The 132,109-nt window shown below is 46.8% G+C and overlaps 3 protein-coding genes across 6 annotated transcripts; 1 reads left to right on the forward strand and 2 right to left on the reverse strand.

The window, feature by feature from the left end:
- Positions 1–408: 408 nt before the first annotated feature.
- Positions 409–27,441, reverse strand: stai (stathmin). Its single transcript, XM_089553755.1, has 6 exons — positions 26,061–27,441; positions 14,620–14,785; positions 5,364–5,505; positions 4,382–4,547; positions 2,733–2,860; positions 409–904 (listed from the first exon to the last, which is right to left on the reverse strand). The coding sequence occupies exons 1-6, from the start codon at positions 26,259–26,261 to the stop codon at positions 781–783; spliced, it is 927 nt and encodes a 308-aa protein (XP_089409881.1). The 5' UTR covers positions 26,262–27,441; the 3' UTR covers positions 409–780.
- Positions 27,442–30,038: 2,597 nt separating this feature from the next.
- LOC149335146 (sodium-dependent noradrenaline transporter-like) lies at positions 30,039–78,929 on the reverse strand. 4 transcript variants are annotated; one of them, XM_089551806.1, is made up of 19 exons: positions 78,826–78,929; positions 65,215–65,399; positions 64,013–64,206; positions 59,430–59,589; positions 53,278–53,548; positions 51,030–51,169; positions 50,020–50,151; positions 48,545–48,711; positions 47,251–47,390; positions 45,650–45,782; positions 45,395–45,529; positions 44,106–44,209; positions 40,841–40,965; positions 38,876–38,982; positions 37,546–37,677; positions 35,790–35,889; positions 34,969–35,069; positions 32,868–33,032; positions 30,039–31,812 (listed from the first exon to the last, which is right to left on the reverse strand). In XM_089551806.1, exons 4-19 carry the CDS (start codon positions 59,578–59,580, stop codon positions 31,606–31,608), a joined length of 2,310 nt encoding a protein of 769 aa, XP_089407932.1. In that variant the 5' UTR covers positions 59,581–59,589; positions 64,013–64,206; positions 65,215–65,399; positions 78,826–78,929; the 3' UTR covers positions 30,039–31,605. The 4 variants fall into 4 exon arrangements, with proteins under 4 accessions (XP_089407932.1, XP_089407931.1, XP_089407933.1 ...); XM_089551805.1 differs by lacking the exon at positions 78,826–78,929 and adding an exon at positions 67,055–67,183; XM_089551807.1 differs by lacking the exons at positions 65,215–65,399; positions 78,826–78,929 and adding an exon at positions 67,055–67,109.
- On the forward strand, positions 67,217–70,078 carry LOC149335147 (uncharacterized). The gene is made up of 2 exons (XM_089551809.1): positions 67,217–67,308; positions 68,529–70,078. The coding sequence occupies exon 2, from the start codon at positions 68,532–68,534 to the stop codon at positions 69,081–69,083; it is 552 nt and encodes a 183-aa protein (XP_089407935.1). The 5' UTR covers positions 67,217–67,308; positions 68,529–68,531; the 3' UTR covers positions 69,084–70,078.
- Positions 78,930–132,109: the final 53,180 nt, after the last annotated feature.

Genomic DNA, 132,109 nt, shown 5'->3' on the forward strand with positions numbered 1-132,109 from the left:
CAACAAAATCTATCAACGGGAGTCTTTTTTATGGAAAGGTAGCACCGATCGTAACGCCTTCGTCATAGAGCACTATTGAGCTTATCTGAATCTGAATTTCCAGTCTTGTAAAATCACAACATTAGCTGCAAGCCGCTGCGGTGGCTCGGTAGTTATGGTGCTCGGCTGCTGACCCGAAAGATGCGGGTTCGATCCCTTTGGCGGTGGAGGCTAAATTTCGATGGAGGCGCAATTCTAGACACCCGTGTAATGTGCTATGTCAGTGCTCGTTAAAGAACCTCAGGTGGTCGAAGTTTCCGGAACCCTCCACTACGGTGCCTCTCATGGCCTTAGTTGCTTTGGGACGTTAAACCCCATAAAACGAAACCGAAACTAAGGTACGTGGTTTACAAAAACCATATCTTGGTCGTATTCAAAAGCTAACTACACTTGACCGCATTTGTTGCTTAACATGGATTCCCATAAAGGGTACCGAAGCTACGTCATTGCTACGGGACGATTTGGTAATGCCCTTATGAATTACATTACCAACGCTAACAGCAGAACCCGTGAAGTAAATTACACAAAATGAGCACTCAATTTCCCGCGACCGTTCTGTCTCGGGAAGCTCTTCAGAACTTCGCTTTCAAGGTTGGTCACATCTGGCGCTGGTACTCTCACGCGAATACTCAGACTCCCTTTAACTGCACTGTCTCTTTTTCTTCCATAAGATGCTGAGCAACTGAGCTGAAGCTTCTGAGGTCGGAATATGGTGGACTTGTATCCCGCGTGGCCCCAATGCTAGGCAGGTATCTCCATGGAGTCCTGTATGGTCGCTTGTCGCAGGAGCTTCCTCCTCCTAACTCGCTCGGCGTGTTCCTCCTTGGCGCGCAGCTTAAGCACCATCTGCTCGAGTCGCTTCTCTCTACGAAGGGAGAAAGGCCGATAAACAAATATCAGTAATCGTGGAGAATCATCTGTTGGAGTAACACGGTTACGGCGATAAGATTGAGAAGAAACAACTTTCGGTTCATTTTTTTTTCTTAGAAGCGAAAGGGTAGACACTTTGGTTTGTTGGTGCATAATACGAATAAATGAGCAGCGCGACCAAGACAGGGACAGAAGGACAGGTCGCGGTCCAAAGTAGACTTCGTTGGTCTCGATCGACACCAGGAGTGCATTGTCAGGTGGCGCCCATATGCAGTGCGGCAGGATTCGGAACTTGGACAGAGAGGTCAGTTACTTTTGACCTCGATAATAGATAGATGTAGCTTCAAGCAATGGTGACTATTGTGGAAGTTAGGGCTGTAGACGAGTGTCCCATCTGTCCCTGTCTTGGTAGGACTACGTATTTCCTCGGAAAAAACCGAAACTCATAGCTGTAGCGCTGCCATTTGCGGAAAGGCCCTAATTCCTATTCAGTTCAGCTCGCATGAACAAGCCCAAGTGGTTTTGCGAGAATAATGATGATTTTGTTATCTTCAGCATCCCCTAAAGGTCTTCATGAGAGTGCTGAGCAGACAAGACAGGAAAAGGAGGGGCCTGTTATGGCGTACGTGTAGAGGAAGCCAGCAGTCGTCGAAACCAAGGACAATATTTGTTTTCGTAACTTTCTGTTGTTGATTCATGAAAAATCAGATGTGCGCAACAATATCCTACGCAGAAAATAATTGATTAGTAAGAAGGAAAAAAAAGTGAACGAAATACCGCTGGTGAGATGTAGCAGCCGTTTATTTTACTTTCAAAGCTGTTATCTTTCAGGTAAGCAATTATTATGCACTACAGATTTTTCACGAATCATCATCACAAATTAACTAAAGAAACACTCTCTCTTCTGCTTTCCTCGATTTCAGTGACTGTCGGCTCCCTCCATATTCATGACAGTGTTTAAAGAGGAGAGGACAGGAGTGAAAACGACCAGTTTATATCAGCAACCTCCCTCGTTACACAGAGAGCCGACAGAGAACTACTGCTCTTAAATGAGTCTTTCCGAGTAGGTTTGAGCGTTGAGCGATCAGTCAAAACAGGGAATTAAATACCAGAAACTACGTCAACATCGGTTGCAGGGTTCCTAAGGGCAAGTCCTGACCACAAAAGAGCCTGCCTCTAGGCAGACAACGATTAAACAAAAAAAAACTAACACAGCGTTTGTGCAACACATGTGACATTCACCTCAGTGCGCCTTGAATATATATATCCTCACTTGGTGCTGAAAACGCCGCGGAAGATGGGCGAAGAGACTGAATTGGTTTCTGAGCGAACTCCCTATAGGGCCGACTTGCGCCCGCAAATAACTCAGAAGCTTGGCAGCAACGATAGCAACAAATGACACATAATGCAAAGATTTTTCCTCACTTAATGACTGTTTTCAGCTACATCAGAATGAAGAGTATAAATTTATGTACACGATTGTTGTGGGAATGGTGAAAGAAACCGGACTACGCTGTGCGTATGGCCAGCCGCAGGTAAGTCCTCGCACACCTCAATTAATATTAGTAAATTTAATAGAAAACAACATAATAACAATATCAATCACGGCTGTCTAATACAATGCACAAAGCCATGCAATGTTCATACCATTCACGCTTATTGATTAGTTCGAATACTGAAAACGGTGACAGCATTGACAGTTAGCTCGTGGTTCCTCGCTCTTTCATCAACGGCCTCATCTCAAAGCTGTAACCGCAGCGGTTCTATCACCGAGACCAAAGCTCGACTCAGCGGATTCCACCCTTGCACTCTCAGCCATTCACCTGGTCTCTGCCTTGGAAGCCATTTTTACAGCGTGCTTGGTCACCGGCTCTTCCTCAACGGGTTTCTTCGGGACAGCTGTTTCTTCGAGGAAGGCTTTGGCCTTTTTTACTTTTTCTTCAACTTGTTTCTGAAAGAAAAAAGAAGGAAAGAATAGTGGTTTAGTGCTAAACAGTACTCTTCTTTTGGGGGGTTGGATTTTCGCTCATTCCCTCTAACAAAAGGATGCACAAGGAAGCGCTGTCCAGAAAGTTGCGGATTTGTTCTTTGGTGGGAGGAAATTGTGGAGGATATTAAGGAACTCCTGGTTACAGTAAGGGCGTCACTTCAGAGGTAAAAGTTATTGGATGATCAAACATCGATGTAACAATTCTGAAAAAGCAGTTGGATTTGCAGTCGATGATTACTTTGATACTTCTTTACTCAATACTTCTTCTGCCCTCAGCCTAGCCTCCACACACGCAACAAAATTTTTGGGAGGGTGAAAGTGTGCGGGCGTGATTCAAGGGTGGCGATGGGTAAACGGGTGGGCGGGTGGCCAGACTCCTAGATAAGGGGCTGGGAAGGAAAGTGACTCATGCATCTGGAGAGAAACTGGTTTTCCCATTTCGCCGTCGCTTGTACGGTGACAGCGGTTATACGGAGCCCACCCTGAGCCTTCGCGTAACCGTGGTGGCGAGGAGAGGAGACCGTGGGGAGGAGAGACAGTACCACCGCTTCCGCAGTCAAACACATCTGAAGACGGTGCTAGGCACCAAACGGCCGCTCGTATAACATAGCTTTTAAGGACGCAAAAAGATGCATCATAACATGACAGCTACGCTGCTGCGCAATACGATGAGACATTCAGTAAACACAAGAAACAGCCCACAAAAGTGTTTGATCATCGTCATCGAACCGGTTAGCCTCACTGCAGGATAAAAAGGCTTCTAATGCTCTCTACTCAGCTCTGCGCTGTGTGTGTAATGACCACTAATTCCCGATTATTTCCTAATCTTATCGGCACGCTTGCAGACCCTGCTATTCCAAGTTATGTTGCCGGTTATCTGCTCTCAGCCTAACACGCTCAGACCAATATATCTACCCCGTCCTCAAAGCCGCTTCATGCCCGACCTCATGTCCTGTTCCTTTCCGTTAAAATAAAACAAAGTACCCTAAAAATTTTCTTCAGTAATCAGGTTTTTTATCAGGTTTTTCTTGTTTCACGCGTTTTCTTTTACTGCATTTGTTACGTTTTTTATACAATATCGTTTTGTTATCATCCTGTTGGATTCCATTCAGTCATGTTTCTTTGGCCTTATACACCACGTGTCATGCTTTTAATGTTCTTTCGCCGCTTTTTATCGTTTTTAGCAATGTCGTGTTTTCAGTCTTTGTGTCTTTTATCGCTTTTATGACCCTTTACATCATTCTGACGTTTGCTGCAGCTGATAGGTGGTGTGACGGTGTGCCTATATATTACGTGTTTCTTTCCAATAAAGGATCAGTTGTCAGTAGCGCGTTGTCCTGTCTACCTTTCTTGTGAGTGTCGTGTTCTGCGCTAACTTTTGTACGAAGAATAATGCACCAACTAGCCCAGCAACAAGTGTTACTTGAAACAAAACAGGCTAGGGCCTATGTAGGGGCTTTAGAGTATAATATGCCCACTGACCCTGCGCCGGTCTTCAGCTTTCTCCAGTTTGTCGCGGATGCTTTCCTTGGTGACGCCGCCCTTCTCCTTCCCCCTCCTCTTCTTCTTCTGGAGTAGCGGCGGTAGTTTTCGCCCTTTGCCTCCTGTCGAAGGCTTTTCTTCCTTCTCTGCGGACACCAGCTCAAACCTGCACAAACAATGTAGTGCAAGCGTGTAAAATAGTTCCGAAGGTCCCGGAACAGAGTGAACTAGTGACACTGGTAAAAGAAAGCAGTATCCAGTGCTATTTGATGCCAGTTTTAGAAGGAAAACCACAAAATTAATTTTTTAGGTTCAAGGGAACACCTGTGCTCGAGAAATAACTTCTGATTCGCACTGCTTAACGCAACATTTGCTCACTGCCGGCAACAACTCCTATTCCACCCCCTATAACTTGCCCGTCAGCGTAAGGATTTGGTTTGAAATTCACGAAAAAAATGCGAATACAAAGAGAAGAACACGTCCCACACTGAGTTGAAACCAAGCTCTTAAAGGAACCAACTGAGCCAAAAAGACTTACTTACCGTATGCTACCCCATATTCCAACAATTTCGGACAAAAATTCTGTAAATTGAAAAATTGTAAGGTACTTTTCAGGAAATATTGAAGGAAATGGCCAATTTTTCTGATACGTAGGAGAATCTTTCTTTTAAAGTGTGTCCATCGATCGTATCAAAAAAGTAGTACTCCGACATAAAACCGATGGGGAATGCTTTTGACGATAGCAAAAACTTAAGCAGAAATAAAAATCAAAACTGCCGTCGGGTGATCTGCGGATATTTGATTGTTATATTGAAATCTTACAATATATGGAAAAAAATTGCGTTCATAAAAGGTTTCCCGCCAAAAAAACTATGTTCGGTATGTCCGTCCAAGGTAGAACCTTCATTAGAGGCGAGATAATGTAAATTTATCTGTACCAACCTATCTTCTGTTATACAAATTGAGAGAAACGTGTACGTACGCAAGTCCTCCGGAGGCCTTGCTCTCGGGGCGCAGGACAAGGCCTTCATTCCTGAGCTTATCCAGGATGGCCTGCTGCTCGTGCCTCTCTCGCTCCTTGCCACTCATGCGCCGGGGACACTGCTTGCCCTCCACTACCAGCTCTGTCGAAAGAAAAAAAGAAGCAGTTGCATCTGTGAACAAAGCTGCCACACCGGGTAGGCACGGGCCGCGTCATGTCGTTCGCAAGTGGGCGTAGTCTTTCCCAGGAGGCTGTGTGCTCAACTGTGCCATAGGTAACAAGTTTCAACAAGTTTCATCGCTTTTGCCATCACAGCAAGTAAAGTGCCCAAAAGTTATACGGGCGGAACGCAAAAGGCGCCCGTGTGCTATGCGTTGTCAGTGCACGTCAAAGATCCCCAGGTGGTCGAAACTATTCCAAAGCCCTCCACTACGGCACCTCTTCCTCTCTTTCTTCTTTCACTCCCACCTTCCTCCCTTCCCTTACTACGGCGCGGTTCAGGTGTCCACCGAGATATATGAGACCGATACTGCGTCATTTCCTCTGCTCAAAACCAATTTTCATTTTAATTTTTCATCTGACGTCAGGTGCTGTTGTTGGTGGTGGTTATTTATTATGGATAATAAGTAGCCATTAACAACAACAACCGCTGCTACGCAGGCTGATCACTGCACTCTCTTGTGCATCGTGCGCCTGACGTCAGAACGCTTCTTGAAAATCACGAGAACACCCTGACAATAATAGGTCAATTCACCTCCGTCCGCGCGCACTGCAACGAAAACGAGAGCAAATTACAGCGCCCTCCTTTGACAACCGTCAGACTTATTGATTTTTGGTCGAAGGAGGCTGGCACTGAATCCGTGGGCTGCGGCTCACGTTGGGAACAGCTAAATATGAGGACGGAATAGAACTCAGAAGCGTCAGTGCTCTACGTACGAAATACTTATTTAGGTAGTAGTAGCGTCATCTCGTGCTTTCTGAAAGAATCACGGTCAAATTACAATTGGCTCAGAGACGAATAACTTTTTTTCACGGAGTTCAAAATTATCTCGGTAACTCCGCTGTTAAGTTTTCTTGCGCTACAAACATCTACTTGACTATAGTTTGCTTAGTATTCGTCGTTACTATGCGTAAAATGGGGAGAGACTACACTTGCTAGTAGTGTGACTTTTTTTTTCCTTCCTCACACGCGCATGGTAGGAGGTGATTTGTCGAATGCAAAACCATTGGACAGACCTGCTTTGCAACCACGCAGTCGTCCTTATTTTGTTCGCATGTTAGCCAAATATTCCACTACGATCATGTTTTAACGCAACAGTGTTTAAAGCCCTGTTCGACTGAAATAACCGGGGTCGGCGTCGGCGTTGCGAACGAAAAATCGCCAGCATGGCTCTGGCAGGTGGTCCCCAGAGAACAAACTAGGTGGCAGGTGGGACTCCTAGGTCACGTGACATTGCGGCGTCATCACTACCTTCCCACCTGATAGAGAGAGCAAACTGCCCTACATGGCGGATGGCAGTCAAGTTAATGACTGGTTGTTCGGGAAGACCAACCTTGGTAGCAAGACCCACGACTGGGAGCACCTGTCATCGTAGGCCAGTGGCGAATCGCTGATTGACCAACTTGAAAATGTACTGTGCCGAATTATTTTGCTAGGAGTATTTTATAGCTGGGAGTATTTTATACTCCTAGGTCACGTGACATTGCGGCGTCATCACTACCTTCCCACCTGATAGAGAGAGCAAACTGCCCTACATGGCGGACGGCAGTCAAGTTAATGACTGGTTGTTCGGGAAGACCAACCTTGGTAGCAAGACCCACGACTGGGAGCACCTGTCATCGTAGGCCAGTGGCGAATCGCTGATTGACCAACTTGAAAATGTACTGTGCCGCATTATTTTGCTAGGAGTATTTTATAGCTGGGAGTATTTTATACAGTGGAGACGTAAAAGTATTCCAGAACGCAGAATGCAAGCTTCGTCCGCCCGCCGCGCGGTGGCTCAAATGATGATGATACTCTGATGATGGCCCAAAACACGCGGGTTCCATCCCGGCCGCGGCGGTCTAATTTCGATGGAGTCGAAATTCGAGAAGCTAGTGTACTGTTCGATGTCAGTGCACGTTAAAGAAACCCAGGAGTTCGAAATTTCCGGAGCCCTTCACTACGGCGTCCCTCATAGCATGAGTCGCTTTGGGACGTTACACCATATAAACCTATAAACCTAAGCGAGCTTCGTCAGCGCGGCGGAAGGACAGGATACGAAAGTTAAATAGATCTGAAACGACATATTATAACATTTTCATTCTATTGATGTTTTAACGCCAAAAGGCATTTAAAGGCTACATGTTCACCGCTCTTTGTCCGCAACTTTCTTCCGTGCGGTTTCCGTCCAAAGCCGCACTACTAGGACCTGCATAATTTTTCAAACTGATGATTAATCAAGGCTCGAAATTCCCATTCCCTGTTTCTTGTAAGTGTCAGTTCCCAATACCGTCGATTAAACCTGCGCCAACTATTCACAGTTTCAAATTATTACTGACAATACAAACATTGCCAAACCAGACACTCACAGCATGCCAGAGTGCATTTTTTCATCACCAGGTAGCGGCAGCCAGGAGGAGCTTCCAGCACGTGCGCACAGGCGGCGTGCGGTACGCGCATCTCGACAACAAAAAATCACCTTGAGTGCACCAGATGGCGCCAGGAGTGAATGCCAGTTGCGTCATGGCCAATCAGCGGGTGCGCACTGGCGGCGCAAAAGTCGCTCGGGTAGAACGATCGTTGTGACTTGTCTCTTAATATTTCATACGCTGTGTTCCTGTCACCTAACGACACATTGGCGTCGACATCGGCGGAACCTTGAACAAGTACAGGTGGTATTCGCCGTGAACGCGATCGCCTTTGGAAGCGACAGGCGAAACTTTTAAAACGTAAGTGGACAGACAGCACGATCCCCTTAGGAAGAGTCAGGTGAGATCTTTGACCCCACAAGAGGAGCGAGAGCAAGAACTTTTCAGAAATGGAAACACGGGTAAGCACGCATGCATTCCAGCAGTAGGGAAGTGTAGGCGTAGCACGGATTACATCGCTTTTTCTTTATTTTAGCCTGCATGCACGGTTCGAAAGACGCTACGATCCCTGCCATCACTGGCCTCGAGTCAGTTTAAAGAAGAGAACTCGGTGGGTCACGTCGCTTGAGCCTATCACAAAAAAAAAAACGAAAAGGAGAGATGAATAGAAAAAACACTGGAATCATTATTATATACTGGCCCTGAGGGCTGACAGCAACGCGCAGCAAGTCTTCGTTCCAGGGCTAGATAGTATAATGATATCTTTTCGATCGGATTTCACATTTCATATTCAAGCTTCCGGCGGAGTACGTGAGCGTGGCATAACGCTGTTTCTTCGCTTGCGTAGGGACCAGATTGCCGTCTGCCTGCTTTGTGGGTGTGTTCCTGCTTCGGATGCTTCCATCATCGACGCCGTTATCATCATAGCATGGAACAAGATTCCATGTGAGCGCTCATGGCTACAGGGGCCACGGCACAAGTGCGTCATCCAGGAGACAACCAATCCAGGCCGACGACACTGGGCAAAGAAGCTTAAAAAGCCACCGCAGCTTGTCAACGAGTGCAGTCCGGCGGAGTACGTGAGCGTGGCATAACGCTGTTTCTTCGCTTGCGTAGGGACCAGATTGCCGTCTGCCTGCTTTGTGGGTGTGTTCCTGCTTCGGATGCTTCCATCATCGACGCCGTTATCATCATAGCATGGAACAAGATTCCATGTGAGCGCTCATGGCTACAGGGGCCACGGCACAAGTGCGTCATCCAGGAGACAACCAATCCAGGCCGACGACACTGGGCAAAGAAGCTTAAAAAGCCACCGCAGCTTGTCAACGAGTGCAGTCCGGCGGAGTACGTGAGCGTGGCATAACGCTGTTTCTTCGCTTGCGTAGGTAAGAGCGGCCTTAGTAAGTTTTTTTTTTTTTTTTTTGTTTTTGTCTGTGAAATCAATTCTGCTCCGCCGGACTGCACAGCTTTCTGTTCAGGATGTTAAAAAGTGACTGCCTCGCGTGCCTGAAAGCTCTTGCGCCTGATAGCCAGAGTCTTCGCTGCAGTGATTGTGATAACTCTTATCACACTGGAAAATGTTCAGGTGTCACAAAGACTATCTTGAAAAGCATGTCAGCAGAAGCCATATGTAGTTGGCTGTGTCCCACGTGCGCTAAACGTGAAACACGTGTGACGAACACTGAAAGCGAGCCTGGCTCTAACCGTGGGAGCTCGACGGCAGATTGTGATCAACCTTCTTTGAATGACGTCATGTCAAAGTTAGACATTGTCCTACGCCGTTTAGATGAACTTGAAAAAAAACAGGAGGAACAACTGGCTAAACATGATACCACCAATGAAAGCCTGCAAAAGCAAGCAGTAACGATACAGTGCATGGAAGAATCGCTCGATTTACTGTCTGCTAAGTACGATGAAGTGCTTGAAAATTTTGAATCACAGAAGCAAGACGTAAAAGAGCTAAAGAAAAAAACTACTGATCTGGAGGCGCAACTGCTTGTAAAGGACACTAGGCTTTCTCAGCTGGAAATGGAGGTGAATAGATTGGAATCCTATTCAAGGCTTAATAATTTGGAGATACACGGTGTCAAGTACAACAAGAACGAAGACTTGAAGGCAATAATAAGTTCAATTGCAGGTAGACTTGAACTCCCCATTCCCAGCAATGAGGAAATCGAAACAGTGCACAGGATGAAAGGCAAAGCCGATGCTGAAACTCCCATATTAGTACGTTTCTCCAGGAGGGAAACAAGAGAAAAGTGGCTTGCGAAACGAACCACACTCAAGGATGAGAACATTTACATTAATGAAAATCTAACAATGCTAACTAAGAAGCTTCGATGGATGGCAAAGCGTCTTGCGACTGATAAACTGTACAAATATGTTTGGGTGCGAAACGGTCGTATATTTGTAAGGAAAATTGAAGGTTCCCCTGTTATTACTGTTGAAAACGAAGCGGATTTGTGCAAGATAACGTGATGACTGCGAGTGTACGTTCATTTTGTGAATGGATGGAGATGCGCCGGGAATTTGTATCGGCTCAACCCTGCATAAGTTTTGATGTCATCCATGCAAATGTGAGAAGCCTTCGCAAACATTGGAACATGTTACAAATGTACCTTGAGAATTATTTAGCTGTTCTGGATGTCATAGCATTTACTGAGATCAATATCAGGGATTTTGAATCATCTCTTTACAATATACCGAACTATCAATCATGTGCATTGTGCAGGGAGGACAAACGTGGTGGTGGAGTGTTAGTTTTTGTTAAAAACTCTTGGTTTTGTGAACGCTTGAAAGTTGATTTCGATGAAGCAGAAGTTATAGCTCTTAATCTCACAAACGGTGATGAGGAATTGTTAGTTTGTGCTATCTACAGACCTCCTAACAAAAATATTATAGTTTTTTTAGAGGAGCTGGGTAGTTTCCTTAAAAGATATGGAGTAAACAAACGTGTGATTCTTACTGGAGATTTCAATATTGACATTTCAATAACTGACAAAGCAGGCGTAAGCGAATACCTAACGTTGTTGGCTAGTTTTGGTTTGGAAAATAAAATTCAAGGCTACACGCGAGAAGAATTCCTTGGCAACAGATTAACACAGACGTGCATTGACCATATCAGTACAACCGTGATGGAACAGGAGACGTGGGGCTGTATTATCAAAGAAAAAGTTGCTGATCATTATTTTGTTTCTCTTACGGTGCTAAAAGAGAGTAAAATAGAGGCACAGGAGCAACCTGCGGAAAGGCTTGTAATTAATAATGGCAAAGTAGATAAACTAATCAAGTCGTTCGACTGGAATTCGCTCTTACAGCACAATCACTTAGATGCTTACGAACTCCTTGTTGAACGTTTAAAATCAATTTACAACGCCTCAAAAACGAAGGTCCGGATGACACGTAGAAATAAGGCAAGTCCTTGGGTAAACAAAGAAATCATTGAATTATCCTATATTAAAAGTAAACTTTTAAGAAGGTGCAATGACCACCCACATGACATGGGACTAAGAGAAGAATTCAGGCAGCTGAGGAACAAAATCACAGCGAAAATACGACTGGCGAAAAAACTGTACCAACTAAATCAATTTTCGGCATGCAGCAAGGATGTAAAAAAAACTTGGAACTTAGTACAGAGCACTATAGGAAAACCACACAAGAAAAGCATTGATAACGTCTTAGAACAAGCATTTCCAGACGAAAACAGTGAAGACTTGGCTACCGAATTCAATAAGCGTTTTGTAGATTCTGTTTCCGCCTTGTGTAAACCGGGAACGTCGATAAGGAAAACTACTGCTGCTATTTCGAACATCCATTCAGCTTACATGCCTACTGTTACTGAGCTAGAACTACGGGATGTATTGAAAACAATGTCAATCACAAAATCGCCAGGGTATGATGGTGTTAGGATGAGGGATCTCATAGTGCATTTTGACAGATTTAAAACCATATTACTTTGTATTATTAATGGAACTTTCACAACCGGACATATTCATAGGTACATGAAAATAAGTTTAATAAGACCTTTGCACAAAAAAGGCTCTAAAAGAGATTTTAATAATTACAGGCCAATTGCGATCTTGTCCGCCATCGCTTGTATCATGGAGAAAATTGTACATGCCTATATGACGTCCTTTTGTGATAAGTACCATCTATTAAATGCCGCCCAGTATGGGTTCCGCAAAGGTAAAAGTACCTTAAGCCTACTGGAAGATTTTCATGATTTAATATGTAAAGAAATAGATAAAAATAACATTGTCCTTACACTTTTTATTGATTTACAAAAAGCGTTTGATACTATTAATCACAATTTACTATTAGCTAAACTCGACCATTTTGGTTTCAGAGGTCCTTACATGTCGTTTTTTAAGAGCTATTTTGCTGATCGAGAACAATGTGTTCGAATAGGCGAATCGTTCAGCACAATGTTACATGTTCACACTGGTGTTCCTCAGGGCTCTGTGTTAGGACCCTTATTATTCAATATTTACGTCAATGACGTGACCAATCTTCCGTTAAGCTCTCAGATTTTTTTATATGCCGATGACACTGCTCTGGTGGTACCAAGTGAAACTTATGAAGAAGCATGCGGCAGGATGCAACAGGATGTTCATTTTTTGATAGAATGGCTCAACGCTAATCAGATTTATACTAATATCTCAAAAACCTGCCTTCTTTGTTTTCATAGTCCATACAAACAACTTCGTACATGCTCTAATATATATCTTCATGATAAGAATTGTACAAGCTGTTCATGCACGCCGTTGGAACTTAAATCTAGTTTCAAGTATCTTGGCATGACATTTGACGAAACTCTGTCATGGAACATTCATATTCAGGAGCTAGCCAAACGTTTGCGCTTGGTGTGTGTTTATATGTATGCCCTGCGATCTATTTGCGATGTGTCGGTTAGAAAAATGGTTTATAAAGGTTTAGGAGAATCCATATTGCGATATGGAATAACCATTTACGGAACTGCATCACTGTATAAACTAAACATACTAAGCCGCATACTGTACAGAATTGCATCTAATCTCGCCTACGGAACTAGCTGTCATGATAAAGCGGTAAAAGCTAGTATGGAACATTTTGAGATGCTACCTGTACACAAGCAATTTATCTTTGAAATATTGCGCAAAAATTTCTTCCACAGCGTCTTTAAAACCGACAACATTAAAGCACGGCCTCTCCGTCAGTCGGAAAAATACGTCATACCACGGATTTACACCAACTATGGGAAAAAAACCCGCAGTCATTATGTTCCTTATTACTTCAATAAGATACAAACAACCCCGAGCATTAATGGATTAAAACAACTTAATAAGTTTCTTCGATCGTGGTTGAATAGTAATACTGAGTGATAAATTTTTAATCTATTTTTTTTTTTCTTTCCATGTTCTTCCATGTTCTTCCATGCTTTCTTGTATTCGATGTTTTTTGTTCATGTATTCGCCTTGCACCGCGGGAGCAGTATCTGAGTCTGTCTGGTTTCAGCTCTTTAGTGTTTTTATGTTTTATTGCATTGCGGAAGCAATTTCTGAGTCTGTCTTGTTCGAGCTCTTTTTTTTTTTTTGTGTGTGTGTGTGTGTGTTTTATTCACCGCTGATCATGTACTTCACACTCCGGCTGCCCAGCCACGCACACAAGCGATAACGCTTACGCGGGCTGGAGCATGTACTTGCGAATTGAAGTGAATAAAAGATATTATTATTATTATTATTATTTTATTTTTTCTCTCCGTGATTAGCTCGAGTGAAGCCACACCCGCGTTCTGACCTCGTCATCGGTGAAAACCGAAAAAACGAAAAAATCGAAAAAACGAAAAAATCGTTCCCTTTATACCTGCACTATATCAGCCCGTGCGAGGGAGCAAAAGGTGGGCTTCGTTCGGCACTCATTGAACATGAGACATGTTATGAGAATTGAATTGTCTCTTCATCTTCTCATGATATGATGATAAGGCTTAGAACGAATGCTTTTCGCGTTTCACTACGCTCTTCACCACGTGCATCAAGCTTCACTTAGTTAATAAACTGCTTATACCTGTACGTAATCAACAGCTTCCTTCACAGACTTCGTTGTATTGCGCGGGGAACCTCATTTTGTTATCTAGAGGGATAAGCGGGGCTGATATTGTTGATTCAATGGGAGATTGCCGGAATTTTCTTAAACCGTCGTTTAAGCTGAAAAAAAAAAACACTTGTTCTTGAGGCCAACCTTCAAGACGTGCCTGTCGGTAACGGAGAAACCAGTGGCAACATCTCAGAAGCTTCGATATTTACGGTAGGAGAACCATTTTTTTTTTTTGCTTTTTAATTATAATTGTTCGAAGTTTGTAATTTCATGAATCGCAGTGCAGCCACGATTACGCTGCCGAATCCCAGCTTTCCTCCGAGCATTGCCCAAGCACAATGTCAAGGTGGCACTCCGTTACCTTTCAGCATTGGATTAAGTGATCTTCAGTAAAGTGGCATAAACAATCGTATCCCTCTTTCCTGAAGTCAATTTCGAGGCACTTGTGACACTCACTCAATCAACTTGAGCCAATATGTTGCGCACACTGAATAGTTATTCATGGCAATCGCCACAAAACTTTACTATTTTTTTTTTCAGAGCTTCCAACCGCAACCATGACTCGGAGACAGAGCATGTATGCGTACTTCGATCGCCACTTCGATCCGCTTACCTATGTTCTGAAGCGGCTTGAAGTCGAGCTCGACGGCACGCACTTTCTCGGGCGCTGAAAACTCGGTGACCACGTCGGCGTACTCGTCGTACAGCTCATGTACGCCCGAGTCCGGACTCTGTGCCTCTTGCTCCAGCCCCGTCTGCGGCCTCGGAGTCGCCGTGCGCTGAATGGAGGAGGAGCGGAGAGCAGATGGGTCACACAGGTGAAAATTAGCTCGTATAAGGTGAAGAAACAGGCATGCAACTACAAATGACTGCACAACTTCATAACCCTTTCATTATAGACGTCGCATATCAAAGCGCTACCATTCAAAGCACCATCGGAGAATAACGCCGGCGGCATCGGTTCGTCATAAATTATTGCTATTTGGTCGAGGAGGTGGAGATGTGACGTCCAAGGAATAGATAAAACTTCAAATGCCTCACAGGCACAAGCGGCATCCGAACCAGTGGCTGGATAAACACATCACTTCCGCTGGCCGCCGCATTCAGTTACTACGCAATCGCCGACCCGAACGGCCAGCGTGTAAGCTGCCAGCTGCTTTGGATGACGTTGCCTTCATCTGCATCCATCCACGCACAAGTCAGTCCAAAAGTAAGAGAACGCAGGCACTTGCACGTGTGAGCTGAAGTATGAACGCGTGTCCGGTTGGATGTCAGCGGAAAGACTTATTTATTTATTTATTTATTTATTTATTTATTTATTTATTTATTTATTTATTTATTTATTTATTTATTTATTTATTTATTTATTTATTTATTTATTTATTTATTTATTTATTTATTTATTTATTTATTTATTTATTTATTTATTTATTTATTTATTTGTGACGTTGAGTGTGCCGCGCGGCATAAAACGTGGTGTTAGTCACGAAAGGTAGAATAAGTTACAGAAATGCATGAAGCCCGGTTGCGTGTAAAAAGTCACATAAACTTCGGGCATAAATGTTTTTAGTTACCCACACGTTCAAACTAGAGTCATTGTTTGCAGACAGTCCTGCCTCTTGAAGAACTCGAGCGCGCACCAGTGAAGTTCCGGGACATGTCCACAGTAGGTGGTGGACATTGGTGTCGGAAGCGGGTGCCTCGCAGTGAGGGCATTTTTGCGGCGCAGGAATCTTGTCACTTTTCCACTGGTTGCGAACAGCAGGCGTAAGGGCCACTCCGACACGCAGCCGCCTCAGAGAGACCTCCTCCACCCGTGATAGGTTGGGGGGAAGGGGGTAGGTACACGGGGGAATAAAAGCACGTGTACGCTGCCTGAGGGAGGCTGAAGATGTTAGATGTGTCAGAAGTGGATCTGGTGGCAAAGAGGCAGGTGGAGTTTGTGGAGTGTCAGTCTCACGAGATATGTCAGGTGCGATGCTGTGGACATCTGTGCGAGCTTGAACCCACTGAATGCGTATAGGCACCGGGTAAGATTTACAAGCAGCATGTATGGCCTGGGAAACCCGAAGGGTACCGCGGACTTTCTTTAGATGCTTCACGGCTTCTTGGGAATGGGTACATAGGTGCACCTGGTTATAAGGAGGGTCGTCAGGTAAAGCTGCTATGGCATTTAATATTGCTTGCAGCTCCAAAGAAAGAAATGATGAAGTGTCAGTAGAGTAGGTTTGTCGGCCGTAGAGTTGAGGGTGTGTCGGGCTTATAAAAGAAGTTGATCCTCCTGTTGGGGTTATGGCGATCTCTGTCTAAAGAGTGCAGCTGTCATGTTGCGTAGAAAAACCTTGTGGTAACGGCGGTGAGAAGAACTCCGACTTCTTATGACGGGCAGGCTTGTTTGATGTGATGTGACAGTAGTCCCATGGAGGTGGTTGAGGCGCGAACATCGGACGAAGAGAAACTCCGTGCTCTATTTGTTTGTCTCTGGGTAATTAAATCTTCCAGTGTGTTGAGCTGCGCATACTCCTGCAACAGACAAATAGAAGTTGCTCGAGGTAGGCCAGTAATGACTCGCATGGCTTCGTGGTTGAGTGTTTCAAGTGTGGACCACTGTCGTTTAGTAAGTTGTTGGAACTGAGCCTGGTATAGGAGCCGAGGTTGAAAGACAGTACGAACAAGTCGACGAGCTGTGTCTGAACGGGCACCTCCAGAGCGATGGGCTATCCTGCGGATGAGGCCAAGTGTGTTTAGAGCACTCTTGCGCATGGCTGACAACCAAGCCGTGCCCTTGCCTGAAGAATGAACGTGCAGGCCTAAAACATTGATATGTTCCACCTCAGGTAGTGGGGCATTGTCAATAGTGAGCACGAACGGAGTGGATTTGAAAGTACGGCGGCCAGCTGTATTGCCCACATGGACATAGCAAGACTTGGAGAGGTTGAGAGAGAGGCCAGTGTCGGCAAGAAAGTTATGGAGGATATTGAGGGCATTTTGCAGGGAGTCTTGCTGCACCTGAGCTGAGCGATTTGTTGACCAGAGAGTGATATCGTCTGCATATGCCAGAACCTGAACATTAGGAAGGGTGGAGAGACTGTGTACCAGAGGAATGAATGCGATGTTAAATAGAACTGGGGCTAAAACTGAGCCCTGCGGTACACCCCGATTAGAAATGAAGTGGTCTGTGGGTTTACCATTGACGCGGATAGCAAATGTTCTTTGCGAAAGAAAGGCATGAATTGCTCGACAAAGCTGCAAGGGCATGCCAAGTGATGCCATAGTGTTGAGGATGGCTGCGTGGAGAATGTTATCGTAGGCCTTTGTGATGTCTGTTGCCAGGACTGTGCGAACGAGACGGCTGTGAGGTGAGCGACGTATCACATCGTTGGCAAAGCGGTCAAGACCATCCTCAGCGCCGTATCCTGGTCGGAAACCGATTTGAGCAGACGAATATTTCTGGTGATGGTCGAGCCACCAAGAGATTCGAGTGGCAAGCAGTTTTTCATAGAGTTTACAAATTGTTGGGGTTAGAGAAATCGGTCGTAGGGCTCCAAGAGTTGTGGGTGGTTTTCCGGGCTTTGGTATCGGAACAACCACTGAATGTTTCCAATCGGATAGCATTTCACTGGATGTCCAGATTTGGTTAAAAATTTTGAGAAGTGCAGTCAATACTTCACCTTCCAGGTTCCGGAATAAGGCATAAGGTACACCGTCATGACCAGGTGCAGTGTTAGGGCGGATGTCTTCAATGGCAGCTATAAGCTCAGCCATGGTGAACAGGCAGGTGATCTCATCCTCTGCCTCATGTTTGGGACTGACTGGAACAGGCGCAGGTGAGCAATCATAATTTGGAAAGAACTGAAGGGCAGCTTGCGAAGCGAATTCGTCTGAAGAAAGACGAAGTGCAAGGCGAATACTCTCGGAATAGTCTTTGACGGACGGCGTGCGATCCATTGCATGAAACACACGCCACAATTGGCGGTTGCCGAGAGGGGTATTGAGTTGAGAACACCACTCTGTCCAGCGCTTGTGCAGAAGGTGTTTAGAATAGCGACGGGCCTTAGCTGTGACTCTATGAAGTTCCGTTCGTGCGTGTTGATCTGACGGATGGTGAGTGACGTATACGTCCAGCTGCTTGCGCCTTGCCCAGAGATTAAGCAGGTGAAAGTCAGGATTTGGTTGGTTTTCGTTGATAGTAGAAGAACTTGTGTTCTGAGTTAAGACAAGCATGAATGTAGAAAGGGCCGAGGCAGGAGTTATTGAGAGGAGGCGACCATCCATACGGAGACTGTCCCAAGAAGTGACATGGATCTTGCGGCGAATTTTACGTAATGTACTTGAGACAAAGTCAATTAGAATAGGGGAGTGATCACTGCCCCAGGTGTCGGCTTCGCAAGACCAGTGAGGATTGCCGGGACCCAGCCACCAGGTAAGGTCCGGAGTTGATGGAGGAGCACGTGGTCGGGTAGAATTAGAGGAGTTGTTCAAAAGTGTAAAGGACTGGTCGAAAAACGTGTCGTAAATCTGATCTCCACGTTTAGAGTTATGAGTGTATCCCCAGGCTATATGTGGGCCATTAAAATCTCCTCCAACTAATATGACTTGGGCAACGCTTAACTTACCCTTACGAATACACTGCGATAGGTCTAAAGATCTCTCCCGCGCAAGTTCTCATTCGCTCTTATAGAGTAATAGATCGCCGGGAGGCACTACTCTGTAAATGCGCCTCGTCTGCTCCTAACCCACAATATTTTGTCTGTGCGCAAAATGATCGAATACAAATTATGCACCATTATGTACAAATCTGTTAAAGAGCTACTTCCTTTTTCAATAACTACCGGTTAACAAATTGCGCGTCGCAACGACACACGTTTTGCTGATCACAACAACTTCTTACTCCCTAAACCTAACACTAATTATGGTAAACAAACAGTTCGTTTCTCCGCTACCACTTTATGGAACTCATTACCTGTTACCATTAAGCAATCATCAAATATCTGTGCCTTTAAATCCGCTCTTCGTCAGTTTTTACAATCCCTCTAATAGTATTTCTCATGGTTAATGGTACTAGTTTTGTAATTTATATCTCTCTATGATTTTTGTTTTGTGTTGTTCTGTACGCTTTTAGGTGTGTAATCATTTTTCATTCAAATAAGTTTTTGCATTATTTCCTGTTGCTCACTTTCTGCTCTTTACTGATGCCAACATCTTTATAATTTTTGCATCTGCTGCCCAATATTTATTCTTACAATTGTTCATACAGGAGGTCCCGTCCACAGTCTCTGACTTTGGGACCTCCTTCTGTATTGCAGTTTTTTATTCTTCTTGTACCATAAACATGCAATAAACGAACCTTGAACCTTGAACAGACACCGGTTTTTCTCGAAAACGAGACCTCTAACGGTATCGCATTAAAAAGGCGCATAGAAGCGCCATCTCGTGACCATGCGGCAAATCACACAGAGCGGCGAGAGGTTCGAACCAAGGACTTCAACTGTCATTGCCGTGAATGAGTTCAGTAAAAACTGCTGATGCCGTTGCATTGTCAAGGGTTAATAGTAATTAAGCAACCTCCCTGCCTTTCCTCTTATTCGTCCTCCTCCTCCTCCTTGATTTTTTCTCTAGACGTCACGCATCTTTTCAAGGTTCTAGATTCTTCGCGCAAACTTGACTGTAATACCAAGCGCGTATTTTTCCCGGACGACGCTAGTTGTGTACGGTTGAGGGACGAGCAAAACTAGCTATGTTGCGCTTGTAGCCTCATAAAGATTTTTTTAGACGCTGTTTACAGCGTGTTATTGTCTTCAGTAGTCGAACAGGGTGGAGCGGAGGCCGCAACTATAAACCAGTATTTCTCGGCCTTCCTTGACACTATACCATTTGTGCTGTTTCTCCAAAATGGTTCCATATTCTGCGGCGCAAAAACTTTTACTAAGCACCACAAGATGGTACTACAGGGCAAGTGACCACTGGAAGCCTCCATACGTACATCGCGTGTTCGGGTGTTAGTGCACTTCCCTTCTCCGAAGCTTTCTTGAACCGATTTCGTATATCCGTAACTTACCCATAATACCGACTTAAGCTTTAACGATACCGCAGATCGCAAAAAATTGATGTCAATTCCTCCCGACAATGTCGGCGCTGAAAAGAATGCCTCAGGCCGAAAACGTCTAAAAGCAATAGAGACCCAGTCTATGCATATTTTCTAGATATTGATTAGGCCGGCTAAAATTATTACCAGCGTCGGCCCCACGCAATAATATTGTTGTGGCTGTGAGATGTTGTTTTGACTTGCGTTGCTCGACTTGGCACGACATTGTAGAAGGCTACATCCTTGCCCCTGACAATACTCCGCTGCATGCCAATTTCTTATCTCCAGAAAAGAAGAAGGCTATCGTCACTAATATCATGATGAAAGAAATACTCCCCGAAACCACTGGTACCTCGGGTGGACAATGGCCGGCAATCAACTCGAAATAGTCTGGTCTCGAGAATAGAACCGTTGTACGCAGCTCCTGACCGGTTAAATATCCATACAGCACTCGCCGTGCGTTGTCGTTTCTTCAGTCCCTGTTTCTTTGCGCTGTTTGTTCTAATGGATCGATATGTACGGCAAGACTGGACCTCAGGCTAAATTATCACGTGGCGAAAGAATAGCACGAGCTTCGGCAGCCGGCAGTTGTCATGCGTCGTTAATACGACCTTCTTTAATGTGCATGACTCGAATTGTGGGCAGTTCTTCTGCCGAATAAATTTTCTGAACGCAATAACGCTTTTTAACACGCAAGCTCTCTGCCAGGCAAACAGACAGGGTAAAAATGTACTGAGTCTATTGTGGCTCTTCGAAAACATAGCGCAAAAAAGACACAGACGACAGTGGGCAGGACAGGCGCTAACTTGCAACTTTATTTTCGAAATGCCACTACCTCTAATATATAGGAGCCGATCACCACCGTCAAGCGATGAGCATGATGGTGGTGATCCTTTCCTTATTTTATCGCAATTTTTGCTTATTTTCCACACGCTGCAATCTTGATTGTGCTCTCCTTCGCGCATGCTCATCGCTACATGATGGTGATCGGCTCCTATATGCTCTTCTTAGCTTTTAGTTGTTACGGATGACTCGCTTAATGAATTTTTTTTTCCGGGTACCAGAGTGCACATATTGAGCAACAACGACTGTACACATGTGATAACCTTCTTGAATCAACAGCGCGAACGAAGACGAGCACAGAAGACAAGGAAACGGACGACACAGCTCCGTGTCGTTCGTTTCCGTTTCCTTGTCCTTTGTGCTCGTCTTCGTTCACGCTGTTGATTCAAGATGCTTAACCAACTAGCCCGCCAAAACGTGTTAACGTGATAACCAACATAGTAGACGAGAGAACGGGCAGACTGGCTCCTCCGTGACATTAGTGGGGCCGTGCGGGGATCTAAAAACGTGTTCCTTTGTAATAATAAGGTCTCTCCCTCTCTCTCCCTCTCTCTCTTTCTCTCTCTCTCTCTCTCTCGCTCTGCAATTCCGCCGAGCTCGCCACAAGGAGCATCTTGCGTTTAGAAGCTGATAACGGTTGAAGATAACAGCGAGCGGGACTGGCTGTTTAACGCGCGGGAGAAAGGATGAGGCGCTAGCCCCGTGACCTAAAGTAGCGCCAGGCGAAACTGGTCTCTTCGCGCCACCGCGGGTTTGATTCCCGCTCGGAGCTATTGGTGTGTGAAGTTCATCATTCTGTTCTTTTTTCTCGGACGCTCAGAAAACGGCTGAGTGAGCCCTCCCTACTAATCTGCCGCTGAGGTTACCCTCTCCATGCTCTGTACCATTAACATCGGAGACCAGCTTTTCGTTCGCATGACCGTTATAATGTTCACGCACCAATAAAAACTGTCTTGTCGCCATTTAGTTGCTAGACCACGCGCCTTATAACACGGTTTAAGTGCCGCTGTTCGCTACTGAAACAACTGCTCCCTGGATTTCTTGACAGCTTTTACGGCTGCGGTCCCCCTCCATCGGTTTCTCGACAATATAGCGTTTTATTATGGCGTGTGCCGCTACTGCTTTCCCACGTATCGCGCATGCTCAGTGCGCATGCGCAGACTGAGTTTAGGGCGCTAATTGTCACCATGTTCCTGCCAGGCAACTGCTCGCCCTCAAGCCGTGCCCGGACAAAAGAGTGCGTGCGCACTGGCAGGAGGCGGTATGCGCTATGTGCTATGCTAAAACTCTGTACAGAGATGTTTATGCGCAAGTCTCGCATGCAGAGGCACTAGTGTCGATTTATGGCAGCGCTTTTACGTTCCGCCCTCTTTTCTCACTAATTTTCTTCCTCGCAAAAAAAAATTAGGAGGACGCCTAAACTTCGCCTTGAGAGTAGACAGGATAGCGCCTTCTCCTCCATTTTCTCTTTTATTTTTCTTTTTTCGCATATTTATATTTGATTTTTTTAGTTACTAAAATATGAGCGCGCGTCCGAGACACACGTTGCTAAGCAATGAACACCACAACGTGTTCGCTAGGTGCCCCTGTAACATGGTTGACCCCACCGCCCTTCGTGGCCTACATAACTGTGTAAAATAAATACCATGAAACGAAAAAAACCCTTCGTGGCCTATGCGTTGCGTACCCGGCTGGCAAGCAGAGGGCGTGTACTCGAAACCCAATGCCGGCTAATTTTTTTTATATTCTGAAATACCCGCATTACAGCAACTTCGTCATCAATTTTGGCTTCATTTGGAACCTCCCACAATATGTATGCTTCATTTGAAACTTCTTGAATATTTTCTAACTGACGCAGGACGGCCGACGAGGACGTAGGTTTTTCAGCAGAACGGCATCTTACGATATCGCGTAATAACGCGCTCGGGAGGGCAAGTATCTGAAAAACCAACAATTGCTCGGGTCGGAATTTTCATTCTTTTGCACAGAGCCTGAACAGAGTACACCTCTCGCTGTCTATCTCTCACCCGGCAAAAGACAACAAGACGGAAATGTTAACGCTTCTTGGAATTGCACACAGATTTGCGCGGATTCAATTTTGCGTTCGCACAGCAAAGCACACCTGGACATCACTAGAGGGCACCCGTGTCTTTAGCACGTTCATTGCGGAAGCGATTTTCCCAGACTTAATCTCTGTACGTCGTGGCCCACCGGTGGGCACCCTTATATTTTCTTTAGAGGTGGCGGGTCCCACCAGTGAACCATTGGCGAAGTCTAGTTCTTGAAAGCACCAACAGGTGGCAATTCTTGATGAGAATTGCCAACACAGTAAACAAAAAAAATAGTAAATAAAGAAAAGCTGAGCATATTGGCAATTGCCACCACCCCGTTTCAAAGGGGGAGCTCCTATCCATCCATCCATCCATCCATCCATCCATCCATCCATCCATCCATCCATCCATCCATCCATCCATCCATCCATCCGTGTGCTTTTCCAAGGATCTTTGAAAAATCTTAGCTTTCGCCCAGCTCAGTATTCCGGGCCACACAGCATGATAACGCGACGTGAGGCACGTCACCCTACCGGCGACCCACGACGCAGTGTGCATACGGCCCATCACGCGTCCCTGCGTGGTAGCAGTTTAAGTTGTTCGTCTTCATCAAGTGAGCTTCGAAGAAAAGCAAGACTAAGACCAACTGTTGAGCATTGAGCGGGGGTGCCCTAAGCAACCTGAGATTTACTTCAGACGCTTATTTTAATACGGCGGCTTGTCGCGATATCCGCTGTATTGATGAACTCGCCAAATTCCGCCGGTAAAGCAGTCCAGCTGACTAGGTCTGGAGGTCTCGACGGATTCTAAGTCCCGGTTTACAGCATGCTAGGAGTGACATTAAAGGAAAGCAAGCATCTATAGAGGGATTTAAGTGAAGTAGAACTTTTTGACGGGTTAGTTGGTACATCTTCTGGAAAGAATCTTTCACAATCTTTCAACCTGTGCTGTCATTCACCTTCACAAGTGCTATCAACCCTGCTTTTTGTAATAGCGACCTCCCTATGACTTGTTGTGCTGTTATCACTCGTCCAGCACCGCATTTGTTTTTAGTTTTTTATTGGCTACTCTCATGTTCACACACCCTCATGCAGCTCAGCGGCTATAAAACGAGCGCCTCATTTCCTTTCCTGTTATTAAAATTGGAAGTTGCGCCTTTTTCCTGTTCTGTGTTTTCTTCCTGTTTCGTCCTTTTTTGGCGTACGACATTCTTTCAAGATTGAAGTGAACTTTCTGCAATATTGCCGCGAATCTTTGCTGTGTTTGTTCATTCTTCAAAGGTGCAGACACGCGGCTCACCGCTTCTTTTTGATGCAAGAGGAGACCAGATTTATCTCGATTTATCGCATCCAGGCGGAGCCGATTCTACGTTCTTCCAGACAGTTGTAGCAACTTTGCACTCGTGTCTGGACAGTTCGTTATCAGCTTTAAACTTAGCACGACCAAGACCGGCGGGCATCCTGTTCGACGACCGCCGAGCACGCCTGTTGCTACGCCGCCGCCGACTCATTCAGTCCTTTGCAGGCGCAAGTCAGCCCAAATAAAGAGTTTCGTTTAGAAGCCATATTCGCTATCTTCCTGCTCTCCGGACTGCAGTCACCACTCCGTAACAATGTGCGCATCCACTTACGCAGTTTGAAGTTATTAGCGTGAGACTTTAGATCGTTATCAGCTTCTTCTGAGCATGCATATCAAACAATATGTTTGAATCGGGCAATTCTTTTCAAGCAGCAACAAAAAGTGTATGTGCCTCTGCCCTTGGACTCCTGATGCTCTGCTAGAGATAATGCCACAATACCAAACTACCACACTATGCCGAGTGCTTCACCTAAAACTTTGCGCAATTTTTAAAAATAGGCTTTTTGAGTTAAAAGAGCGATTTTTTTCGGCACAGCATTATCAGCAGTGTAGTACATCGGAACACAGCTAGGACGTGCTAACTAGCAGGCTGGTTGACTAATATTGAATAGTTAACTTTCTAACTATTACTGTTAGGCTCCTTATTAATGAGATGCCTGTAGCTCACTGTCAGTAATATTCATATCAGTTTTCATAATTTAGGAAAGCCGCCGCGGTGGCTCAGTGGTTATGGTGCTCGGCTGCTGACCCGAAATGGTATTCTTTGGAGGCGAAATTCTAGAGGCCCGTGTACTGTGCAATGTCAGTGCACGTTAAAGAACCCTAGGTGGTCGAAATTTTCGGAGCCCTCCACTACGGCGTCTCTCATAGCCTCAGTCGGTTTGGGACGTTAAACCCCATAAAACAAACCAGAATTTAGAAAACGCGGTTACCGTCGGTGCTATGGCAGGACAGATTGGGTTATTTCGACGACTCACGTGCATTGGAGAGGTTGTTTTGCCGGCAAGCTTCTCGAAAGCGCGTGTATTTTGGCGCAATGTAGCAAAAATTTGTTGGGCCACAGCGCCGAGGGTAACCGCGTTTTCTAACTTCTAAAACCGATATAGATATTACTTACCGTGGTCTAGACTTCGCTCAAAAACTAAGGAGCCTTGCAGTAATAGTTAAAAAGTTAACTATTCAGTATTATAGTTGATCTTTGTGGTAGAACCGCATTAGCTGTATTCTGATGTACTACACCGCTGATAATGCTATGCCGAAAAAAAGCGATCTCCTGACTCAATAAGCCTATTTTTAAAAATTGGGCAAAGTCTTAGGGGACCCTGTATATTGTTAACGCCTCAACAGAGGGCATGCCTGTGCGGGCATAGTATTTCTATAAAATATAGATGTAGCGCATCTTAAACGCGATACCACATGGAGCACAGTATTCATCACCTATAGTGTAGAGCATGGTTAAGGGCAGCGCTTTGTTTTGCAAACGTTGATCGTCGCGTGATAGACATGCATTTTCATCCTCTGGATAGGGACCCGTGCTAATCTGACGGGGCGCATGACAACATATATTGACAAGCTGTGCGCCAAGAGTGATAACAGGTTGCCTCCCTTTCGATTCCAACTAATCAACCAGCCGGCAGGCTGGTCCAACCACCGGAAACAACTCGTTTTTGTGTCCTGTGCTTGCCTGTACCACATGTGCACAACATGCGTCCTTACCTGAAAGATTTCCTTGGGTTCCTCTTCTGGCACATCTTCCGGTCCCGCTGGGTCGCCGTCAGATACGTCCTCTTTATCCTGAACATCACCAGCTGGGTTTGTCAGCACCGGTGTCGTCGGTATAGAACCGGTGTCCTTAACGATGACGCTCTCCGCTCTGGGCACACTGGACGAAACGCGCGTGGACGGTACACAGCCCATACCAGGAGTCAGAACGGGCGAAAGTGTCAGCTTTCACAGAAGTCTTCTTCAAGGACGACCAATTCACGAACGATGGCTCGGAGTTGCTCTCGGTCGCCGCTGCCACGAAACGTACGGCGCTTTCAGACAGGCCGAGAAGTTTCGCGAACGTACACTTGTTGCAGGAAGCCTATGCGGAACTCTTCACCGAAAGGTGTCCAGATAAATTAAGCAAGTTCAGTGTTCTCGCGGAATTTGCCTTACGCCACACAGATCACACAGAACATCGTTCCTATGACAGACACTAGCTTAGTGAGTCTTTTCAGAACTGACTTGTTTTCACGTAACTTTCAACCTCCGTAGATAACAACTGGCGGAATATAACAATTCTGAGTGCTGAAAAATTCCAGCAAATAAATTTTGTGGGGCCTTTGGACATGAACGTGCAGATAATTTCCCGTATAGTATGGTGCAACTCCGCGACCTCGCTGAGGGCAAAACCAGATTTTTTTTCCCGAAATCCTGTGGACCCTCGTTTGATTTCCAACTACTGCACAGTCATAGACTAGGACTCGTTCCAGGCCAGTTGGGGAAGGTTAATTTGTTCTTTCAAAGGTGTGGAGGTGAATACGAGCCCTTAATACGATGCTCTAAACAAGTGAGTTTTGACAAATTAACCTGAAAGCACAGTTACTAAGATAACCACAAGATGTGCTTTAACTCATAATAACTCATAATAATAATAACTCATTTAATAATGTTCTAGTTATTATCTAAGTAACCCTAATCATTCACTACTGAAAACCTAGGACAGCTAAAATCAAGGCACGACTATCCACAGCTTGAATACGGCAACTAATGGAGGTGCCGCTACAATGCGGCGCTCAAGACATGGCTTTCACTAACTTCGAACCACCACCTCAGGGGACCTGACGTGGCAAGTCTACGGGGCCGACCGTGTCGCCATTAGCGCCACACCTAATGGACGTTCAGGGGAAAAATCCGGCTGTCAATGTTTCCCCGTACCCTACAAAAGCAGCCAGCGTGCAGTCGCGCGCGCGAGTGTTCGTGCGTCTCAAGCGGGCACCGGGCCGCCTACCACTGCGGTGCCTTGGCGGGGGGGCAGTGTGCCCTCACCGCAGCGGCGGTGGTGACATCGATTCGCTGACCGGCACTCACCAGCTCGCTATGCAAGCGGTGGGTTGGAGAAGCGGAGAAAGCATAGACCGAGAAGGGGGGGGGGGGGGGGGGGGAGGGGGGGATTGCAGTTCGTCGATTGCAAAGTTTTGTTGTTCCCCACGCATCATCGTTTTCCATGGAAACTGTTATGCCTCGTGCTAACGGGAAAAGGAGCGTGTGGAGAGAGTGAAGAGGGAAGAAAGAGGGGAGGGTTGAGTGGACGAAAGAGGAGAGGAACTGAAACTGCACGAGCACGGTCAATATGTTGTTTTTCGCCGGAGCTACTGCCGTCGATGGAGCGTGCGTCATGGGGCCCGGACTGGCTGGGCCGGGCCCTGGGCCGGGCCCTGGGCCGATTGATCGAGAAAAAGACCCTGTTCGCGACCGGACGACCACTGGCTGGGCCGCAGCGGAGGCCGGGTCCTTCTCTCCACCGTCTTGGCGGGGACCCCGTAAGGGACACTGCTTGTACGGAAGCTCCTTTCAATAACAAAGTGGGTGTCAGGTGCACTGGTGTGAAAACAACTCCGGTCGCCCTGAAAGGCACCCGGCAGTGGCGATCCTGTTTTGACGAGCGGTCGAGCGAGAAAATATGCCGACGCCTTGGCACGCGATCCGAACAATCCTCGCGGAATGAAAGCGAGCTTGGGTCATCGTGCCGTGTGGTGGTCAAACACTCGAGTCCCATCGGTGGTACCCGCATGCAGATGAAATTTTCTCAAGTTTTTAACGGCGATAAGGATGCTATTGTTTCGGGCGTTTGCTTCCAAGAAATTGATTCCTTTAAAAATACCTGGTCCCGGCAGTAAGCATACATTTTTTAATCAGTCTGCTGGCGGCAAAAATATGTACCTTTTCAGATTGTTATAAACCTACCTGTGACACACATAAAAGCGTTGCATCAAAACACTTACTCGATGACGCTTTAATGTGTGCTCACGCGAATATCTTTCATCATGGCGCTGTTGAGATAAGTTGCGTTGCAAAGCATGATGCCTTAGAACTGTTTTTTTTAATAAAGCTGTCCCTGGATAAATCCTTTATCGCACTTTGTCGTCACAATACACTCCGTAATGTAACTGCTTAGATTTTATCAATTTTATTGAGACAAGTGGCATGGAAATAAGAGTTGTAAAACCAGTCAAGGATGCAAAGAAGCTAACTCACATCTTCGTCGACGCATTGTATGATCCCTTCAAAATGTACATCTGCACTCCGGGTAGTCCAGTGAGTACTGCGCTATGCCATGTCCGCCGACTAATGGCTGAGCCCCGAAAACAAGCATTCAGTTCTCATTATGCCTCATATCCAATGGGTCCCCGATGAGCCAAGAAAAGGGGAGTTTAGGGGCTTGGTAAGATAATTTTTACAAAAAAAAGAAAGAAAACTGAGCAGTCTTTCATGCCACGGAAGGCAAAGCAGAATGTTATTTTTTGGTGAGGCTCTTACTTGTAGGAGATAAAAATTTTGAAAATTAATTTAGGTACGAAATAATTTAGAATAAAATAAATGAAAAGACAATCCCATGCCGCCTACGGGGTCTCTGAAAAGATCTTTTCAATCCTCTATCGTATTCTTTCTTTTTCCAACCCTTGTGGCATTATGATGACCTCACGTCATACCATAAATAAACGACTGTGTTCGTGAACCATAGTGCATAGCTAAAGTCTGAGCATTGGAAGCGTGGCAGCTGGGGGTCAACACTATCTGGCTGCTTTTTTCTAAAAAGATCTTTCTTGGAACAGACATTCTCCAACTAGCGATCTGCTATGCGCATGCGCGAATACGACAATAGTTTTGATAACGGGTAAGATAACAATTATAAACCGCCCTTTACGTTGCTCATGTGGCGCAGTGGATTCGTACTGCTGTTTAGACAGCCTAATCTTGTTCGAATCTCGTTGTTCGAGCGTTCGAATCTGGTTTTTTGAACATACTTTTACTTACTTTTTTTTTGACGAAGCGTTCTATGAACGGAAATAATTTATCATTTACACTTGTCTATAAGTTCCCTCTCAGCTAGCATTCTTAGGTGCTTTTGAGCTGAAATCGCCCTTTAAACCAATCTCTCGAAATACATTTTTCAACCGTGTTTTCTTTTTAGCCCCTAAATTTATTTACGCACAAACCAAGTAATCTTCTGCAGATGGCAGTTACCTTTTAGGTGTGCAGTCTGAAATATTTTGAAAAAATTTTCCCGTTTAACAAGCTTTCACACAAGCCGCAGGGCGAAACCGCAGGTTGCTGCACTCCATCGTTGCGCACGCCCCGAACGCAAGATCGCGCGTCGGCGAATGTCAGGTCTTTCCTGGCAACCGTGACGCCCTTATGGGGTCACGGTTGCCAACGCTAGACTCATTTTACTGGACTCGTGTATATAACGCAACACAATGCAATTCAGCAAAATACCATGCAATACAATACCATTTATTTTTTTTGTACAGGCTTTCACAGAAAAGTTGTATCCATTGCCTCATTTTGTTATCCTGCACTTTTCTGTCACTTCCCTTTTTTATAATATAATCATCATCACCACCAGCAGTCTGACTACGCCCACTGCAGGGCGGAGGCCTCTCCTCTCTCCAATTAACCCGCCGTCCTGCAATATATGGATATATATTTGTTTAAAACTTTATTATTGGCAAAAAATAACCTACAATATTGCCGCAAGGACACTTAGGTACCTCAGTAAACAAACAAAATGGAATACAGTACAAAATTTTATTCAGCATGAGAAGCAGGCACTGTCCGAGCCCAAGGAAGCTTGTGGGCGATGCGATTGTCTTTCGTTGACGTTTAAATTGTTAGCGGCGTAGGCCAGAGCGGAAGGACTCATAAGACGCGTCGATTATAAACGTTCCAATAAATATAACTCAAAATACAAAAACAGTCGGAAACACAGAATGACAAAAGAATGAGGAGGAATGCACGATACAATACCGCGAACAGTGGGGAGCCTTGTATAGGAAGCAACAATAATCGCCTCCAGGTGAACAAGCCGTACGTGCTGATTATTATGTTCCGTAGAAATTCTCAGAACTGAATAAATCAATATTCGAAAAGATGGCGTTGCGTGAGAGACACATGGCTCATCGTTTATTGCAAAAAGGCGAACAAATGGTCAAACCAATGCTGATATATACTACGCCTATGGGTGCAGCCATCAGGCTAGAAAGGGAAGCTAGTAAATGACTTCCAATTTTCGCCATTCAAATCATATGCTTCACGCTCTTGACATTTGCTCAGGCAAATTTTTCGTCTGACATGATATTCAGTAGAAACAAATACACGGCAATGAACTACAATTGGTTGCAAGAACACGGTCACCTCCACAGCCTCCTGTACCCTCTCCCCCTGCCCTTTTCTTCCTTATTCGTGTGTTCTTTTTAAACAAACCAAGCATTCATAGTAATAACTTTTTCACGCAAAATACAAGGAATCATATCACATCAAATCACATCACATCAAATCATTACACAAATCATCACACAAATCATGATCACATCCAATTAAACGGCTATCACATTTAGCACTGCTAGACAACTAACGCCATTTTTGTGAGGCTGTACTATATTGCATGAAATAGGCACGAAATTCAGGTACTTCGATATGCTAGGCATGAATCGAATATTCCTACCGAATGCACACCATTCACATCACTCAAGCCACTTGGACTCGTGAGTTCAAGTTCTTTAAAAAAAAAGAAAGTTAATTCATGCGATCGTAATGCTCTAACTAGCAGGTTAGCATTCATTGAGCGTTTCGGTAAAGATAGGTGCGCAGGAAGTGAGAAGTAATGCGTCGTATTTGCAGCTACCTACGAATAAACGTACTGTGCGCGAACGTACTATGAACACAAGTCAGACGGAGGTTAAGAAGGAAAATATGTACACATGTCTACTAAAGACCTATGATAGTTTGTAAGAAACGCCTCACATTTGCGTCAGGGATTTTCGCCGCTAACATAAAACAGAAAACTTTCAAATGGGAAGAAGAGGAAGAAAGGGTAAGCTGAGGAAAAAAAGGGGGAGCAAGCAGGAAACGAAGGAATTACGGCTCTGGAAGATGGGGAGCGGATCGACAAAAACAGAATAAGCTTGGACCTGGTTGAGAATAAATGGAAGCCTGTGAGGAAAAACGTGAGTAGGTGCGGAAAGATAAAGGCGCGTATCGACGGTTTGGCCCATCAGTTTTTGAGTCCATTGTAAGAGGACACTGTGCGGCTGGTGGGGCTCGCGATGGATCCCCCCTTATCGCGGAGTGCGGACGGCTCGTTCTTGTCCTTGGTTGCCATGGAGACAATGATGGTGCGGACGCGGTCGTTGTAGTCGAATGTGCGGTCCGGATCTAGGGGACCCCACATCGGGTCGGAGTCCAGGGCCTTGCGGATGTCCTGCACAATGGGGAGGCACCATTCTTAACCCTCTCAGGTGTCATGTACACAGTTGTCTGCATAATGATCAAAGAGGGCATTCTTCAAGGGTGTGATACATCTCGCAGCAATTTCTTTGTTTCGGGCGAACTAAGCATTCTGGAAATCGCAAATGATGTGATTTTTTTTTTATGCCGATAAAGGAACCCAGTGAATAATAATTCTCAACGCATGGTGTTTCGCAGCCCGTCCCCTGCCACTTTTCGGAACAGATTCTGTCACAAGTAATCATGCTTTTCTCTCAATTTCTACATAAAGTAGTTCGACAAGCCCTCAGGCGTTGATGTGACAAACAACAGTATTCCGATAAAACTATTTCCAAGGGATTTGACACTTTGTACGAAACCTTTGGGGATATTGGGGGTATGATTACTGCAGCAATTGCTTGGGCTAACATGGTTGCTGTGAGGCGCCGATTTTTAAAATACGACGCTGCGAAGAACTGCGCGTCCTGAGCATGCGCAGTAACAGTGGCGGAGCACATTCTAGATACGCTGTCTTTGGCGCATACGTAGCTCCGGTGACAGTGCAGCGCTTAGGCACCAGGAGGTGACTGTTGACTCCCTCTTATCTCTTCATTCTGGCGTCAAGGTCAGCCGCGGCACGCGGATAATGCGAGCTAAAGACATGTCATGCTTAATTAAAACACTTATATCATTCAGCTAAGGCATATCTCAGGCTGACTCATTTTTGTAATGGATACCAACCGAGTGGAACCAGCTTCCCGCAATATTTTTTCTACCATTCATAACTTGCACTTTCTTAAAGCATTAGCTAGTATTGTATACTACAGAGAATTATGCATTATTGTGCGTTCTTACGTTTACACTGCTGAAAACACTTCCATTACGCTTCTCTATTTTTTACTTGGACTCATTTCCCCATTGAATGCCTGTACTGGCCCTGAGAGCAATGCAAGCAAATGTATAGATGTTACTGCAACTACAACTAGTGACTCTGCTACTGCCGCTACGCCAAATGTTTCGTGCCGAGGTTCTCGATGCGACGCGACGCACCATGTCGACGTCGATCCAGTGGCGCACGGCCATGACCGGAACAGGCAGCAGACTGACCGCGCTGGACACCCACACGAACATGCACGCCCAATGCGGGAACGTGTAGTCGCCGATCACCAGCGACGCCGAGGACGCCCCGTCGCTGACGTACAGAGCAGCGGCGACCTGTAAAAAGCGAAGCGCGCTGAATCCACATTCTAGGGAGACGAAATATGAAAGCTATATAATCCACTCAAAGAAAGGCTGGAGTAGGTATATCTCGACGAATACAAATTGTCCGAGTATTTGGGCTTTGGTTAATGCGAATTTCCGCGACAGCTGGAGCGATGTTGCATGTGGATTTGATTCGGGATCATGGCTAGTAGCTCTTGTTGCTAAATACGCACGGTCACGCAAGGTCGGTTATTCATCTGTCCTAATGGATATGGATGGATTCATCCATGTAAAACACAATGACGTCATTAGTGACGCCGCTGTTCAGACCAATAAGGAAATGGAATTGTGACAAATATACGAGGCGCGTTCATGAGAGGGAAATAACTAAAAGAATAAGAATGGGGTGGAGAGCATATGGCAGGTTCTCTCAGATCATGAATGGCAGTTTTCCAATATCCCTGAAGAGCAAAATCTACAACAGCTGTATCTTACCGATACGCACCTATGGGGTAGAAAGGTGGAGGCTAACAAAGAGGGTTCAGCTTAAGTTAAGGACAACGCGGCGAGCCATGGAAATAAAAATGATAGCTGTAACGTTAAGAGATCGGAAGCGGGCAGAGTGGGTGAGGGAACAAACGTGGGTTAATGACATCCTAATCGAAATCAGGAGGAAGAAATCGGCTTGGGCAGGGCATGTGATGCGAATGCAAGGCAACCGCTGTTCCTTAAGGGTAATGGAGTGGAATCCAAGAGTATAGGCAAGCGTAGCAGGGGGCGCCAGAAAGTTAGGTGGGCGGATGAGATTAAGAAGTTTGCGGGGACACGGTGGCAGCAGCTGGCAACGGACAGGGGAGGTTAATTAGAGAGACATGGGAGAGGCCTTTGCCCTGTAGTGGGCATAGTCAGGATGATGATGATTATGATGAACGTGGCCTTGTATAATCGCGAAACTTCCATGCAACTTAAAATATACCATGAGGAGACCAACAAAAAGAAATTCCTTGGTCGCGAACAAGGCGGTCGGCGCCCCGTGCGCAGCGCACACGACTCCTTGAATCCATGGTGATACTGAATTGAACAAGCTGAAGAAGGCTTCACAGTCACTCGAACAGACAAAGACGTAAGCGCCCACGTCTGCATTTCCTTTCTGTCGGTCTGCGGTGTTTTCTGAGTACACAATTTAAAAAGCAACAGAACCTTGCCAAAAATACGACAAAATGTTTTGTAGTTTTGTCGTAGCGACAGATTTTTCTCTTGTGCAGTATTTTTCTGTAGTGCTGTACTTTTTACGGTAGTATTCTTCTACAGTCCCTAATTTTCGTACTAGTTTTCTATAGTGTCTACACAAAGTTCTGTTCTTACTACAAAAAACTATGATGTTTCTACAAGCTTTCTGTGAGCAGCATTACCGAAAATCTGTTGTAATACAGAAATTTTTCTGTTTTGTTTTCCGACTGGGTATGAAAGTTTTCAAATGAACTATACAATTATGAGCGATGCCGAACACTTCTAAGCTACGCCAAGCTGTATTTTGGGCTTCACCAAAAAAGCTGATACAGACTGAGTTGCGGTGAAAGGCACTAAGTGACGCTAAACAGCCATATGAATGACCGTAATCTCCGCTGCACTGTACACAATTGCGCCCCACAGTATTGTACACAGTGCTTAACTTCGCTGAAATTTTTTGAACAGTACTGAATCCCGCAGAAATATGCCCAAAAATTTCAAACAGCGCGAAGCAGCTATGATTTGACTCGTCAAACAAATGTGAACATTTTGTTATACTGTCGAGTGCATTCCAGTTTCTGCGCTTGCTTTTATCAAGTTGCGTGCATTAAAAGTGGCTACATATATATGCTACAACTATGCCCTGAGATTATGTTGTAGTTCCGTATGCGCAGCGCAATCTTTGAAGCAAGCGAATGATATGACAGCAAAAACTTGCCAACAGGACGACAGGAACTGTGAAGGCCCAGCAGTACATCCAGTAGACGCCTACCGGGTCCTTCAGCATGTACTCCAAATCGAAGCTAAGCCTGGGCACTCCTGGAAAGTGACCATGCATGATGAATATATGCCCATACTTCACCATCTAAGAGTTAGTGCCATAGAGTCACTAACACCAATATTACGTTAGCGCCGAACATATGCCAAATTCGCAGTTAGAAAGCGCGTCCAAAATTCATCCGTTTATAAGTTAAATTTTCGTCATATGGGAAGAATAAGTCATGTCTCTTAGTTTACATGTTTGAAGCGTAAGGAACGAACGTGCTTTACAAATTACTCCTTCACAATGCCACCGCTTAAAACTGAGTCGGCTGCCTAGCAAACTCATCTGGAAAAAGCTACGCAACACGCGGCTATCCTGCTCTAAGGGAAAGCTTTAGGTCAACATGCATTGCCCTGTATGCTCGGCCGGTCCCACGTTATCATGCTGCATTTTTTTTGTTTTTTGCTTCCATGTTGCGACTATGATCTCATAAACTAGCTCTGGTCTCACTCGGGACAGGAGAGGACAACGATTAAATTAATTCATCACTGACGTCACCAATCGTAGAAGGACGCTGCGGAATGCATGCGAATAACTGAAACATTAGGTAAAGTCGAGCAAGAGTGTTTCGCGGTTCTTTGAAAGCTCGTTACCAGCAACCACATTTAACGAGGACAATTATGTCATCGGGAATCTGGTAACCCACAACGCAAAGCTGAAACTGTGTTCTTCGATAACAGAACAGCCAGGCCGAGGTTGAAAAGAGGCGTGCTTACCGTAGAACCATGCGAGGCACATGACTTGCACAAGGGCGACGGCAAAGAAGAGATTGCGAGCAAGTCCTTGCTCTAATATGTGGTGGATATAAAGTCCTCCCTGAAAAAAAAAAACATTGTGAAGGGTAGCTCAGTGCTAATGCTCTTGCTCAAAAGAACAAGAAATACACGTAGGAAAGAAAGCGAGAACTGAAGTTGGGTTGTACAGGTAGTCTACCGCACTCAAATGCTAATTTTGCTGAAAAGAGAGCATTTAAAAGCTAAATAGGTCCACAAATTAAATATAGGTGTCGCCACAACAGCCAAATTATCCAGTAAACTACGGTGCGCTGACTCAGTTTTTCCCCAGATCACAAAGGACAGACTACGCCGCAAATAACTTCAAAGCGATAATTATCCAGTCGAGAAAAGTGGCTATTTGGGTCGGTTGGTGCATGGTTCCCCAGGCAAGAATGGCCAGCCAAAGAATTCACAGGGACAACTAATCTATTATGTGTTGGGAACGCGATAGCATTAGCAGCTGTTGACGTCACTTCCGGACTGGTGACGCCACTTCCCTCCACCCAATAGATATGCTCCTGACTGGTGACGTTGCTTCCCTCCAGCCAATGAGCGAGTTTTATGACCAACGGCGCTTTTCGGGCCCGTGGTGCTTCTAATAATACCGCATTAAAGCAATACACTGTACAAACTAGCTTAAGTAGACACTGTTCTCAATTAAATTCTTGTTCATCAGGATGCATTCACGTTACAGTATTCCAAATTCATACGTCCATTGTGCCATTCTTTCCTGCGAAATTACGGAGTCCTTTTTGGTGTAGAAGCCATCATTTACAGTCGAGTAGGAGGAAAATTTTCTAATGCAATTCTCTCGGCGATATATGCGCCGTCTGCTTGCGGACAAGCGACGATATATCCAGAGAGAACCATGGAAACGATTTTTACTGAGACCAAAAATAGCATAACCATTTTGTGCGTTATGACAGGGGGATGTAATTATTAACGGAAAATGAGTTGACTTACCTCCAGACCTTGAATAGTTCTAGGTGTTGCTCTTCGTTACGTAGCTAATTCCTCTAGAATTCAACTATTATTATCTCATGTAGTACTCACACAAACCACCCCTGATGCGATTCAAGCTTGAGGAAACCATCTAGCGATACAAGAAGCGTAAAGCTATTGCAGTCGTACACTAAACAAGCGTAAAATATAGGGATTAAGCAAAGCGAGATGAGATCATGGCTACCTTATTGATATAACTACATTCGAAGAGTAAGTGCAGAGCTATACCATTTGACAAGACTAGACCCTGTTTGTCCAAGTGTTTAGTTGTTTGTTTTATTTTGGCACAAATGGGCAAAAAATAGCCAAATCGAAACATTGCAAATACTTCATGTAGCGCCACAAACACAATAATAATAGACGACCTTGGGAACAATGATTCCACGCTCCCAGTTCCACTATAGTACATTGGTGAGTTGCTTTCTTGCAAGTTTTATCGAAATTGCACTTTTTTTTGCCTATTCGTTAAGTGCTGTATGGGTGATAGAGTACTCATTAGGAATGTAACATACGTCTTTTGCACTGTTGTCCAAGACGTAGTGGCTGTTACAGATTGTCTGAATTAAGTAATTATCGTGGTCACCACGGAATTCCCCTTCGTTCCCGATAATTTTCTGGCTATACTGCAGACCGACAGAAAGCGAACACGCTCTCCGGACAGCACAAACGGTGAGGGAGTGAAACGAAGAGATACCTGCGTGCAGAGGGGGACGCTGCAAGTGTAGGCGAGGATGCACACCACGCACAGCGTCCATGCTTCGGCATTTCTGGTCGCGCTGCAGAGGACTGCGGCGATATCCGTCACGCACGTCTTCACGAGCAAAACCTGCATCGTTTTGGGAAAACCCGGAGAGGTCGCTGTCACAACATGCCTAACATGGATCAGGGAGGTGTCTGTCTTCTACAGTCGAGGGCAGCTAGCGAACGCCTTCAAACGAATCGACTACAAAAGTATGCAGAGTACGCCGGTTGCTGCGGCTACCTGTAGATGGAGCCTACCTGCGGCTAGATGGCGGCCTTCTTAGAGTGCCGGCTTCCTTTATCTTCTCATCGCACCTGTCCTGCTAGAAGCCTTCCGCAAAAGTATTAGTTGATAGAATATCACAAAGCAACATCTGAACAGCATACCCGTCAGTTTCATCAAGAACGTATAGTTCGAAGTCGCAGAATCCCACTGTGATGTTTTGTTTCTCGAACACACTGCCCTACACACTGATCGAGCACTTTATTGACCGAATGGTTTATTTATTAGCTTTGTGTTTGTGGGTTTGTTTTTTCTTGTTTTTTGTTTTCTTTTTTTCGGTTTTTTTCTTTTTTGTTTCTTTTTTTCTTTCTTGTTTTTTCTCTTTGCTTGGTTTTTGTTTGTTGTTTATTTTTATTCTTTTTTGTTTGTTTTCTTTTTCTTTTTTTCTTTTTGTTTGTTTGTTTTTTCTTCTTTTTTTTCTTTTTGTTTGTTTTTTATTTTTGTTTTTGCTCTTGTTTATTTTTGTTTGTTTTGTTTCTTTTTTGTTTGTTTTTGTTTTTTCTTTTGTTTCTTTTTGTGTTTTGTTTCTTTTTTTGGTTTTTTTTTTCTTCTTGTTTTTGTTTCTTTTTGTTTGTTTTTGTTTATTTTTCTTTGCTTTTCTGTTTCTTTTTTGTTTTTTTTCTTTTTTTGTTTGTTTGTTTGTTTGTTTGTTTGTTTGTTTGTTTGTTGGTTGGTTGGTTTGTTGGTTTGTTGGTTTGTTGGTTTGTTGGTTTGTTTGTTTGTTTGTTTGTTTGTTTGTTTGTTGGTTGGTTGGTTGGTTGGTTGGTTTGTTGGTTTGTTGGTTTGTTGGTTTGTTTGTTTGTTTGTTTGTTTGTTTGTTTGTTTGTTTGTTTGTTTGTTTGTTTGTTTGTTTGTTTGTTTGTTTGTTTGTTTGTTTGTTTGTTTGTTTGTTTGTTTGTTTGTTTGTTTGTTCGAACATGAACACGCAATGAACGAGAAGGTGCAGAAGGTCACGAGAAAAGTCCGGCAGGAAATATGCGCTCTGGCGAGCGTCCCTTACGTTGGCCATCAGGCTCATCGCGATGAAGGAGATGAACACGAGTGCGTTGCACATGACGGGGTAGCCGCAGGCGACCACCAACTGCGCCGTTGTCACCAGCTGCCGGACTGCGTTGAGAGAAAATGCACCTGGGGTCACCATCTCTCAGGCCTGGACTTTTACTCCCCGAAATATGCAGAACAGGATGTAGAAAAGACCTTACTTGTCAGTTAACCCATAAATTCCCAATGTTCTACATGTAAGGAATTGCTGTTTGCGCACTAACTCCGAAACGGCAAAGCTCTGGAGGCGGCCTACAGACGCGCGAGCTGAAAACTGCTCTTTGTACAACCCTGCATATCGCCCCGCTGTTTTCCCGATCACGTGTGGCCCAGTCTTCCTTGCCGGAGCTGCTTATCTCCCCATAAACCACTCTTAAATTGTATAAAGCCTTGCGCCCGCTAGCGCAGGTTCAAGAGGCTATAAACGTCTCGTGCAAGCGTTTTGTTCTCTGTGTTTAGTTTTATGCGTTGTATGCTTTCAAAAAGGACCGCCAGTCTTCTATGTAAGCAGTGACCAGATCCGACCGCATCGACTGTGCTGCGATTCCGCAGGGAAAATAAACCAGGTTTGTGTACTGTTATGAGGACACCACCAAGCGTGAAAAAATGTAACATTAGAGTCCGTTTAAAACGTTTCAAGATTTACCACATGCAAAAGGTATCGCATTTCTTAGTATCCTAAACGGCAGGAGGGCTCGAAGGTTTGGGATGAAAAAATATTTTCATCAATAAAATAATATAAAATTCTCAAGTGAAATAAACATTTCATATAAAAAGTGTGCGTTTTATTGCCTGAAATCTGGGCATATATAAGTTAACTAGATAAGAATTACTCCTAACGTCTACCTGAGTGTAGGAAAAAAATAGCTAAGGTGAAAGCAGCGCTTATGCTCTTCTTGTGCTTGAGAACTTTTATTGGCAGTGATTAAAAGATGTCCATAGCTTCAATAGAGTTGCTAGTGGAAATCGATGCCTTATGCTCGAAGCTTCTGCAGCATAGTCACGCAGCTTTACGCTAATAGCGATGGTTCTTGAATGCATTTTTTATTCATTCCTGCCGATAAACGATAATGATAGGGCGACCTTGCGCTGCACTGGAGTAGACACAAGTATCTATGTTAGGGGGAGAGATATGCTAAAGGTGAATAACCTGTCCTCCTGATAGGGAGCGACGCCAAAACATCGTTCTCTTGTTTATTCACTTACTTTTTAGAAAGCCTGTCTTGCACACGTCGTAAAGCCAGCTGCAGTGATGAACTATGTAGACAGCACCAACTTCACAAGATGTGGGCGACATCATCAGGCAGTCTCCCAATGCTTCAATATGAAGATTTTCGTCAAATAAAATGCGGGAACATGGGCGGAGATTATACCGGTGCCTTATTCTAAGGAGGAGGTACCTATACAATGCCAGCCCACTTGCCTAGACAAAGGGGCGCCTCACTTCGCTAAGCTTACCCACATTCAATAAGCTTAGTCTAAGCTGAACAAGGGGTGAAATTCAGCTACAGACGGCTAAATATTGCCAGTTTTTAAGCATGAAATGCTTGATCCGTTCCGGACGTGTGGACGTTGATCCCTGAACTGAGGCTTGCTAAAGCTTTCTTCCCATAAAGAAAATTGTTCAGGTCGACCTCTCTCCCTTTAAATAAATAACCCTCCCTCTCACTCTCTCCATCTTCTTTGTTCCCTATACGTAAAGAATGCAAGAAATGCGGGCACTGATCATGATGATGATGATGATGGATTTTTATGACGCAAGGGCATCTGTGGCCGAATAGCGCCATGGCACAAGGTGTTTTCGTCTACTCATGGTGGGGTCAAATACCCATTTCCCAAGCGTTTCGTCCTAAATAAGCCGAGCATCAGACCAGGGCAAAGAAATGGGTGAACTACAAAAACACGAGTGCTCGGAGTGACTCACATTGGAAGGGCACGGCGGGTGAGATCTCCTCCTCGATGTTCCCCGGCTTGTGGATCCACAGGCAGGTTGTCATCGCGATCAGGTCACACGCGGTCACTTCTGCCACTACTGTCCACGCTGCGCATCTGTGACGCGAACCAGGGAACTTGAAATCTCGCTCAATATTTCAAAATAAGAAACCATTTACTACGCTTACTCTATGCTGCAGAACAGGCGAAACTGAGCCAAAGACGGCGTAAACACTTCCATTTTAAGGCGGAAGCCTTTAATGCCTCATCGTTGTAAGCAGGACTTGTCGACAGAAATGTCACGCTTTTCAATTAGTCGAAACGGTCGTGACGTCACAGTGCGCGAATTTCAAACGGGGCCAATTGTACTTTGGCTACTAACCATGCAACTAATTAATGGGATCGTATAGTGATGCTCCAAGTAAGTGGGACTGAGTTTAGTTAATTGCTTACTTAACCAATTTGCCTAATTAACCTTTCTGGTCAGACCAGATAAATAAATAAAATTGAGTAGGAGATTGACCGAGCTCGGGCATCGAACCCACGTCTCCGGAGTGCGAGACGAGCACGCTACCACTCCGCCATGCCAGCTCAATGGTTTGCAATGAACAAAGGCGCGTCTAGTGAATGCGGCGTCTTCGTTCACTCCCTTCTTCCTACCTTCCCGTTACAGCGAGGTTTAGCTGTCCACCGAGATGTGAGGGACAGATACATTTCGTTTCCCTCAAAAACCAATTTACCGACGAGCAAGGCGTAGAACCGAACGGGCGATGGCGTTCTATGGACTCCCTGGCAGCGTTCCAAGACGCTGTCGCGTTCCCCTTAACATCTTAACCACACATCAGTGACACAAGCTGCAACCCCGCGCTTAAGGCTTTCGCCTCACAGCACTTTAGGTCAACAAAGTGTTCCCCTGAATTTGTTAAGCATGAAATGCTTCGAGCTTCTGTTGTCGGCGCGCCTCTTTGTCACAAGAACGGAGCGAAATGAAGGAAAACACGGAGGCGAAGCTAAACGAACTTTGGCGAAACTTTCCGCCCGCCCCCTGGTGTCTAGGTGCTGCGCTGTCGCCCAAGCAGCGAATGCGCTAACAACGGCGTCTTCCTAGTCCCATGGTTATCGAAGCTAGCGTGCAGTATGGAGGAGGCTACGCTCTGTCCTGCAGCCCGAGTGGAGCCCGCGTACTCCTCGCGACGACCGAGTGATGCGAGAGCGCCGCGACTACTCCTCGCCCAGCACGTGCGGACGTACTGTGCCAGGGCCCAGGAGTGGCAGTGACTAGGATTCAGTCCCCTGAGGTGGAGCAAGGCAGCTCTCCCAGCCATCGGGGACTGTGTGCCTTGGTATAGATTTCAGATTGATTGGTGGATTTGGTGCGCGGCCACTCCTAAAAGGTACGCTTGTTCGTGAGATGTGCATGGCAATATGTGCAAGTTGGCCTTCCGGGAAGACCACGAATGTAGTGTTTCTAGTCATGCTTCATGAATGTGTGTGTGGTCGCGGCGGACGATACAGCCCTCTTCACGAGTCGTGTGTTTGAATGGGCATGGGAATGCTCATGGGTTGTCTTAGTTCTTTAAATGTTTGTGTGCGCTCTTTTAAAGTTGTTTCCTATGATGTCATGGGTCATAGTCCTCTGGGCGGAAGGGTGGTATTCCCCTTTTCCTAGGAGATCGGACCTGACCTTAAAAAAATGAAGTTGCCCTCCCTCTCTGTTGCGTGCTCCGTGCGCCCGCAAGCAGTGCCCTCTGTCGCCCTAACTGTTTACAATAAGTTCCACGCCACTCCGAAGGATGGCGCCATGGTTTCGCACAAGACGTTGCACTCTTCCACCTGAGCACGGTGGAAGAATAAGCGCCTGAGTGACGCTGCGGATGAATGGTTGTGTTTAGCAGATACGAGACGTAGCCTGCTCGCAATGAGCTTCAGTCTCTGGAATGTACTACAACGGTGCTGCAAAGAATTTCGTTGCTCCGTCCGCTCTCCGCCACGAGATAGAGGGCATTTGTTTATTAAACATCTGCCCCCCCCCCCTCTCTCAATCCTTCTTTCAATCCTTGCTTAAAGGTATGGTCCTGGTGTCTGCCCTCGCATCTTTCCACCTTTATCACCACCCGTACCTCTACGCAAAAGTGGGCACAGAGTTGCGGATGTTATCGAGCAGCACGTCTGCGGGCATAAAGCCGAGCCCGTAATCCCTACGTACAGCCTCCGATAAGGATTATGAAGCGATTGCCGACGTCTTACTACTCACGCATACCACCCGACAACGACGAAGGTTGCACAAGGCGCAAGGCACATGCAAAATTCACGGTGTAGTTTTAACTACACCGTGATAACGAACATAGACTGCAGCAGGGGAAGTACTTGTAACAGCTGTCTTTAAGACTGACTTCTCACCATAATACGGAGGCACACGTGACATGTGAAGTAACCTATGGCTGAAACGCGTCAGTACGAACCTTAAAAGCACAACAACGAGCATGTGGCTCGTATACAACTACCTGCCATAAATAGCTTTAATTCTCGGATTCATGAATGTCCAGCAACCTTTACAAAAAGAAAACAGAAATATTCCTTTTCCGCCAGTCTGCTCGTGAAGCACAAGCTAGACCAAAGTTTATGCTGCCTAATGCGATTCAGATTACTGAAGGTCGCCTTCGTTATACTATTTAGCGCGTACTATGGGAGGAGGGACGCGCGCAGCATACTTTCTTGATCGGCTGGCCAAATTGTTGTACCTAACGGACGATCCCATCTCTTTCCCCGCTTCACAGGGCTTCATATGACAAAAATTGGAGGGATGGCTCTTGATAATCACAAAGCGAACAAGGGCGGGGGAAACATCAGGGTGCTTCCATATGACCAAGCTCTCTCTACCATGGACTCCATTCAACGGAAGATGACGGAACAAGGTAAGCCTCCCCCCTTCGGCAAGCACCCTGAGGCTTCCCCTTCCCTTGTTCACTTGAGGTTGATTAAGAATTGGACAGGACACAAGTTCAGCCTTAAGAGTATGACGCGATGGCGTTCATAGCTCAATGTCCATGTATACGGCACTCCTCATTCCCTTCTTTTTTTTTTAATTCATAGATCCCTGGAAGTCCTTACACAGTTCCTGGCGCAATGGTGCAGCGATGAAGCGATGCACCACTGCTCTGCGATGGCAGGAGCTGACACCGATGGAGTCTGCCACACGTACTGCCACACATCACGGGATCTGCCTCTCTAGAAATCAAGTTCGCAGGTCGTCTTACCTCTCGTAGCAGCTGCCGTACTTGCAACGGGATCCCAGGTAGAAGATGATGCCACTGGAGGTACCAAGCGAGAAGAGGGAGTGCTCGGCCGCGTCCAGCCATATCTGGAACAGAAAGGGTGACCCGCCACCGTATTTCTCACCACGGAAACCGCGTTTATTAATCCTCAAACGTCCGCTAACAGGTACGTGATCTTTAATGCATGTTTGCCACTTTTAATCTCAAAAGAAGGGAACAAGTGAACAGGATAGATGCTGCATGACACCATCAGCTTCACAACAACACTGAAACACTTCTTGTGACCCTGAACTTCATAGAAAAAAGCATGGCTTTAAAAGCATTTGGAGCCCTTTTTATTTCTAGGTTAAGGGTATTTTAGGGTAAGGAAGAATGGAACCGCCGGGCTCCTAGAACACCGTCGAGTTGTTATTTATACCGTGAGTTAAGCAAAGTTGTCCACCAGAACGCTCGTTTCGTTTTTCCTTAGCCCAGCAAATAGGAGCGCCAAGGTTTTTCAGAAACTGGTTTTCTGGTTTTTCTTCCATTCTGAACTTTAATGAAAGGCTTCCTTTGAGGGGGCCAGAAGATTTTGATGTCGATGACCAGCGTTGGAATGCATGTGTCACCACTGTTCTTTATCAAACTTTAGTTATTCCTATAGCAGCTCTGAAGGCAAGATAACCGCTGGTCCTTCAGGGTGACGTAGTGGATTCCAAGAGAAGGCAAGCGTAGCAGGGGATGACAGAAAGGTGGGCGGATGAGATTAAGGAGTTCGCGGGGATACGGTGGCCGAAGCTGGCAAAGGACAGCGTTAACTGGAGAGACATGGGAGAGGTCTTTGCTCTGCAGTGGGCGTAATCAGGCTGATAATGATGACTGTAGTACAAATGCGCTGAGTGTTCCAATCACATGTACCATTTACACATGTCCTTATACGTCTCATTTTGCATAACGAAATTCCGTTGATAGTTTCGCTTCGTCCAGTCTTGTCTCGTGTTGTGTTTGTAATACTCAGCGCATTCGTACTACAGCTATGGAATACAAACTAGTCGCAAATGTCGCATTGTTAGTGATTATGATGAAGATCATGTTGATAGCTGCTCTAAGCAATAGTGTCAAGCCATGGGCTGGTATTTATTTTTTTTTAATTTACGCACAAACGCCGGCAAAAACCGAAACAATGAGAGCCACATCAAGCTGCGACCTTTCAGTGTCGACCCAATACAGAAGCCACCATCTCGTTGCAGTGCTCTCACGATATGAGATGACGTATTTTTGAGGGGACCAACCTGGCGGCTGGCCAGTGCTGCCAGGTCCGGCGTCAGGCTCGCCATGAGGCCCGCCAGCGTGTAGTGGTTGTACACGCTCTCAGCCATGAAGGGAACGAAGCACAGCATCCCCACCCAGCACAGCGCCCGGTACACCTGTCATCCACAACACAAGGCGCTATTAATATCGAAACGGTCATCATCCTCACCCACGCAAAATGAGCTGACGTTACGCTTATACGCGGTCCTCTCTCTCTCGGCTGCACTCCCGCTCACCCCGTTGATGACGTGGGGAGCCTGGGTGCAGATCAGCAGCACGATGATCCACACGGCTGTCATGGGGATGAGCAGCTCCAGACGCAGCTTGCCCGGATTGTGGATCCCGCTGCTCAACTGCAGCACGAAGTCTCTGCGCACAGCAGCTTACGTTTATTTATTTTTTTTTATTTATTTATTCAATACTGCCAGCCGCCTTTCGGTGGCCAAGGCAGGAGTGGGGATACAATTGCACAATACTTTACCAACAGCAAACAACGAAAAAAGGATAAAAAAGAAGGCCTGCAGGTAGGCAACAAAATTTCTGCCGAACAACTCACATTATAGACGAGTAACAAACACTTTACATTAAAATACAAAACAACACGCGACAAGGGCAACACTCCAGAATCGAACCAAATACCCTAACTTGACCGGCTGGGGTTGACTGCAGATAGAAATGTTTCGGCTGACGATAAGGTGACCAGTTCCCGAGGTAATACATTCGAATCAGCTATCGTTCTTGGAAAGAACGACAGCTTGTATGCAGTGGTTCTGCATTTGGGAACTACAATTGTTTTATCGTGTTTATGCCGAGTTTGTCGTGCTTTGTTATACAGCATAAAAGTGTGAAAGTCTATTCACGTTTACTGCTATTCGCCGCAGTCTTGCCATTAGAGCTCTTCGTTAGGAAAACTCCTCAACGAGCTTACGTTCGATACGATGGCATGCGTCATGTTGGCCCATAAGTAAGAACTTCGGTTATTGTCGTGTTGCTTGGTTCAGCCATATTAACGGCCTAAGTGTTGCTGAAAGTTGAAGGGCACTGCTGATAGGTTATAGATTACAGGCATCACGTTAATGTTCTAGCATCTGAAAACTGACAACGTAATATGTGCTAGCTTCCAACCGGAAATTCTCAGCACCTACAAGTCAAAAGCTCGCCTTGGTAATACGCATGTCAACGTTTAATTGAATACCAACAACATCTAAGTGAAAGTGTACTGAAAGTTTGCAAAGAGTGCTATAACCAAGCAATCGCACTACTCTGAATTCAAGCGAGCGGTCACTAGCTTCGTAGATGAGTGAGACGAGAGTTCCGTATGAGTCATTGATTGCAAGATCAATCGTCTAGGAAGGGTACGCTACACCTGTCTGAGCCCTGTCGCGTCAGCCAATCTCGGAGGCCATGTGTCAGCAGCGTAAACACCGCCACACGAATGGACCGCGTGGTGGCGCTGGAACCTCAATCCCGCGCATTTCAATCGCTCCAGCATGCTGTGCGTCATCGGATTGGATCCGTTTCTTAAACAGTCGTCGAAAAAAAAAAACACAGTCTGGTTTATTCCAGTATCGTGCCTATTAGAAAGCTATTTAAACACTTGACATGTTCCATTCTTTTCAAATAACTTTGAACATGCAGTATTGATTCATTCAGCGAAACGAATAAGAGAATACTAGAGTCGCTATTCGAAAATTCTGAATATTTGCACATTTAGATAAAAAACAATAACAGTGCTTTTGTTTTTTTTGGCTCCGATGACTGTTGGCTTCTTTCGTATGTATTCCAACCAGCCCCTTCAACTCCCCTATTCATATCCACCCGGGAAGTGGGCGCGTACATGAAGTAGGCCTCCGAGGCTGTCCTGGACGCGTTGATGCAGTACACGGCATTCTGCTGCGCCACCTCCATCGCATAGCTGCTGGATGCGCTGTCGTTGACCGTCGGCTGGCTCGGAGTGTTGACGTACTTGCAACGGAGCTGCGTTTCCAGGATTCAAGGATTATTTAAGAACGAATGGGCTGATGATGACAAACGCTGAATTCAAATAAAACGTAACTCGAATGGCTCAGTTGGCCACTCGAACGAATATTTTGATCATGTTTCATTCATTCATTCATTCATTCATTCATTCATTCATTCATTCATTCATTCATTCATTCATTCATTCATTCATTCATTCATTCATTCATTCATTCATTCATCCATCCATCCATCCATCCATAATGTCTCACATAACGTTAAAAAGGTAGCCATGAAATACGGTGTTAAGGTTGTCTTCTCTGCGCCCACCATACTGTCGTCACTTTCTTCCCGTATCTCTAAAATTAGCACAAAAAAAAAGAAATGTGCTGTCAAGCACTAGAGCACGTTCACCAAATGCACAACCGATGTTGTTTACTCGCTTCCACGGTCCTGTGGAAAAGGCCTACATAGGTCAAACAGGTCAATGAGTCAACCAGCGTATGAGGCAGCATTGCACTTCACTGCAGCCATGCAACACAGCAAATCTGCCAAGATATTGCAACCACTACAAAGACTGCACCCGTCTGTTCGGTAATGTAAGAATCATCGGCCGCGGCAAAACGCAGATAGAACGAGAAATCTTAGAAGCCTTCAAAATCAAGCATTTAGGAACTGAATGCGTCAGCGACAGCTCTGTCGGGTTCACGGCAAAAGAGTACAGTTTCATGAATGGGACATAGGTTGCCACATGCAATCTTCCGTCGCTTAATCAATTTTGTTCTTGTTGTTTTGATAGCGTTTATGGTTGCTCTCGCGCATGTCAGCACTGTTCTGTTGTTGACGATTCACCAAGTACAGAATATTTCGATTGCGTTTCCAGCGTTGTCCTGTCTACTTCTCCTCATTGTGGGATGTGGGGTTTAGCGACTGAAGCTTCACATGGCCTATTAGGAGCAGCAGAGGAGGAATGCTTATTAATTAGACAAATATTTAAATCTTCTGCGTCTTAAAGAATTACTGACAGTATAGAGCGTCCCTTCCTGAAGAAGAAATAATCTCCAGAGAGCAGGGTGTACAGCTTCAGTGCTGCTGCCAGCAAGAGCATGGCAGCTCGTGCGTCGACGACAGCTTAGCTCGGAGAAACGGTGCTGGTGCTAGGCGCTCCTTACGAATTCAGTGCCCGTCGAGTAGCAGTCGGCGCTCCAGGCGTCCCTGCAGTTGGACCATGGCACTTGTTGGGTGACTCCGTAGAACAGGTAGAACACCGAGTAGGCGACGCGCAGGGAGTGGCAGACGGCCAGCAGGAAGCAGTACCACACGCTCACGTAGCCGATGCCTGCAAGGAAGACGAACGGTAAAATTTTAGAAGGGTTTTCTCAGTGCTTAGTGTCCCCTCGACTGCAAAGAATTCAACGTCCTCTCACTAAGGTCCAGCATGTATGACTGATTTCTTGGAGTTCTTCGCAAAGCAAAGTTAAGACGCCGTTGTTTTCCTTTAAAGAAATACTAAGGGTAAATTAAAGTAGGCCTTTATATTGCCACATATCACTGTAGTGTCCGTTCGTTCGCGCTCAAGGCCGCAGGAAAGGGGTGTAAGCCAAGTGGCGGGAAGGTTCTTTAATACAGTTTTGTCAGCAATATATGCTTTCTGTTGCTGCCGGGCAAACATCGACGTACCCAGAAAGAGCCATATAATTTATTTTTACATAAAACAAAATTTAGATGAAGCTCTCCTTACTTTCCCCTCAAGAAATTTCTCGCGCAAAAGAGGAGACGGGGAGAAGGAGAATCATATTTTCTGTAGTTGTACGAAAAGAAAAGGTGCGTTCGTGGCGATGAAGAAACGAAACTTGAAAACGCAAGCATAACGAAACCGCGCTAATGCTTATTAACGCCGAGTGCGTGGTTAAGAGGCCAAGGCAGGGAAAGTGCTGCTTTTGTCACCCTACCTACTCAAAAAACCCTCAAACTATCGAAGAACGAGGCTTACTGGTCTACAGGCAAAGGCACAACCACTGAATTACTCATGATTATGTCACGCTTCAGAAGGACTTCTTGTTTGCACTGATGGTGAACGCTTACGAAGAAGATTCTGTCTCAAAATGTGAACTCATGAGCGCCTAGCTGCGCTGTGTGTTTATCTTTTTTTTCTGCCTGTCCTCCCCTTTACGTGCAGTTTCTTTACATAACGTCAGTGCACAGAACGCACACAATGCGTTTCTCTTGTCTTCTTTGTACTGACTGTGTGTTTCTCTACACAGCAGTCGTTTTACGAAGCGCTTCAGTTACCATTGGCACAAGTGTTAATATCTCCGAGCCGTGTTGACTTCAGCGCTTCTGAAGATGACTTATGTACCAACTAGCTTATCCGCCACATTGAACACTCGAGACTGCTCTCTTATCATCGTGTGGTTTCACTCTCACCAAACCGCAACAGAGTGGTGGCGTTTGTAGCGAACCATGTCAGCCTCGGTGGAGTTTACATTTCTAAGCAATGGTCTTTACGTCCATACTAAGAGCCGCCATTTCCAAGTCCCAAGAGAGGGCATAATGATATTGTCGGCAAGTTGTTCTAGAGCAGTCAGTAAAAGCATAATTAGGCGTTGTTCACTTCGAAGCTAAAATCTTTCAGATCGACACTTGCCGTTGAGCAGGGGAAAACACTTGTTGACCCTCGTGACACCGGAGCTGATGAACTGTCCTATGGCCAGCTCCAGATAGAACACGGGCTGAGCCATCAGCACGTAGACCACCAGGCACGCCAGGAGGAAAGAGGCTGCAGTCGAGAACACCGGCACGGACAGCTTTGTACGCATAAGCTATATAAAGCCGCAGGTCTCGCAACAACCTAGTCCATCGCTTCCGAAAGACACACATTTGTCCCCGAGCAAATGAAACTTTGACGACCATCTGTTATTCAACGACCCCCGTGCTTTAAGTCGGTTGCCTCTCTGTTCTGGAAGTACGTACCTCCAAAAGTGAAAATAAAGAATTTTATTGCCTGTTCATAAGTTTGACATTGTGTTCAGCTGAGGCAATGGCGCTTCAACGCAGTCAAGCTGAAAGAAAAATAACTCAAAGTTTGCATCTTGGTGTTCGTCCCAGTAAATGTATATTTTCAAACGGCTAATATTGGGTTCCCTGTCTTGAAGTTTCTTTGCTCTCAAGTGCAAAGTGACTCCGGATTTTCAGTTCGCCAAGATTGATAAGTTAATCACAAAGAACTCAGTCCAACAGAAAACGCAACTTTGAATATCTGTAAGTGGTCAAAAACTGAATTGCACGTGTTGCCATAAACAGTTTTTTAAGGCTAGGACATACCGCCACTCCCTTCAAAACGGTATTCACGGAATCCTTTTCAGTGTAGACGTGACAGGTTTGAATCTAGTGGCCGGAAACTTTTTAAACGCAACTATCTACGCAACACTTGCGCCTTTTCCTCCTTGATCAAAGTCAAGACACATGTAAACAGCCATGGAATGAATTCTTACCGAGATCAATGTCTGAATGTAAGTGTCCTTAGTGTATCTTTAACACCGCTGAAAGACGCCTATGTGGACTGGACGTTTGATGATCTGACTGAGCACATTTTATAATTTCTGGACTAGGAGCTCAATGCCTTTGGTGGCCTCTAATGGGCAATGACAGTCTCACCTCCGTGCTCGGCTACGAGTGCGGGGAAGCGCCAGAACCCGGAAACGCCGATGCAGAAACCGAAGCTCACGAGCAGCGTGTCGCGCGGGTTGCAGTGGAAGCGGCTCTCGGAGGTCGTCTTGGGAGACGGTGCCGTCTGACTGCGTGCAGCGGTCGGGAACGAGTACTCAGGAAGCGGCGACGTGAAGCAGAGGCTATGTTTTTCCCCGTACCTTTTGAACAAATTATGCGTGCATCCTTCTTTAAACCGTGATTTTCGCTCTTCTACTGGAACGCTCATTATGTTCCATTACTGAGGCTGTGCCGCTCTGAGTGAGGGATCATGAGAGAACTGACGTTTCGGCGCAGACTCGGAACCTTCATTAGGGTTAACTGGGTGGGAGCAAGAGACGAAGGCACCGGGCCAGCGCCGAAACGCCGTTTGTCTCATGAGCCTTTGGTCGGAGTGGCACAGTCTTTTAGTGCGAAAACACTAGTTGCAGAGGTCAAGCCCAATCAAGAATAGTGTGTGAAGCCTCGCAGTAAGTAGGGTAGGCTCGGGTAAGTTCCGCGATGCGGGGCTAGAGATGTGAAGGCCTGAAAAAAACACTGCAATTTTGGAAAAAAACCGGTTTTTTTCGTTTTTTTCAGACGAGGGAAAATGGAAAAAAACATTGAAAATTTCACAATGCAATTTCAAGGTTTTACGATTGCTTGCTTTTAGTTTAGGTTTTTGTTTTTGCGTTGAAAACAATTACAGCGTGCATCTTTGAACGATTCGACGGCAGTCGTCATCGCCGGTGCCAGGTAGTGCTTTTTAAAACGTTCGTGCTACGAGTACGCGGGTTGAAGGCCAGGTCACATATAAGATCCAGGCTTGACTTAAAAACACACTAATACTTGAACTCACGGCTGAAGTAGAACAAAATGGCTGCAAATTCTACAGCGCTACACACACGGCATAAATAACATAGGCTACTGTGCATGTAAGCGGTTTTAGCCAAATACAAGCCTAGCTTCTTGATTTCCAACATAGCAGAGTACAGAACATTCGCAGGAATTTGGTATAGGACAGGGGTCTTCAGCGAAGCACGTGACCCTATCTACCTGGTGGCAAGGCCTTTACCCCAACCAGTCGCTAACTCGTCTGGCTTGCCGACTGCTGCAGATACCACCATCATCCGCCAGCTGCGAACAAACTGGTCACGTTTCGGGAATGTCCATACAAGGATTCGCAACAGGATTTCAGGGGAACGCGTTCGAAAGCTTGTGTATGTGCAGTCGAACCTAGCTGTGGACGCAGCTTCAATCCATGCTGCTGCGCGTAGTGCCACATCCAGCGACAGTGATTCTGAGTCCCATATGGAGTGACTTATAGATCAGTTTTCATGCTCCCTTTCTCGGTGCAATAGAACAAGAAGTTCGTTCCACAAATATGATATTTATACCTCCATATTCGCATGAAGTGCAAATCATTATTTATCTTCTCGGTGCAATAGAACCAGAAGTTCGTTTCACAATATGACGTCTATAACTGCATATTCGACTGAACTTCGGAGCATTATTATTGATTGTTGTGCTATTGCAAATAGATCTGTTTTTGTCATGTTTTGCAAAATTTCCAATTTTTCATGAAAAAAACCCTGAAAAAAACGGTTTTTTTCACTCCATTCAAATTTTCCTGAAATTTTACATCTCTATGCGGGGCCGACCGCGGTGCTCCCGGACAGAGAAAAAGAGGAAATGAAACGGTTTCAGGAGAACTTGGCTTTCGATGCCTTCTCCTATCACTTCTTTCTTTAAAAAATTAGGCCTGTTTTAGCTCTGGCTAAGCCTGGTCATTTGCGTTAGCTGCGACGCTTTTCGAGTCGTGCAGCGCGTTCTTTTGCTGTCTCTCGAGCGCGTTGTCTCTTTCCAGCTTGGTCCTGTCGCCGCTGCTACTCTTCAGCGCTCTCTATAACGACAAGATTCCACCGAGGCGAAGCGCGCATATACCTCCGCGAAGCGCCCCCTCCTCACCCTCTACCTCGGCGTAGAGCACGCATCTTGCGGGAGTGAGCGACAACGCGCGGGGCAGCGGCGCGGCGCCGACGACGGCGACGCCACCTGGCGGAGCTCAGCTGAAACGGTTGCTGGGCAACGGCTGTTCAAGGCCATTCGTGCCTACCAGCCACCGGCTACGCGACGAGGCGAAAGTCTGGCGTAGTGTTGCTAACGCAACAAAAGAAACCGTATACGCAGTTGCCTTGATCTCGCAAAAGGTGCGTACGTCATGAGCGGCGGCCGCCAGAACTCGCTGGAGGGCACCTCCTGTATGGTGACGGATATCCTGGGCACTACCTCGTCCGCGCCCCCTCTGGCAGCGGCAGCCTCGTCGGCCCACACGTGGCGCACGTTCTTCAGCATGCTCGCCTCCTCCGGCACCTCGGGCACCTCGTCGTCGTCCAGCTGTTCAGGGTCGCCCCGTGGCTGGCGCGAGCGAGGCTGCTGTTGTGGCGACGCCACCTCCGAGTTGGGAGCAACGCTGCTCACTGCCACTTCTGCATGGTTCATACCGCGCACTCTCGTTAACTCGAACTCACTTAATTCGAACTTCCGGTTAGTAAGAACTGCCACATGGGTCCTGTGCCATTGGGCTCCCCTTACTTCATATTCCGCATAAGTGAAATGAACTTAAGGTTCCTTTCGAGTTTGAACTATGTTGCTAGTGGCTATGCATTGTTAATAGAAAAAAAGAAATGGAAGGAACAGATGTCGCTAGCCGCGGCATCTGCCATCGAAACCTGAAGCACCTGAGCTGCGGCTAGCCGGAATAAAAAGACAGGGAGAAAGAATGAAAGGCGAGGGGGGGGGGGGAGCGATTGTAAGAAAGGTTAGGGCATATACAAATACAGGATATGAGCTTGAACTACCGAAATTGCTTTCCGCAAGTGGCACACAACTTGGCCTCCCCTTAGGTTTCTTAGTTTTATCGCAGGTAACAAGCACTGTAGCACCTGCAACGATCTACGATGCGCAATGCGTGATCGGAGATTGTTTCGCGAATGAGTGCCACCGACTGTACGTACGTTAGTAAAAAGTGAAATCAGTAGCTTTCTGAAATTGTTATATTCGCCTCCTTTAATGATCGACGGGAAACACACAGCGCTGTGTTTCCCGCGCACAGCGCTAGAAATACACAGCGCTAGAAGCCCAAAAATCTGCCCCGCATATAAAGTAACTCATTAAAAAATTACGGAGGGCACTTTAGGCAACTTACGGGATTTGAATGTGGGAGCACTGTCTCATCGTGAGCTCTTTTGGCAGTTTTATTAAAGATCCCTCTCTTTCTAATGACACACCTGCTCTTTAGCAAACAGTCGTAAGGAAGTGCATACACTAGGTTCACTTTATTGGCCCAGAAGCAACGCAGTTCTCTGGCCGTGGGTTGCGTGCTCGCCTCACAATCTGAAGGTACTTGGTTGGATTTCCTGCACCTCGGAAAAAAATAGTTTTCTTTGTTGTAGACATAAAACTATCTCAAAGTTTACCGCTGACGTCATGCGAAACCATAAGGACGTCACTTGAGGTTTTCGGACCACTGCTGCTGGTCAAAGCCGCTGGGTTTCGTTACCGATGAGGCATACAATGCGCTCGCATTAAAATGGTCGCATATCTCGTGTGTTAGGTAAGTAACGCCGCTCGAACAGAATACAACTGATACCATTCTAGTAATTATATCCACACAGCAGCTGTACGCAGGGCACGCAACATAGCACATCGGTGGGGATGTCAATGAATCCTTATCGATGTCATTGCGCATATGCCCATCGATAGAAGAAAAAAAAGTGAATACAACGAGCAGACACCAAAGCATGTCCGATTACTACAATTGAGTCAAATGCTAACAACCCTCGAGCATGCTTGGACGAAAACCTCAAGTCCTTTATTGATAAGGCCAAGCGATTAGCGGTGACGCGTGAGCACCTTCCGTTGAAAAGGCCAAGGCCGCGACTATCTCACGTGCCAGCCCATTGTTTCTAATCAGCAAAGGAATGCTGTGGAGTAGCAGCGCAGCTTTGGCACTCGCGGAGACCGTAACGTTAGTAGTCGCGGCAGTTAGCAGTCAGGTGGCCAGGGTTCATTATTCGACACTAAGACAACATGCTTACTTGCTTGTTTGCTATCATCCTCAGGAGTAAGTATACGGCTTTGAGAGAACCAGCTCCAGTAGAATACGACTCATAGCGCAAATCGGGTCTTGGACGCACGACGATTTTAGATATCAGCGAGAACAGTGACGCAACTATGACAGCCCAAAAAGAACACAACACACGACCAGGCGCCGTGTTCTTTCTTGCGCTGTCTTAGTTGCACGGTTGTTCTCTCGGCCTCGCTGTGTCACGTGACACGCAGTCTGCAAGCAGGAACTCCGAATCTGTTCTCGTTTCGAAGTCATTTCAATAATAAGCCCCTTAGTTTCATGTCGAAGTAAAAAAAATGGCTGCCGTGAAGGGAGAACAGAGAAGACTATATTGAGGCTTTGACGCTTCGAAGGAACTCGCTGCCTACATGAGGGACGTCGATGTGGTGGGCACAAGATTAATACATGACCACCGGGTGATTGTTTAACGTGCATCGCCACTGCAAAGCCCACGGAGGAGTTTTTATATTTTACCCTAATCGAAATGCAGCTGCCGCGGCCAGGTTTCAATCCCACAGGCTTGCACCCGAGTAAGCCACTGCAGCAGGTGCAAATGAACAAAATGAAGTAATGCCGGGAGAGATGGTTTTATTCTTGGAACTTTGCGGCGATCACTAGACAGTCTTCCCGGAAACGAAAGGGACGACCCAAAGCTACCTTGTGCTCGCCATACCATTTCAAGGGCATTGAAACGCATGGCGCTAGCTTCCTTCGCACTGGTTATGATCAGACTTTTAATTCTGTTCGCAAGTTTCAGTTTATCTGCCTCAGTTACTATAGGTCGACAGAAGCGATGTTAAGTTTGTATAAATGTAAAACCGTTAACCCACATCTGTGACCTATGTGCCTGGTCGTTATATAAGGTGTTCCCGTGACATCATGAGCCCCCTTCCATGGTGCATCTCGCACCTTCCGCACTGCAGGACGTAGCACGAAGCGATCAGACGATTAGGTATGCCCACAGGTTTTCGCCGAGCTTCATGCACCCCAGAACAGCGACCACTCTGGCGTCGGTGCGTACTGCCTATTGACCCTTTTCATTTTCGAAGTGACTGCCAGCTAGTGATGCAAAACTATCGGAAAATTGACTATCGATAGTATCGATAATTTTTTTGAAGCTTTGGATAGTGTAAAAAAACTATCGATAATGCTACTATCGAGTATTATCGATAGTCTACTGTCGATAGTAATACTATCGATTCTACTATCGATAGTACTACTAGCGATAGTACCGCTATCAATAGCAAGACTATCGATAGTGAAACTGTCCATGGTAAGACTATTGATAGCAACAATATTGATATTATGCATTTGTTGGCCAGCGACATAACCGTAACATTTGAGATACCTGATTGGTTTAATGGTCTCATGATGCTTAACGTCCCAAAGTGACGCAAGCTATGAGGGGTGCCGTAGTGTAGGTCTCCGGGTAAATTTCGACCAGCTGTGGTTCTTTAACGTGCACTGGGAGAGTTCGGGAAAATACCTGGAACTGCATCCAACGTCAGAACAAAGAGCACAAGTTGTACTGGCTTACACGACACTATCGTGCACTGCAGACGTCGTCTTGCTGACGTAACCGCTGCAGAAATGGTTTTCGCACACATGCTTCGCAACTAGGACATTCGCACGCTAACATTTTATCCAGAAACTTTACGTAGGGAACGTCAGCAGAGCTCTGTGACGTGTAGGCTGCGAAAACGGGCGAGTCCTGTCAGTTACTCATACCATCAGCTCCATACCACACACTCTGGAAACCAAGTTTAGGACGCAGTGGGTACGCGTGGTTGATTTTATAGTATCAATAGTACTATATATAACAAGTAGTATCGATACGCCTATATCAATAGTACTATCGATAGCGCGCTATCGATAGTACTATCGATAGTCTTTTTTTACCATCGATAGTTCGATAGTGACTCAACTATCGATAGTATCGATAGTACTATCGATAGTTTTGCATCACTACTGCCAGCTCTGGATTATCAGTAATCCCGCGATTATGGCGGAAATCTTTGCGCTCGGTAAAGCTACGGTGACCGGTCGAAATCCTTCGTTATTTGTGTAAGCGAAAACTCAGCCCCGATTTACTGAAATAAAAATTTCGAACAAGAGTGGGCTACATATCACATTCTGGGCTATCCCGAACATTACGTGCGACTGATTCATCGCAAGGAATTTGTAGTGATTGCGGTGAAATACGCTTTGCAACGGCTCTGAACCGAATCCTGATGAGATAGCGGAGGGCTTTGTTATCTGCGTTGTAGTCAGGTCGTGCGTCAGGAGTGCAACTCAGATGATAAACGCAAGAGCGGATTTCTCGGATGCCAGCGATAGCGCTGGGGTGTGAAGATATTTTCTAGACTACAAAAAAAATCTGCGGATTTCTCAGTCAGCTATGCCAGCTACTTCCTGATAAAGCAAAGTGCACAAATGCGACTGATTAGGTCTGCCTGCCTGAAATTAAGATCAGACAATAGACGTGGGTAGGGCACGTAGTAGGCTGAACGATCCCTGCTGGGTTTATGCACGGATTCGAAGTCATGGTGAACAATGTCAGGGGAGGCGGACAGTTGTCTGCAGTTACTAGCTTGAGAAATTGGATATAGCAAAGTGGCCGGGGATGGTGCTAGGCACTAGCAAGTGTGACTATTGCCTTAATCCTGAGATGACTCAGCCTTACCGTGATGACGTGTCACTAGCACGTGCAGTACACCTACAGTTTCGCAAATGGACTCGACCCAAAATTTTCCGCTAGAATACCACTCGTCACACATTTTCGTTCGTCGGAAACATTAAAGGATAGCTAATGCGTCTGTGTTCATTTGTGGTAACTTCACTGTGAGTGCAAAAAAAAAATTCTCTTTTGGACTTTGTTGTCGACTGCAGCAATCAGGAATAATTCGCGAGGGAAATGTGGTTTCAAGCATTCAGTTATATAGCAATAAGGAGTCAATTATGCACTTAAGGTCTTACGAAGTCTGAATTCATTTTAAACGTGCTAATTAGAGTCCGAATTCTTCATTTTAAATGCGATAATTAAAGAACACATAGCCACGGAGATAGTATCTCTCAATCCCTTGTCGAGCAATTTTTTTTCTCTACTGTCGGCAAACAGGAAAGTCGCTCGAACATGCAATTATTTGTGCGATAGCATGAATTTCTCTCAGAAGCAATTGTTCGCAACCGGCAAGCCATACATGAAAGCCATAAAATTCCGAACCTCACAATCTCTCGTGCCGGCTTGTCATTGTGCATAAAGTTACGTGCAACACCTGAGTAGTGCAAAACATTCAAATCTACTTCTTCAGAAAGCATGCCCATATTGTAAACCCGCTCCCCTTCCTGTTGTTTCATGAAGCCAATTGGATTTAAATTCAGCTCAGTTAATTTGTTCTGTCGCCAGGGTTTTAATGGTATAGCTTTATAGTTGTCGGCACACGAAAGTCCTGCCTTTGTACGGTCTCACGAAATTCGCCGGTTGGTCGCAAGAGGGCACTGGCCCTCTGACGTCATCACAACCTGCCGACCGGCTTGTGAGCAGTCTAGTTTCTAGATACAACTTGACAGCATTAGATCTGACGTCAGGAGCTGTCCGGGGTAATCCGGTGTCACGAAATTCGCTGATTAGTCGAGAGAGGTGTGACGTCACAAGGTGGCGTAACCCGAAGGACCCAATCACAGTAGAAAGTAAATTGGTTCCAGAATAGTTTTTCCACGTAAACTTTTATGTTTGAGGGGAGGGGGTGCCATCCCCCGTTCCTCCAACACCCTCTTAATATCCGCCCCCTGAGTGTAAACGAAATGCAAATACGTTTTATTTCACAACGTAAAGTTTTCCTCATGGCATCAGCTTTTTCAGCTTTCTGTACTGTCTTTTCTCAGCAATATAAAGCAGGCTATGCCGCGACACAAAACTTTTCCAGTCACAACCATACCATGGTTGCCGCAAAACAGCAGCCAAGAAATATTCCACAGAAGTCTGCCACTGGTACAAGACTTCCTTCATTTTGAGTAACGAGGCAATGGATATTTCTTGCCTTATTTAAGAATGCACTCAGTCATTTTCGATTCGGCCAGCAGACTCTCAACTCGTTGGTCATTCGGGTATTTCTGTTTACCTGTCTGAGCAGTTCTCTCCGCTTTCAAAACATGTTTTTTTTTCTGCGTGCCGGCAGTTCTGACCGCAGTGCTACGCTCCCTTTACAAATGCTGACTTCTCGGCTAGTCCCGCTTACCGTCTTGCTTGGCGACCGCCGCCGGCGTCCGATCGTGGTGCTTGCGGTGTCGGCCGCGTTTGTTGGGCTCCGGGGCAGGAGACGTCGCGTTTCCTTGCGGCGAAAGGGACGGCGTCGCTCGCTCGGATTCAGGCTGCTCGCCGGCCTTCATCGCACTCTCCTGAGAGAACAAAATGAGGAGGGGGCTAAAGGAGGGCCGCGGCCAAAGTTCCATTACAGCGACAGCTGTTAAAGGTGCATTTCAGCGCTCTGCAGCGTCATTGGCGTAACATGAAAAAGCAACGAGAAGCAAAGGGGAGTTGCATTGCGCCCTCTATGCGCAGCAGAGTGAACTGATGCTTGCGCTGTTCGGGCTTTGGGGTATAGAGGGCGCCACTCAGACGCGGCAAACGATGCACTGAGCGCTACAAATAGCTGTCGCCGAATCTCACGCTACATAGGCGTAGCAACCGGCACTCACTCTTTTTCTAACGTGATGATGATGGTGGTGGTGATGGTGGACTTTTATGGCGCCAGAGTCAACGTGTCCCCAAAGCGCCAAGAGCAACGTCAACACAAATTTCTAAAATGTGTTATGCGGGTGTACCTATTTGTCCTAAACCGCCAACTAAACCAGTGAGCAGTATATCGAACCTACTGAAATTTGACTTTGATTTATGTAAGGACTCGGGAGCATGCACAATGCAAGGTAATATGAAAAGTAGCCCTCGTAACATTGTTAAAATAACGTGCCCATGGCTCGCGCGATACAGCAATTTTTTTAGGGCGTTGGGAGGAACTTTTGGTCCTCAGTAAACTCAATGGCACCAGTGGTGATATTGATAATTGTGGTAGCCATTATGATAGTGATGATGATGAAATAGGAAATCCGACCCTTAACATCACAGAATGTGACTGCCGCCCTTGTATAATGCAAGCAACGCCTGCAGCGACACTATACTGGTGGCGAAAGGCTTATATATACATACGATCACGAATTTCGGAAATAGGATCCTAACTCTTCAAGTTTCCTCGGAGCAGCGGCGAAGGACCTTTGTGTTTTCCTCAACAACTTTTATGGCATGCAAGCATTTCCCATTCTTCTATTTCCTCGGAATCCCTATAGACGGTTTTCATTTTCGGACTTATAACCAATATTTTGTGCACTTTTGTGCACCGTACTTAAAACTTTATAGTCAAGCTCTAAATCTGCCAATACATCCAAAATAGTCTCATTCTTGCCTTTGTTTTTGTTTGAGAGCCCCCACTCCTCCCGGGCTGTGAGAATTTTAATTAATTATCCACTTTGACTCAATTTACTGAATAAATATTAGCTAAACACTTCATACTAAATTAAATACAGAACCACGCAACAAACTGGTAGGCCTCGCCTTTAAGCACTTAACGAATCCAGGCTTCTTGGCAAAGTTTCGATCTGAAACCTGTGGTTTAGATCACCAACTCGAGGTACTCACATCGACTAGCATCTCATTACAACGCTAGAACCTCATTATGTATACAGCACATTCGTAAATATCAGCGTTGTCTCCAACGTAGCCCCCCCCCCCCCCCCTCCCCTTCATACACCACGAATTTGGCTTATGCTCTCTACGTTTTTCTAATTCCCTTCTCTACGCATAAAAATCTATATTGAAATTCAAATTTCAGGTTTTCAGGAAAGGCGGAAGCACTCGCCTACGACCCACGGTAACCTAGTTTTGCAATTATATTAATATGGTATCCACAACAGCCCGCACGAAGCATCTAATAAGCTGCACTGATAGCAGTATACTATAAAGACAAGGACTCAGTTGAATGCGCTGCAGAGCAACAACATCAGTGCTGAAGCTAAGATCCTTACAAACAAGAGAAAATGTCTAAAAGGACAAAGAGGACCTGATTCCGGGTATGACACAGCGTGGAAATGGTAGCACAAACATCAAAAATGCGAAAATCTGGGTTCCAACGCATGCTTGTGTAACCCGATTCCGATAATCGGGCGCACAATGCTCGGCGAGCCAGCGGCTCAGATCAAGTAAGTCAGAATATTTTCCGTTCAGTAAAAAATGAAACCTCACGATAATTTCTTGCTCCCAGCGCTGAAGCAGCAGAAAATATTCGCGGCGTCAACGAAGGTATTGATTCACTATGGACAATGCACATTTAAGATAATTCAGCAAGACCATAGAGAAAGCGGGTCAATAATTGCTATAAAGAAACGCAGAGGCGGGTTGCATTTTCCCATGCACAAACAGAGCTCTATAGATAAGCTACTATGAAAATCTGCTTCGAATCCTACAAAACACCTAATTAGTTTAGAGTGCTGCGGTTTCGAGCTGTTAAAAAGTTTTGCCTTGTCACTATCCCCTCAAAATCACAGTAGTGGTAGCTGAGGCTGCCGTCGATAAATCAGAAGCATATTTTGGACATCATTTTTACCAGTAGTTCGCGATGGATCTAGATCTGAACACTAGACAAACAAAACGTTTGTTTTTACTTTCTGCCTGCCTGTACCATCATCATCGTTACCAACATAACTAATCAAATCAAATCTTTATTTACATCATCCAGATGTTAGGGGCGCAGACAAAAAGCTCTCACTGGAGCTTGACTGCGCGCCTGCGCCCCCGTACAAGGTTTCAAGGTTTGTTTGATTGCATATATTGGCAGCAACTAACGAAACAATCGCGTTTGAGGAAAAATAAGCGAGACACAACTGACTTGGAAAAAATAAATAAACAAGAGATAAAAACAGACAAAAAGAGCAAAAGAAATAAGATGCAAAAATACTGGTTTGTAAGACTAACACAAAGCATTTAGCAATAATGGTAAGTGGTAGCTGAGCATTTGACGTCCATAGTTAGTACGTATTTGGGGAATGAACCATTTATCGCGGTTTCTTATGGCATGAGCGTGTTCTCTAGGTGTTAGTTGAGACAAAGTTTCAAGAAAATTACTACGCCCACTGCAGGGTAAAGGCCTCTCCCGATTCTCTCCAATTTACCCGGTCCTGTGCCACCTGAGACCGCCTTACCCCCGCAAACTTCCTAATCACATCGGCCCAACCAACTTTCCCCTTCCTCTACCTGCTACGCTGCAAGCCCAGAATTTGGAGACAACAGACAGACGCAGTGAACACGGTACGACAGTTCACATCGTCCGCTTAAACCAGTATAGCGTTCCTAATTTATGCGCTTCTGCCGGCAAGGAAACGAGTTAACTGTGTCAACAAGCTCTGAAGCGTACTAAGTGAGCCTCCGGTAAAAAGCTTCAATACGTGTCAGCAACCTTCTAATTTTTCCCCTGTAAGCTGACACTTCCTCTTCCTTCTTGAACGCTTAACCGTTTTAGAGCGCAGCTCTTAGGTTCCCGTTCCTGCGTTTCGCGGCGTCGCCGTTGTCCCTCGTAACCAGCTGCGCAGCCGGGGCAGCGTGCTGCTCTAGCTGCGCGCGCTCCTGGCGCCATTTGCCCTGCACGCCCAAGCCGAAACGCATAGCCGCCGACGTTCGCCACTGCGTGTACCCCACCCCAGCCGTCTTACTCCGTGGCGGCGACTACGCGATAGCGCGCGGCGTTCTGCGGTTGCCGAAGCGTCAAATTCAAATTCAAATTCAAATTTTATTTTGCCACCATGGTACAGATGATGGCGGGGACCCGTAGTAAAAGCTGCCGTTTGACAGCTTGACAAGGCCACGGGCCCCCACTTTGACAGCGTCGGCTTTAAGAACCAGGCATTGGTGCAGGAAGTCGAGCAAATGTCCATCTATTTCTCCGTCCACAAGGCTTCCTTCATGACAATCAAGAACTGTTAGTGGAGTTTTTCTTGAGGAAGGAATATGTGCGAAAAATAACAAGTTATCTGTAATTGTACACACACGTCTTGCTCGAATTCCCTGCATCAATCTACCGAAAACCTGGAACAGTTGATGAGCTGCGCTCAAATTCCGCAACAGGAAGTAGCGTAATCGTCGGCAATTTTTTTGACGAACACAGTGCATCGTTCTCCACATAAATAGTCGTGACTCTTAGGCTGCTAGACTTCTCACCAAACGCCGCCATAATTTTTGGCTTCAAAGACAAATGGCTTCTCCAGTGAACAAGAAAATTCGAAAAAGTTCCGCGGGAAATATAATGATGCTAAACTGCTGCTTGCGACACGTACCTCATCGTGTCTTCACACGCAACCTTTAAGTTTCTCGTGACAATGGCAGAGCTGCGCTACACACAGCCTAATTAGAGCAGCGAGCATTTGTCTGGCGCGCCTTTAATGCTTATCCACGCTACTTGTCTACGCATATATGCGTGAGGATCAGCGCTCCAGAGAAGTCACACGTGCCGAGCGTCATCTCACTAGGCTACGTCGAGAGCACCTACGCAAGAAATGCTATCGGACAAGCTCGCCGCTCTAATCATTCATACTGTAGTCTCGCGTTTGACACAGCCCAAGGGGCTGACGGCAGCAATAATTGTCAGGAGTCAAGTGTAGTGTCGACTGAACGTTGAAGGTTGCCCATAGGGAGGCCTACTATACCGGGGTACCGGCATTACATGATGCGATACTCTGCGGTTGCTGACACACTTGCGTGCGTATCGCAGCTCCTCACCTTGTTGGTAACTACTAAAGGTCCACTTGTTTTCTCCTGCCCAGGTCTGAAGCGTAGAGGAAGGTGCTAGGTGGGTGCAGAAGCGGCTCAGAAATTTCGGGGTGACTAGCTGCGACCCGTTCCACTTCTTCTTCTGTGCAGAGCAGCCACGTGCCAGCACATGTCATGACGGCAGTGCACACGCTGATAGATATCTGCGTCGAAATTTGAACACGTGCGGGCAGAGAAATTACAGGAAAAAAAAATTACGCATTAAATATCATACTCAAGAAAACACATAGTAAAATGCTGGGAAAGCTACCCACGTGCGCACGTCATCCCGTTTATTCAACTCCATGAGCATCCAACGTTTACACGGATCAACTAATGCCTTTAACAAATCTTTTTTGCCAGCCGCTATTCAAGACTGGAATCGGCTTCCAGAATCGGTTGTCATTGAATGCGATCCAGTAAGGTTTAAAGAACGTCTGATGTGTTATCTTGCTGTATAAATTGTTTCATTTCCCTTTCGTGACTTTATTTCTATTTATGCTTTTGTTGTGTGTGTGTGTTTTTTTTTCCCCCAATGTGAGTCATGTTGAATGTACTACTCCACCCCCCCCCCCTTATATAATACCCCCCCAGGGGCCTTTAAGGGTCAAATAAATGATGGTGATGATGATGATGATGATGAATTTCTTCGTTCTAGTGAGAGAAGGGAAAAAACGTGAAATGCATAGATGGTTGGATGGGCCCTCAATCCAGAAGCCCATTAGCTTTTGCTACTCTCCATTATCTTTCATTTTTTATCCCCTCACCCCTTTCCCCCCGTGTAGGGTAGCAAAACGATTATTCTTCTGATTAACCTCCCTGCCTTTCTACCTCCTCCTCCTTGCCCGGTTCACTAGCGCCGCCTGACAGTACTCAGTCACTGGGTTATTGATTCTTGGTACAGCTGGTTTTTTGATATTACACTCGCATACAGGCAGTGCGCGAATTTTCTTGAATTTTCTACTTTTTTATCATCAAGAACGGAAAAGAAAAAAAAAGGCCAATGCATTCAAGCGTCAACATTTGTACGAGGGCACAACAACTTTCGTGACTGCCGCCATATAAGCATGCCCAGGCACGGCCCGACTGGATGCGGCACGGCGTGAGCGCGCGCCTACGCTGCATCCAGTCCGGTCGTAGCCCAGCATATGCCGGTGTGCTTGCACACTCACTTTTCCTGTCACTCGCAACGTTGCTGGCATGCTGGGTGGATACAGGTGTGCCTCCTGTCGCCTTGGGTGGAGTAGTGAGAACAAGACCAGTGTTATGCTTGGGCCGAAAGACGTTCGACGTCGCCAACCTTATAAATGGGACCGGCACCATCAGGGAAAACTTCGGAACTTGTTAATTCTTCTAGCTGTAATGAAAGGACGTGTTTAAATAAATCAGTCATCAATAAGGCCAAACCTGAAGCCATTAAATTGCCTAGTTCGGCTTTCCCCTATGAAGCGAGCCAATAGACGCAAACGCTTTACAGCAGTGAACCACGCAGCAAATAAGTGTTGCAGCGCGGAGAACACGGACGCTATAAAACACAAACGTAAGACAGACAGGGAGTAAACTTCCGTCTCATTACTTGCATTTAAGAACTTCCTACAATGTGTATCAACTAGTCCACGACATGATTTTAGTGTTTCTAATTCCACAACGCGAAAAAAGGACGTACCAGAACTAAGCTTATTGCCATGCGCTGCGCTTACAGATATACAGTTCAGCGTTCACGCGAAGCAAAATGAATAGCAATTAGTGACGCTATCTCCGGCAGCAGCAGCGACTCGCACGTGGCCAATCGTGTTTTGGAATTAGAAGCATGAGATACCAACTCACCCAACAATTAGTTTTGAGCATGATTTTAGTGTACAAGTTGAAACAGGCTCTCTACTTCCGCATAGTGAGACTGCTTACTTGAGCATGTAGCCTGACGTACAATAGCGGTATGAAAACACAAATGGCCACCCTAGCATATTAGAATGCATTGCTGAGTCCCAGCATTAACTGAAATGACGTCGGCACCCTACTAAATTTGACGTGCCTCTGAGAGTCTCCTTATACGTACAATATTAGAGAAATTCTACCATGAAAAACAAGTTCAGACACTGCTGAGCAACAGCTGCTAGTTGTTTGGCCCCGTCAGTGTCGAGTTGAATAGCCTTCTGTGCCTCCGGATTCTTGTAACAAGTTGAAGGAAATTCCTTTCGGTGTAGCACGGAACTAACCGGATCCTGGGCGAAAAACGTCGAAAACTTCGGCACCTCTCGAAGTCGTTAAACAAGGAAGGTGATCGTATCCGTGTTGTGTTTACCGAGTTGTTTATAAACAATGACTTTTACGCCTCGGGCGCAGATGCCAACAGTGCAGTCCTGCATCTGAAAGTGATACGCCGCAAGTAGAAGACCAAGCTTCCAGAAGTGCTGATAATTAGCCCAGTCATCCATTTGCCTCAGCAGCATTTAGTAACCCTTCATTGACTTCGCTTGATAAGCGTAGTTAAGATAAAAACATATTTCCTCTATACGAATACCGGAAGTATTTTTTCGAAAACAAACCATATTTATCGCTCATCGACTCATGTTCGGCACCACTAATTACGCTCAACGACACATTGCTTATGTACAACGTTCCTGACGACAACACCTTTGTTAACCAAGGTGACGTTCAGCGTGTCATGATAAAATGGTCTAATTAATAGGCATAGTACAGATGGTCACGAGAACAGGCACAACGCTTTTACAATGATCTCTTTCAACTGTTATCTTTCGCTCTTCTGGCCGTTTTCTTCTTCTTCTTCATCATCCTCTTTATAATGGCGTTTTCTTTCTTTTCAATAACAACACGCATATTCCGATACTCCACTCCTAGCAGACGTGACCAGTGTTCCAGCAAAGCGTAATGTGACCTTTCGAAAGTACAGATAATACATGACGCACTGCTTCGAGCATTAATCTTCGTAGCGTTTTTTATCTACCCCTCCTAAAACACAATTCTTGGCAATGGCAATCAATCGGGTCTTACCTCGAGCATTCGCGGTCCTCGCACTTGAATCGCTACCACGTGAAAAGCCTGTTCCTCATAGCGGTCTCTCCGGCTTATCTACGTCGCCATTCAAACAATGCTGCCTGCGGCGTCGCACTTCGTAATAGATAAGGCAGGTCTTATCACCTAGGCCGTAAACAGGGCCGCGCGTTTTCCACGTTCGCAGAGTGAAGTTGCGTCCGAAGGGAGGTGCACCCGAGGGGCTCTTTGTCCGCTTGTACAACCATTCCGGAGTAAGTCCTCGTTCTACTTATCACTCTACACAACCAAACGGATTCGATAACTCATTGCAACCGTAATCTTCAAAACAGCAAACAAGCAAACAACAAATATCGAGTATATTATCAAACAGAATATTCAGGTCAAGGCTTTTTGGGCCGCAGAATAGGCGCCAATACTTCTATCACCTTCGAAGTAGAAAGCGTGCAGTTCTTTATAAAAAAGGCTCCGGAACTCTGTTTCTTTTTTTTTTCACGGACTGTGACCAATCTCCTCCATTTCTCACGGCCTGTCATTCTTGGTTTCATAATGTACCCACGAGCTGCGAGGTTCCGAGACTGTCGGTGTCAATTGCATAATAAATCTACGAGCTGTAGGTCCTAAGTTATATCTTGTAGCGGGTATTCACATGATACTACGCGCGCCATTTTGTTGTCCAGCGCATAGTTTCAGCAATGCAGGATGAAGCAGGAGGTGATAATCCTCTTAACACGCTGGCGGCTGTCCGCAGTGCTCTATTGAAAACAAAATGGCGGCCGCCGCGACGCCGGTGAATCCCTGCAATAGCAGTGTCGCAGCATGGAGGTGACCGTCTTTATGCACCATATTCTCTATTTTTTAAAGCCTCTCCGCTTCTCGATGTCTTTCGTGCATTCGTTTTACCGGAAACGGTTGTACCAGGAAAGTTTTTGGGACCTTATACGGGGTCGTAATTGTACTAAGTTTGCCGAAATGGAAAGCGCCCTTCATAGCTCTGAGATCAGTGATCCCCTTCCGGCCAATGAGAGTGAGGCGCTTCCGTGTTGCTGGGCAATACGGTCGCGAAGTGGTCTGTGGGCCACGGGGTGAAGCCCTCGGGTGCAAGGATGGCCGACCTACCATTGCCGCCTTACCCGTGAAGAGCGCGAAAAGCCTGAGAATTGTCCTGCTTCACGCTGCCGCTCTGCGCATGCGCGCCTCCCCTACTCGAGCTCCAGTGGTTAAAAAGAAACCGCCGGCTTCCACTGCGCATGCGCTCTTCATGTTAGCGACAGGCGCGAGCGACAGACGATCGTCATGTTTGTTTGTTTGCAACCAGTTTTCTGGGAAGCAGACGAACTTTCGCTAACTCCCCAGAGGACGCTGCATCTTATGAAAAAGGCAGATTTTTTTTTTCGCTTATTCACCACTGATGAAAACAAAAAAAAAATGTTGGTGTAGCGTTCCTAATGAAGTGGCGGGCTTCCGGTTTCAGACGATGCAGCTCGCACCATGGGGAAGCCTTGTCTTCCTGCTGTCACTTCCGGCCCTCGAATTCGGCGCATGCCAGCGCAGCCAGCGGTTGCGGCTTGTGCCTCCCATGAACGCCACTGCGCTCTGTCCTTCTTCGCAAGGTCACGTAAAGACACAGTGGTTTTTCCCGAACGGAAGTCGAGTCATCACCGCTGGCAGAGTCACCGTAGACGAAGACCAAGGACGGCTGGAGATCATCGACCCCATTGCTGAAGACCTGGGCGTCTACATCTGTGTGTCGCTGAGAGATTCGACGAAAGCGGGAAATGCGACTGCCGTTGACGCAGTTCTTTCATTCGTCGAGATCTACACGTCTCAGCCTAGGACTCTTAAGCAGAGACTGCTGCTTGGAGGACTGGCTTCGCTATGCGTTCTGGTCACGGTCATCTTTATTTACTTGGTGTACAGGTTCAGATATAGGACGCCACCAGTCAACGAGAAACATGGCACGCCTGTTCGTGACCAGATGGGAGTGGTTAACAAGAGGTTCGAAGATGAAATGTCGACGGTATTCTAACGGTGCCCAATTCTCAAACTCATGTTTTATGCACGCCTGATGAATATCAACACAAACCTCAGTTAACGGAAAAACACTGATGTGACTCGGCTCACTACTCACGCCTGTGTCGGTTGTTGCTGTGTTGGTGCCTTCGTCGAACTTGTCAATTTAGTGTTTTATCAAAATGTTCTTTTCCTTAGGCAAACTCCACATATGGCAGTGGTACCGTAAAGTATTATAAGCTGTTATGTCCTCGATGTTAGTCAAAACAGGCATCGGAGAGCGAGAAGATTTTAAACCATGCCTGTGTTTCTGTTTCATCACCGAAGACGCTACTACTCGGCGAAGACCGGTTAGTTACGTGTGTTTTGTTTTCTATGTTAATAGAAGGTCTCCGTGTGTTCGCGTTATTTCATTTTTGTATGTCCAAGTGTGTTTAATTTCTTCTCAGGTCGTATGAGTTTGAACTTCTGAACGCACACTGCGGAAATCATGTACAACTCTTTTCACAACGAGTGACGTTTTTATTTCAATTATTCCCTAAAATCCTGAGAAGCGAAGTTTAAGGGCACGAGCATTGCCCACGAGAAAGATCTTGGTTACGACTACAATTTTCTGTGGTGAAGATAAAAACATTCATATCGTAGATAGAAAACAACATCAGCGTGTACATTCTCTTCACATTTCTTGCGCAAAGTCTTGAAGTTTTTGCTTTGTGATAGTTATTCTTATTGCAGTTTAACAATGTGCCCCATGTACAGAATATTCCGGGCAAATCATGGATATAGTGACGTCACTAGCGGGACATCTCACGGCGTGCTTTCACTTGGGCTTGTTAAAAGCGCAGTGGCTGGTACAGCTGGCCTTGCAACAGAGTTTGTTCGAGCATTCATCGTCCGAGGTGCACGTCGGCAACAGCTTCATCAGGGTGCAGACGTGCTGTACTTGTACCGACGGCGGGAGGCAGAACTTATCTGCGAAGAACGTGCGTACAATAAATGATATCACAATTAGTCAACGTGTCTTTGATAAGAGCACCCCGTGGGGCAAAAGGTGTATCAGCTTTAAGATGTGCAGTTGAGATGTGTCGATCTATATTGAAAGGGATGGGGCATGGTAGAGAATCTGACGGAAATTGTACTAATTGCGCTAATACATTTAAATCTACGTTTGTTAAGTGATACCCGTGACGCAGATGAGTGTCTGTAACTGATAGTAGAATTTGATACTAAACTCCTGCTTTTTATTTTTCTAATTTGTTCCCTGAAAATCTTTAAATAAGTGATGTGCTGAAGGATTGCTTGTTTTCGATATCACAGATGGGACGTTTATATCAAAACTCGCCTTCGTATAGGAATGCTTGTGATTTTGAGCGAATTCTTTAAGTTATTCTCAAAAAACAGCAAGTAAATCTACAACAAGAATGTGGAATAGGGAAGAAATATTGGCTGGGATCAAGTTAATTTTACTCATTTGAATTTTCAAGGCACAGTAAAATTTCAAGCTTAAGGCTGCACTGACTACAATTATAAGTTGGCCTGTATCGATACGGTACAGCGTCCTAATCCAAAAAATACCTATTTGACCGGAAACGGAGCTTTTAGAAACTAGAAAAGGCTAAAAATCAAAATAGTAGCGTCACCATCAGCGGCCAATTTCATAAGTAAACTGCGCGAGTCGGTAACTAATTTTGGGTGGGGATTCCATTAACAAGGCTACACAGCTATTCACTTCAAAATGGTGGCAACCAGCCCATCTCGGTGCATTAATCACGATTTGAGTCGAGTGAAGAAAAAATTTTCAAATTGCCTTTCCTCTGCCATAAATGCGTCTTTTGCTGCCAAGAGAACGTTAACATACTCAGGAGAGGACAGAAAATAAATTTTTACTGATAACAAGAAATCTGCGGAGTTGTCATTAAGGTCCCTTTAAACAGGGCTGATATGTGAAGGTGCCCACGGAAGATTCTGGAACAAAAAATCAAAGGAACAGCCTAATTTTTTGGCACTCTATACATGCAGTGAGGAACGTAATCGTGTGATCTACGCTGCTCTGGGTGAACTTTAGTGTGCATGTTAGTCTTCCAGGCTGCGCCTCCTGGTGGAGAAGAAAATTGTCCTCGTACGTTCTGTGCTCTGAAATCATTTTTTTTTTTTTTGGGGGGGGGGGGGGGGGCGTCAGTACCGTGTGCGGTGCGATGGCAGTGCATGATGAAGATCCTCCTTCATCCCTTCTCTTACGGCGCGTTTCGGGTGTCCACCGAAATATGTGAGACAGTTACTGCGTTTTTTCCTTTCATAAAAAACCAATTTTCAATTTTATTGTACAGTACTGTGCTAATTGCAGATACATGGGAGTAACCTTTTTCCTGCAGTGGGCATAGTAAGTCTGATGAGGATGATGATTATATTTATTATTATTATGGTGACGACATATCATCAACGACAGCTAGACGTCAGCTGAAAAAGATCCCCGGCATTTAAAAAGAAATAAAGTGCACGCAAATGAGAGGCAGGTGTAATTTTAACTTTATGTCCTGCATTTATTTTTCCACCCCGTGGGAGTAGTAGTAGTAAAAACATTTATTTATTTATTTATTTATTTTTTCAAAAGGAAGAGTTAGGGAGTAGGGGGATGGGGATAGATAGATGTGGAGCTACAGTGGTCGGTCTTCCCTAGTCCAGGATACCGTTGGCCTCCGCCGCTGCCTTGGCCCTCGTCACCAGCATAAGCTGAGTGCTCGGGTCGGAGTCAGCCAGGAGGGCCTCCCACTGCTCTAGACTAGACTATTTACCTTTGGTAGTAAAGGGCTTTTTTCGCAGCCCCAGGTGGCGTGGTACGTTGTGGCGTAGCCCCCACACCACACGCACTCTTTCGCGTATCTGTTCGGCCACATTTTGTGATACATGGCTCTGCTTGGGTAGGTGTCTGTTTGTAGTCGTCTGAGCGTGGTGGCCTGCTCTCTGTCGAGGATATCCGCCGGAGCCGAGTACTTCTTGCGCGCTCCCAACAACGCCTTCATTGCCTCCCCGTAAGATTCTGGCGTGCTGAAGGGTTCCACCGGCAAACCCGCCCTCCGGTTCGTGAACCCTCGGACAACGGTGTCTGCCATGAGATTTCCCTCAACCCCAGTGTCAGGGACCCAAATGATGGTGTGTTGAATGTTTGTGTTGTTTGATCCATGTCTGTGTTGTTTTTGTTCGAAGAGGATACTCGCGGCTTTTCGGCCGTGGGAACTTCTCGCTTTCCCTCCGTAATTGAATCCAGTGCATTAGTGGAGTATGCGATATATATTTTTTTATGTTTGTAAAGAGCTTGAGACCCCGCTTTGTAAGCATTCACTTCATTTTTAAAACTACTTCTCAGCTTCTGCATGGCGTAGCACAAGTATTATCCCACAAACATTCACTGACCTAGTCTGTTATGTGCTTGTCGAGATGCCCATTTGATTTGGTGTGTATGTTTTCCGTGCATCCATGTGTTTATATGCACTTCATTTTTTTTAATTACTCTCAGCAGCATTAGATAAGGAATTAGCAAAAAATAAATTCATGAAAGCGACACAACACAACAAAAGCATCACTAAATGCAACTTTTAACCGCCGCATTGGATAGCAGCGCCAGGCACCACTGTCGACACCTTCAGCAACGAATTAGTTCCTAGCTTTTCTTCCTTTTTCCGGAAAACGAACGGCTTTACACAGTTTAAGAATGCCGCTGAGAACAGCTATTCACAGTCTGTCTCAGTGAGACGCTAAGCTATTGTGGAACGGGTTCAAGCCATAGAAGTGGGCAGTTGACAAAACTTGCTACCGTGCCGTTGGCCGTCGCGACCAATTCAAAAATTTACGGCACCAGAAATTTCGTATCTGTCACTCGAGAACAGATTTCAGCAACTGATTCTTGATTTAGTGGGGCCAGATAGACTCCGCCGCGCTCTAAATTTACGCTATGTTGACTACAAGCGCCAGCAAATGCAAGTACTTCCCCATTTGCGGTCCACAAGAACTTAAGCTAGTGGCAAGCCTATAGATTATAATGTGCGTGTGAGAGGCAAGACTATGCAGACGTTACTTCTGTCCACAGCTACAGGTGGCGGCAGATACAATGAAATTACTGAGGTGGAGTATTGGTTCACGTTTTGGAGCCATTGGTCATCGCATCATTTCAGCGTAGTCTGCACTAGAATTTTTACCTTCTGCCAAACAGTTGAACCTCTTCCCCTAGGGTGTACGCACTCTAAACACGAATACACCTACTGCCCTCTAGTGCACTCTCTTTTATAAAAGGGAGAGTGCAAGAAAACAAATTACTCCTTTTCTACTCCCTTCTGTTTAAAGTGTACTTTACTCTGGAAGCCCTGCATAGCGCAGTACATTTTTCGGACTGGAGACTCGAACAATTCAGTTTAGGGTAAAACGCAATCTACTCTAAGTCAACAACCCAGCACGAACAGATGCAGTTATCTATCCCTACTGGCATCACGGTACCTGGTATCGGTGTGGCGATTCTGACCACAATGGCGACCACCAAGAGAGTCAGTCCAACCGAGTGCATCGCGGCGGGTCAACACGTTACGAAACATAAGGCGTACACAGGGCGCTAGCGCGGGCCTTATGTACGCACCTCAGGGAAGGAGGCTAGCGGTGCATCAAAGCTGGGACTGAATTGCGCCTCAGCGCGTTGGTTTTCCCCGGTTCTTTTCGGCGCGGGCTGCGATGAGAGCCGCTTGAACGGGATATTTCCGCAAGCAGGTGGCTGATATTCAAACTGCCCCTCGCCGACAAGTAAAGGCGCTTCCTCCAGAGCTTTCGCCCTTTTATGCTGACTGCCGAGAAGAGTGATATTCGTTTCTACCTTTAGAACGTTAGGCCTATTACAAGTGTTCCGCTACCGGGCAGAGAGACATGTGGTCAAGTGCTTCCTTGTGTGACGCAAGACACCGTCAGCCATGTTTCCTTGCCTGTGATTACCTGTGAGAAAGGACCTAGAACTGCTGATCGCTATCTTGCGGTGGGTTCAGTTAAGTCAGAGAGTAATTACTCATTTGCATGCACTTTAGCGCCGCCTTACGGCTGCAAAGAAAAAATCCAGAGCTTTCTCAGGAGCTTAGCTCACGACAAAAATTCGTTGAGCTTCGGGTAATGAACCCTAGACCACTGCCTTTTCTGGGCTTGCGCTACCACCTAAGCTAACCATGACAACTAGTAGATTTTAGGGCATGGCCAGATTCATAAGCAACTTGAAGTGGAAATGTTCCTGGTCGAATGCGCTTACCAGAAACACCTAAGTTGGAGTAGAGAGAGAGGGCGACACAGAGGGACGGAAAGGCAGGGAGGTTGATCAGGTGATGCCCAGTATAGGCTATCCTACACTTAAGCGTTAACGTAGAAAAAGTAATGCATAGCAAGGACGTCACACAGTACAAATTATAAAGCACGATGCAAACAAGTAAGTAACTAACGAACAGTTTAAAGAAAAATGTAGGTGGTTGAAATGAATTTATGATAATCGCGGGACCGTAACTATGATTTTAAAGATACACTGGCAGTTGCTTTAATTATAGCCGACAGCGGTTTTGTGTTTATTAACCCTTTCGGCCCTGGTGTCCTATAAAAAGGACACGAAGCAAAACGGCTATAAGTCATGATTTAAATGCCCAGTAATCTGAAACAAGAACTGAGCCGACTCCCAGGGCATCCCTATAAGCCCAGACATCACTTTCTTCTTCGTCTTCCTCATCTTAGCGCCGAGAGTAAACAAACAAAATGGCGGAAGATGGGAACGGCGGCTGCAATGGTAAGTGCTATTTTCCATTTTTTTTACTCCACACCTAAGAACGTGTTCGTGATTAGAATTTTGCAGGTTGTTTCAAAGACACTAAAGGCTTTAAAAGTTTCACAACGTTTTCTGTGCGGTTAGTACATTTGACGCAGCACGCCGCAATATGTGTGTCCTATATATAGGACACCAGGCTTCAGTGGTTATAAAACCACCGGCGCGTGTTGCATGCATGTGCGGAACATTTTTGTTTCTAATGCCTAATTTTTGTTTTTGTTTTATTGCAGAGGCAAAAACTGTGACCTTACTCAACGGTAAAGCGGCCTCAATTAAGACATCTGCGTCTCGAGGATCCAGATGTCATGTTTGCTGCACTGAAGGATGGTTACGTGTCGGAGGTTGTAGACGCTGAGGAGGACGTGGATTTGCGCTGTCGGCTGCCTCCAGCGGTGATGAAGTTGACAAAGCAACACCAGAAGACAGGTCGTGGTGCAGGAGAGCTTTCAATAAGCTAGCAGCCACGTATCACCATCAATAATCTGGTGACGAGAATGAGAATGATCTTGATGGTCTACCGACCCCGTATGCGTATTTTTCTCGGTACGTGCCGAAGAGTGTTTTTGCTGTTCTTGCCGAGGAAACAAACATGTATTCTATTTATCAAGAAGGAAAATCCGTTGAGGTGACGAAGAAGAAATCAGAAAGCTGATCTCACAGCATTTAGCGATGGGTGTCTTTCGCTAGCCACGGCTAGAATCTGCTTGCACATTGCAGACGTGAACGGAGACCTGTTGTGAACGCTCTGCCTTCACTACGGCGAACGCTATGCCTTCACGACGGCGAACGCCAAGCGCATACTCCTCACACTTTCCCTCGTCCCTTCCTCTCCTTACCCTCGTCCGGTCACGCTATGTAAGCTGGCTGATCGAGATGAATAAAGGCTCTTTCTATCCCGAGCGTCCGTTTGTGTTCCATGGGAGCACGGCACGCGCAATGCGCGCACAAGCTTTGTAACAAGACCACACCAGCAATGATCCTTTCTGGAAGGTCAGGACAGATTTGGACGCCTTTCGTGAAAGATGCCTAAACCTCTCTTTCGAGGAGCCTCTTTGCAGCGATGAGCAAATCATTCCGTTCAAAGGACAGCGAGGCATAAAACAATAAATAAAAGGGAAACCAAATAAGTGGGAAGTGTAAGTTTTCATGCTGTGCGGCGCCTTGGGGATTTTCTACGACTTCCTCGTTTATCAAGGTTCATCCACTGAACTCATTCCAGCTGTTTCAAAACTTTTCACACGGATTAATCAACGTCCAGTATTAGCTGCACCTCAAGGCAACCAACATGTTTGTTCTCAATGTTTGAATTTTTGTGAGTCTTGAAATAAAGAGTAACGTCAAACTTTGCTTTTTTTTTTGTTCTTGCAACCACTAAGCCCTGGTGTCCTATATATAGGACACGACGCCATCTTTAAAACCAAGGGAGTTCTAGAGAAATTTTTTGCTTTAGTGTGTTCCTTGGGTAGCAGTGAAGCAAAATAACACTTTAGAAAAATTCCCGAACTAGCAAAAAAAATTCAGGGCTGAAAGGGTTAAAAGTGACTAGAACATTATAGGCTGGAGAGAGTAAGTTGTAATTTGTGCGAAAGCGTGGTATTGCCCAGATATTGGCGTTGTTTTTTGTGTGTACATTACTACTACGCAGTTCCAGATTTGCAAAATATGTTAAAAATGTAATTTCAGGAGATAAAATAACTAATTGTGAGCAACAAACGAAATTTATAAAGATGATCAACTCGGATGAAATTATGCGGTCAAATGCTTACTTCGTTGGTGAAATGCATTAAAATTTGGCGATGTAACAAATCATTTTCATCTGCAATGCAAGAATACTGTTTGCGTTACTGTTAATGGTAGTAGCCCAGACTAAATTGCAATATGTTCGCTGAGAAACAAAGAGCGAAATATACATATATATGCATCTTTGAGCAGTACGGATAGATACTGCTGAAAGTACAAAGCACCGCCCTATGTATATGAACATCTTGATGACTTTATTCATCAGCCAGGAATCTGTACATGACTGAACAGTTTTCACCGACTCTAAAGCGGCCCTTCAAGGCTTGCAAGCTGCAATACCCCGCGGGTCACACGAACAACTCGTTGCGGAAATCCGCAAGCTGTACCATGACGCCACATTGAAAGGACATGACATAATTTTCCAGTAGCTGCCGGGCCACTGCGGTATTCACGGAAAACACCAGGTCGACGAAGCTGCCCGTTCTGCCCACAATGACGGAATCTCAGTCAATAGCCCTGTAACGAGAGCTGACGCAGCATGTGGGCTTCGTTCCTTGAGGCTGGAGCTCACACTTTCAGCGTGGAATACGGGAGAGTTCTGGAACCGACGCCTCAGGGCATTGGACCCTTGACTGTGCCTCCGTCTTCCGTGTGATGTAGCGCGTCGTGAAGCAACATTACTGTGCCGTCTATGGCTCGGCGTTGCCTTCACCAATCAGAATGCTTTCCGGATCACGATGGCCGACAGCCCTTCTTGTGTAAACTGCGTCTGTGAAGATACAATCAGTTATCTCTTCTGTGAGTGTCCTGTCTTGAACGAAAGACGTAAGCTGCGTTGTGCTCTGGACCGCCTTGATCCTCGCCCTTTCACAGAGGCACATAGTTCTCTCACCAAACCCCAAGAAGTTGCGTGGAGGCAACTCCAAACGAACACCTTCTCCAACCCCGCGATATATGCCCGCATATACCCTGGGGTCTACTCCCCTTCCTCAAATGTGTGGCCAACATGCCACTCTATCCCACATACTCTGGGCTTGCCCTCGGGACTACCCCCCTAGAGGCTTGCAGCTCTCGAATCCAGACCAGTGGGAGGCCGCATTGCTCAGCTCCGACTCGGACACACAGATCCGGGTTGTGACAAGAGCCCTAGAAGTCGCGGAACGCCACGGGCTCATGGCCACTTGATGGGGCTATAACCCCACACCGTCAGATACATCTGTCGACGAAAATAAAGTTTATCCTCCTCCTCCTCCTCTTCTCACAGAGGCCAAGAACCTCGGTCCGTGGCCACAACAGTCGACTGCCATCAAGGCTTACAAGGCACTGTTTTTTTGTGTTTTTTTTGCGACAGACTGCCTTGACTGACAGATTGTGACTGTGTTTCCCGTTCCTTCTCTCTTCTCTTTTTAATCACCCCATTCCCTTCCCCAGTGCAGGGTAGCCAACCGGAAACCTTTCTGCTTAACATCCTTGCCTTTCCCCCCTCTCTGTATCTATGTTTGTGATTTTATTGTGAAGAGTCCGATTTTTAGAGTTTTTTTATGAAAACCTGTGCTATCATTAAATCCCTACGCTTCTGCGTGCGTCCAGTTCTCTTTTTTTTATCCTTATCTTGTCGCGCGGTGTTACCGTACACGCATAATTCTACAAACACTGTTTTACTTGCGGCTCCAGTAAAAGTAACCCAATTATACGCCACAATATTTTTTGTGGGTTAACAGCAATGACTCCCGTCTCGACGCTGGAAAAAATTCTTACGGAAATTATTAAGATTGCCTCATAGCCTGAGTCGCTTTGGGACGTTAAACCCCATAAACCAAACAAAATGATTAAGGCGGGAAGAATGCTCGTGGGATCCCGACAGCCTTCAACAATTTACCAGTACATTTACGGGTATCAAAATTTATGCCGGAACTTCTAGTGCTCCAGCCAAGCTAAAGAAAGGTGAGAGGGAAATAATATTCAGCATAGTAAGAATAACCGGCATTCAGTGGTGATCCTCTTTTACAGAAACAGCGGTTGAGCAAGTACTAATAGTAAGGTAAAGATGCTCAGGAAAATTCCGAGACCAGTCAACCGATTAAACTTTCTCTGAAAGACAACAACAAGAGGAAACACCACTGTCTGCGCAACTTTACACATGTTAAAAGTGCCCTGCACAATAAAAACAAGCGAACGCTACCTGAAAGCATGAAGTTAGACTTCAAGTTACCATCTTCTTCACCCAGCTTAGTAACTTTCTTTAGAATTTCGCCATTGTATTTAACACTCGTCAGAGCTGGGGGGCGTGGTGGTGGTGGTGGTCTGAATGATGCCAAGATGAAGCCAATGCGGCACAACGTTTAAAGAAGTGTTAGAGTCTAGCGACATCTGTCGCTGCGTAGGCGAATGCCGGCACTAAGAGTTGTGGCTTGCCGCTACGAGATGTCTCTGGGGAGCCGCAAAACCTTCAAAACCTTCCTTTTGAACACACAAACACGGTGCTAGTGCTTTCAAAGCTGCATTTCGCTGCTGGCTGCGTTAATTATCGGTTTTTGCCATTGGTGCCAACTACACAGCGTTCCCAACACAACGCAAACTCTCTCGTATCAATTATCAAATCATGTGGCGCGGCAGAGCAGGTGAGGGAACAAACGCGGTTAATGCCATACGAGCCGAAATCAAGAGGAAGAAATTGTCTTGGGCAGGGCATGTAATGCGAAGACAAGATAAAAGCTCGCCCTTACTGGTGACGGAGTGGATTCCAAGAGAAGGGAAACGTAGCAGGGGGCGGCAGAAAGTTAGGTGGGCGGATGAGATTAAGAGGTTTGTGGGCATACGGTGGCTGCAACTGGCAAAGGACGGGGTTAATTGGAGAGACATCGGAGAGGCTTTTTCCCTGCACTGGGCGTACTCAGGTTGATGATGATGTGTAAACGGAGATGCGCGTGAGCATGTGTAAACGGGGCTGCGCTTGCGCATGTGAAAATGGAGCTGTGCGCGCGCATGTGAAAATGGAGCTGCGCGTGCGCATGCGAAAACGGAGCTGCCCGTGCACATGTGAGAACGCAGCTGCGCATGCGCATGGGAGAACGAAGCTGCGCGTGCCCATGTGAAAACGGACGCTGCGCGTGCGCATGTGAGAACGAAGCTGCGCGTGCGCATGTTCAGACTGGGTTGCGCGTGCGCATGCGAAAACGGAGCTGCGCGGCACTTGTGAAAAGGAGCTGCGCGTGCGCATGCTTAGACTGGGCTGCGCATGCACATGCGAAAACGGAGCTTCGCGTGCGCGTGCGCATATGATAACGGAGCTACGCGTGCGCATGTTTAAACTGGGCTGCGCGTGCGCATGCGAAAACGGAGCTGCGCGTGCGCATGTGAAAAAGGAGGTGCGCGTGCGTATATGATAACTGAGCTGATTCGCTCCCGCGACTTTGCACTGAGCAGCCGCATGCCATAGCTACAGAGCCACCCCGACGTGCTCGAGTAAGATTATTTACTAATTTAATTCGCATTCTACGCTGCTAAGGATATGGGTGATCTTTACTACTTTCCCGCTATGCAAGGTAGCTGCGCAGTATGGAAGAAAACATGCTGAAAATACGACTATAGAGTGGTGGGGAACACAATGTTCCATTTTCAAATCCACCTTTCTGAAGAATCAATAGCGCCTTTCGTGCCAGGCAAATATCAAAGGAACCAGAAAGCGCTAACCATTTCTTACTATATTCGTTAACTATTTTAGGCTAAGAAATACATGGAAGCGAATACGCTTAAGAATGATGAAATTCTAGCTTGTCGAAGGGGACGCAGTCGCTGCTTAGGCCTTCCTCACCGCCCACCTCTCCCGCCTCTCCCCCGCTAAAATTTTCCCTTGAATAGAGCTAAACATGACATCGCAGTGGGAGTATGGTGCCGCACTGGTCCATGTAGTGGAAAGGCTACAATCTCCTAACAGAAAAACAGAGAGTTCAACGGTTAACAAAGCGACACATTTTTGGGCAGCAAGTTAGTTCTAATTTGGAATCGCGCTGATGTGCCTTCGAGCAGGTGGTGCATGCTGCAAAAAATAACGAGGAAGTAATGGTGAATCGGAGGATTTGATCGTGCGCCAAGCAATGTCGCGTGTATGCGTATACTACCAAAAGTGTTAAATGAAACAACAGTAAAAGGTCGTTTAGTCAGAAAGGGAGAGAGATGAAACTGAAGAAGGAAGAAATGCAGGGAGGCTAACCACAACAAGCAACCGGTTCGCTAGCCTTCACTGCGGTAAAGGGAGTATGATAAGAATGATAATCAATAAAGAGAGGAGTTTCCAAGGAATTTCTCCCAAGGAATACAAATAATTTACCTGCTAGTGCAGTAAATGGTCTTCTACAGGAATATTTGCTGAGGTTTCTTAACTGTAAAAATGTACTCACTGATTCCTCCAAGCAATACTAAAAGACGGCTATCAGCATTTGTTACAAGGGTTTAGATTGGAGTTATTCATTTCGGGCTCCGGATGATACCACAATATATGTTGCTGAGTTCCTTACGATTGAGTTGGCCTTACTCAAGATTCCGTGCAATATGTCTCAGCTCATTACACTTGATGATCGCCTTTCTTGACAGCGCTCGAAGGTTCGAGAGATGCTCGCCTGAGCCGTTCCCTTGGGCTTTTGATTCCTCGACATGTTAAATTGGCGCAGTTTCACGGGGTGCCTGGTCACTGTGGCATTGCATCTAACGATACGGCTGATTTTTTAGCTAAGTCCGCCCTTTGTGAAGCAGTTGTCCCGTTTATTCCAAACATTGTGCGCGTGAAAATCTCACGTTTTCAACGTTTCCAGCAACTAAGCTCTTTGAGAACAATTCTGAGTCATGGATTAAATCGAATCGCTTGATCGCCTTCGCCTTTCATGATGGTCGTTTGCTTCTCTTACAAGGACTGCTTTGAAGACACGCTTCACTCTCTTAGGGCTTACTATCCTGGTTCTGTACTGTGCGATGTCAGTGCACGTTAAAGAACCCCAGGTGGTCGAAATTGTCCGGAGCCCTCCACTACGGCGTCTCTCATAGCCTTAGTCGCTTTGGGACGTTAAACCCCATGAACCTAACCTAACCTAACCTATCCTGGTTCTCCTCTGTTTTGGTGCGAACGCCAGGGATCCATGTCCTGAAACCTGTGCGCGAATCTCTCCGTGATTGTATCATATAGCGTCACGGAGATTCCTTTGTAAGATATAAATTTATAAATTCTATTATTTTTTAAATTGTAAAGTTAATCAATGGCTGGCGAACATGACAAAGTAAACGTGGCCTCCTGTTAGAGCTTGCAACAAGCCCTGTCCACTCCCCCACCTTCGATATGCGCCATTCGAACAGAGGCCGACAACAAGAACCGGGCTGCAATTGTTAATCGGAGATAAAACAGTAGCTGCATCTAGCATTTCGGAAGTGCATCGGGAATTTTATTTTTCTTTGCGTCACACACTCGTTAAACCAGGCAAACAATCAACTAATGGCGCGTGCGTTTACTTGTTGTGTCCGGCGTCTCGCCTTTTACGGTTAAGCCTACGCGTGTTTGTCTCCTGACTGTTGAGCGCTAATCAAATCAGGAGTCCCGGGCGAACGGCGCCCCTAAGAGGATGCCCCCGCTCTCTGCCTACCGAGGCACGACGGACTCGGTGACGACGCCGTAATGCGTCCAAGGGGCCCCCGAGTGCTTCGGCCAGGTGCAGTCCAAGATGCTCGCAGTCCAATTAGGAGGAGCGTCGCTTGAGTACACGAAGGCAGTATTGAGCGGCGGGGACAGGGAAAGGGCCTTTAGGCTAGCGAGCATGGGGCCCGCTAGTGACAGGTTAGGATGTGCTGCCTTCGCTAACGGAGCGGTGGTGTTTAGGTTTCCACAGTGACCGCTACGATGGCCGTTGTTGTGGCGTGGTTAGCGACGGGCTTTAGGCGGCACGGTTAGAGGGAATAATGTATAAAGAAGTGGCGTCATGCGCGATGCTATAACAACGCGCCAAGACGATTTGCCAGAATGTGAACCATTGGCTGGTCAGCACATAACAACGACACACATGACGTCATGAGCGCTCTCTTTCCCTCCTTCTATCGCGTTCATCGCTGCTACTTTGTCAAGCCAGACATCCACTTCATATTAAATGCATTTATAAGCAACCGTGCATGAGGTACGGTCGCAGTGTGAAACACACCTGCCTTACACCCCTACGTCCCTCCCTCCCTCCCCCAACCGACGCACCAATCTCCACACCTTGTAGCGGGTTGCTTCACCCGGCAACTTCTACACGCCCAGAAAAAAGGCCCCTACCCAGAGCTACTAAACAAACCGGTGACATCAGCGTTCCCCATCGCCCCAGCTGTGGCTAAAATTCGCTTTACCCCATGCGTATTCTACCGATCAGTTTTTTCCACGCACGAATGCATTTAACGTCTAAATTCACGCACCTCGGCTTCTGTCACGTCCGATCGTTTCCTGCCCAACCACAAAAAAAAATGTACGCTTGAGGGCATGAGGCATAGCTTATCAAGGATGGCAAGATCTACTAGCACAATATTCCCGCCGTCATTCAACGCAACTCTCGTCACTTAACTTCACCAATCACTTCCCTCTTTGCATTGCTAGAAAAGCTTTCTTTACTTCCTCCGTTACCGACGGGGTGTCTATTTCCTCCACACCACTGCCTCCCTCATTATCGTCCCGATTATTTCGGCGTCTGTGTAGAATGCATCGGAATCTGTAACTGTCTTATTCATACTGGTAATGAGATTATCCCCTTTGTCTCATAGCGCGTACATCTGATTTACCTTATTCCTAGTTTCCTCTTCCCCACATTTAGGCTACCTACGTTCCTCAGAGCTTGGTCGAGTCTTTTCATATTATAATTCCTTACATCGGTTACGTTGTGCATATTGATTAGTTTTGACAGTTCTACCAGATGTATTCTATCCGTTGGGTCGGAGACTTTCATGCTTTGGCGCTTTTTAATCAGGTCATTCTGACGGAGCTTTCCAGTACCCTGTCTAGCAACCCTACCCCTTACTTCTATTGTGCAGTCCGTAATATTTGTGAGGTTATCATCCGTAGCTTAAACACTAAGGCGGCCGTCCTCGTTTCAAGGGGGATACATTTATGGTGGCCAAATGGCATTCAAGTGAGTGGGTTCATTGTTGACTCTAGTCGCCGGGACCAGGTCGCACCAGAGGCCTCGCTGCTCAAATACATCAAGCACTTGAGCTCATACAATAGTATAGAAGCCTCACCGAAGAAAAGAGCTGGCGCCGTCCGGCGGCATCCAGAAAAATTCTGATTGGCTTGAGACGTCATGACGTCATCGGTGAGGGCACCAGAGGGGAGCAAATCTACTGGCTGGAAAGACGTGACGTCACCAGACAGGAGGGGACGTGACCGGACCGGAGAATGCCTATTAGCTGGAGGACAGTGACGTCATCAGACCATCAGTGAGGTCACTGGATCAGGTTGGGCTGTCTGAAGTTTCCACTTGCCAAGCGTGGCAGGTAGCCTCGGAAAGAGCAAACTGGGTCTCACAAGCGCCACCAGTTACTTCCGCAAAGGCATCAGCAGCTTCGAATGGACTTGGATTGCCATTGGAATGCGAATGGATTGCCAAGACATAATGAACTTATATATCACTGTGCTTTTTTTCCGCCTTTTTTTTATCCGACAGAAAATTAGGGCGGCAGCGGGATGCGAAATGCGCTCCTTTGGCGCGCGAGGCAGATGCCCCACCTCCACGCCATCGGGGAGAGATAGAACATCTTGGATGTAGGGGATTTTATGGGTATTTAAAGTTTCGTTTTCTTTTTATTCGCGTGGAAGGGATAGGGTGCTCAGATGCTTTCTGTCACTGTAGAAAAAGATTTGGTAAGCAGAAACTGTGCAGTCTTAAAGTACCAACCAGACATCGTGAGCTGTGACGACATAACGGCAATTTTAATCAGATCTGCGTATTCTAAAATTTTTGCAGGCAGCCGTACGCAAGAATGCTTTGAACAAGTGTCCCGCGTGGAGTACAGTCAATTTTTGGTCAGTGACCGTTATGGGCAGTTGTTACAATGATTCACCTTGCAATTCTACCGAGAGCTAAATAGTGTGAGTTCACCCTATCAGATCCCTCGTGCGTTTTTTTTTCTTTCTTGCTTCCTCTTACGCACCTGCTACAACTGCTTCGAAAAGTTTCATCAAACTCATTCAGAGCATAAAGTAAACGAATAAAATGTTTCGCCCTCAAAGGATCTAAACAAACATCTTAAAAGTGTGGAGCAAATTGATGGCTTAGCACGTGGAACTACACTTTGTTGTTGTTGGAACTTTGTTGTTCCCGCGTATGTGCTTTTCAGTTGTTTTATTTTGGTTTCAGTTGATTACTGGCTGCTTTATGTGATTGACATCATTATTACTTGTCACAGTAACTGTTTTATTATTTCCTTATTACTGTCTACTTATGTACTTTCTAATCTATTCATTACGCTGCTGCCTTGTAATGGTCTCTTGGGCCTCGTCAAGCTTTTGTGTAGCTTTTAGCCGAAGAGACCATTCAGTTGTTTTCTGGAAAATAAAGATATATTGTATTGCATTGAAAAGATATCGCACCTGCTGATACTGCTCTCAAATGTTTCATCAAACTCGTCCGATCCGTAAAGTGAACATCCAAAAAGTTTCGCCACAAAAAGATCTAAACAAACGTCTTAAAATGAGTGTACCGCAAACACATAGTCTAGCAAGTTCCCAGCTGCGAAAAGATAGTAATGGGGCGCTGAAGGCAGTTTTATTTGTATCTATATTTAGCGTGTATAATTCACACACAGCTGCGCAAAGCAGGTCACTTAAGAGAAATTTAACTATTGACTGACCTCCGTATAGTGCACAAACAATAGCGAAGAAGAGCAAGTAAACTGAATTTATCGTGCGAGGTGCAATTCACAAAAATTAATTTGAAATGAAGCGCGTTGGGGGAGACCACATGCGCGCATGTATTGTTCCAGAAGGGTGAGGCTGCTTTCTTCGCAGCAATGCGAGCTATTGTGCGATTTGGTTTTTGGCATACTAACGGCCGACCGACTCCAAATGATGTGCGCGAGAGGTCGTCCTGTAAACTAATTACTCTGAGGTCGCAGGAAATCAGTTTACTCAGCGAATACTCTGAACTACAGCTTCAGTTTTCTTCCTTGTGGTAACTGAATATCCGCTTAAATAGAAATATTTTTTTTTTGTATACGAGTCTGATGTGCCAGCATCGCGTACGTGTGTTTATGCCTGTGTGTAGTCTATTTGTTGGCTCTGGTTCCCTTAATTAGAACCCAAAATCCTTAATTCTGGCCCCTGTTTCCTGCAGCAGTTGAAAAGCCATCAGTTTAGAAAAAAAAGTGAGAAAATATAAGTTCTTAATATTCCCAGAAAGTTCGTTATCTTCAAGTTTGTTGATGCGTTCATTAAAAATAAGTGTAATAAAAAATGTTGCAGCAGGATGTCTCAAATGCACGATTGTTCGTGTGCCCTCCTAGAACAAAGCAGGGGGCGCAAAATTGCAAACTGAATAAATCATATATCAGGTAATCTGTATAAAAGCAAAAACTGTAATAAAGCAGTGATGGCAATAAGGTTTCAATATTAGAGAGATTTAGCAATACGGAGCCGTACTGGCTGTGACGTATACCGGTTTTACGTAAGGGAGCTGAGCATTCGCAGTGTAAAATGTGTGGCCGGCTAGGACTACTGCGTATGCGCAACAGGTGTACGTAAAAACGGCCTACGTCTCCGCTAGCAAGTCTCTGGAAGGCTAAATCCCTCTAATGTCAATAACACACATTATAGTGTATTAAGTTAGTCGTACAGCAAGATAGATATACGAAATAAAGAGGAAGAAGGAAGCCACGCATGTTAATCAGAAAGTGTTCTGGTTGGCAACCCTGCACTAGGGAAGAGGGATGATGGGATTGAAAAGGGAAAGATAGAAGGGAAGGAAGAGAAAGAAGGGAAAGAGAAGTGAGGGGCAAAGTCAGAATTTGTCCCTCAAGCAACACAGCACAGAACACTAAAACGGTATGCAATATTCGGGTTAGAACATGTTAACGACGAAGCAAGTCGATTACATAAATTACAGTGCGATGACGAAATGAGTGGACAGTGAGTGATGCGTATATTTCGCAAGGTAACGAATTCTGTAAATGTAGCTAGTCCTTAATTAAGGCAAAAGATTATTACGCTCTTGAAATCAAGTGGGGTAACACTATCAAAATGAGTCTCACATTAAATTAGCATGTACCTAACAATGGATAATTTTAGACTCAATAATAGTAGGAGTGGAAGTGTGTTTAAGTTTCGATATAGGAACAAAAACATGTGATCGGAACGAACTGAATGACTTGAGTCTGGTGGATTCATTCTGAAGGCGCGCTGAAGTGCTAGATGTGTGTGAAATATGTATTGCCCTCAGTAGGAGATACAGGTAAGTAAGGGGACAATGGATACAGTCAGAATATAAAGACCATATAACGTGTGGTGCACAGTGCGGGCATGCTCTGTTTATGACATAAATGTCGAATGAAATTACATCGATTAGTGACTCACCATAGCGACAATATCTTCAATGCTTCTCTGGAGTGATGCCCAGAAACATGCATGTCTCGAAGATACGGAGAACATGAATGCCGAGCGTCAGCGAAGCCAGAATGTTATTTGTAGCTATAGAGGAGAGTGAAATCCCATGAAAGTTTCTGTGGGGCGGGGGGGGGGGGAGGGGTGAGCAAATGCAGCATGTTATTTGTGCACCAAATGCTAATGCTATTTAGGCCTGTGTGAAGTTGACGTTAAAGTGTAGTGGTGGATTTTTGGTGAGTGTAACTGTTGATATCGACCACGTGTAACGTGCATTTTGTACGATTTAGAGTAACAGGCAAATCGTTAATAAACATAAAGATAAACGCATGGAGATTCCCTTTTCAGAAACTTTTGCTCCTCATATTTCATGAAAAAGGTGAAATTCCCTGAAAGTAGCATCAGTACACAGCGCTCAGCTAATCATGGCAACGCGCCGTTGCGATTTCAGTTTCAAGTGCAAAGAAAGCAAAAGCAGCATCCGACGTGCATGGGGCCGACCAGGAGCAGTCACTCTATTTTCCCGCCCTTTCCGGAGCTCCCTTGCGCCGCCGGGAAGGCTTGGCGGTGTCCCAGGGCGACTACGACGACGCCGCCAACTCACTCCGAAAAAAAAAAAGTGGGGGGGGGGGGAGGAAGAGGAAGAAGGAGACCAGTGAAGGGAAGTTGGGGAAGGCGGGAGCTCTACTCCGACTCCGGGGCGGGGTGCACAACTCCGCTCTCGCGCTTCAACTGCTTCCTCCTCCCTCCCCTCCCCCATTCCCTCTCGCCTTCCCTAAACTCCCGCCCGCTGCTGCCGGTTGCCGGAAGAGGGAGCCACCATGTACCGAAATTAGATTAGAGCGGAGGCGCGCGCTTGGTGCCCCTTTTAGCGGCGCTATTCCGCGGTCGAAATCAGTCTCTCCAGCGGATCCCCACACGACGCCGAGGCAAAATAGAGTGATGGGGCTGGGAAAAAAACCCAAACAAGAGTGCGTTCTACAAGCGAGCGAAGCGTATATAGTGGCAGAGAAAGGGGAGCGAGCGGGTGCTGAAGAAAGAACAACTCGCGAGCCTTTGACGTTCATGCAGTGCTAAGGCCGGCAAAGCCAGTGGCATGCACCTTTAAAGATGACGTGGCTTGTCCGCTTTAAGTGCTGCAATCAGTCGGGAGAAAAATGTTTTGTCTGGGTATAATTAAGCTATGCGCCCTCCAGTCCATTCAGGTGTGATTCACGTGCAACTCAAGACGGGACAGGCGCGGAAACTGCCCAGCGTCACCACGCTGTCATGAGAGCCAATGATTGTTAACGGTACATAGGCACTCTGGTCATATATGCATCTTTAGCGAGAGACCGTATTGATACGATCGCCCGCCAAACGACCAGCTCTTGTCATATGGAGGAAGAGGAATAATTCCTGGCCAATGCGGCGTCTGGCTTGCTGTGAATGGAAGTTCAAACTTGCCATTAAAAAGGGGATAATTTGAGAAGGTAGGAAAGGGGAAAACGGAGGTGGTTGGGTTGGGTAGGTAAAGAATACAGAAGATGCAGAAATGCATGCAAGAGCCAATACTGCGCATTGCCTGTCATGTGGGTTGGTGGCTCCAAGCTTCGTAAGCTCTGATCCGTGGTGTTGCAACATACCCACAGCCTCCTGACATCCGACATCCCCTATGATTTTTAGCGCCTCCGCTCAGAGAAACCAAAAACACTTCTATGGCTTAGTGGCTCGGCTTCCGCTTAGTGTGCGGTAGGTACTGGGTTCGATCCCGAATCTTGCCGTGTACTCACCGGTTTTTCCAATCAGTACAAAAGCTGCCTCCTGGCCTGGTGCCCGTATACTCCGGGGAGAAATACTTAGAAAAGTGCCCCCCCCCCCCCCCCCTGGCTCGGCCAGACTAAACCCCCTTCAGCCATGGCCCTGTTTCGCCAAGCTACGTTTGCGCCACTAAAGTTAAGTCATCATCATCGTCATCTAACTAAATACATTAGGTCTCTTTCTCTGCAGTTAAAATCCCGAATCGAAATTTGTCACATACGCTAAAACCTCCCATTTACACAGAGGGTAATTTTGCCTCTGAAAAAAACATTATTTTGCGTAACTATACTTACGACCCTATGTTCAAGTTTCTGAGCACGGATGGATCAAGAGTAAGGCTACGTACGTCTGGCAGATGACGACTACTGGTCGCTATTCCTATCACGAAATTACAATTGCCCCTCCAAACAGCCCCAAACAGAAAAACTGCACGCATATCAATGCGAGAATGTTCTACCTACGCTGACTTCTTTCATTCCAATGATGAATTAATTCGCTGGAAGCTCCAGCGAGTCTAAAATAAAGCCGCGTTGTTCTGTGGGGCGTACCTTGTTGATTACACTAATGTTCATAAGTCAGTCATCCCTAAACCATTCCTTGCTTTCGAAGGCTTACAATCATTTAACACAACGATCGAGTTCAGCGTACCGGTTAAGCAATGAACCTCAAGTGTTTTGCGGACTCACCTTGAACTCGATTGCCGTTCAGAGGACGTTTCAATGCATGCACGGAGCGTGCACATTCAAATATACTGCAGCGTGCAAAACCAACACAATAATGAACTTCCCAATGTAGAATGAATGGCAGGTTTCAATTGGCAGTGAATTGCGACATCTCAGTTCACTTCCCACATACCCTCCTCCAAGGAGCAGTGTATCTAAGCAACATGCCTGGAGCCAATTTACATACCGATTCTTAAGTGGCCATCTAGTAATGGCGAAACGAATCCGGCACATACACACAAGGCCAGCGATACTGAACTATGATGCAACGAATGCCCCAACTTTGGGCGCACTGCGCATGCACATGTACTTGTTCAACGTTAAAAAAAAACACATGGTATCAGACTTGCCTTTACGAAAGTGCGTGGCAAAAATCCAATAAAATAAATAAATAACACTCACTGTACAGTGCAGCTTATAGCGCTCCAAACTGGGCCTGTTGGCTATTGTCATGGGATTACACTGTTCCACAATCAAACAGCAGCGCAACAATGAAATATCATCAGTGTAACGTATCAACAAAAACTACAAAACATGTGATGTGTTTTGTCATATTAGCTAGCTTCTACCAGCTCTTAGTCGATGGCAAGCAGAATGACGACGTTTTCTGGCTTGCAGTACACCCACCACCAAATAGACTCCGGTTGCCAAACAGTATCGAGACAGTGTCCAATCTGTAAGCATAACGCGCGAATCAACAATGTATTGCTTCCTAGCCGAAACTACAGCACGATTTCTATGCCCCCATAAGTTTGGCGACGACAGCTTCGCTCAGGGGAGCCGAGCAGATTGACGAGCTTTTTCTGCTCGTTGGTCAGCAATCACAAGACGGACCGCGTTCTGCTAACAGCATTGGCAGCCGTCGAGGAAGCGTGGGAGAGCGCAGGCGAGGGAACAGGGGGTCGGAGGGGGCGCGAGCAGCTATAAGATGGCGTCCTGCTACTCATCAATGTCAATTTCTGCGACAATATTTGCCCTGGTGCCAACGGGAAGGGGGCGCCGCGCGCGACCGGACACGGGGCAGAGCCTTCCTCCCTCCTCTCTAGCCGAGGAGGCGGAGGGTAAGCGAGAGAGGACCAGCAAGAGAGCAAGCAGGCGCGCCGTTGCTGGTGGAGCGCTGCTAGGCCTATTTTTATCCCCCCCCCCCCCCCCCTCCCCATTGCCGACGACTCCAGCGCTCCCGTCGAGGCCCGCGCCGCAGCGCCACCGGTCACCGGCCATTTCCGGACCGAAGAGCAACAGGCGGCGCTGGCCGCCGGTCGAAATCCGGGACACCCTTCTCCCCTTCTTCCTCTCTCCCGTCTCGCTTCCCGAACCAGGCCGAAGTCCTCGCTCGCTTCACGGCCGCTTCTCCGGTGGTAGTAATCGAGGGACTTTACCGAGACACCGTTTTTCCCTTCTTTTCTTTCTCCTCTTTCTCTCTCTCTGTTTCACTAGCGCTCCTTTCCTCTGTCACCTCTCCTGCCGCTTTGGTGACAGGCCGCCATCCCTGTGTCCCTAGAGAGGAAAGGGGAAGAAAGGAATGGAGAGTTCTGGGTTCAGGAAGGTTAGAACACGAAAACTCCAGAGGGAAGGTGACCTGGAAAACGATTGGAGGCTGGAGAACATATGGTTGAAAGCGCCTGAAGTGACGAGGATACTGGGCAACTCCAAACAAGGGCGCATACCTGACTCTGAACAGGTTATTTTCAGTCCAGAATGATGGTAAGAGATTACGACGCGCTTCCAAATGGTCTCTCGTTGCAGGGTTCTAAAAGGTCGACTGCAGCGCACTTGACAAATTTGCAAAGGAAATGAAGCCAGGCAATCTCACAAGTAGGAGTGTGCGAATATCAAATTTTTCGAATACGAATCGAATACGAATACTTGGTTCCGAATATCGAATCGAATACCGAATAATCAAGGACAGACGCATTTAACCACTACAAAACATTTATTTGAGCACCCGAGAACATCAGAGATCAACTATCAGCGATGAAATGAACACAAAAGGTGTGTGTGGCTGCACAAAAAGTATTAAAGTCCCGAACATTGTTCTTAGAAGAGTGGAAATATCAGAGAAGATGGCTAGTACACATCATTGATCAAGGATAGCTTGCCATAAGCACAAAAGCGCGTTGCTGGGATGAACATAAAAGGTTGTGAAGGGAAACCGGCTGCTCCACATGGTCAGGCAGAAGTAGTTCCCTTCTAGCTGAAACGACTTCTCCAGCCACAGAAAATGCCCCCTAAATTGGCTCTGAACTGGCACGTATTGCGAGGTATTTCGTGCACAGCTCTGACTATACCAGCTTCGCAGGTATAGCCACAAAGAAGCTCACCAGCGCAGTCAGCTACAGCATGGCCCAACGTTACGCATTGCTGTGGGCGCAGCCATGTTATCTCTCTGTCGATAGGGCTTGCGGACCGAAATGAACGCAGTGTTCGCAATAGAATAATCGGCTAGATACGAATATTCACGTCATGTCAAATATTCGAAACAACACAAATAATTGGATTTCGAATCGAATACGAATACTAAAAATATAATATTCGAATTATATTCGGAAATTTCGAATATTCGCACACCCCTACTCACAAGCCAACGCAAGAAAGCACCAAAGAAGTTAGCATAATTCTCCGTGAACCAGGCTGCCTTGAGATACGGGGCGCTTTGGTTGTATCACGGATAGAGGAAGAGTATTTCAGGAAGAACTGATTCAAGCGATCACACGCTGTCGCCTCACACTGGTCACTGAAAAAGAGCGGCTTATAGCACACAGAACAATGGTCTTACGGAACATTTATATGCGATCCTAGGAAACATACAGCCAATGACCGAGGATGTCGAACACAAAACATGATATGCCTCTATGCGTGGTGATCGCATGTAACGCTGCTGAAATAAAATTAACAAAATGAAAAAGACCCCTTGCAGCTCTTTTAAGGGTGCCCCAGATCAACTTCTGAAACTTTAAAAAAAGTGTTTGATGTCCTCAATATCTTAATGTAATTAACAAGCGAGTGGGTATCATCACAGGTGCCATCTAAATAACGTGCCACCGTGTTCTAGCATGAGGAGCACTTCCATGCACGCATTTTAAGCGCGTTCTGAAGAAGACGCGGTCACAGACAGCGTTGCATAATGTGCAAATGCCCCATCGCTCGAAGTGCGTGGAAATGTGCGGACCCATGAGGCTTCCAGAAACAATGTTAGGATGAAGGAGAACCGAACATCGAGAAAAGTGAAGTATGTACTAGGAGTACTCATACAGTGGATGCACGATTCCACACCTATGATGTGATGGTACGTTTAACGTGACCTCAGAAGGCCCAATAATACCACCGCGACCCATACGTACAAAGAGGCCTTTTAGCTTACAAGACACCTCGTCAAGGCACAGCACAGCACGTGCTGAGATGTAGCCACCTGGAATCTGAGGCTCCGCCATACCAGACCAGAAACCATATATGAAATAGTAAAACGAGCTTCTGGGCAAGTTGGTTACTTTGCTTCCGTGCTTACGTTTGTCCGTGTCGTAGGTGTTCTCTTCCTTTGCGCTCGTCTTTTTTTACGCTGCAGTTATGTAGAAGCATATATGAGAATTTATACTGACTGACCAGCGTGGACGAAGTGCGAAAGGTCGGCACCGTTATTTCGACCCGCACGTGATGGTTACAGACGCATTGGAGATCGGACGAAGAAGCAAAGTACTGAACATTCACAGTGGCACCGTTCACTACTGAGAAAACACTATGCGCTATATTGTCACGTTGTAGTGACGGCAGTCCAGCGGTCAGGAAGACACCAACCAGTCTTGGAAACGAAGCTCTTTATTTGGGCTGACTTGCGCCCACAAAAGAACTGAATCACTCGGCGGCGGCGTAAGCAACAAACGTGCTCGTCGGTCGTCGAACTACGAATGCCCGCCGCTCGCGGCATCGTTCAATTTAAAGCCGGCAAGGAAACTTCGAGATAACAGGTCGGGATCATCTAGAGTAATCTAGAAACAAGTAGATGCAGCTGTTCATGGCTGTGAACAATCGAGATTAGTCCGGTCGCTTCTCGCGTCACGAACAAAAGTGATAACAACCCTTTCCTGCAGCCTTGAGCGTGAACGAACAAACACTACAATGATACGTGGCATTATGTATTCCTTGACCATTTTCTGTCGAAAAATGGGGACCAATGCGGTTTTCTTACAGAAATTTTCTGCCTGATGGGACCGAGGATGCGGTTTCACCATCCCTTTGAAATGCGCTTGGAGAAATCATGCGCCTTGGAGTCATGTCCTCTGCGGTGCCGTTGCACGTTTAATAACCGCAGATTGTCGAAACCAATCCGGAGTCCTGCACTATAGCGTCTCTTTCCCGTTTCCTTCTTTCACGCATTCCTTTATGGCTTCCATTACAGCGCAGTCATGTGTCCACAGATAGTGAGACAGTCATTTCGCCTTTTCTTTTTTGTACCACGCACAAATACAAACCGAATATACTTGCTTCAGTCAGCCATTCTCAGTCACAACTCCTTCGGTCTTTCAAGCCGAGACATTCACAGCCTGGACATGGGGACGGTAAGGATTAAACTACAATAGCCCGACGACTGGGGCTAGTTGGTAGAACATTTTGTGCTGCGGATAGCGCTCACTTTGACGAAACGACTTGGGATGGGGACAGAGACGACGAACAGAAAGAGCGCTAAACTTCGAACTGATTTATTGCAATTGTAGGCATTGCTGCCTGCGCAGAACAGATGCGCACAGCGAAGCGCAGGCTGCAGTGGTGCAATCCAAAAGGCGCCTGCAGTTTTGGCGGCTATATGGCACTCCAGTTCGGGACCTCCTCTTACGTGTGCCACTGCTCCCGGCTATGCACTACGGGCAAGCCACCTGCCTCGTGCCGTTCAATTCACCCGCCAACCCTCAGTTACTGTTCCCAGCTGGTTCATTAGGTCACGTGACTGCGACTCCGTACGGGTCTTAAGCACACGCACTTTTATTTGTTATTTATCAATTTAGATATTACTTGCGGCCTGTGTTCCAGACTTTAGGAAGGAATTGGTTACAGTGATGGCAGACACGCAGAGCAGTATAAAAAAAAAAAAACATATCACAACGAAAGAAGTAACGGGCAAACATAGGCAAAAGCAACTTTCTTCTGGAACACTCTGCATGTACGGAAAGAAACAGGATAAAGAACGCAACACAACACTTTCCGGCACGCAGCGGTGAATATTTGGGCTGTGCTTTGGTCTGCGCTTGTAGGAACACGTCCACCATCTTACAGCTGAATACGCATGTAGGCAGGACATTTCAGGGAGTTATAGTACGAGGGCAAAACGAGTATTCAAAACATTGCTTTTGCACAAAACTTCTGCCAGATTTTTTTTGTTTCCAGCCCCTGCCGATGAGAATGCCCAAACGCAGCCACCTGTCTTCGAACTGACGCTCTTCACCGTAGCGCCCTCACTAAAAAAGCCATACTAGAAATAAGGCTAGTCTGGTTTTGCGAAAGCTATTCAGCATTCAAAACCATGACCCAAGCCCGCATGCTTTTAAGAGCTAAACCATTCGTCAAAGATTCACGCTTACCTAGCTTTCGGTCGAATGTATTGCCCAATACTTCACTCAAGGGCTTGTTCATGTATATTTCATCATTATCGCACTTGGAATGCAAGGGACCGTACAGAGCGACACACTGGAGGATAGTAAGAATACATAAAACTAAACCACTCCTTCATCTGAACCATAAGCTTAGCCGGAGCCCTCACAATCAGCAAAGCATTTTGATGAGTTTACTCTCGGAGTTCGCGCACTGCAGCTGATTGCTCATTAAGGTTTCCTTAAGGAGAGATTAAAAACGTTCGCTCCCTGAAATCATGATCAACGAAAAGAAACTCGCCTTCACCGCCAGTGAAATAATTAATGCATAGTGACTTCGGAATCATTTGCAGTGACCAGGGATGTCATTTAGTTTATTCAACTATATCCAGTCTCAATTCTTATAGAATTCTTTTAGAATTGAGACTGAATTGTCATAAAGAATTGTCTTCATACTTTATGAACTCCTCTCCCACCAGTCGGCAAAAAGTGAAATCAAATGGTGGCCAAATAAACAAAGCAGCTGCCACTGAAACCGAATAAACGTTTGAAAATTTTACCGCGTAAACTTTTCGATGCTTTTTTTCATTTGTAGGCTTCGTATGGAGAGAACGTAAGCAGCAGTAAAGTTACACGTCACTGATGCTTCTGAAAACCATGTAGATTTCTCTCTCCTATGTAAAAGTTGATTAGAAAGTAACATCACTCTCTCCGGATACCACAGCCCTCTTAGCCGTCTACTTCCTCGAAATGTGGAACTGCGGTACGAACCTGTCAGCCAGGTGTCAGTTATACTGCTAGGTATTAGAACTTGTTATTTAGCTTAGGATGGGCATGCTTAGGAAAACTATCTTCGCGCAACAGAAGGACAACTTGAGGCTAGGGAACACAGGATGACCGCCACTGTGACCTGTTATTACCATCTCTTTTCCCTCCCCCCCCCTCCCCCGCCTTATGCAGTGCCCCAACGGGGCTATTAAGGATAACTAAGCGCTGGCAAAGCCAACTCTCTTATTTATTGAAAAACCATGCACACATCTATCAGCCGTATATCATTCTGTTGAGTACAGTCACTGAAATACAAACATACAGTCCGCAGAAATAGTTACTTGAACACGTTAGATAACTTTACTTGCAAATACTTTCAAATACAGTTGAACAAGATATGCTACTGGCCAGATAACTTAACCGTTAAAATGCAGTCATCACACTTTTCATAAATATCTCAAAAGAATAGAATGAAACAGCTAGTATAGCTTAGTTACAAACGCATTACACACGCAAGAAGTATTGGAAATTCTTGATTTCATCCACAATAATAAGCGACATTCATCGCAGTTAGTTACAGTTTCCTCACGCGTGTCCCTCGAACACAGGTCATACTTGTGCGGGCCTTGTGGACCAATCACGCGCCGCCTGCGGTCGGCGTGCAATATGGCCGGGGAGCCCGAAGTTACCCGGCGGCTCCACGCTCGACGGAGAGGGAGCGGCCGCCCGCAGAGACGCCGCGAGATGGGTCCCGCTGCGAGACCAGGACGACGCAGAAGGGAGTAGGCTGGCCTGCACAAACAGAAGCACAGCCGCCGCCGCCGTGCGAGGAAGGAGGAGAAGGCCTTCCCCGACCGGACTCTGCGAGGGACGGCCGATCGATGAGGCCCGCACCCCGTCCCGAGAGCACGTGACCACCCTCCTCCCCCTCACTCCTTTCGGAGCCGCCCGCGCAGCCGCCAACGTCGGCGGCGGAGAAGCGCGAGGTGGTCGTACTCCGACCCGGGCCGCGGAGCGCCCCCCTCCTTCCCTCCCTACCGACCCGGGAAAAGACTCCCTCCCCTCCTCACCCTCCCGCAACTCCCATCCAACTCGGGATGCGCGCTGCTCGGCCCGGGCTGCTCCCAGCGCCGGCGCAGGGCAAAGTGCGGCGGAGGCAGCACGCTATAGGGCGGTGGCGGCGTCCTCGGCGGTCACGCTCGCGCCGCTGCCGCCATGTTTGCAGGGTAAACCAAGCGACCCCCAGGGAGACCCTGCTCGGAAGCTAAACAAAACACATATCTGCTTCTCGAACACCCGTGGACTTTATGGCGCAGGTTGATATGATCGGGTTGTGAAGCTATCCGTAGGTTTCTCTATAAAGTTGCGTCCCATTACGTGAACACCGCATAGTTGAGATCCTCTTTTTACTGGTCACTCCCAAATAATTTGACACATTGTTAGTTACAGCTCTTCTATGCGAAAGCTTTGCTTTCTACACCACCAGCTGTTACGTCCATCATCATCATCGGTAATGCACCCTCTCCCATCAAAATGCAACGCAACCGGCCAGAGCCATAAGTATTATGAAAAGCTGGTTAAACGTGTATAGTCTTTTGTGGCTGTAGTCTCCCGTTGCCAAAAAAACATGCATTGGCCTGTTCCCCGATAGGAATGTTATCAAAGTGTGCGGTGTAACAGCTCTTGAGAACGCGCCCTGGATGGTCACATAACCAAGAAGGACCTGCCCATGAGGTCTTTGGAGTGAGTGCGCTCATGGTGTTAAGTGAGACGGAGAGAGGGCGATAAAGCTATTATAACTACTTTTTAGGCACTTAAAAGGACTCGAACACAGAAGTTTTAGCTCATTACACGGTTATGCTTTGACGTTTTCATGTCTGCTCTCTTGGTGTCTGGTGTGTCCGACATCCGGTAGCCTGTGTCCAGGGTCCCAGCGTATAGTCTGCCGATGTCCAATTCTCTCGCAGGCAGCTCTGCGTGCCTTCCATGAAAGAGTCCTCCCTTTCCCTACCCGATCGGCCTTAGATGCCGCCCTCTTAGCATTAAAGGGATGCTGAAAGGTTTCCCAGAAAAATTGAGTGGAGAGGTGCACTTTACAGTTTTCCACCCTCGGAATTCGAATTTCTGGTCGAAATTAGGGAAAGGAAAGTGCAAACCTATTTTATTTTGGCGAGAAGTGCAGCAGCAGCCTCGGGCGAGCTCGCGCGCCTCGTTGCCGCCTGTGATTGGTTGGACGCCTCGTGACGTCAACAATGGCGCTGGCTCGGTCGGCTCGGCCGCCACCGCTGCACATGAACCGCGGCGCTCGGCGGTTCGAGGTTGTTATTTTGCTTATACGACGATGAAACACATCGAAGATTACCCGGAGTATCTATGCGTCATCCCCTACATGTTAGAACCGATTGCAAAGAGCAAACCTCTCCATGAAAAAAACTAAGCTGGCGCAAGCCGTGATTTTGACTCGAACGAAAGCGAAGTGTCAGCATCTCCACGTGTTGGAAATGACTTTGGTAAGTATACTTTTCTTGCCAAACTGCATTCAGAGATACAATGGATGAATTTTGAGGCGAGCAAATGCAGTATAGCACTGCCCGACGTAATTTTCCTAATACATGTAAGCGGGATGCGATCGTTGGCATTTTTGTCTTGCCGCTTGTCAGTGCTGCCGCAAATCTGGTTGTAATCCACAAAGATCATTGGCATGCGCAAGAAGTTATCACGCTCTTTTTGGTCGCAAATTTTATGCTTGCATCACTTCATAGTAGCTGCATGCCGGCTCGATTCATAACATACAAATTCGCAGCGCCTTGCGACAAAACTCCTCTAGGTGACAAACGTGTGCCTTCCGTTTTGCGTGCCAAGGTGAGAGCTAGCAGTAAAGTAAAATCCTTGTTTAGGCGAGTTGGTTCATGCTACAAGTCCTTGTAAGAGTACTTTCATCCGTTTGCGCCGCCTTTGTCGTGCTTGTTCTCAGATCTAGCGGCCAGGGATTTTTTCACTAACTAGATGGACTCGTGCTGCAACCGAGCAGGACGAATCGCAAGGCTGGCTGTAGCACACTTGGTGCACAATTATATAATATTATTATTAATGTATGAAGCCATGCGGCAGTCGGCAATTCTTTACGACTACATGCGTTATTAGAAATGTATTCCTGGCAGTTGAGTGATGTCACTGTAAACACTCTACTTCCAAAACAGGTGTTCCTCCGTCCGCTTCATTCTAGAGGTGAATGAGGAAGACTGCGGGCGCTGCCAAGAAATTAATGAAATTATCAGAAAACAGGCTGTATTGCGCCGGGTTTCAGTCGAGCTGACTTTTGACAGGCGCAGTGAATGCATTGTCGACAGGCTCTGGTGATAATTCTAATCACGAAAGTGGCCAGAGCATAGCACTGTTGCGTTTGACGGCTTGAAATCCCTTCGCTTCACAGCAGCGACTCACTTCGCGGAGAGCTTCTTTTTTTGAGGGAAATAACGAAAGACCGCATCGTCGCGGCCGCGGATGTTCGTGCAGCCGAGGGCTGCGCAAAACGCCGGCATGATGGGTCCACCGCTTCATTCGATGCTGCACACCTTCCTGTACCTCACCACAAACATAAAAACGCACAAATAAAGAAACACACGCAGCTCGAAGCAGTTTATGATGGCACGCACGCAGAAACAAGCACGGCCGCGGAGGCTGCGAAGCGACGGATCACCAGTGTTTACGTCACCACTCCGCGGTTTCCGGTTTTGGCTCGCATCGTCAGGGTCATCAGCAGCGCTCGGCGGACCGCGGGGGGCGGAGCTACCGCGTAATTTTAAACGGCGATTACGTCGCTCCTAAGTTATGAATCTGTAAAAAAATTTCACCCGCATGATTTATAAAGTTCCCACATCCACACGCGAGCATTTTAATGAATTCGAAAAACTCTTCAGCTTCCCTTTAAGCCCACGACCGGTGACCCTTCGGTGGATCCCTGGTCACATGGGCATCCCCGGCAATGAGCTGGCTCACCAGCTTGCCCGCGAAACTGTACACCGGGCGCCGGATATCCCATGGACGAGCCCACCGACGGAGCAGGCGGTCAGGGCTTACAGACACACTGTCGACGAATACTACACGCAGCAAAAATTAGACTTAGCTGATTTACCACCACCACACCCATCTTTGTCGATCCGTGAAGCTCGCATTCTTCGCCGAATAGTTTAATCTTCTACGTACACCAGCCAAACTTTATCTGTACCGGCACACTTCCACACCTCAGTGCCCAAACATGCCCACACACATATGCAGACACAGAACACTGCCTTACACAGTGCCACGTAGCCTTCCAGTCCTCCGCCTGTCCTTTGCCGCCACCCCCACCGTGGCCCATCTGGCTTGCCTCCAAGGACCTGAACCTGCAACGCGCACTCGTCACCTTGGCCCAGGACCTATTGAACGCCTAACATAAAGGCTGTTAATAAAAAGTATCGCACCACCACCACCAGTGTATACTAATTTTCGCTCAGCCGTTCATCCACTTAGGTGCAGAGGTGAAAAAGACAATCTGCCTATTCTCGGTATCTCAGCTGATCCTGCGCATCTGTGGAAACGTGCGAACGTTGAACGTCAGAAAATGGACTAAAGTTCCTTTACAGATTGTATAACACAATCGGTTGAGTGGGACCGCACTACAACAATACAGTTCAAAGTTCGCCTGGATAACCATGTAACGCCCTAGTATTTGCAAGACCAAATGATTGACTCGAACAATGCATGGGACGTCGTATGAAAGCTCCATTAAAACAACGCACGAAGACGGTATACCCTCCAGCATAAAGGAATACCCGACTGCGCTAAGTGCAGCAGGGTAATTCAGGTGTAACGTGGATTATCCTGCAAATTTTTCGTATTTTCCTTCCCATAATTCATTAACATTGACTTTGATGCAACTTTCTAAGTACGGGCCGCAACGAAAAGGAGATTATCGATTCCGATAGCAATAGAGAAGTAATTGACAGCGAGAACACTCACTGCACTTCTTACAACTGCACATGGAATAGAGTATTTACCTCTAACACCAAGGAAATGAAAAATGCCTACCACTTACCGTCTCCCGCCTGAAAAAAGTGTGATACAACGACCAAGGCTCTTCAGACTGCCTGACGGCCCAATTGCATCCCACTCAACTACAAGGACTGCTAATGCATAAACTTCACTGCCTTCATCGTCCACTTTCTCGTTGCCAGCGAAGCCGTTGAGGAAGGCGCAATCATTACCATTCCACATCCCTCTCGAGACAAGTTTGGGCTATGCAAACATGCTAGTTCTTTGCGGTGTACTAGCGTAGACGGAAGACACTTAATTGAGCTCCGAGACAGTGCTTGCACTGGCCCGCCACCTGCACTTATTGCGGCTCCTCTACGCCTTCGAAAAGGAACCTTGAGGAATACGTTCTTACAAATTCATTTAATGACACTGCAATCCCGTTTTCTGGATTGTACTATTGCAATGCGGGGGGTAATATACATTTAAGAAGGAACACAGAGGCAAAAGGTACAAACTGAACACGCAATTTCAAGCGAGAATAAACTTAGGCAGTTCAAAATGCATCCAATAGATATCATGAAAGCTTAGTAAAATGCACAGCTAGAGAAAAGTAACAGTATGAAACATGAAAAAGGCAGTATTGTATTTATTCCATAGATCAGAGAAGGCAAAGTAAATAAGGGGCTCGTTGTGACATACGAAGGAAGTAAGCATGTCACCGAAAACAAGGAGCATACAGGAATGTTTCGTACTTTTTTAATAATTTGTTCACTTGATCAGCGCTAAATTAATAATGTAGTCATTTATCGCTGAAAGATGATTAATTATGGAGTAAAAGGAAAACAAACACTTACCGCCGGTGGGATACGAGCCCACGACCTCCGAATTTCGCATGTGGTCGGATCTCACCGGGGGCAAGTGGTTGTTTTTTATTATACTTTCTAATCACTAATGTTTCATGAATAAAATAATTGCGCCATTAATTTCCCATTGATCAAAGCCCCAAATTATTTTTTTAAAAAGAGACATTGCCCTATCCTCCCTGATTTCGGTGACTTTTGGCCTCCTTAGTATGTATTTGGTCCATAGGTGAGATTAGGCGAGGCATGAAGAAAATAGTGCCAGGTTTGACTAAAGCGATCTCGCTAGGAAGGCTATTACAGTAAATTACTGTCCACGTAAAATATTTCAGGTCATTAATTATTACGCGAGCGATGACAATGCCGCCGCAAAGCAGAATGGTTTGGTTTATTGGTTTATTGGGGTTTAACGTCCCGAAGCAACTTAGGCTATGAGGGACGCCGTAGTGAAGGGCTCCGGGAATTTCGATCACCTGGGGTTCTTTAACGTGCACTGACATCGCACAGCACACGGGCCTCTAGAATTTCGCCTTCATCGAAATTCAGCCGCCGCGGCCGGGATCGAACCCGCGTCTTTCGGGTCAGCAGCCGAGCACCATAGCCACTGAGCCACCGCGGCGGGGTGCAAAGCAGAATGTTCTTCGTCTTTACACTAATAATTATCTATGCATTCATTCGTTGCTGAAGGTTGCTATAGTTTACACATGACTTAGATTAGTCGCATATTCAGACGAGATAGAAAGTAGCTCAGTGAGTACATTACAGATACAGTACTCTACACATCACGTTTTGCATCGACCATTGGCATCTATGACTGTCTTCGCCTTTCGACAGATCCATGCGCTCTGCTGACTGTACTATACGCGGCGGCAGCTTGCCTCTGCAATGAAGGGAAGGCCACACGGGAGGAACGTCCGTAACTGTGTCATTCCACCAAATAATTTCACCTCCTAGCGCTTTCACTCTACCTTCACTCTAGTGCTAGTGCAGCTAACGCCATCTATCAATGGAGCTGTGAAATGTCCGTGAAACCAACGCACGCGTATGCGTTCCATTCTCAGCTTGCTTTCCGTCTAAGTGATTAGTTTGTCGATTGCTAAAAACCTGGATCAGTCGAATGAGCGTTCCCCAGAGCAATGTAGCAACATCCCTTGCGAGCAAAGCGCTTCTTGGTCTCTAATTCAACAGTAACAAGCGGTAACCTATTAAAGCTGAGCGCCTTCCCTAGGTAAGTGAAACCATCACTCGTTAGTTAACTGAATTAAAGGTCATTGATCCGCATTAGCGCATACAGCCACCCCTATACAAATTTCACAAATAGTGGGGTTCACCGCCCCGCCGCGACTAGTGGGAAGTGAGAGAGGTCGTAGGGAATGGCTGGGGAGTAATTCAGACCGCCAGGAGTTTCGTAACGTGCACTAACATCGCACAGCACACGGGTCTTCTTTCATTTCACCTTCACTGAATTGCGACACAAAAAATACTTAAACAAATTTCAGTAAGTTGGGCCAATCAGCACGCTGCCATGCTTGGGGATCGGGACCAAGGTCTTCAACGCACGGCGATCAAGTGGGCAGACAACGGAGGAAAGCCTTCAGGAGAAGCGGTCCACTTAAAGGTTTATTTCACATATTTACAAAATAACAGGCGGACCAAAAGTCGGAAATGAAGCGCTGTGACACACGAAAGATTGGGGCTTAAATACAGTTGACATTCCCCAGGCACGCAGCTAGGGAATCCGGTAGCTGGTAGAGCATCCAATGGGCATTTAGCCGCTTCATAGGCTCCGCCCTCACCATGGGACCATGCATCCCGCCCACAAACACGCATCGGCCAGAAGGAACCTTAGAGCCTTGCAGTCGCGGACTGCGGTTTACCGCAAGCCGACCAGGCCCAAAAGGTCGTTGGCTCCTTATGCGGTGATCCCGTCCAGGGAAGACACGAGTTCTGACGGCTAACACCGGTGAACTCTTCAGGAGGGAAGGACGAATTAGACGTGTCCACCCCAGTTTGGTCGGGCCGCACAAGGGCAAGCGGGCGGTGGGCTGGCGCTGCCGCCACCGCCGTGGCCGCTCGATGTCTTCCCCGCCGGTCCACGGGAGAGCGCAGTGCGGGAGAAGCGCCGCATTCAGCGTCACCGGCGAAGAGGATTAGCTCTGCCTTTGTTCACGGCGACGCCGTCGCCAGAAGCCGAACCCACGCCGACGTTTCTTGTGTCTTCTCCAAACTGCAGTGCCTTTGGTGAAGGTAGCTCGATGGTGCCTGCCTGGCTCGTCTGACACCGCTGGCTGGACCTCCGATCACAACAACGCCTAAAATCGTCATCATTTGCGGTAGTTCATACAAGTAGGTGTCTCGCCGCTGTGGCTCAGTGGCTACATCATCTTGCTGCTCAGCCCAAAGTTGCTCGACTGAATCCCCGCCACAGAGCCGCATTTCGACGGCGCCGAAATGCAAAGGCGTTCGTATGCTGTGCGTTGTCAGTGGACGCTGAAGAACACCAGGTGGCTGAAATTATTCCGGAGCCCTCCACTGCACTCTATGTCATAGCTCATGTATAACTTTGGAAGGTGAAACCCACATATTATAAAACACAATACAATTTGGATGCATTTGATATAGCTCGAGGTAGTCTGACGCGAATTTACGTGCACTGGCGCCAAAATTGGATGCAGAACGTCCGCAATGAGGGCCAAGTGCGTTTGATGGTTAGAAATGCAACATGCGATGTATTTATCTCAGAAACCACTCAAAATTCTTTGCAGGTGTCATGTGCAGTCTCCCTTCCGGCAAATGTATGCACACTCTTTGTCAATATATACAACCCAAGGGGTATTATTGCAAGCCGTGTGGCGAGGCTCTTAAACACACTTGAAGTCCTAAGTTTGGAAGGGTTGAGGCCTTAAGTTCCTTCCGCCTTCGTAAGATTAGGGTCCCTGAATATGCAAGAAGAGCACCGCTGCAGGGATCAGAAGCAGACCCCTTGGGCTGTGTACTTTTGACAAAGACTGTACGTATACGGTCGCTCTCAAAACCAGGCTCAGAAGAGAAGCCGCCTAGTAAAATGGTGACGTAATAGTGCTCCCACCCACGCTTTCCGCCTTCCTACCATGCAGATTGCGGAGCAGGGTCCTAGCAAACTAGGAAAGCAGCAACGCTAACAGAAAGAGAGGGGAAGACGGGGGGAAATGAGGAAAAAACACTCATAGAGACCAAGGCCTTTGCAAGGAGCGCAGAGCTAGACACAGCGCGGAGCACCCCAGCGGGAAGAGAGCGCGAGTGAGTGGGGAACCAGGTGAGCTGTTCGATATGAGAGAGATGGGGAGGGAAAGGTAGGCCGCAGCGGCGGAAAGGCAGGAGGGGGACTTTGGACGGGAGTTGGGGAGCAACGCGCCGTCGGTGCCCTTTTTTTTCGGGGAGACGGCACGCTGCCGAGAAGAGAGAGAAGGGGAGCATATTCGGGAAGAGGGGAAAAAGAAGGGCTGGAGGGGGGCCGTCCAGCATGCGTCATGTGCGCGGCTTCCCGGCCCAGGGCAAGGCGTGATGGTGGCGCCGCCGTCAGCGGCGGCGGCAGTGATACGGAGGTCTTTTTCGCGCGCTCCCGGGCCCAGGTTGAGAGAGCGTCGCAGTGGAGTAGACGTCCTGGTACGCATGCAGCGAATCAAGCGACAGCATCTACTGCTTCTGCACAGGCTACGCAGATATATACATAACAACTAGAAAGAAGGAACTTTGAACCAGAAGAAGAGTAAGGCAGGGATGTTATAACCAGTCATAATGGCTGACTGGGTACATACATACATAAGGAAACGGATAGAGGCAATGGAAGTACATACTTGGGTATGCACTAGCATAGCATGTACACTTGCTAAAGTTCGCAGTTACGCAAGAAAGCCATCTCGCCATTGGATGGTGTTCTATTTGTTACCTCCACGGAATCGAAAAGAGGGCATTTGAATTATCGACGTTATGCCTTCACAGATGATGAAGTGAACTCAGTACCGAAATCAACTTTCAGAAATTATAGGTGTGGTTATGGGTAGATGCGTATATGGCCTTGGGCATGGGCAAGGTAGGGGTACGGGTACGGGTGCGGATATGAGTAAGGGTATGGGCATGTTTATAGGTATGGATATGGGTATGATGTGTTTAACGTCCCTAAGCTATGCATCGGCTGTGGACGCCGTAGTCGAAGGTACAGGATTCACGGGCACAAGGCCGAACCCAAAACAACTGTTCTCAGAGATATGCCAGTTCTTTGCCTGCATATTACTCGTAGCTAGGTCACAGCAAGCTATAACTAAGCAGTGCAGCGGTTAAGTGCTTCTTGTACAAAATATACGATGTTAAGAGTGAACATAGACAAAAACTCTCGATCTGAAAGTCGCAGAAACCTTGCCTGGCTGTCATGTCATGTTTGGGCAAAGTTCCGAGCCCCAAGAACAGGATCACGGGAAAACTAGACACTGGGTTTTCCCCAGAGCGCCTAAGAGTGAACTACCCAAGTAAGCAGGTCAGGGGGTGTGATGGAAGCACGGCCCCAGGTAAGTAAACCGCCTCAACAATACCGACTACAGCGCCCCACTTTCAAGCGAAAATTGTTGTACGTACAGGGCAAGGAGGCCAGACGGTGATTGATGGCTGGAACATGTCAGCTCGTTGAAATGATTGCCCTCTTGCCACTTAGCCAGCCGTTGTCAAGAATGTGGCTGCCCTTCACTCTTCAGTGGTCTACATCTTTAGAGAACACGAAGAAAAAGCGTCCCAAATCCATGATGCATTGTTTACCAACAAGAAGGAATGCAGGTGCATCAGTGTGTCCTCGATAGCTCTCTTTCAACAAAGAACTTCCGTCTCTGTCAGAATGATTGTCAGAATGGAGTGTTAGATTTCGCGATTCGTGTTGTTAGTATTCCTATAGCGTAGTGAGAGCGAGAAGTGTTCCTGAATGTGATCTGGCACTGTCCTAACCCCCTCCCCCCCCCCCTCCCCCCCACCCGGCTGTAGTTCAGCATGCTGTAACATCCTCCCTGGGCACAGGCCTTCGCACTTTATGCCGGCAGAATAAGGACACAATAGATGCGGGCGCAGATAAGACAATGCGCTTCCTTTTCCCTGTATCTCGCCGTTTTATTAACCATGTGGGCCCGCGTCCAATAATGCAGCGCGTTTAGCGCTAATGAACCGTTATAACTAGCTCCTGTTATGCCTTCCTGAAGTTCTTTCACGTGCGTTCATGCAGGTGGGTAGCGTGCTTTGTAGCAACGACAATACTGAAGAATTGGGTCACTCGATTTGGTGCGTTTTTTTCTCCATTTCTCCCTTCCGGTGTTTTTTTTTCGTGTTTTATTGGAGGAAGCATGTTACTGTGGACGCGGTACCCTGTCCTCACCAGAGACAAACGAACAATGGAGGCGAACAATGGCATACGTTAATACCATGCCAACTTTTTGCGCATCTGTTTCCAGTTCAAAGAGCAGAACCGCCACTACTTGCCGCATTTATTTTCTGGTACGCTGTCATCGTTCCCCAAGTGGCCCAAGCGTCGCTCCGGCACAACTGCGGTCCCGCACCCCAGCCGAACTAACAGGCTTTTCTCGGCGAACAAACAAGTCGCGTGTGCCAGCTTTGGCAGGTCTTCTCTCTTTGTGGACTGAGCTCATAAGCAAGCCTCACATGGTGTCCACTTTGAGAGCTGTGCTCGCTTCTATGCCACGTCATGCACCGTGGTTTGCTATTGGAGAGGCTCCCGCAGTAGTGGACGTTGAGTCCAGCAGTGATCTGGGGACAGGTCGAAGAGGCCATCACCCGCATCGAAAAACAAGCGGTTGCGTGGGAGCACGAACAAAAGGGTTCTAAGTGGATCAGTGGTATCGCGACTGACAAAAGGTGCGGGGTGCATTCGAGGCCACCCCCCCTCCCCCCCCGGTATATCCTGTTAATATCCGGACACGTTCAGACCATTGTCCATTGACGCATATACGTTGCCATTTTCTTCTATTTTAATTTTTGCGATGAAGGTGTCTCTCATGAAAGTCTCAAGTTTATTTTTTGGAAGACTACGAAGTTTAATGCAGGAATGTTCCTTAGAGCGCAAAGCTCCAACAGTCAAGCACTGTACTCCACATTCTTTAAAAGTGATACGTACCCTGGGTACAACCTACCTTTTCCTCCTTTGCGCAAAAGTGGCTGATCCTATACCCATCGTTTCTTTTTTGGGGGGATTTAACGTCCCAAAGCAACTAAGGCTATGAGGGACGCCGTAGTGAAGGGCTCCGGAAATTTCGACCACCTGGGGTTCTTTAACGTGCACTGACATCGCACAGTACACGGGCCTCTACAATTTCTCCTTCATCGAAATTCAGCCGCCGCTGCCGGGATCGAACCCGCGTCTTTCGGGTCAGCAGCCGAGTGCCGTAACCACTGAGCCAACGCGGCGGGGCTATTCCCATCGTAACTGAATTCTAATGACATTTGGTATTTTTAACATAGCATTGGGATACATTGTGCAAAGACTGAGGTTGCATTGGGTATAAGCAGGACGTAATTCACGTAAAAAACTATCCAGCACGATACTTGCTTTTAACGAGAATTCTGCAAAAACTAAATTCCTGCGTATTCAAGGTGCGTTGATGTATTCAGACTGTTTACTTTATGAGTGCCATGCACTGATCAGAAAACGTGTTGCTGTTGCTGAAGAGAAGACGCTGTGCAATGTGGTTTCTTGTGACGTGCCCAAATCTTTCTTGAGACTTTAAATGCACAGGTCACGAATGATGATTTTGAATCAGGATGACGCTTCTGTTTCGCAAGCTTTAGCCCAGTTGGTAGTTGCCGTAAATTTTGCAAAAAACACGACGAAACATCTCCTGTCAGTATGAACAGAATAAGCCAACTAGTTTATCAGATTTCCCTTTTTCTTTGTTATATCAGTGAACTACACTTTATGAGCAGCATAACTGGAAAAGATATGACTCCAGTGTCCTTTAATTAATCTAAATTAGCACTGTTTCCTATCCAGAGGTTCGGTGTCGGTTTTCGTGACGAAGTCGACCCTGCAAACAGCGCTGTCCGTCACGTGGCTCACACAACAGTGACGTCAGTGTTTTGTGAATGAGCATATCTTGTGGTGGTTTTATGTATGAGTGTCTTGTGGTGGTTTTATGTGCTAGATTTTCTATTACGCCGCTGGCGTAGGCCGAAACTCTCTCAAAAAACTGCTTCATTAAGTTATTCAAAGCTCACTTGGCCATATTTTCACCAATTCCATGGTTCCCATGACTCTCCGTGCCATTGTCCGAGGGGGGAAAAACATTCTGTGTCCCCAGTCCATTACAAGGCCGATGCAAAAGCGCGCTCAACATTGCGCCAGTACTCAGTGCCGTGTTAGGGCGGAGCCCATCAGATCCCATCATCAGCAGCAGCAACCGCCGCTTCCCTGAGCAGGTGAGCTGGCGGCAGCGGTGGCGGACGAAGAGGATGGCTTCATTGACCGCGTCTAAAAACACCTCGTCGCGCCGACAAATTGGGAAAGTCCGGAGCCTGCCTCCGGTTTCCCTCAGCTCCGCACCAAATCTCCTCTCCCGCTTTCCCTCGCCCTTCCCTGCCGGCTCCCCTCCCCTGCTCCTCTCTTCCCAGAACGCTGGAGAGGGCTGCTGCGGGAAAAACGGGTCACGTGGTCGGTTGAGAGAAGGGCTCGGCACACGGGAGCGTCTGGGGAAGACGAGGCGCGACGCCGGTGTCGGTGGGCGTCTGCTAGATCACACTGAATTAGTGTGTCTTCATTTATCTTCCGGTCTGTTAAAGGCCGAAAGCGCCGCCTTGGTGATGTCTAATTAACTGGAACGCTTAAACACGACCTGTCCATTCTTCGCTCGCTGCGTTAGGGTGCTTGTAACAACTGTCGATGCGCTCACGTTAAGGCTTTAGGGAAACATAAGAGACGGGGTAAGGTACATGCTCAAAGTTTGATTAAGGAGCACTGTTGCCAGGCTCTCCGCGGCAGAGATTTATCGCGCCACTCTGAGACACTTGCTAAACCCATCGCACTTTCGCTCACACAAGTCCGTGCTCTTTAGGGCTGCTGTTTGTTTCGCACTGCGTCTGCGGTGAGCCACTGCTATGATATTAGTCTGGACTGAATGAATAATTTCTATATCAAACAAAAAGAAAAGCCTGAAGCTTTTCCACTGAATGCATGACTAGCATCGGGGAGACCATGGACGATTTTAGCGTGAACGTTCGAAATTCATCGTACCCGAGTGGTAGCAGACGCCATTTTAATCTTGAACCTGACATTATCATGGTTGCAGTACCTTCGTTCTGCCTGGTTACAAATGCTATTTTGACGGCTATGGTGTGTGATAGAAAGGGTCAGGGGATGAAAGCCGGTATTTGTTGTCTAGACTTCAGAACGTCGTTTAATAATTACAGCGCCAACTAAGCAATAACGTAATTTGAGCAACACTCATGAGCTCGTATTTCTTTATTCCTGTCTACCTCTAATCTACTGTGCAACTGTTGTCGAAAGCGCTGGGCCAAGTCTAGGTTCGGAACGTTAAACAATGTATATATCATATATCATGCCTTATATCATACCTTACCATATACCGTATCGCACCATAACGTACCATAACGCTATCGAAGGAGTCTAGAGTCATGGGCGGGAAAGCATTAAAGAAAAACTTACTGGAAAGAAAGAAGTGGGAGGGAGAGATTAAGTAGCGGTATCTATCATATTTCAGTGGCAAGTAAGGGTGAGTCTGGCACCAAGAGTAGGTTACAAGAATTACTGAGGTGGCACGATATACAAGGAGAGCATGCAGACGGTGCAAACCATGTTATGCTGTTACGTCATGGTGACTGCAGTCCGGCGAGCAGGAAAACAGCGGGAACAGCTTCCAAACGAAACTCTATTTGGGCTGAGTTGCGCCCACACAGAACTGAATGTCTTGGCGGCGGCGTAACAACAGACGTGCTTGGCGGTCGCCGAACAGAATCCACACCGCTCTTCGACATAGGGCGTGCAAAGTTACAACATTCTGGAACAACGTATAATCGGCTCCACCTTGATGCGAGCAATCGAGATAAATCTGGTCGCGTTTTGCGTCACAAACAAAGTGATAAAGCGGCGTGCCGGCAGCTTTAAAGAATGAAGAAACAGACACTACAAAGATTCGCGACAATATTCTTATAATTGTGATCATGACAGCCTGCCTGCTGTAGGCATGCAAAGTAAGATGCAGCCAAGTGACTTCGCATTGTTCCATGAGACGTAGAGTGATTACGCATTCGGTTATATATCTCTCTCTTAACCTGCTACAAAATGCATCTGGGAGAGGCATGCGCTTAAATTTCTAACATTAAGTTGTAAGTATTAAACTCATAATTCCAGAAACTCTGCAGACATTGACTGTTCGCATTTTCGTTGGTCCTTGCATGAGTCTTTGCCAGAAATAATGACCGGGTACCGTAAACAAGATTGCAGCCTGTCGTGGACGCTAAGGTAACGAAAAAAGTTTGCGCTTTATTTAATAACAACGACGCACTGTTTGTGTCCAAGTTTTGTATCCAAGACGCATGTTTAGGTTTTAGTTGCAGAAAAACAAGGGGAGAAAGCGTGGCTTATTCACATAACATATGGATGTGTGTGTGTGTGGGGGGGGAAGGGGGGGCTTCGTTTTTCGACATAAAGTTTCTTTGACAGGAGGAGAGGGAGAATCCACCATAAACCTGTTCATATGAAAGCAGTGACATTCATACTAGGGCGGCCGCCTTCCTAATCATATCTCCCTCTCTCCTAATAGAGGAAACGCACTAGGTAGTTAGTGCAACATTTCGGTAAAAACAGCGCAGAACAACGCGGCAGAAAGAGCAGACACACAGAGCGGAGCAATTCTGTATGACCGAAAGGAACTATTCCCTTATTAGGATGGTACAGTGCCCATGCGACTGCGTTCGGTGACGCATTAGAGTTTGCAATGGAAATTCGAGTAGGGTGTGATCTAGGAGTCAGGTCGAATAGAGATACTGCGTTGAGCCACATATGAAATTTGGAACTGAACAACGAATATTCATGCTTTCCGATTATGAATGAAAGATTTCAGGAAGAACAGCGGCAGCAAACAATTTCACTCATACCGTTCAAAGCCTGTAACTCGTTTCAAAGTTGCAGTAACTGAAAGCGGTCCGAGCTAGGCACAGCTGAAGTGCATGACGAAGCCAAGATAATCCCGCATTTTGTAGCCTTGAAACCGGTGTATTAATACCAGAGCACACAAAGCAATAGATGTGAGAATTTAGGCTTTGTACGCAGAGACAGCGACAAAAACTGGAATTAAAAATCATGTCGAAAGAGATATTTAGTTAACTTCACGACACTTCAAGCTGTGCTAACGACGAAAACAAAGTGACCTTCACAAATCAAAGCAGGGTTAAGTGGAGACAAGACAATCGTCTTACATCCCAATATATGGTTGTAAAATAACACTCGAAAACTCCGAATGCGAAGTTAAGAAAACGGTTTTGGGAAAGTCATAAATTATAGATATATGTAACTCATATAATGAAACTTGAGTATTAGCACACTGATACTTGGAAGCAAATGCTTTTTCACCTGTTTTCCAAAAATACTCATGGGTAATCTGCAAGGGCCTCACTTTAAGATGAAAAAAAAATTTAAAATGAAGAAGTCCGCTTACAGGGCTTAGTCAGTGGACTTAGCTGAGCACAGCGGAAGAGGCAGCTTAACTAAGCTCAAGAGCCGCTGAACAAGGCAGGAGCGGTCGTTCAGTACGAAACAAGAGCTTTGTACCAAACATCTCTAATATGCCGAACTTGAGCACCCAGAAAACTCAGTAAAAAGAGAATATTTATATCAACTAAAATTTTTAATTGCGAAAAGCGCGGCATAGTATCTCTTAGCGAAAATGAGCATTTAGAAACCTGACTGGGTTCAGAAGCCGCTGTACATGAAAGGAGCGGGCGTTCAGTACAAAACAAGAGCTTCTCCACCAACAACTTCCAAATGCCCCGAAAGTACACCTAGAAAAGTGCCCAATTCGGTGGCCGAGCATGGTGGGCGATGAATTTCCATGGCTCTTGGGCGAAAAAGACCGGAAAAATCTAATTAATGCAAAGGATACGACGCGTCGAACAAGGTTTAGCGAGGGGTGAAGTGAAGAATTTCTCGCACTATGCGAGCCAACACAAAGGCGACGTGTGCGGGGGCAGCGAGAAAAGGTGAGCCACCCGAATAGGCTTCAACCGGTTCCGGAATACGTGACTATGTTCCAAAAACAGCGCTCGCCGACACCTTCAGAGGCAGGTAATGCGATGGGCAGGGTACGTGGGCGCGATGACGGCGGGAGCAGCGGGGTAAGAAAAAAAAAAGGTTACTGAGATAGTCTCGGACTTCTTACTGAAAACATTGGTGAGAAGGCGCCATTCCTGCATGCGTTTTGCGAAAGAGTTGCACTTCTTTTTCTTTCGATGTATTTGTCATACGTACAGTAAACAGAAGATATAACAAAAACAGTTGACCGAAGTGGTACGTGCTCCATGAGAGTGTTGTTACTAGAAGTTGTTTGACGCACTGTTAATTAGACACACAGTGCTGCGGTAGCTTGTTTCGGCCGTTTGTAATAAGCCAGTTCTGACGCCATAGGAAATAAGAGCAACGGACACGTTGAATTCGTGGAATTTGTTGGGGACTTTTGAGAGGCGCAAAGAAAGGTCCATAAAATGGTTAGCTAGTCGAAGAATACACGAGCTGTATCTATTATCGAAGCATGAACACTTCGAACGGTCTACCTGTAGCTGGTCACTATTTATGTATAATGCGAAGGAAAGAAAACCGCTAGTCCTTAAGGGCAACAAAAGAGTGGATTCAATCAATCAATCAATCAATCAATCAATCAATCAATCAATCAATCAATCAATCAATCAATCAATCAATTAGTCAGTCAGTCAATCAATCAATCACTCAATAGATCAATCAATCAATTTATTTTCGCATAAAAATACGTAGAAGAAAGGCGACTGAAAAAAAAGTGGCTTTGTTGCGGCTTGCTCCATTCACCCATCACCCATCAGCAGTGACGAACGATACATTTACATGTAAAATACACAGGGGAAAAAAAAGATACATCAGAAAATACGGGACTTGAAAATCAAACATAGCACATTACATCACTACAGTGTGCAATAGTGGCAGTATATGACCTTTGTATGAATAGTTCGGTAATACGTTTATGGGGTTGTTCTATATAAATTTGTGATGCATCCCAGTATTGATTTAGTATTGTTGGTAGAACATGTTGAGTCATAATTTTACCGTAATTTTACCGCGTTATCATTTTACTAACTGGAGGCAAGCGTAGCGGTGAAGGCAGCAAGTTAGGTGACCGGATGAAAACAAAGTTTCCAGGGGTACGGTCCGCAGCTGGCAAAGAAAAGGGTTAAAAGGAGATGAATGGGAAAGGCCTTTGCGCTGGAGCGGGCATAGTCAGGTGGACGACGCTGATGATTAAGGACGCGGTTTGTTCGCTTTTGTTAACTAGAATGATTACGTATCTATACTAAAATGAATTTTAGGCGCGGCGTCTGTTGGAGGTTGCGAAACGTAACAAATAAACGGAAGGGCAAGGGACAGGGTAAATTTGAGATGGGAAAAGCTAGAAATTAGGCCCACGAAGGAAAAGGAAAAGAGACGAGACATGAGCCTTCGCCAAGCCTGGAGGAGGGAGGCGATTTATTACGGGGAATACAGAAGGATTCTTTCAAGAAGAGCAAAATGATGGCGTCTATTTGAAGGTGCGCGGGATATAGACGAATGAAGAATTATGAATGCGAGGAGACAGAATAGCAGAACGGAGCCGACAAAGGAAGAGAGACCACCGTGGAAAGGCAAAGAGGGATAGGTTGCAGCGAAGCGCTGGAGAAGCGAAGAGGCTGCGTTCCGGGAAAAGTACAGAGCAAAGATGAAGTGTCTGTCGCAAGCTTCGAGACGTAGCGGGGAAGGTGAAGGGGAACTAACGAAAGGAAAGGGAAGGCATCGAAGAAGGGAGGCCAGCTTAAGGAACGAATCGGGATAGAAAGGGGAACGAAAGGTAGCTCGCCGAGAAGCGCGGGAGGATTGAGGAAAACCGGCGCGGCCGTAGCGACGGGCGAGGGGGGCGCTGAGGAGACCGAGGTGGAGAAGAAGGGACGGCGGGTCCTCTCGAGCTTCCCTACCGGGAAAGGGGGGGAGTCGCGGAGGCTGCGCGGCCCGTCGTCTCCCGGCGCAACGGGGCCCCGGTGGCGGCGTCGGGCCGATCGATGCGGCCGGCAGCGTCCGCCCCAGAGCGGCCGGCCGTTCGCAGGGAAAGAACCCGATAAGCGGCCAGGCCACTCGCCGCCGGTCGCGCACGGGACGCCGGGCGATATATTGTTTCCACGGGAGAAGGGAAGCGCGGCCAGCTTGTACGCTGACGCTGTACGGGTGTCCTCGCGCGCTGTCAAGGTACGGGTTCGCGTAGAGCCCGTTCAAGAAGGAGGCGTTGCGATGGAGAAAAAGGCCCGTGTTGAAAGTTTGTACAACATATGGCCCTGTAAAGATTCCGTTACCGAGAGAAGACAATGGCGGCTTGGTTCGCTCTTTTACTGTTTACCATTGCTATGGGAACAAGACGAAACGAAATGGCCGTAGTAACAGTAGTAAGTAGCCGTATGGATCAGCTTCAAAACAAATTAAGTCGGTTTTGACGCAACTACTACGCCATTAGATTATAAACTGCTGTAAGCCGTGAAAATAACTTCCATGCACCACGATCGGCTGTTATCATGAAGAAACCTGCTGCCCTATTTTGTGGGCGGCTAAGTCCTGTGCTGAAGATCTATTGGTTCTTTTTTGAAAAAGGGGGGGGGGGGGGGGCATCAAAAACGGCAGGTCGCCTTATCTCCGAGTTTTTGGGTCTCTACCATGGCGTTCAGCAAAATTGGTTTCGAGACCTCCTTCGGGTAACTTTTTTGATGCAGCTGAATCGTATCGTTCTTATCTGGCATTATTCCTGGTTTGTTTCTCCATATTTCACCATGGGCCTTAATTCATATTGAGCGGGTATCCCACTTGCAGATGAGACGTCTCTTGTGCCTCACTTATGTGTTATATATTTCGTGTGTGAATGTGTTTAATACTGTTTTTCGCCTGAATATACGATGATGAATATAATGGATATTTACGGCGTAAGGACCCCTGAGTCGAAACAGCCCCATACACGTCTGATTGGTGATCTCAGGTGAATAACATATACAATAGCTGAAATTTGCCTAAAGTGCAATAAAATCAACCCTGGTGTACCAAGGTCTAAAACTTACGAGTGCATGCATGATTGATGGTGTTGTGCTTAAAATACTTGTAACATACTGATTCATTTGTCCCGGTGCATCTAGTAACCAGTTGATTCGAAGTGCAGTTTTTTGCATCCGCCAGCACCTAGATGTGATTTGAGGGCCGGGCGTAATTTGCACAATGAGTTGTTGTATTACTTTTTCAATAGCCAAGGGCAAGAGACAGTCTCGTTGAGTCCCAGATGCTTGAGGCATGTTGAAGAAAAAAGCAGCGCCTACGTGCCTCTGTCAGCCCTGCGTCATGAAAGTCTGCAGAGTAACGGAGCGAGAGAGAGAGAAAACACGAGCTGGCAAGCTTACTTTAGCTTCCGAGGATAGAACCAGATTAAATTTATTCACTAATTCATAAGCTGCGAAGCAGCCCTTAAATTTGTGTTGACACATCGTTCCCTGCTTTCAAAGCGTCTTGAGATTGACCGCTCATGTTTTCAATTTGTTGGCTTTGTTTCTTGTAAGCGCGCACGCAGCAATGAATGCTGCTTGTGTTCGAGGAATTCGCAGCGCATTTTAAGCAAGAGGAGAAACATACTGCCACTCAAGAATGAATTCTGAAATGGTCACTGAAACAAAAGTGACAGACAGAACGAATGTAAATTTTGTTTACTATTTTATTGCACTAATTGAGTTTGAGGCAGTTTCGATTACAGGATATACAGATTTGAGTTAAACTATGTCATATCCAATGTTTTCGACCGTGTCCGCGGATACTTGATTGATTATTGAGAAACAAGTGTTCAATATCAGTTAGACCTTTATTTCGTGCTTACTGCAAACTTTTCTGAAAGTTGCGTTAACAGAAACAACGAAAGTAGCGCATGATGTCGATAAAGAGTCGGCCCTAATTCAGCAGTTGTGACTGGGGCAGCGCTTCAAAACTGCGCATTCACCCGTCAATGTTGTGCCGGTTGATTCTAGGTGTTGACAGACGGGCTAACGGGGCCCACATTCTGTCATGCAATTTGCGTCTACCCCTATCGGCTTCGTGAGGACAAACTTGACGTATATGTGGACCTCATATAGAAAAATCATCGGACTTACGTTGGTGGCTAAAAAAACGCGATGCCCGCATCCTACCAACAATGGCGCCGCGTTACTTCAGGGGCAATTGACCAATCGCATGCGTATCTAGATGCATTTTGTTTGTCGTTGCCTTTTGAAAGCTTCGAAAGAGATTTTGCAGCAATGTTTTATTTCGGAAAGAAGTGTTTACTTCGTTTTATCGATGCACTCGTTCAGTAGAAAAGACGACTGTTAGCTAAAATAATGGAAACTGCCACTCGTCGAGCGCCCCGTAAGAAAAGCCACTCAGCAACGAGGAAAAACAGGAAGAGGCTAAGAGTCACCGTGGGGGAGGTCTCCGGGCTCATTTCGAACTCGTGGGCACCTGACTCGGGTTCCCATCGCAGAGCACGGGGACATCTTTTGTATTTTCCGTCCATCTCGTCGCGGCCGGGATTCGATCTCGCGACCTCGGTCCCACCAGTCGAAACACTATTACAAGTGAGCCCTCACAGCGGAACAAGAAACGTGCATAAAGTAAAGAGCCTATCCGCCGCTGTGCCTTATTGGTTATGGTGCTTGGCTGTTGACCTCACCGACGCGGGTTCCATCCAGGCCGCGGCAGTCACGCATACACACGAAGGCAGACGAGAGGCGCGCGCTCCGGCCCTCGAACACCAACACGGATCTAAACAGGGTGTATACTACGTTGACGTGGCAGGGCCGTCGCCCATTGGATTCTACACGGCCGCAGTAGTTCACCAGGACCAGTGCGTTAACGGCCTCTCCTATCGAGCTCGAAATTCAGCGCAGGCCGCGGAAGTAACCATTGCGCTTGCCGCCTCGGAATCGAATTCGAAGGTAATCGTGAGAGATTCGCGTCGAGCCTGTCAACACTACCTGTCTGGCGAGGTTTCGCCTTTAGCCTACTGTATATTAATGCGCGCAGCGAGGGAATCGGACCCTTCGCCCAAACGCATAGTTTGGACTCTGGACCATCAGGGCGTTGGAGGTAATGAGGCTGCGGACGCGGCTGCCCGAGTACTTACCTACCGGGCACCTCATCCAGGCTTTCCCGGCTCAGAGATTGTGCAACCGCTTTTGCGGATCAGGGAAATTCTCGACCACTATTGCGAACGCCATCGGCTTTTCCCGGTCCCTGCTAAGGGCCTGAGTAAAGCCGATGAGCGAACTCCGAGACGCCTGCAGACCAACACTCTGTTGTGTCCTGAAATAGCGAAAAATTTCGACCCCAAAAGTATCCGATACGTTCCACATGGTTTGGGCCTGTCAGCAGAATCCTTCCCTTCCCCCCAATCCCGCCCCTTCCCGAGAGGCATGGGAGGCAGCCCTGCTCAACTGCTCGGGGCTGGAGTCTCAAAGGGCGCGAGTAGCGACCTTGTCCAGCGGGGTCCTGGACTAAGAACTACACCTATGTAAAGAACTATTTTTGGCCTGCAAACTCTACTTTAGTTCATTAAAAAGTTGTCACCACCACCGGCAGTCGCATTTAGCGTGGACTCAAAATTTTAGAGGCCCGTGTACAGTGCGATATCAGTGCGCGTTGAAGACTCCAAGGTGGTCTAAATTATCCGCAGTCTTCCCCTGCGGCGTCCTTCAAGCCTGAGTTGCTTTACAACCCCTATAAACGAAACGACAAAGTAAAGAGCCACACGCGACCGAGCATGCTCTTAATGCTTTCTCCTTTTGTTTTGTTCGTTTTTTTCTTTTCCCCCTTCATACAACTTTCATCATCGCGAATCGAATTCCCCGGACACAAGTTTCGCGATTTCGTGGCCCGTTACACAATGCTAGCCCTCGCATCGTGTCGTTTCTCGGCGTCCCAGCCACGACGCGCGCTCACCCTCTGTCGTCGCGGGCCGGCGGCTGTGGGCCGCAGGCGGGCTGTAAGCAGCAGGTTACGCCGCGTATGACTCGCAGCTGATCTTTTCCCCCATCTGCGCTGCTGTCCCGCTGTCGTCAGCAGCAGTGGCGCGCTCGCTTATTTCTCCAAGGGTGTCCGCTGCTCGGGAACGCGTCGTTGCTGTGTAGCCGCTGTGGATGTGGGGTGAGGAGGAGGAGGAGCGTCTTCGTCTTTGCCGCGTCGCGCTACCGGCGTGCGATCCAGATCTGCGCGTGATCGATATGCCCATTGTGACGGGGACCTCGCCGCCGCTGCTGCTGCTGTTGTGGCGGAGTGCGGAATACCGGGGCAGTGTGCGGATCGCGGCCCCAGCTGCTTCTATACGCCGCCACAAACAGGTCTCGTGCTCTCTCTCTCACACACACACGCTGTCACTCTCACCAGCTCTCGATCCCGTTCTGCTTTGGACGGAGATCCGAAGTTCCCGGACGAACCACCGGCCCGGCAAGCCGGCGGCGGACTCCCGCGTACGTGTGCCTTGCACGAAGAACGCGGAGAAGATACCATGAAGGGTTGCTGCAGCCGCAGTTTGGTTTGGTTTATGGGGGGTTTAACGTCCCAAAGTGACTCAGGCTATGAGGGACGCCTTAAATTTCGACCGCCTGGGGTTCTTTAACGTGCAAGACATCGCACAGCACACGGGCCTCTGGAATATCGCCTCCATCGAAATTCGACCGCGGCAGTCGGGATCGAACCCACGTCTTTCGGGCCAGCATCCGAGCGCCGTAACCACTGAGCCACCGCGGCGGGGTGCAGCTGCAGTCGGCGTATAGTCTTCGCCAAAGGTCTTCAGGCAGCATTGCTTGCTTTGCAGCCGATGAGTGACACACTTAAAGCGATACTGAACCAAACTTTTGGAGCTGCTTTTTTATATGTAAACAAGACCTTGACTGCTAAAATTGATAAATGCGACATTTTAGCGAAAAAAGGCGGATAGAACTTTTTTTTTTTTCGCGATTTATTGTCGTATCGTTGCACCTGGCGGCCGCCTGAGGAAGCTGCGACTAACACCCGCACGCCCTCTGTTCCCGCAGGAGCACGATTGCCATCGCTATTCGTGGGTTTTCCAGTTTTGCGTCGGCCGTTCATCGTGCGTGTGTCGTCTGCTCACGGCATACACAGATATGGCAAGATGTTAATCGACGCCGTCTACATACCATAACCGTACGCACGCTTACGTGCGCTAAATTAATGCAGCTATTTTTTCCGGACCTTACGCCATTTCTAATGTTCTCACTTTTAAAACAGGGCGTGACGATGTAAAGACTAGTGGCGCCATCTGGTCGTTAGGAGGGTTGTCAAGAAACCGACGCCCCTCTTAAGTCTAAAGTGGGCAGAATCGTCACTCAAAGTTAAAAAAAAAGAAAACAAATTTATTTCTCGCACGTTTTCTCATAGGCTACAGGAGGCGAAGCGAGAGATCGGTGGCCCATTTATGGCCATTGAACGCGCTGAAGAAGGCAGTAACACCGACGAACCCAGACCGAAGCAAGGCGTCATGCATCGAAGGGCGCCGCCATATTTGTCGCCGCGGGAATGCAACTTCGTACTAGCCGTCCTATCGGCCGATGAGAATCGACGGAATTTTTTTCCGGTGACTTGATGACTTGCGGCAAACTGCTGCGATGGATTAAAGGGGGACACAAATCGCAAGATGTTGGACGGGAGCGCCAGAAGCTCGGCGTAGTGCCCTACGTGCATAGAATGGCACATGGGCTAAAGAAGGTAGGGAGCCGCTATGGCGTCCAGGTGGTTTTTTCCGGGCCAAATAAGTTGAGCAGTTTATGCTCTCAGATTCGGAACAGGCAAGAAGGTGTTGGCGATAAGCGAAAGAGGCTTGGGTGCTCCGTTAGGCACAGCGCTCCGTTTGTACCCTGCAGCTTGGGTGTAGTGTACCGGTGTCTACCATTGTCTTGCGGAGCTGTCTATGTAGGGCAAACGGGGCGATGCCTCAGCGTTAGGCTGGGTGAACACCGTAATTCCTTAAAAGATCATTACGGGAGTCTTCCTTAGCTTTGCCGGTAATGTAGCAAAAAAGAAGTGCAAAAGGGGAAAAATTGCACACGTGTTTTTTCTCGTACCGTCATACCTTTCAGACATCGCGATCTGCGTGTACGCGAGATAATGGAGGCGTATCATATTAGGAAATGTGAGAATATGTGTATCAGCGGCCCTCTGTTACCAAGGCACACTGTGAAATCGATTTTTTTATATTTGATCCTTGATCCTTAAACTGATCCTTCCACAGCGATGAGTGGCGCCTGATGCTACTATTCCGTTTTTTCCCTCTGACTTGGGCTTCCGAGGAGGGGCTGCGTGTTTATGTTTTTGTGTTTTTAAAGTGAGTTCTATAAATTTCGTGTTTCAGCAATAAACCCCAGTTCCGAGTTAGCGCTTGTTTGTGTCGTTTCCTTTTCGTTCCTCGTGTTCCTTGTGCGCTATTGTTACATCATGAACGTTATACGACTTGCCCAACTTCTGGCTTTGCTTATTCCTCCACTCTTCCGATACTCTGCTCCTTCCACGGTAGCCACCCTCCGGTTACGCATTTCTCCGCTCACCTGATACCTTACTACTTGCTCGGTTCCCATGGCAACGCATCCGCCAGTTGCGCCGATGTCTACGACAGACAACATACAGCTACGACGCGAAACCCGGCAACGGGCATTTAACAGCTGTCGCTGTATAATATTTCTGCCCGTCGATTCAAACTCGTGACGTCTTTACTGACAACGACGGGTTGACACTGTTTGGAAGAGACTTTCGGTAGAGCGCAGCCTCTGGGAACCGCGCAAAAAAAAAAAAAAAATCCGTGTTTGCGCATGCATTTACTGGTGAAATCGATTGGTGATGGCATCGCCTGTATCTCGTGTCTAGGCCTTTTCTAGCTGATAAAAACTCCGTTTTCGGATAGAGTGGTGTATTTTCCTTTAGAATGTCGTAGTCTATCGATGGAATCCAGCTTATATGAGTCGTCAGTGCCCCTTAAAAGGGCGTGCGGATGTTTTATCTGGTAGCTCTATCCCAAGATATGGCCTGTGCTTAACACCATGACCCGAGCTATACCTTTTCCCCTCTGGTGTTTAAACAGATAAGCAATACACAGACCACTTCCTGAACGTACGAAGGAGCTGAAATCGAAATTGGCGTTCGTTACATAAAGAACGAAATACAACCAGCATCACGCTACATGTAGAGGAACGGTAGCGAATTCAGTATAGTCACTTCTTTATGGCCTGCAGTGAATAAGCAAAGTACTGTACCCGTCAAGCTAACAGTTACAGGTCTAAGTCATACCTGTATGGAGCAAACAGGCCCTAGTGATTAATGTGCCAGAATTTTAATGTGCAACTGAAGTATTTCCGAGCTTTCTATGTATGAGGTGCTTGTAGAGTCAACCCCTTGAAAAGACCAGCACAGCTACCACAACCTCGCTCAATGATGATAATTAAATTTATTGCTTTCTTGAATGGCCATTTTCACGGGTATTACGCAAGTGGCAGTTACAAAAAATGAACAAGCATGGTGTTCACGTTCGGTGTTCACGGTGTTCATTGAGCACCATCCCTTCGGATGGTGCTCAATGAACAAGTTGATGGCACAGCGTACATTTTAAAAGCCTCTCAAGTTTTATCTCTCTCTCTCTTTCTCTCTCTCTCTCAGCGTCTCACATGAAGAACAGTGACCGGCGGTTCGTGCATACGGTCCACACTTCGAACTGGAGGGACCACCTGTTGCTCAAATGATCTCAGGGTTGCTCAGTGACCTCCGAGATCAAACACGCCGAAAGCCCGGATGCCGCGTAGGACCCATTTCGTCTCGTGCTTAACAATAACAGCAAAGTAGCTTAACAAAGAGAGCTAGGTGGAAGTAAATTGTTGACTTAGTGGCCTACATTCCGCGCACTGTTCGCTAATATAACCTACCGTACTCGGAAACCTACCGCAACAACAAATGAATCATTTTGTACTGTGCGTAGCGTAGCAAAGCATACCTGACTCTGTGAGCGAGGCCATAAATTATCTTTTTGACACCTCTCAGCGCCGCGGCCAATAAGAACACTTCGCACTGTCAGTTTTCATTTGCGAAATTTGAATTTCGCCGTCCCTTACTTTTCAGAAAGGCATAGGAAATACGATTTACTATTGACAAGAGAAGACAGGCTCGTTTCATTTTCACTACGACATTCAGTCGCGTGAACAGTGGGTATGTTTTTTGCTCATAAAAAGGGACTGTACACTTATATTTTTTGTGCTATCACTTGAGCACATTTTTAGTCCATTACTATTGATTCAGTGAATGTCGCCAAGTTCAATACTGGAGGCGGCGAAGCAGATACAGAGGAATAAATGTCAATTTTTAAAAATGAGTCACTTAAAAACTCGCACCTGCGCCTGTCACACATTTCTTTATTCAGGTCTGTTTTTCAAGTTCTTGTTTTCAACCAAAGCCTGTCGCGGTTCCTCGGACGCAATTTATTCGAGTTTTCTCGGTCAACTTCTAGCTGAAGTGGTTTTTCGTAACATTTAGCGCATTGTACTTTAGGGATCAGTTATTTTTGGAGCGTTTTAACAGTTTCAAAATAGTATAAATATCTAAACGCTGACTAACGTAAATGAAAGAGCTGTAAAAAAAAATTGAGTTTTACAGAACCCTTTGTGGAAAGTTCATCTGAGTTCAAAGATTCTTTCATAAACAAACGAGGTACAGCGATGGTCATGAACTGAAATGACGGCCCTCTACACAATTTCCTGACAAGCACTGTATGCCAGACCTGTTTTCTGTTACTGCGGACCTCTGCTAAATACGGTTATTTCGTCACCTTTCCGACATATGCTTGCATCCTTTCTCAAAAACTGCATTCTCAGAAATTGGACAGTCAACTTCTACTTGTACAAACTACACTAACGAAGTGATATCTCGGTGTTTATTTTTTCTTCTTACAAAAGTAGAATCCGGTGTGTTTTCAGAAACCGTCTCTCTGGTTTCGCTAAGAACAAAATGCTCATAGCAGGTGTTCAACCTATTTCCCCAAAGCTCTTGTACAGTCTCGTAGCACTTGCATATCGACGGATGTCTCCATTCCCACCCCCTTTTCTGCTGTTGCCTTTTCTTTTGTTTTTTTCCTTACATTTCCTTATACAACCCGCATGCTACACGGTCAGTTGACATTCAGTTTTTGAAAATATGCGGAAGAGCAATATTGTTTATTCTTGTAATTGTTCCGCGTACTTGCAAAAAGTGCGGGGCAGGCTGTAACTACATCTTTACGTTGCGGAAATATTTGAAGTCCAGACTTCCGCCATGCACTCCCACTCCGCGGATGCAATGTTTCCTCTTGAAACTTGGGAAAAAACCCACCTAGGCGCAAATGATTTCACGACACAAAAAGAGACGAGGAGACAACGGACAGGCGCCAACTTCCAACTATTTATTGCTCGAAAAAACACATACATTTATAGTCTCAGGCAATGCCCACATCTACACACCACGTGCCTTATCGCAGCCCTGACTTATCGCCTAGCACGAACATTATTGCTGAGAAAATCGTACTCCGCCGCATACAACCTAACTGATGTGTCACTCACGCACAAGGCTGCCTTTTTCTTTATGTGAAAGGCTTCCAATAAAAGCCTCGCCTGCTTGATTTTGCTCTTGCCCAGAATCCTCGCCTTTTCCAGTCGAGGTGCACACTTGCACGTGTTAACGTGGCTCACCAAATTGGCGTATTTGTCTTTATTATTCACTACCTTTTTTTCATGTACCTCAAGGCGTTTGTTGATGTCAGGGTTGCGATAAGGCACGTGGTGTGTACATGTGGGCGTTGCCTGAGACTATAAATGTATGTGTTTTTTCGAGCAATAAATAGTTGGAAGTTGGCGCCTGCCCGTTGTCTCCTCGTCTCTTTTTGTGTCGTGAAATCATTTGCGTCTAGGTGGGTTTTTTTCCCAAGTTTCAAGATGAATAACCAACTAGCCCGTCAGCATGCCTTACTGAGCAATGTTTCCGCTCGCTAACCGCGGAGGGGTTCGTGCTCGAGGGAACAAAGAGAGGGGCGATAAAGCGTGAACACTCATATGCGATTTATTACACTTGCAGTTAATACACAGAGTGGGCCAGCCAACTACACAACATCAACAAGGCATTCCTCAGAAATACAAGGTTACGTAAGAAGGGCTTCTGAATTAGCGGTAGGGCAGGGGCGCGACTTCGGAGGCATCGGCGTCGAACGTTTGTACGCGCCAACAATGGCGGCCGGGTGTTCCCGTGCGCACCGCATTCTTGGGGCAAAGCCATCCCCGAGCATTTGCTGGGGGAGTTGATGAGAGCGCTCATTTGCTGCGCTCGCTTAGCTGCTTGGAACCACAAGTCCAGCGGCAAGGCATGATGGATCCTCCATGCACCTGCCGGGGAAGGTGACGAGAGCGTACAGCTGCAACCGCTCACGACGCTGGCCGGATCCCGAAGAGACTCTCACCGCTTCCGCGAAGCTGCGCGTAACCTTCGAGGTGGCGCTTCCGTCGCTCCTCCTGTTTTCCCCGTGAGGGATATTTCCTCCTCGCCGAGCCGGTGGTGGCCAGAGGCACGACGATGAAGACGGTGAGCCGCGTCGAAACGAAGGGAGATAAACAGGTTTTCCACACAGGTAAGCTGATCTGTGACCGAGAAGCAAGAATGCGTTGCAACCACTCTAGACACGCGCGTCTTGCAGCGATGTGCCTGCCGCCGGCATGGTGGTGGTGGTGTAAACTTTATTGGCCATGACAAATTATTCTGGAAGCGCACCACTGATACCGGTCACTAGACGCTCCCTAGGCCTAAGCTGCTTCGCACAGAAGCCGCAGCGGATGGGTGCTCTGAAACTAGCCACTGTCTATCACAAGATGTTTAATACTGTTAACAGTACTCTATAAACGCATAAAACAATGCCATTAAAAGCATTCGGCAGCGAAGAGAGCGAAGAGAGCGAAGCACGCCAAGTGAACCCTTCGTTGGTTGGTTAGTTTGACTTCACCGCATTAGAGCAGTGTGGCATGAAAAATGAGTTTTGCAAACCAAAGGTAGCCTTCAAGTGCACCCCACTTACAGCTCAAGACGCGTTTGCCCAGCGCTAGCGTTGCGAGCAGGGGCCCAAGTCCGAACATCCAGCCCGTTTCCGCGCGCAAAAAATGAACGAAGAGCGCCATTAGAAAAAAAACCACATGAAGAGGTGCGACGCGCCGTTGGATATCCTGCATGTTTCGCTCAACTTGGGCTGCTTCTGCATGAGATTTGCAAGGGGATGTTCTGACTGTTCGATATATCCAAGCTCTACATAGGTGTTTAATGACACTTTCGCAGTGATTTAGCGGGGTCAGCGATTACTAAGATTTCATTGTACTTTTTATCTCCCTCATTTGTACCTTCATTAACGGCGCGGTTCGGGTGTCCGCCGAGATGTGAAACAGGTACTGCGCCATTTCATTTCCTGAAAGATCAATTTTCAATTTTCTCAGAAGGTATCACCAGTTTTTTGCGCTTCATATTCTGAAGGAAAGCCATCTTCTCCCTTAATTGTTTGTCCTTGTTTAACAAATGAAAAAAAAAAGTTTGTGTATAATATCTTTTAGTGTGTTGCGCACATCATAAAACTAACCGTGACATTGTTCTAGGCTTCGCAGAGGACCAGTGCTGTCGACCAAGGCCACTTACCGGACATGACGTCAGTATGAGTCACCGAGAAAATTCCTCACGCCGTACCCGTTCTAAATTAACATGGTTACGGATGGCGTTGGATTATAGGCTGGTGGCAGACATGTAACTTGGCGGTCCTACTGTGGAACTGCGGAAAGTGTTTCGAAATATTTGGAGCGATTACCTCACCTCAGCGAAACGCTGCGTAGACATCGGCGGCACGATCGCGCACGCCGTATGCGTTTCCGTTGTACGGCGAACAGCATACGCGTGGCGCTCTGGTGGGTTCCTTACCTGGATTCGTGCTGTGAGATGTCAGCACACGTTAAAGATCGCCAGGGGTTCGAAATTATTGCGGTAAACTGCACTACGGAATCTCTTCTTAATGCGAAAGCATGATATCGCTTATCGGGCACGAAAACCAACATTGTTGTTTGAACGAACGGTCCGAACACTCCAATGACGTCATTACCACAGATGCCCTAGCGGTCGTAAGAGAGCAGAAGACCTAAAGTATGCATAGACACCAAATGGCCTTTGATCACAAGCTCATAGGTTGAAGGAGGCCAAAGACTTTTGGACCTTTATGGTGAAAGCCTTTGGTTAAAAGGCATTTAGTTAAAAGGCCTTTAGGGTGAAGGTTTTTAGGGCAGACGCCTTTGACATAAAGGCCTACACCCCAAATTTCTTTGACCCGAAGGTCTTGAAGCTAAAGGCCTTTACACTAAAGGTCTTTGTGAAATTGGTGCTAGCTAGTACTAACTATCAAACAAGTATGGTTAACTGGTGGCCTAGGTGACAGACCAATGCGTTCGCATTCAGAGCACGTATGAAAGTGCTCTTCGTAATTTTTCTCTTTCTTCTTTCACTCCCTCCTTCCTCCTCCACCTCGCAGCGCGATCGAGGGTTCCACCGCCGAGAAGTGAGACTACTACTTCGCGCTTCATTTCCTCTAAAGCCATTCTTTTTTTTATTTTCCTCATTTTTTGTATTGTAATATTGATTTGTGGTGTTCAATGTCATGAAGCAGCGCTCATGATGGATACCGTCATGATAGATGTGATGGATACCGCAGCGAGGGGCTGCGTATTAATTAATTTCGACCACCAGGCGAGTGAGTGAGTGAGTGAGTGAGTGAGAGCGAGGGAGAGTGTGCGTGTGCGCGTGTGCGCGTGCCTGTGCGCGTGCGCGTGCGTGCGTGCGTGCGTGTGCGTGTGCGTGTGCGCGTGCGCGTGCGTGCGTGCGTGCGTGTGCGTGTGCCTGTGCGCGTGCGCGTGCGTGCGTGCGTGCGTGTGCGTGTGCGTGTGCGCGTGCGCGTGCGCGTGCGTGCGTGCGTGCGTGTGCGCGTGCCTGTGCGCGTGCGCGTGCGTGCGTGCGTGCGTGTGCGTGTGCGTGTGCGCGCGTGTGTGTGCGCGCGTGTGTGTGTGTGTGTGTGTGTGTGTGTGTGTGTGTGTGTGTGTGTGTGTGTGTGTGTGTGTGTGTGTGTGTGTGTGTGTGTGTGTAGGTTAGTGGTCGAAATTATTCCGGAGCCTTCTACAAAAGCACCTTAGCTCATTAGGGGTTGCCAAGAAACGAGGCAGGAGACGCAGCCGCCGGCGCGCTCTCTGAACGGACTGTTTTCTCCTCCCCATCCGATCAGGAACCCGATTTTAATCCGGTCAATACCTTCAAAGATGTTACAACCCACTATCAAGATAGTCATCGCCTTTACCCTTGCCCATGTAAAGGCCTCAAGAAGGCCGATGAGCGGCTCCTTCTCCGCCTTCTCATCAATACACTGCTGTGCCAGGCAGCACTAAAACATTTTGACCACCCCATTCAGCGGAAGCTGCTAACAATGCAGAGCGGTGTCTTCGGACACCTATCACATGGTGTGGGCTTGCCCCTCCAACCCGGCTATTTTCCCCATCCCCAACCCAACCCGGGAGGACTGGGAGGCGACCCTGCTTGGCTGCCACAACTTACAGGCCCAACAAGCCTTAGTGGGGCGCACCCGGGCGGCGGCCACCGCCACTGGGGTCCCAAACTAGGGACCCCCACCTAGTGCTTGGGACCCCCACCTAGTGCTTGCAAGGACCGGTCCCTTACGGGCTCATCCAAGTACTGTGCGATGTCAGTGCACGTTAAAGATCCCCAGGTGGTGGAAATTTCCGGAGCCCTTCACTACGGCGTCCCTCATAGCCTGAGTTGCTTTGGGACGTTAAACCCCAACAAACCAAACCAAGCTAAGTATACCTCCTGTCTCTTTATAGCCTAATAAATGCCCCCCCCCCCCCTCGCCCCCCAACCTGAAAAAAAAGAGGATGGTAGCGCGACGCACGTGTGCTCTCGCGCAAGTAGTGGCCACTGCGAGCAACTTTCCTACTTGCAATGGTGAAAACAGGTAGCCATTCCAGAGGAAGGTCGAACCAGCCGCTCTCGCTCTAATTAGCTTATCTTTAGGGCTAGCTTGCATACGAGGCCATGAGGAGTAATATTTTTCGCATATATTTAGAAGACATATTTGAACTTACTGCAATGTAATAAGTAATACAAGAAGAAATTCGCTTAAGCAAAATAAATTGAATGCTGAAAGAGAGCAAAGATATTTTTACCGATGCTTACGTAAATGTTATTACCATGGCCTCGAAACTCCCAGACGAACTTGCCTTTTCGCATCTCTTGAAATGAACATTTCTATTATGCATAGTGAAATGGGGCCACCGCTGCCGGGACTAAACCCGGGGGACACGAGATCAATCCGGGCCGCGGAGACCGGGTTTCGATGGAGGCGAAACGCGAAAGGCGCCCGCGTGCTGTGCGACGTCAGCCCACCTTAAAGATTCCCAGCTGGTCGAAATCATTCCCGTGACCTCCACTACGGCATTTTCTTCTCTCTTGCTGCTTTCGCTCCTTCCTTCATTCTTTTCCTCAAGCCGCTGTTGACGTGACCACCGACCGAGAAGTGCGAGATAAAATTGAAAATTGGTTTTCGAGGAAAGGAGTAGCGCAGTAACACGCATATCTGGGTGGACACCCGAACCGCGCCGTAAGGGAAGGGGTAAATGAGGGAGTGAGAGAAGAAAGAGAGAAAGAGGTGCCGTAGGTGGCGGTGGAAACATTTGTTGACTTGCCAATGTTTAGAGATCACGGGCAGTGCTGGTGGTGGTGAAAACTTTTATTTTGTGAAATAGAGTTTGGGAGCCACAGAGTGGCCCCGCTACATGGTCGGCGTCCCTAGTCCGGGACACCGCATGACGAGGCCCCGTCTCTCGCCCGTTTCACCAGAGCCCTTTGGGACTCAAGCAAGGAGCAGTTGAGCAGGGCAGTCTCCCATGCCTCTCTGGAAGGGGTAGGGGAAGGGGGGAGGTGGGATTTTGAGTGCATGCCCACACCATGTGGAAGATATCACAGGTCTCCCCACAGTGTGGGCATCGCCCATCCGTGTTAGGATCGTAATGTTTTATGATTGTAGGACAGAGTTGAGTACCTGTGTGCAGGCGCCTTGAAGTTCGCTCCTCCGTCTTACTCAGCCCTTTTGCAGGGGCCGGGTAAAGGCGGTGGTTGTCGCTATAATGTGTTAATATTTCCCTGAATCGCAGCAGCGGCTCGTTAGTCTCCGAGCCAGAAGAGCTGGGATGAGGAGCCCGGTGAGTGAGCGCTCGGGCAGCCGCGTCAGCGGACTCATTACCTCGTAAGCCCTGGTGGCCAGGAGCCCAAATGATTCTTTTGGGTGTTGGATCAGTGGCAGTCCGTCTTAGAATACAAGCAGCTAAGGGGGAGATCTCCCCTGCCAAGTAATGATCACAGTGATGATTATTCTCGAATTGGCGTGTGCGGCAGCAAGCGCTATCGCTACTTCCTCGGCTCGCATTGACGACAAGCGCGGGCTCGGCCTCTTGAGACACAACACGGCTCCCGACCCGGTGTATATTATGTAGACGTAGCAGGGCCAGTGCAATTCGTAGTAACTGTCTAGAAATAGTGCTCCTGCCATGCCCTCAGTTACTTTCGCACTTCATGACTGGCACCATAATTAAAGTTGTAATATAGTGAGATAAATATATAGTAATTGTATATCAATATTGCTCACGTAACCGTTAACATTCAAAGCATGAGTTATGGTATAACATCTGTATAGTTCACCATTTATTTTTTAACAACAAAGCGCACAGAAATTACTGTACAAAGAAAGTGTAAATACAAAATCGTTGTTTCTATTTTTTTCATTTCTGGTATACGGAAGCCCCCCCCCCCCCCACTCCCTTCCCCCTAAAACCAATCTCTGGGACTGCCACTGATGGCGGGAAGCAGTCCCCTACATGACACTTGGGAGCCCTCTCCCGTGTAGGGTGGGCCCCCTTACAAAGCAAAGGATAGCCCTTGGAGGGCTGTCCTAGAGAGAGCGCTAGTAATGACCTTGCGGTGGTCCCTGTCGGAAGTACTGGTGTGTAGGCGCTCCCAGTACTCTAGGGCCACCTCTGGTGCTGGGGTATGTGGGAATTAGTGGAGGTTTGTGGAATAACTTCGACCACTGCTGCGCTGGGAGGACCCGGCCGTGTAGACCATCGCCGCCGGCCGGGCTGCCAGTGTTATGGACCTCAGGAAAATAAACACTTGAGTGCAGTGGGGTCGAGCGGGGACCCTGGGGCGTGCCCCGAATTCCTTTTACAATAAAGTTTTTCTCTCTCTCTCTCTTTATGAGACCCGAAGCGGATAGAGGGGGTAAGGGAACAAACGCGGGTTAATGACTTCCTAGTCGAAATAAAAATTCGCTGTGGCTTAGCTTGGTTAAGCCCGGTAATTGCGAAAGCAATATCCATACCTACGCCATGGTACAGCTGGTAGTGTAGCTGGTGGCGGTGCTTGTGGTTAGACTTGTGGTCATGCATCGGTTATACAATCCAATCCAAACCAATCCAATCCACTCCTATCCAATCAAATCCAATCCAAACCAATGTAATCTACTCTAATCTAATGTAATCTAATCTAAACCAATCCAATCCAGTCCAATCCAGTCCAATCAAATCCAATCTAATGCAATCAGGTCAAATGAAGGTCAATGGTGGTCACCGCCGTGGCACGATGGTGGTCACCGCCGCGGCACGGCAAAGGTGTGAAAGTGCAAGTAGTATTGCTTTCGCAATAAGAGGA

Source organism: Amblyomma mixtum, chromosome 7 (assembly GCF_055824585.1).
Source record: "Amblyomma mixtum isolate Tamu chromosome 7, ASM5582458v1, whole genome shotgun sequence".
Classification (NCBI taxonomy): domain Eukaryota; kingdom Metazoa; phylum Arthropoda; class Arachnida; order Ixodida; family Ixodidae; genus Amblyomma; species Amblyomma mixtum.

Coding starts and splice junctions, on each gene's coding strand:
- stai (XM_089553755.1), bottom strand. CDS start 26,261: ATGGGCTGTGTACCGTCCACGCGCGTTTCGTCCAGTGTGCCCAGAGCG. Junction 5,506..14,619: donor CAAGCCGCTTCAGAACATAG/GTAAGCGGATCG, acceptor TTCTTTCGACAG/AGCTGGTAGTGGAGGGCAAG. Junction 4,548..5,363: donor AAGGCCTCCGGAGGACTTGC/GTACGTACACGT, acceptor TTGTTTGTGCAG/GTTTGAGCTGGTGTCCGCAG.
- LOC149335146 (XM_089551806.1), bottom strand. CDS start 59,580: ATGAAGGCCGGCGAGCAGCCTGAATCCGAGCGAGCGACGCCGTCCCTT. Junction 48,712..50,019: donor GTGTTTTCCCCTGCTCAACG/GCAAGTGTCGAT, acceptor TCTTCCTTGCAG/GCATCGGCTACGTGAGCGTG. Junction 35,890..37,545: donor GCGTCCCCCTCTGCACGCAG/GTATCTCTTCGT, acceptor TTTTTTTTTCAG/GGAGGACTTTATATCCACCA.
- LOC149335147 (XM_089551809.1), top strand. CDS start 68,532: ATGCAGCTCGCACCATGGGGAAGCCTTGTCTTCCTGCTGTCACTTCCG.